The sequence below is a fragment of the Cuculus canorus genome, chromosome Z (assembly GCF_017976375.1).
Source record: "Cuculus canorus isolate bCucCan1 chromosome Z, bCucCan1.pri, whole genome shotgun sequence".
Taxonomy (NCBI): domain Eukaryota; kingdom Metazoa; phylum Chordata; class Aves; order Cuculiformes; family Cuculidae; genus Cuculus; species Cuculus canorus.
Window position 1 is genome coordinate 63,468,572 of NC_071441.1, and position 144,179 is coordinate 63,612,750.

The 144,179-nt window shown below is 39.3% G+C and overlaps 1 protein-coding gene across 3 annotated transcripts; it reads left to right on the plus strand.

The window, feature by feature from the left end:
* Positions 1-16,521: 16,521 nt before the first annotated feature.
* Positions 16,522-102,039, plus strand: SNCAIP (synuclein alpha interacting protein). 3 transcript variants are annotated; one of them, XM_054054689.1, is made up of 12 exons: positions 16,522-16,717; positions 52,624-52,726; positions 61,826-61,898; positions 74,268-75,118; positions 76,714-76,893; positions 79,505-79,618; positions 84,745-84,870; positions 87,648-87,817; positions 92,299-92,391; positions 94,810-95,872; positions 97,621-97,691; positions 101,529-102,039. In XM_054054689.1, the coding sequence occupies exons 2-12, from the start codon at positions 52,670-52,672 to the stop codon at positions 101,611-101,613; spliced, it is 2,883 nt and encodes a 960-aa protein (XP_053910664.1). In that variant the 5' UTR covers positions 16,522-16,717; positions 52,624-52,669; the 3' UTR covers positions 101,614-102,039. The 3 variants fall into 3 exon arrangements, with proteins under 3 accessions (XP_053910664.1, XP_053910666.1, XP_053910665.1); XM_054054690.1 differs by lacking the exon at positions 16,522-16,717 and adding an exon at positions 23,015-23,034; XM_054054691.1 differs by lacking the exon at positions 97,621-97,691.
* Positions 102,040-144,179: the final 42,140 nt, after the last annotated feature.

Below are 144,179 nucleotides of genomic sequence, written 5' to 3' on the forward strand. Positions count from 1 at the left end.
AAGAGTTACATCAGAATTGTTAAATAATTAAATACATGATTTCAGGATTGTCACTTTGGAAAGAGGTAGGTACTAGCTGGATTGGTTGCTCCAATGCTTTTTCATCACTTTCTTCATCATGGTCCTCACAATTCATGAAATCACATCAGTCAAAACTCTGACTCCTTTAAAATACTTTTTCTTTAAGCATGAGAATTTCTAATAAAATTTCATCATCTCCTTTACTCAGTGTTCACTACCTGGTCTAAGTAGCAGCTGGAAATGCAAGATGCTTATAACATTTACTATAAAGGAAGCTGAAAGTGTGTCATCTGACACAGGTACAAACCCCACTGCCTGAGCATCAAGCTAGATGGTGATGGGTCTGTTCCAATCTGGAAGCAATTTTAGTAGTGGTAGTCAAGTGCTGTAACTAATTCAGTAGGGCCTGCTGAGAGCTTCGCTGAAAGGCAGACATATCATCTCAGGCTGACTGCCACGCCAAAGCAACACACAGCTTCAGTTATCCAGAGTAACAAGAAGTATTGGTCTCCTTGTAGCCTGCCATACAGGCATGTTCTCAGAGTCAGACTCAGAAATTTAGTCCTAATTTTTTCATTCATTTCATAATTTTAACTTAAGGAAATTCCAACTATTCCACCACAGATTTCCCCAGGAGAAAGGAAGGAGAGAAGCCATTTGAATACTGGAAACAATTTACAGAAAATAATTTCAATTGGAAACAAGTTCTGGAGGTGGACATGAAAAGTTTTTAGGCTTGCCAACTCTTAAAAAAGCCACTGCTTAAAGTAATTTGGACATACAGACAGATAGATATAAATAACTCTGTTTTAAGGAGAAGGAACAGTGGAAGGAGCAGTTGCAGTGAAGCAACCATGTGCTAACCTACAAGGCAATATGAAGATAATTTACCCCAGTCTCTGGGGCACGATACCGAACAGACAAATTGAGAGATACATAAACTAGTGAGTACTTCACTCAAAAACAACAAAACATCTTCAGAAAAGGGTACCTGTGTTCAGGAATACAAGAGAAAAGTTAATTTGTATTTTCTTTCTCTCCAAATTTTTTTAAATCTTGCTTTTAGTGATTCTTGGCATTCTGTGTCTCTCAGCTGAGAGGCAGAAAGGTGCTTTTGATTCTGGTAACAACATAATTAGACAGCATATAGTACACCTGCAGAGGAGGAAAAGGAAAAGCTCTTCGTATTCTTTCCAGTAGTTCCTTACCTTTGCTTTTCCTCACCTAAATGCTCCAGATCTCTCTGTGAATGAACACAAAGCAATGGACTGATCACATACTTCAAACACCAGACTGCGGCTATCAAATGCTTACAGCAGTCTTTACACAGAACTATTCAGAGGTAATCTGTTGGCTGTAGCAGCTTCTTACAAATCATTTTGCAGTAGTTACTGAATAAACAATGTGCATATTCACATAGGGTTTTTAACAAGAAATTCACACCAACAAAAAGAACTGAATTTGATGGCTATTTGTTTTAAATAAATAACAGAAACCGTCCAGCAGCTGCCGAAGAAAGATAAAACTTCACCACCTTTCCTTCATGTATATAAAGGAGGTAGCATGACAATCTTTATTGAAAAAAAGAAACAGATCACATTGAATTTAGAGTTGTAAATGAGGGAGTAAAAGGAGAGATTTAAGTTACAGAGGAAGGATGTTGTCAAATACTTCTAGAAATAAAGAGTTTTATGTTCTGAAGAACATAAGAAGCACATTGAAGAGCCTTACTTGTTCCAGTTAAGGCACGAAAAAAAGCTGGGTGACAGGAACAGAGACTAAACCTCCATGCCTCAATCTAGACTACTTGACACGCCAAAGCTTAGTACAGAAACAGCAATGTGGGTATTTTAAGCTTCACACTGCGCAGCTTTGGTCTGCTCTTTTATAATGCATTTCTTATTGGTATCTTTTCCTTCATTTCACTGCCCTTTTTGCCTGTGGCCTGCTCATATTGGCTGGTTCTTTCTTTAGTCTTCTCTACTTCCTACAAACAGAGAGCACTTCTTCAACAGTCTATTATAATCTAGTTCTGTCTGTGTACTTCATGGATCTCACTTTGAATCAAATTTCAGGGAGAGTATAGTGAAAGATACAATAAGTGATTTTTTCAATAATGTTTCTGGATGTTTTATACTTTCAGAAAAGGTAACCACACAGGACAGTTGAACTTTCCATCACTGTATTTTTGTTTTTCAAAGACACCCCAGTTTGCTGTTGTTGCTACAGTTGACCAGAAAGCATGTAAATGCTACTGCCCAGGGCATCGGTGTTTCAGGAGAGGAGCTAAGGGAGGAATTCCTTTTTCTTTTTTTCATCACCCCCAACAACAATAAGTGCAATTCACCCAACCACTGCGGTCTTCAAATATATCAGCTGATCATAGAATACAAATACCGGAGTTCACTCTTCTTATATACAAGCAAAGTTAATTGCAGTAAGATAAAAGATTGGTCTGATGTTCCGTCTTTTATTTAGCAGAAAATTTTCTTTTTAAAACACATTAATTTACTTGCATGATCAAACATGAGCTGATAGATTTAACTCCTGCCCTACTTTCCAGACTGTGCTAGTCTCCCCGAGTGAAAATCTTATATGATAAACTACTTATGAATTGGACTTCCAGGATTATAACTGAGAAAAACACTGACTTATAAAGGTGTTCTTTCATGCGTAAGGAGAAAGTTTTATCCAGCTTGATCCTATTATAGACTGTTAGCACAGCTTATAATATTACCATGGCAGTGCTCCCTAATACTTGTGTAACTAAAAATCTGTCAGCATTTCTGCAACAATCATCTCTTTGAACAACACTTACCTATTTTTTTATCTCTTTCAAACACAATAAATATCTTTGTTGTAAACAATTTGCTATGGCTAAATAAGGCATACAGATATTTGTATGTACATTTAAGATGTGCAATAACATCAAAAGCATGGGAACAAAAAAATATAGTGATGATGAACTTATTCCTTAGTTTTAGGAATGTCAGTTTTGTGGAAAAACTAAGTCTCTGTTTCCATGAACTATCTGCATTTTTGTCTTAGCACATAATGTCCTCCCTAAATCTAAAAGAAGAAATAAAAGCCTAGGCTTATTCAACCTTGAAATAAAACACTGCTTTTAAAACAGTTCGTCTAGCAGAACTGAGAGATCTGATAAGTCAGGACTAACCTTCAATCTAACCCCATTCCTACAAACCTGAATATATCTTGTTATTTTAATCAGTGACAACAGCTTAGGTTCAGAGGTATAGAATTACATTTAATAAAATATTTCCTATTTTAGCAGTTGTTGCACACTCTGAATCTCCACAAAAGATGTGAACTTTATGGATCTGCCTCACAGGATACGCAAAAGTCAAACATAAGTTAATTGCAAATGAGTTGAATTTTACAATATAGAAACATAACTTCAGGTAAAATCCTGATCCCAGTGAAGACAGTGACATTTAGTCCAACCAGCTGTGTCCATACAACAAAGCAAGCAACAATTAACAATATAAAATTAATAGAAGGTAGTCACTGAGAGATTTAATTAGTCCACCCATTATTGAAGATGGAGCTATGTTACTAAATGTTTCATTCAGAAAAAAAAAAAAAACAACAAACCAAAACCAACCCCCCTCCAAAAAAAAAGAAGAAAAAAGAAGGGGAAGAGGGAAAAAAGATTAAAAAGAAAAAAAAGAAAAAATACTTTCATCGCCTTCAGCTATGAAAATATTTAGAAATGGCGAACTGAAATTCACCAACTGAACATGAAGAGAACTCAAAGAAACTTTAAACTTTATATTATTTTTCTATACTTACTTTTTTCTTGAAATCTTAAAAATAGTGAGGTTTCTGTAGCCAGCCATAACTCTAACCTTAAACCTTAATCCACTTACCTAATGGGATAGTTTTTCCATGTATCATGATGTTCAAAATATATGTAATACTTTCTCTATTCTTGACCACTTAGGCTGGAAAATCTAGTCTAACTCTAACTCAGAGAGAAATGGTGATAATGGACAGTGCTTTCCAGTGGAGACAGGGTATCTAAAAATACGACAAATCTGCTTTGTCTGTTTTTGATGGGGTAGTTTATGGAACAGCTGAAGCAGATTATAGTTTAAATTAATTCCACCGCAGCATGTTCACGAAACACTCTATGCACCCCTAGCATACTTAGCTTAAGCCACTTAGAAATCAAAATGTAGTAGAGATTCAGCTCTGAAGTGGCATGTGCACTTCGTTCTTACTTGCCATAGTGTCGTGATGCTGACTGAGGGCAAATGCAGGATAGAAACAGTGTGAAAGTATGGAAATATAGGTTTCCACAACTGATATATCAAAATGCAAGAAGAAAGAGAGAGAAGATGAGTGATGAATAAACAGGTCATGTCCACCCCAGGAAAATTAGATGTGGCAAGTAAATTTTCATTTCATTTGGACAGCAATTACCCGTTTAGTTACACGTAGACTTTTGGATCAGATGAGGTTATTTTTTTGCTTGTTTGCTTTTTAATGATGATACTTTTACTGAGGTTCTTTTCTTGTTGTTTTTCCCTGGTTAGTTCTACATACGGAAAAATGACATGAACTGAAAAAAAGGAAGCAACTAGAACACACAGAAGGGATATGTCAAGTCAAGGATCTTACTATTAAAATAGCAGCTGTCTGAGTGAACTTTTGGAAAGGAAAAGAACAATGCCAGAGATACACATCTTGGAACTGGGTCAGGATTACTTCATATTCAACTACATGAAATGTTTTACTATTTCCTTTAGGTCAATAAGACATTGAAAAGCCATTCAGCAGTTCAGGGACGTGTAATTTCTACACAATGTCAGAAAAGATGGTTAAAAGCAAGCTGACAGTGGATACTACATTGGAATTTTTGTGTAAAAACGAAAAAAAGAATACATAGAAGAATCTCTCTACCTTGCAAAATGTCCTTTGGGCAGCTCCGTGGGCATTAGTCTCTGTTCTTGCCAACAAAAAAAACAATATATGTTATAATTTATCTATATGGTCTGAAAATACTTGAAGGTATTTGTTTTGCAGTTAACACTACTCTCATCTATTTTCTTTCTCTATCTACTGACTGTACTCCCAACCTTCTTACATGACATAAGCAAGTTCCCAGTTACACACACTAGACCCAGTACAATCCGCCTCCTGGATGTTTCCTATTTTTCTCTTTTCATTCTGCCTTCCTTTTCTGCTTTCAGGATCTCTTCACTGTCATGTTCCAACTTATGTTTGGGAAAATCTTGTGAAGTCAGAGTGTTTAAACTCGACAGGTGCTGAGACTGCAAATTCCCCTGCTTTCCTTAAATGGGGTGGCATCAAAGGAAGATGCAGAGATCTGGCATCTATCAATGTCAGATCACTGTTACTCTTGTTTTGTCCATTTCATCCTTAAAATTCACAAATTATTTTAGCTAATTCACCACTACCTCCATGATCTCCATTGCCTGAACTTTCACTTACATTTAATTTTCCTGATATCATCCATATGTGAAAGAACTGACCTTAGGCTCTTATGTCTGGTTATAAACTTGGTCTTTTCATGCTTCAACGTTGCTAGACACCCAAAAAGCAACAGCTAGCAAAAGCACCTTGGGTTTTTTTGTAGCTGGCCAGGAGACAGCCTGTTTTGGCAGATAGATAGAGATTTGGCTAGGATGACCAATAAGCTTGTGACCCTCCAGGCTTCATTATTGCAGCGTACTAGGTCTGGCCCAGAATAATTTCCCACAGAGTGAAGGATTTGACAGCCTGTCAGTGTACAACCTCTGACAGTACAGATACAGCATCAGTAGGTTTCTGGGTTAAACTCAAAATTATTGATGTAGATTTTGTGAGGCATTCAGTTTGGATTTGGCAATCACATTAAGAGGTGTGGGGTGAGGAGGGCAGAATATTCTTATCTTAATGTTCATCTAATACCAGCTCCAAACAGTTTAAAGTGACCAAAAGTTATTTCTAAACTACACCAGCTGCCAGCAGCTCCAGAGTAATGATCTGCCAGGTTAGCACACCCCAGTGCAGCCATGCCTTGATTATGCAGCTTCCAGTTCTTGCACAGGGAGGATAAATTCTATGTGTGAAACCAGCTAGATGTTGGCATAAGACTTCCCTGGAAATCAGGAAATTCTCCTTGGCAGCTGCCAAGTTTAAATCCCCTTTTTATTCCTCTAAAATGGATAAAAAAATAGAAGAAGGAGAGAAGATATAACTCCACATCTTCATTTTCCAAGTTCTCAACAGGCTAAGTATTCTGGAGTTGTTGTCATTATGCAAGCACACCACAATAACAACAAATATCTAGAACAATGGAGTTGTCATTAGGCATAGAGGCTGGTACTTCCATGGTGGCCCATGGGTGGGGAACACACTCTCAAGAGAGATTGAAATAAATCTGGGTTTTTTCTGGAGGAAAAAATGGAACCTGTTTCTTTGCCAGTTCAAACAACAACAATAGCTCAAAGGAAAAGACACAAAAAAAAGAGGAGAAAAGGAAACGTCTGCAGAAAAAAACATAATAACTCTAGTGTAGTCCACAATACTAAGAGGACAAATGCAAAGAAAATATGAGTACTACACAAGATGTGTTATCACCGGCTACTGTTATGATCCTTATTGACATATTGGAAGGAAGAATATGAAAGATTAGAGCTAGATTCTCCATGGGTGTAAATGAGCATCATTCTTCCTTGACTGCAAAAACCATGACAATTTAGAACAGCTGTTATTTGGCCTGTATTGGTTTTTAGGGTTTTTCCTGGTTTTATTTTTGTAAATCACAGTGATAATCACGGGACATAGGATAGATTGACAATATGAGCTGTGAATCCCACAGGACATGTCTGCTGGTTTGAGTTTTAGAAGTCTTTTGAATGCTTAATGCAAAGCTAATTGAATAACTAACAAAGTTTTCTTTGGCAGAAAACCTATTTGGTATCAGAACAACTAAATGATGACTCCAAATGATGATTATCAACTGGTGTTATTGATGGTTGCTAGCTGTATTTTTGAGTGTTGGGAGAGGGAGAAATTAAATTCTGTATCATTGTCAGAAGAACTGGTATTCTAACTTCAGAGGGAGTGACTTTTGTAACTCCAGTTCAGCTTTTGCTTTCAAAATATGCTTTCTTCCTTATGGAGAACAACATGTTGTTTCTTAATTAGGTTTTGGTCTATATTGCCCACAGTCCTTATCTGCTTGTCAGGGATATTTCCAAAGACTACCAGAACCCAATACGCCTTTATTAATTGTGATTCTTTTACAAATGATTTATTGCAGACAAATGGGAGTACACATTACTTAGTAGCAACAGCAGAGAATAGCAGAGTAGAAAAAGAAGCATAAATTGTTTCTTCTTTAGTTCACAGTACTTTAAATAGCTATGTGCTTGACATCAGAGATGGAAAGCAGATAAATAATTGCAACAGTGAAAGAAAACAACGACATAGCATAGCCAAAATTCTGTCTGAAATAAGCTTGTTTGTAACTGCCTCTGTACAAGGGTAAGCAAAACACACACTCCCTACACAGTCATCAAGCAGTCAGGTTAAGTCAGCGTGAAGACTCACTAAACAATTCACTTTATACACTAGGAGTGCATAATACCATGTAAAAATCTTTAATTCAAAATGTTAATTACAGTAAATGAACACACAATTCTCCTGTGCTCCTCTTTGTTCACATTAATATTTCAGATTTTATATAGAAAAGTTCAGGCAGAGAGGTGGTTTTAGTAAGCTGTGGTGAACACAGATTTGCTAAATAAGAAGTTATGTGAATGGGAATCTTTTATCTTAATGGGAAATTTAATGTTCAGAATCATCTTCTCAGTACCGAGGAGGTGAAAACCCTCAACACCTAATCATAAAAACCACACATTCTTTTTCTCTGTTACTACAAGTGAACTGGCTGTTTTCCAGGACAAAGCAGCACCTTTGGCGAATGTGGCTGCAGCCTCCACTCACCCACCAAAATGCCTGTAATCAACTTCTATACAACTGCTGCATTTGTTTGTTATCATTCATCTAAGTATATTGGAACTGTTATTACTTTTACCCAAAGTAGTGTCTTTGGACTCGACAGGAGTACTTTGAGAGATTGTTTAACAAGGCAACATAACGATAGTGGTCTCTAACTGTGCAGCATGGCCACTGTTAGCAAAGCCAACCTATGTATACTCTGGTTTGTTGGGCTGACCCAGCAGATAAATTCTTGTCTTCAAAGTGATTAACAGAGAATTAAGAGGGATAAAGAATTGATGTTGACTTCCAAGGACTGATTTTCAGGGCTAGTTTTAGCTTTCACTGTAACAAGTTCCTTTCATATAGATATGCAGATAGATGTGTGTGTCTGCATGCAACTGTGTGTCTGCAAGTGTCATCTGAAATCTGACAGGACAAGACAACAGAAAACAGCCATCTCTCTCATGGCTTAAAAACTCCTTGTCTTGTCTCTGTGGCTGCCAGGTTGCCTCCACAAAGAATTACTGCAGTAATCTTCATTTCAGCAGAGAAGTATCAGGCCCCAACACAAGCATTTGGTCAACTTCCAAAGCTGAAGCTCTTCCACCCTAACAAATAGTCCTCTTTTCTCACATTGAGATTCATTACAAAGTAATCTAGAAGTCTTGCTATGCCTTTCTTTTAGGCCTTTATTATACAGTCACCTGGTTTCCAGAGATCTCTCTTGACATTTTTTTGATAGACGATTACTTTAACAATTACTTGAAGATCGTTTGAAATGTCTTGCTTTGACCTCATTCAGGAGATTACACATTCTGCCAAAAGATTGACAGTAAGCATGAATTTAAAATTTCTTAGAAAGATGTTATTAATAGGGGCATCTTCAGAATACTTGAATTAGCAGTGATGTATCAGTTATAGCTGTAAAGTTTTTCATTAATTTGTAGGGTTGACGTGATTAGAATTCACTTCTAGCTCTTATGATGATCTCTTACAATAATTTCTTAAAGAGCCCTTAGTGAGTGATGAGACTTCAGCAGTAGAGAGAGAAGGAGCTACACCAAGACAGTTATATAGCAGAAGATGTAATCCACTACTTCAAAGTCCATCTTACCCATGGTGGCTTTTTCAGGACGCTATACCCAAGGCCACATGGAAAGGTGGTCTTCATACATATAGCAAAGGAAAAACAAAAAAGAACGTGTCTTGCCATGTGAAAACTGTCTTGAGGACCATGCTTCAAAGCCTTCCAATTTGCCAACACTAACTCTCAGAATGAAGACTTGTGTATTCATGAATTCCAAGTTGTGGGCTTGTATTGTTGTCAACATCTCAGGGAATTCAAATCCTTTATAATCTATATAAGAAAACTTCTGCAAGGAAGCTTGAAAATATACTGGAAGTACATGGATGGTATGAAAATCTATGAGAATGAAGAGCTTATTTATAGTAGGTCAAGGCAAAAATAAAGCCAGTGTCAGAGTTTCAAAACGCAAATAGCTGAATAAGAAGCTGGAACAAATATACACAATTTAACAGTGAAGCTAATTAACTATTACAACGTTGTTAAAAGTGTAGTGATCATGATTAGATCCCTTTCTGAAAAACATTCTCTAGTTCAACCAGGAATTATGGGGCATTATGCCAGAACCTAGAGTAGCTGATTATGGTAATTGTCCCTGACCTTCTGATCCAGTAATGCCATGTACTGCCTTATCAACCAAACATATTATGTTCAATTCTTCTGCACCGTTGTGCTGGATGCATGACGAAGACCTCGGAGCCACATCACGAAATTCTCTGTGTGATTCACCCAGCAGAACAGATGAAATCAATAAGCTTTTAAAAAAGCTTAGGCTTGAGACTTCTCTCCCCTCACAGAACTGCACAATCATACAATGTTTTATGTTGTAAGGGACCCTAAAGAGATGAGTTACAATCATAGAATGGAATCATAGAATGATTTGAGTTGGAAGATCATGCAGTTCCACCCCCCATCCCTCCTGTAACAGGCAGAGAACTTTCCACTAAGCTACTCAAAGCCTCATCCATCCTGGTCTTGAACACTGGATGGGGCATCCGCAGCTTCTCTGGACGATCTGTTCCAGTGCCTTGCCACCCTCACAGGAAAGAATTTCTTCCTAATAGCTCATCTAAATCTTCCCTCTTTCAGCTAAAATCCGTTACCTCTCATCTTATCACTGCACTCCCTGATAAACAGCCCCTCCTCAGCTTTCATGCAGGCCTCCTTTAAATACCAAAAGGCTGTTACAAGGTCTTCCCAGAGCCTTCTCCTCTCCAGGCTGAACAACCCAACTCTCTCAGCCTGTCCTCATAGCAGAGGTTCTCCAGTCGTCTGATCATCTTTGTGGCCTCCTCTGGACTCACTCTAACAGATTCGTGTCCTTATTGTGCTGAGGACTCCAGAACTGAACACAGGATTCCAGGTGAGGTCTCACAAGAACAGAGTAGAGGGGGAGAATCACCTCCCTTGCCCTGCTGGTCACACTTCTTTTGATGCAGCCCAGGATACCATTGGCTTTCTGGTCTGCAAACACACATTGCTGGCTCATCTTGAGCTTCTTACCCACCAGCACTCCCAAGTTCTTCTCTTCAGGGCTGCATTCAAGCCATTCAGTGCTCAGCCAGTAATTCTGCTTCGGATTTCCCTGACCTAGGCATAAGACCTTGCACTTACTCAGCTGTGTTGAACTTCATGAGGCTAATGCATGCCCACCTGTAACGTCTGTCAAGATCTCTCTGGATGGCATCCCTTCTCCAGTGTGTTGACCATGCCACACAGCTCAGTGTCATCAGCAAATGGTGAGGGTGCACTCAGTGCCACTGTCCATGTGTGTTACAAAGATGTTATACAACACCAGTTCCAATACTTACCACTGCAGAATGCCATTCATCATTGGCCTCCACTAGGACACTGAGCTGTTGATCACAAGTCTTTGAATATGACTATCCAATTAATTCCTTATCCACTGAATGATCCATCTGTCAAATCCATACCTTTTCAATTCTCATGCTAGTTGGCAAGTAAATGGCTGCTTAAGATTGCAGAAAATACCTTCCTGCACAATCCCAGAAACAAAGATGTAAGCATTGAAAGATATTTTTGAACTAATTATGCAAGTTTTCATAATCCTGTCTCTTCTTATGAATGAGGATCCAAACTGTTTTCTTCTCAAGGCAACCGCTTACTTTCTGAAATTTATTGACAGCAGATTGCCCCATTGTAGGCTAATGAATCAGGTTCAGACATTATAAACCCTGAAAACAGTAGAAAAACTGCAGAAAAAAAATCATTTCTATTGCAGTCCCAGGCAGGCAGTCATAGTGTTTCTTCTTATACAGTAATTTCATGAATCTGAGATGGTAGACTTATTTGTCAGAATATCTGTGGTAGTGTTCATCATAATGAAAGTAAAACAATAAATCACTACTTGTAGCAGCCTATGCCATGTTGCTGTTGTTCTGTCTGTCATTATATTTGCTGTATTTTTACATGTGTCCCAGAATGAACACATTTTTCCAAACTGAGTAAAATATTTGATATGTTTTAGGGCAAACAGAAGGTGGGAAAAACTAAGAATTAAGTATTTCAAGAGCTAGATGCAAGGTTTACACGGTCTGTGTCCAATTTATCTTGACTCAGAATGTGAAGGTGAAGATCAGAACAACGCACCTGGCTTGGGCTCGGCCTTTTGACAGGAGTACATAAATTCTGTTGTGCTCTAAAAATGGTAACTATTCTTACTGGTTCTCAAAGCTGAATGGGGTTTATTTTCTTTTTAAAGAGAACATCTAAGTGCCCGCATGACTGCTTTGCTGACTGTGAGTCATCATGGATCATCAAATGACTGAGTTAAAGCTCGCTCTCTGCTATTTTAGGAGATGAACTTACTCTGTAACTGCTAGGTTTTGCTTAATGATACTGTTGGTGATGTTCCTTGCCGGAGATATCACAAGTCAGCAGCCACAGGACACCTCATGGAAGTCCACAGACTGCTTTTATATATGAAGAACTTTAAAACCCCATAGGGTTTTCAGCTGTTTAAGTTACCTGTACAACAGAACACCGATTCTCAGCCTTGCTGTTCTGAAAAATAAGGCAACATATTGTATGTTTCTGGATTCATCTCTTCCAGACTCCTGCTGCTTCCTTTCTATTCCTGCCCACCTCTTCCATGGCAGGACTACTGTGCATTTCCAGGAACATGTATAGAGGCACCAGAACTGGTCTTGCACAGGAAAAGTTCCTACAGTACATATGTCCATAGACTTCGTGCCTTACCTAAATTGTGGTTATGTCTTCACAAGCAGTATTATCAAACAACACTCTCACTTTTATACCTGTCTCAAGGTCATCTCTTAGGGGAGTTTCAAAAGCAACAGAGCGCTTTCTCTTTCACAAGTGCTGCTGGCTCAGAGATCTGCCTTTTCCCACGTGCATCCCACTATACGTTGTTCTGATGCAAATACTAGCCTTGATTTCATCAAGTAGGAATACTGAGGTTCAACAAACCATTAAATGATCCTGGAGAAATGTACTAGTAAAACAATGTGCAACACATTTTCAAACCACTTTACTTCTGGGAATCAGACAGCCAAAGAAAAGTCACTTCTATTTCAGCAAAAGTTTGCATCTGTGTACACAGTAAGAAGAGATCTAGTGATGTGTGGGTTTATTTTAAACAAAAATCAAACATGGTGCCATGTAACTGGCAGTAAGAATGAATCTTGAGATTCTTACAAGAACTCAGGCTGTGTATCATAATTTAGCTTATGTACAGCCATACAACCTAATCAGCACTCCTTATTCAAACAACAGTTCCAGCAATGAGTTCAGAAGTAAATGTATTAACAGGGTTATCAGCTCTAATTGAGATACAATCATACATAACGCATACAAAGACACTTGGCAAGCTTTTATCTTACAAGCTGTATTTGCATATGGATAGTATTTATAGTCTCTAAATTAAAATAAGGGGGGTTTTTTGTTTTGGTTTTCATCAATGCTGTTCATCAAGCAGGCCATACTCCTATATGACATTGTGTTCTGGAGCTGACCTGCATTCCTTCCAAACCATTTAATCACACACAGCTGACCGACATTCCTGTACAAAACCACCTAATCAAATGCACTACAAATACCCCAAATGGTTGCTTAATCACCATATATGTACAAGTGTGAAATGTGCAGTGTCCAAATATGCCCTTTCACAAAAGCGAATGACATAAAAGCAAAAGACATTTCCAAAGTAAACATTCCCCTTCTGCCCTCAATCGGCACAGACGTTTTTATGGTAGTTAAAGATAGTATTGCTGCACACAGTTGGCCTCGCACATGAAGATCAAAATTAAATGTAGTTCATATTCAAGCTTGTTTTCTATACATCTTAAAAATGCTGTCTAAGAAGGTGGCAATATAACAGCCTTCCACTCCTGGGCAAGAATGTTAAATAAGCTGCAAAATATTTGAAATTGCACGATGCTGCAGTGCCTAGACAGATCAGGGAACATATCTCAGGGGACTACATTTCCTTTCATCTCCAAGTTGCCGGGTTCAGGTGAAAAGCTTCTCAAAGTTGTTACTCTCTGATGATTGTGTCCCAGGATTAAACTGAATTAGTTATTTTCCTGTGGACAGTAGCCACACGTTGATTAGCACTTTTACTAGAAATACCTACAGGAGAGACAAGAGACCCACTGATCTGGAGACTGAACTGTTCTCTCCATTTCTAGAGATGGTCGCCCAAAGCGGTGCTACACGCTGACTGATGTGGGCATATTTGCAGTACTGCTAAGTCTGCTCAAATGTGTTCCACGGGCAATAGTTTTCTGAAGTGCTAAATTAGCATAAATTTATTTTAATTTTCTACTTGTATCTTTCGCACTTTTGCAGTGTTTGCTCCCCACAGAAAATGAAATCTAAGAAGTTACGCGTTTGAAATAATGGAAGCATGTAATCATTAAGGCTGGAAGAGGTCTCTAAGATCATTCAGCCCAACCATCAGCCCAATATCACCATACCCACTAAATCATGTTCTGAAATGCAATGTCTACACATTTTTTGAACACCTCCACAGAAGAAGACTCCACGCTTCCCTGGACAGCCTCTTCCAGTGCTTGACCATTTTTTTAGGTGGTCAAGATTTTTCTAAAATTTAATCTAAACCTTCTCTGGTGCAACTTGAGGCCATTTCCTCTTGTCTGATCACTTCTTACTTGGGAGAAGAGACCAGCACCGACTTCATTACAACCTCCTTTCAGGTAGTTGTAGAACGCAATGACTCCCCTCAGCCTCCTCCAGGCTAAACAATCCCAGCTCCTTCAGCTGCTCCTCATAAAACTTGCTGTCCAGACCCTTCACCAGCTTTGTTGCCCTTCTCTGAACATGTTCCAGCCTCTCAATGTCTTTCTTGTAGTGACGGGCCCCAAACTGAACACAAGTATTCAAGGTGCAGCCTCATCAGTGCTGAGTACAGGAGAATGACCACTCCCCTACTCCTGCTGGCCACACCATCTCTGATACAAGCCAGGATGCTGTTGGCCCACTTGGACGCTTGTGCACACTGCTGGCCCATGTTCAGTTGGCAGTTGCCCAGCACACCCTGGTCCTTCTCTGCTGGGCAGACTTCCAGCCACTCTTCCCCAAGCCTGTGGCACTGCATGGGATTGTTCCAACAGAAGTGCAAAACCCAGCTCTTGGCATTACTGAATCTCATATGTTGGCCTCAGCCTGCCCAGGTCCCTCTGAGCACCTTCCTCACTTCGAGTAGACTGACACTCCTACCCAATTTGGTGTTACCTGCAAACTTACTGAGGGTGCACTTGCTCTCTTAATCCAAATGATAGATAAAGACATCTAGATAGATGAAGACATCTAGTAGATAAAGACATGCTCAGGGACATGGCTTAGTGACAGATAGGAATGGTCGGACTCGATGATCTAAGAGGTCTTTTCCAACCTAGTGATTCTATATATTGAATAGAATCAGCCCCAACACTGAGCCCTGGGGAGCACCACTTGTGACCAGCTTCCAATTGGCTCTAACCCCATTTGTCACTATTCTTTGGACGTGACCATCCAGCCAGTTCTTACCAAGCTGTGGGTACCCAATTTTTTCTTGCTCTCAAGCAGATTGACACTCCTGCCCTACATGATGTCATCTGCAAACTGACTGAGGGAACACTGAATCCCCTCACCCAGAATAAAAGCACACAAAAGCCGAGGGAGATGGAAAGGTACATAAAAATATTTATATAAGAGACTAGATGGAAAATGTGTCAATGAATTGTGAGGGGAAAAAGTACTCCCTGTCAATGCTGTGAATGCATAGACAGAACAGGCTAAATCACACAGAAGAAAATCACTCAAAGGTCTACTCTCCTGCTCTTCTCCTGTTGTTACCAGATGCCTGGGTGGCAGGGCTGACCTGTCACTTTCCCTGCCCAGCGCCTACAGCACCAGAGGCACAGCTGGTGGGATTCTGGCTTGGGGTGAAAGTGCCCTTCAGGTTCTGCTGACCCTTGGCAGCATCAGAGAGAACAAGACAGGAAAGACCTGCTCTATGGGAAGGTGTTTCTTGCTGCCAACAGCTCTATGGGGGAAGCAGCAATACCTCTACTCTTCTCCTCCCCTCCCCAAAAAACAACTTCAAAACCAACCTAAAAGCCCCAGATTCACCTAGTTTTTTTTTTTTTTTAAACAGATGGGAGTGGTGTGTCCAGTTGGAGTTCCCAACATAAGAAAGATACAGAGCTGTTGGAACAGGTCCAGAGGAGACCATGAGTATGATCAGGATGCTGAAGCACCTCTGCGATGAGGACAGGCTGAGAGAGTTGGGCATGTTCAAGCTTAAGAAGGGTCTGGGAAGACCTTATAGTAACCTACCAGTACATGAAAGGGGCTGTGGGAAACCTGGGGAGGGGCTCTTTGTCAGAGAGTGCAGTGATAGGATGAGAGTTAACAGCTTTAAGCTGAAAGAGGGAAGATTTAGATGAGACATTAGGAAGAAATTCTTTCCTGCGAGGGTGGCAAGGCACTGGCACTGGTTGTCCAGAGAAGCCATGGATTTCTACAAGGACATGGAGCAATGGGACGAAGAGGAACTGCTTTAGATTGGAAAGGGGAAGATTTACATTAGATATTAGGGAGAAATATTCCACCATGAGAGCAGTGAGGCACTGGCGCAGGTTGCTCAGGGACTTTGTAGCTGCCCCATCTCTGGAGGTGTTCAAGGCCAGGTTGGATAGTTGGAGCATCCTGGTGCGGCGGGAGGTGTCCCTGCCCATGGCAGGGGGGGGTTTGAACTGGACGATCTTTAGAGCCCCTTGCAACCCAAACCACTCTATCGACTCTACGATTGCGTATCGCGTTCGCCACGGCGGCTTCGCACGTGCGCAGACCCCTCGGATGCCTCCCCCCCTTCGCCCCTCGCCCGCCTCGTTGGCTTTGGTGACGCCGGAGCAGGGGCGGGAGGAGGAGGAGGCGGCGGCAGGGCTCCGCCCGCGGGGGGCGCGCCGGCGGGAGCGCGCGCGGGGGGGTGCGCCTGCATCCCTGCCTCCCTTCCCCGTGGAAGGACGGGGGCGAAAGAGGCGGGGTGGAAGCCCTGAAGCCCTGCCCGCACCGGCTCGGGGGGGGGGCGGCACCTGAGTCCTTCCCCCCGCGTCTCCATCAGCCGTGAAACGGCGGCGGCCGAGCGGAGCGGTGAGATGGAGCGGAACGGGTGGGGTGGGGGCTTTGTTGCCGACGATAACGTTGGTTTGGTTTGGGGCGTGGAGGCGGGCGCGGGTCCTCGGTGGGGGATGCGGGAACGGCAGCGCCCGGGCGGGGCGGGGGGGACCCTCGGGGGCTGCTTTCTGTATGAAATCCGGGCTGAGCACGGTGGGTTTTAGCGGGGCTGGGCACAGCCGTGATGTCAGCCGCGTCTGTACCGACCCCCGGCACGGCGGATCGGCTCCTGCCTCCGCGCGGAGCCTCTGGGGGACGCGAAGCCTTCGCACCCTCCGGTCCCACCGGAATCTAGGAGAAAATCAAGGGACTTGCACGGTTGTGACTGTAGGGAAGCCAAGGCGAAGTTGCCTGGTAGGAAAAAAACCTGCCCGGGTTTATGCTTGGGTCAGTCTGAGATCGCGGTTTGGCTTTTTTTTTTTTTTTTTTTTGAAGCACCGGGGACCGAAAGTTTTTTCGTACCCGTTATCAGCTGGCGCTTTAATGCGAGGAAATGCGGTCGGTGTGAGGGAGCGGGAGGATCAGGTCCTGATGGCGCTGGTTGCAAACCGTCTGCTAAGTAGTCTCAGTCTTCATTGTCAGTGTTATCACCTCATGGCACTTTCGGTGGTTGGCTTAAAGCCACAGGTCTTGGAGAGCTGTTAATCAGAGCGCTGGGGCACCTCTGCCCTGAGGACAGGCTGAGAGTTGGGGTTGTTCAGCCTGGAGAAGAGAAGGCTCCCAGGAGACCTTACAGAGACCTTCCAGTACCTGAAAGGGGCTACAAGAAAGCCGGGGAGGGACCTTTTCCGAGGGCATGTAGTGATAGCATGAGGGAAAATGTCTTTATGTTAGAAGTGGGAAGATTTAGATGAGACATTAAGAAAAATTTCTTCACAATGAAGGTGGTGAGGTTCTGGCACAGGTTGCCCAGAGAAGTTGTGCCTGCCCCCTCCTTGAAAGTGTTCAAGGCCAGGTTGGATGGAGCATTGAGCAGCCTGGTCTGGTGGGACGTGTCCCTGCCCATGAGGAGACTTGGGACTGGATGAGCTTTAGAGTACCTTTCAACCCAAACCATTCTGTGATTCTTTGATTCATCAGTGGGAGGCTTTTTGAGAAAGTCTCCCACGCTCCCCAAAAGCATGCTGGTGCCTATGGTTCTATAGAAAATCTTGGAAATGTGGCCTCACTGTACACCTCAGCAATCCAGCCGCAAAAGGTAGCTAAAAAAGTTTTGAAGTAATTATTCTGAAGGAAGTCACGTGATTGCTGGATCCTTTGGTGATATTTGAATGGCTGAAGAAAGGGATGAGGTCATAGCATAGGAAAATCAAAATTACTTTTGTGCAAATAGTTCTGATCCTGCAGCTGAGAATTATCTTGAATGATGTGTACATGTTTAAGCCTTGCACAGTGCGCTATAGCATTCTACCCTTACTGAATTTAATAGGTATATGTACTGCATGTGATCCCAGTGAGCTATAAATAGTATGACCGGTTGCCATATTACCATCCATAAACGTGAGGTTCTTAGCCCCAAAGTCCCCTGCAACTAGCTCGTGGTTTGCCCAGTGAACATGATGAGTACTTCTCTCTTGGTACTGCTAAGCCTGCAAGTATGCCTGATGCCAGGCTGGAGACATATTTTGAAGATTTTGAACCTGAGCTGGAAACCTGGTCTGGAGAGCAGGCTTCAGGGTTTGCTCAGGAGGGAGTTCATACACAGTGAGAAAGGGTTGTGTCATGTCACTAGCACAATTAGAATTTGACCTGCCCAGTTGTCGAGAAAAAATTTGAGTCACCCTTCAATTATAGTTCCAAAATTGTGTTGTAACTTTTCCTTTAGATATTCCTTCAGGTAACCCACTGGCATAGTACCCGTGCCTGGTGCGAGAAGGCTATTTTTGTGAGGTGTGGTATGTTTCATTTCTGCATGTTTTCATGTGTCACAGACTGAATTGTGCATATTGACTATTCCACCTCACCTAGACACTAATGGTATCTTAAACCAGCAGTTCAGTCATCTTTCTTTGTGATTTCTGCTCTGTGTCTTTTATTCAATATGCAGCAGAAAGCACACATGGCTTGTAGCTTGTTGAAAAAGTGAGTAAAATAGAATTTTATCAGAGGAAAGGGCGAGTGAAGAGTTATCTCCAAATCTGAGGAGGCTGTAAGAGACCAGCCTGTTAAAAAAACTCCTTGTTTGAGGGAGTAGTCTGGTGCAGGCTGTGCAAAGTACTTTGAAGTGGCATTTTGGCATAAGAAGACGGTCAATCTTTCCGGTAAGTCCAATAGAAGATAATAAATTGTATTAGACAGAAACTACTCCTTTATATTTTTTTTTCTCTAATGACAGTGATGTTGTAAGTAAGCATGACATGATTTCTTTGGGACCATCTCCTGAAGAGCTGTATGTAAAAGGTGGACTGGTTGGACAAGGTGACTGAGTGGTACCTTTGGAGATGAAAAACCTCCCCTGAGTACTCTGTATAAGGTGATAGGTTGCTTTACATTTATATTTTTTCATGATTGGAAAACTGTAGTCCCCATTATCTAAATAGTTTATAACCTTTTTTTGACAAGGCATCAGCAGAGCTTCAAGAAACTGGGAAGTGCCTCTTACTGCCCCTCTTCTTCCCAATTGTCCAGTCTTGGTGGGAGCCAAAACGTATCCCCATATGAACTCTATATAGGTGCAAGAAATCTTCTTCCCCGATATACCTAAGATGGGATACCACCTGCAATAGTACAGCTTTCCTTCTCTCACGGTCCTTTTCCAGGATGTCTCAGACACCTCTTGTCTCTACACCCACGGCAGCTCTGTTCTGCTTGGACATTTGCCTGATTAGAACCAGGAAGGGGAAATCATGACAGCATTGCTACAGCTGCTCTAGTTTCTGTCGTCTGAAATGGAGGCAAGTGGGTAGTGCTGCCTCTACACTGCAATGAAATGCCAGCAAGAAAGGGAAGCAAACAGCCAGAGGCAGCTCGGTGCAGAGGGATTGACCATCATAGACAGCAGCATGAAAATGATATTGGCAATAGTGCAGGGATGCTGGTAGTTGCAGTTGTGATATAGTTAGGTGTCTTGTTTGCACGGACTGGTGATTGATGGTGCATATCACAAGCACAAAGAGCAGTAGTTCCAGCAGCCTTTATGGCTCACCTGTTTTCTGAGCATTTCAGCTGATGAGATGTGATGTGCAGCAGAGCTTTATTTCCACCCCTGTCTGTCTCTGATTACCTGGATGAAGCTCCAGAAGCAACCCATGAGTCATGAGCATGGTTACAGGTGCAAGAAGTGGAAGAGAAGGGAAAAATTACCATTCCTATTTCAGTTTTATTAGTATAAACCTACATCTATTTCAAGTTACAGTTGAGAGTTAAATGCCAGAAGGAGAACATTCTCATCCTTCCTTCTGCAGCCATGTTAGTTAATGCTAAATAAAATAAAGTTCTTACTTTTCAGACGCAAGTCTTTGTAAGGAATCTGTTTGTCAGTGCTTTACTGTATATTGGTTAGAAAATACAGTGATTTTCTATGGTTGAAATGCATGCATTCATTGTCAAGATGAAAGATATTAAAAAAGTAGAGAAGTATTGGATTTTGGAAGGGCAAACACTTGTTCTTTTCAACTGTTGACAGAATAGAACTATAACTAAACTAAAGGAAATAATGCTCAGACAATTGGCAAGAGGCTTGGAAGAGCTTTGTGTCTATGCTTTTTTTTCTGGCAGATCTGTTTCTCAAAGGAGGCAGGGAAGATAGGCTTACATTGAGCAGGTGCTTAGTAAACACAAGGGATTTTCTCTTTAAATGCAAATGTGGTTGTGTGATAGATTTATATGCATGTTGGAACCATTTGAAACAAGAAAATAGAACATGTGAATCAGATTCCTTATTAAGTTCCCAAGAGAGATATGAACAGAGGAGAAAAGAAAAATTATCAGTCATTGTGGTAGAAATGTCACCTACTGCTTACCTGTCTAAGGTGGAACTGTGATTTTATCTTCTAAGATAAAGCTGCAAATGATTCAGAGGTCTGCAGATCTTAGAGATATCAAGGAGAAATAAAATTCAGCTGTCATAGTCTGGCAGTTGGAGCAATCCTTCATTAGGTATAGTTTCTTGTAAAGTAGCGTTTACAGAAACTTACTTTGTATATGACTGTGGGTGATTTGCACTTGATAAAGAATTGTTGCAGGACTCTTGAAAATGTATTTTTCTGGTTAAAAAGTAGCATTAGGTTTGTAAGGTTTGCTGAAAGCATTTCCTTTTTAGTTCAGTTTCCTCCCTACTTCTCATTCGCAAACTGCTGGCACTATTTTTCTTTGTTTATACTGGAGAAAAAGGCATTGTCTCACTTATCTTTTAAACTCAATACAGTGTATTACATGACCTCGCCTTGTGTATAAATCCCCCCCCCCCTTCCACCTCTGTTTTATTGTTACTGTATCAATGTGGAACTTACCATTTAAAATGAAATTTTAATCAGGAACTTAACACTTCCTTTCAGCCCCTCAGTTCTAGCAAACTTGTTTACATCTGTGAGTAAAAATCAGGCTGTGCTGCATAGCTCTCTCACATGTGAATGGGAGGGGTATACATATGATTATGATTTGAAGCTATACTGCTCTGCTGGCTATTCATCCATGTAGTTCTTTTGCAGGATCTGGACGTATTGACTGTAGTGGACGAGGGAAAGGCTGTGGATGTAGTCTTCTTACACTTCAGTAAAGCCTTTGACACAGTTTCTCACAGCATTCTGCTTAGGAAACTTGTCTGTCTCTGGCCTGGATGGGCACACACTCTCTTGGGTTGAAAACTGGTTGGATGGTCGGGCCCAGAGAGCGGTGCTAAATGGAGTTAACTCCAGCTGGAGGCCAGTCACAAGCGGTGTCCCCAGGGCTTGGTGCTGGGTCCAGCCCTGTTTAGTGTCTTTATCAATGACCTATATGACAGGATCGAATGCACCCTTAGCAAGTTTGTAGACAACACTAAGCTGGGTGGAAGTGTCGATCTGCTAGAGGGTAGGGAGACTCTTCAAAGGGATCTGAACAGTCTGGACCGCTGGGCTGAGACCAATGGCATGAGGCTGAATAAGGCCAAATGCCGGGTCCTGCACTTGGGGCACAACAATCCTATGCAGTGCTACAGACTGGGGGAGGAGTGCCAGCAAAGCTGCCTGGAGAAGGACCTGGGGGTGTTGGTTGACAGCCGACTGAACATGAGCCAGCAGTGTGCCCAGGTGGCCAAGAAGGCCAATGGCGTCTTGTCTTGTATCAGAAACGCTGTGGCCAGCAGGTTCAGGGAGGTGATTCTGCCCCTGTACTCAGCACTGGTGAGACCGTGCCTCGAATCCTGTGCTCAGTTCTGGGCCCCTTGCTGCAAGAAGGATGTTGAGGCTCTGGGGCGTGTCCAGAGAAGAGTAACGAAGCTGGGGAAGGGGCTGGAGAACAAGTCTTATGAGGAGCGGCTGAGGGAACTGGGGTTGTTTAGCCTGGAGAAGAGGAGGCTGAGGGGAGACCTTATTGCTCTCTACGACTACCTGGAAGGAGGTTGTGGAGGGGAGGGTGCTGGCCTCTTCTCCCAAGTGACAGGGGGCAGGACAAGGGGGAATGGCCTCAACCTCCATCAGGGGAAGTTCAGACTAGATACCAGAAAAAAAAGTTTTCGCAGACAGGGTCATCGGGCACTGGCAGAGGCTGCCCAATGAGGTGGTTGAGTCACCATCCCTGGAGGGATTTAAAAGATAGGTAGGCGAGGTGCTCAGGGACATGGTTTAGTGAATGGTTGAACTTGATGATCGAAGAGGTCTTTCCCTAGTGGCTCTACGATTCTGTGATTCTATGACTGGCATTTTTCTTAAGAAATAGGAAATAACATTAACTGTCCAGACTAACAACTTATAATTAATGGCATGTGTGTGCGTGCATGTGCATGTCTTGTGTTCTCTTTCACTATAATACAACTGAAAATGTTCTGCCTTTTGTATGCTATGCTGTCAGTTCCAGTTGAGTCACAGTAGTAAATTTATGAAGAGCTTTTGAATTGGGTCAAGATTTCAAATATTGACATTGTCAGCACGGTAAGAGATTTTTACTGAATATTTGTAAATGCTGTGTCCACAATGTTTTTAAAAACAAAAGCCAACCAACCAAACAAAATAGAGCAAAGTAAAATGGGGAAATACAGAAGCAGAAGAGTGCTAGCAAAGTAAATAAGCTGCAGTCTCACATTCCCTGATCTACACTTCTGCTGTGATCAGTCTAATTATGCTCGTTTCTCCTCTTGCACTTCAGAGAGTCTTAAGGTACGTGTCCAAATTGTGTCATGGATATTGTCATTTTGCAAACTCGTGTGTTGAGCACTGGATAAAGCACAATATTTGTGCATGTTGCTAGGACATGGGTAGAAACCTATCTTGAGTTACAGAATGGAATCACCAGGACATTGAGTTCTACTGACATCATTAATTATTTGCTTTTCATTAACCTGAAACAGATTTTAAATTAGAGGTAAAGGAATTTATGGTAGCTAAATGTAGGCAGCTTTTGTTTGTGTTTAAGTTAATAGGCATCCTTGTGGTAGGAGTGAATGGAGTGAGGCAGTGTACACATGGGTCAAGCAACAGGTTGGAAAAAGGAGGATTCAGTTTTTCACTGTCCTTTTGAATATGATACATTCTACAGCATCCTGATGCGATATTTGCTTAAAACTTTTTCATAGCATACTTTTCAGGAGGCTTAATTTGTTTGTATTCTTCTATATATCTTTTTATTAGTTATTTTCATATTGCATTTTAAATTTTGCGTAGGAAAAGAACTACCTTTTAAAGTCTTCTTATTATAACAGTACTTGCTGTTACAATTCAACAGGTCACATCTTGGAAAAAATGCTGTCGAAACAATTAGTTGCAAGTTAAAAAGAGAACTACATTTGTCATATACTGTTACAGAGCATATGATACAGTGCCAACAATTAATGGTTAGAGGTTTTGCTTTTAGTTCAATGTTTCTGTTAATGTTTGTGTTAGTGTACCGTGTATCTTTGATAAGTGGTAAAGATACTGGGTTTGGTGATAAGTTGACTAATAATTCTAGATTCAGGAAGCCTCTGTTTACAAATAGCTCATTACAGCATTTCTTGGAACAGAATTTTGTGAGAACCAATATCTGAGAGTTTAATATAAGATCATTACTTATTGTTTAGCATTATTAATCTGATACCGATATACATGGCACAAATTTAGCAATTATCTCAGCTACTTGGTAGTGCTTTCAAAAGCATAGATCATATCAGTCTAATGGGTAGGTTTTACAGCAGACCTGGCAACTTTAGTTGGTCTGCTGTGACACTGAATAGAGAGCAACTAAACTCTCACCCACCACTTCCTGTTCTTGAAGGTCGTAGATGTAGCATTATCAGCAAACAGTGTAATGGAATGGAAATTGTATTTTTGCTCTTTACTGTGATGCTCCCTGTGTGGAGGAGTTGACTGTTGCCTCTCTGCACTCCCTAGTAAAGCACTTCATGAATCAGATCTGAGATGAAATGGCTGGAAGAGCACTGACTGATGACATGAGGGTTAGGAGTGATTGAGCGCTGAGATGCCCAGATCCGAGCTGGGGGGAGCATGACTGCGCATATGCTTGGAGCTTCCACAAAGTGAGCACAGGATTTTTATCTCTGTGCCCAGAACTTCATGTGTTTTGCTAGCTCACTCCTACCCATAGTGAATTAGGCTGTATCTAATGCCTGCTGCTGTGATGGAATTCCTTTCAGAACTTTATTTATCTGAGTCAACACTTGCTTGTGTGTCTTTATGCTCTCCTCGTAAGGCATCTAAGCATGCTGAAGAACTGCATTCCTTCTTAACATGTCCTCTGGTTCTGATTTAGCGAAATGCACACAAAATCTCCCTGGAGTGAATCATTCATTATGTTATCGGTTTAAGAACACGCATAAATCCCTTTGGTCACTTGTTGGATGAATGATAGTAAGGCGTCCTTGGGACAATGTAGAATCTGTAGTAGTTTGTAGCAAGCAGAGGGTATAGTGTTGCAGAAGTACAGCAAACTACCTTTTGAGGGGAGGAGATCCTGAATTTGAAGGATATTATCAGCCTCTGGGTTACTGCGTTTCAGTTAAGGTCTGTGCCTGGTAGCAGCAGTTGTAGAAGAAGACATTGTTTGTATTTTGATGTTCTTCTCAAATAACCGGCCTTGCAACAGCAGATAACTTATGTATCTGCCTAGGTAAGGGCATTAGTGCTTTATGAAGAGGAATGAGTGCCATTTACACATAACATGGTTGCCTCCAGGTGCCTCCAGTGTGTTAATGGTGTCTCTTTGTTAGATAGTAAAACTGAGTAAGTCACTCTAACTGAAGAATCAGATTATTGTGGGCTGACTCTGCGAATTCTCACAGGAAGGACCAGCCGGCACATGTTGCTGTGTTCTCCAGCAGTGCAAGGGAAGCAGGTTGTATTACCCCAGATAATACAGTTTAGCAAAATGGACACTTTCTCCAGCGTGTGTTCCTCATCAGGTCCCATGTGCTTTACAGTATCTTCCCAGGATTTGCTTTCTGCAAATGCAGCTTTTAGATTAACATACCTACACTATTTATGGATGTGTCTACATTGCAATCAAGTGGTGTGATTGCAGGACGTGCAGATAGATCTGTGCTGGCTTTGATCTATATGTGATGTGAAGATACGCTAGCCTAGATTTAAGAGAGGGCTGTCCAAGCCTTCTGGACAGGTTGTTAAGCCATGCTGAAGTCTGCCTTCATCTGTCTGCACTGCTATTTTTAACTGTGCTGTCTGGATTAGCACTACCATGGATACTTCTACACGTGCTGACATAAATTCACTACTGCAGGTCCACTTTTTCCCTACAACATTATTGCTGAATGCTCTGCATCTGGGTGTGCATCCGTTATTCTTTCTACTGGGACAGTCTAGTTTTCTTTTCTACTGAGTTTAGTTGTTTGCTTCACATTTAATTCCCCTCTGTAAAGAATTACAGAGATGTAGGAGAGACTTTTTGCAATTTTCCTCTCCAAAAATTTGTTTCATAGTCTCTATTCCAAGTTTGATTGTTAAGCTCAGCCCTAAAGAACCTCCAGATCCAGGCCACACATTTTTGCAAGTGCTGCTATCCAGATGAGAGACCAGGTTGACTTGGCAATGTTAGAAAGTTAGCATTTTAAAATGTTCTTTATGAAAGCATTGAATCTAGAGCACAATTATGTGGAAAAAAAAATGGAAATTATGTGAAAAACATCAGCAATGACGGGTGGTTGTCATATGTAAGATGCTGTCCAACTTCATTAAGAGGATTTGAACGTATTTTTAGGAGAAGTGATGTTTATGGGTTTTGAACATTTCAAGGAAGAGCCCTGTACTGCTTAGAGTTTCTTGTTTTGGTTTGGGTTTTGTTTTTAATGGATGTGGTAAAGGTTAGTTTTGCTTTGTCAGTCAGACTAGTTGTTAAGTTTCTCCACAGTCTTGTCAATGACAGACTCTTAATAAGGCATATGTTGCTGTGATATAAAACATGCTGTAGAGGATTAAGATGAAGGTGAACTTTTCAGCCTGGTGAAATGTTGCAACTTACTTATCTGCCAAGAAAACCTTTTGTTGTATAAATGGTTGAACTGAAATAAACAAAATATTCCTTCATCTTTCCTTCAACAGTTCTTTTAAAAAAGCATTTCTTATGACTGAACTTGACACTCTTCTGAGGAAGAACAGTCTTAGTTCTCTGGGTGGAGCACAAGAATGGAAGCGCGTACCAGCTAAGCCTAGTTCTAGCACCACATGATTTTGAATAAACTATCTAACTTTTTTCACTTATCCACCAAAAAAATGAGAAGAAAATATCTTAAGGAACTGGTGTAGCAGAATTGTCAGTAGGAGCACCTTTTTGTAATACAGAGATTTAAGAGTGCCTGATATTTTTCATTATGAAAAATTGCATCCTTTTCCTGAGCAGCTCCGGCATCTTCATGGTTTGAAGGTGCTAGTGGCTGAGTGTATCTCCCGTGGTGTGCTTAGTCCTCTTCAGTCCACTCAGTGGTCCTGCATAATGCTGGAGGAGCCCATTATGTTCCACAGAACTGTGCTCTACATAAATACCTCATTGTATGGTGGAAGTGGAGAACACAGTGTATCCTTGTGGTGGAAGCTTCCTTAAAAAAAAAGGCCATCACTGGAAATCACATGAATAGTTAAAAGATTTGTGATGGTTACAAAATCAGGTGCTTTTAAATTAAAAAAATAATAGAGCCACTTCATACCATCCTTGCTATTCTCTTTTTGGCAGGTTGCATGGCAGGTGGTCAGAGATGTTTAGCAGATCTCCTTGACTCATTTGCTAATGGAGCTGGAAGGTAGAAATTTGGTAATGAAGTAATATAAGGGACGTAATTACACAGGACATGGAAAAGGTGGAAGTACTGAATGCCTTCTTTGCCTTAGTCATTACTAGCAAGACATACCTTCAAGGGGGGAAGACTGGAGGAAAGAAAATGAAAGAGTGGAAGAGGATCAGGACAGGAAATGTTTCAGCAGCTGAGCATATGTAAATCCATGGGTCCTGATGGAGTGCACCAACCAGTGCTGGGGGAGCTGGCAGGTGTCATTGTGAGTCCAGTCTTAATAGTCTTTGATGAGTCATGGTGACAGGGAGAAGTTCCTGAAGACTGCAAATGTCACCGCCATTTCAAGAGGGGCAGGAAGGAGTACCCAGGGAGCTACAGGCTGGCCAGCCTTACCTCAATCCCTAGGAAGATGCTGGCACAGCTAGTCCTGGAAACCACTTACAGGCACATAAAGGACAAGAAAATTATTAGTGGTAGTCAGCATGGAAGGGAAGTCGTTCTGACCAGCTCATTGAATTTCTATGATGAAATGTCAAGCCTGGTACATGAGGAGAGATCAGTGGGTGGTGTCTGCCTAGGCTTAAATGAGGCTTTTGACATTGCCTCTCTTAAGGTCCTCACAAAGAATCTGTTTACATATAGGCTAGATGAGCGGGCAATGAGGTGGATTGAAAACTGACTGTATGGACATGTGAGAGGGTTGTGACCAGTGGAATAAAGTCTAGCTGGAGACCAGTGACTAGCAGTGTACCCCAGGGGTCAAATCTAGGTCCAGTCCTGATTGACATCATCATTAATGATCTGAGTGATGGTGCAGATTGAGCTCTCAGTAAGTTTGCAGGTGACACAGAACTGGTAGGAGAGGCTTATAAGCAAGAGGGTCGTGCTGTCAACCAGAGGGACGTGGACAGGCTGAAGAAGTGGGCTAACAGTAACCTCAAGGTACTTTACTGAAGTGCGAACCCTGCACCTGGGTAGGTACAGCCCCAGGAACCAATATGTGCTGAAGGCTACCCAGCTGGAGAGCAGCTTGGCAGAAAAGGACCAAACAGTTCAGGTGGGTACCAGATTGAACATGGACTAGCAGTGTGCCCTTTTGGCAAAGGTGGTGAATGGTATCCTGGGCTGCATTGACAAAGTATGTCCAACAATTCAAGGGAGGCGATCCTTCCCCTCGATTCAATGTTGATGAAGCCACATCTGAAGTACTCTGTCCAGTGCTGGGCTCTCCAGTACAAGAGACTCCGGGACATGTTGGAGAGAGTCCATCAGAGAGCCACAAAAATGACTAAGACATTGGAGTGTTTCAAATGAGAAAATGGTGAGAGATCTGGGGCTGTTCAGCTTGTAGAAGGAAGGCTCAAGGGACGATCTTGTCTTTATATATAAAGACCTGCAGGGAGAGTTCAAGAGGATGGAGTTCCAGTGGTGTCCAGGGATAGGAAGATGACATGAACAGGAAATTCCTTCTGAACATGAGGAAGCCCTTTTTCACTGTGTGACCAAGCTGCCACAGGTTGCCCAGAGAGGTTGTTGAGTCTTCATCTTTGGAGATATTCAGAAGCTGCCTAGACGCAGTCCTGGGCAACTGGGTCTAGCTTATGCTGCTTGAGCATTAGGAGTGGACTAGATGACATCTAGAGATCCTTTCCAACCTGAGTTGTTCTGTCATTTTGCAAAACACTGAAAAGGAGACTTTGTTGTAATTGATATGGACAAGGCAACACTGACTAGCCTGTGTCTCTGCCTTTGTGATGGTGGCCTTGTGTGGTGCTAAACATGAAACCCAAATCATTATATAGCAAGTAGCCATGCAAGCTGTGTGCTTACCCATTTAGGTTGTTTACAGGATCCTTTTGGCATCTGATATTTAGAAGAAATAACCTGCAGTGAGAGCTGTCTCCCAGTTCTGACAATGATCAATACAGTCTAGAAATATGGACAGATATGCTTGTACTCCCATGTGCTGTTTCTGATCCTAGCCTTTCTGTGGATTTTCTTGTGGCTTTCCATAGGTTCTTTTATCTCTGTTTCCAGTTTCTAGGTGAGGATAATAATCTTTCTTGATTTGTAATGGAGGTGGTGAATGAAATAATGAATGATTGTGAAACACTTGGGCAATACTAATGAATGTATTTGAAAATGAAATAAAGATATAAATGATCTTCTATTCACTATGGAGTTAAGACAGGCTAAAATAAGTAAGGTTTAGACTACCTAAATGCAGGATGGGGAAAACAAGAAATGGAAATAGACACCTGATATTTCTGAGTAGTTTTCATTGTGCTCTGCATGAGGTAGATAACATTTTGTAAAACATTGAAATGCGATCCTTCAGTTAGACTCTGGGTCAAAATCAGTATAAGCAAATGAATGTCCCCATGCATAAATATTGTAGCTTTATAGGTTTGTATGTAGTTTGTATGTAGTGTATGTAGTGAGTATGTATGTGCTTGAATTTTTGTAAGGAGTTTCAGCAATCTCTGAGAGAAGACAGTTACAAAATTGTGCCTTAGAATAGTATTACTGCTTCTGTAGCTGGCATTTATGCATTCCACACTTTTGCTAGAGCACTAATGTCTATCCAACTAAGTGCTTGTATTGGGTCTTATTTCCTGCCCATGTTATTTAAAACAAATAGTATTTGATAGCAGTATTCTATGTAGGATAGTACTGTATACCTGCAGAAATGCATTTGCAGTCAATTGCTGGTTTATGAAATGAAAAAATAATGACAGTTTCAGAAAACTACATTCTGACCTCAGGGGCGTAGATGTCTTTCCAGAATTATTTAGCTGTTCTTCACTGAATTTTCCAGTTTCCACTGAACTTCAAGTTTTGTTTGACAGTGCTTAGATTTACAGTAGTTTACACCATTTAACTTATAAGAATTTTGCAAACAACATTTCTAGGGGAAAAGGTATCGAAAATTGTGATGTTTTTGTCCTTTCTTCATTTTAGTTTTATCAAAATAAAGTATTTGTGTAGGTGTTAGTGGTTAAGTGCAATTGCTAATTTTAAGAAAAATTAATGTTTGCAGTAAAATTGTTAAATGTATTTTTTTGCTTTAAAAGTAAATACCTGTAATATATGTGTACAATCAAATTGGATGATTCCTCAAGTAGCATCAAATGCAAGTGGGCTGGTCTCACAAGGAGAGTGAGTTCTTGTGAGTGAGTTTTTGAGTTCAAAGCTTGTTTTTTTGGCCCAGGGCTACAATATATGCAGATATGTTGTCTGTGTGGCTTGCCCTGTCTAAGTTTGAGGCACGTACCAAATGGAAGGGTAATGCTTGTTACCCACTGGTGTCACATTACCTGACCGTGAATAACACCCATTTTGCATCAATGGGAAGTTTCACTTTGAAATTTGGAGTATTGCAGTTGTTAAGAGTTTAGCCACTGAGCATCTTAGTGTCCCATCACCGTGATGGGACAGTAGAGCTGATTGTCCAGATGTTAAAAAGAGTAAAAAAAGAGTATAAGTGGAGGACAGAATAGGAAAGAGGGATGGCCTGTTTGCAGAGAAAACAAGCCTTCCACATCTGAGCAGTGTAGACTTCACACAAATGGTGGATACACTTGACTTACTGTGACCCATGCAAGGAGTGTTACTTACATAGGAATTTTTGCTTGAATTTATAATAAAAGCCTACATGAAGCAAAAAAACAAAAAAATCATCATGGGACTAAATGCAGGATATATATTTTGGTATTTTGGCAGACAAATGTAAATGAGGCAAGTTCTAAATTTCTAACTTCAAATACAGCATTTGAATGTTAGAGACTTAAGAGAGTACTGTTTGGCATTGGTGCCTTCCCAGGATATTTCTAAAAGTAATTGAACAGACCACTGTAGAACTACAAGGTGTTGAAATTCTAATGGATTATTATTGTATTTGGGTTGAGGAATTTAAATGAGAAAATGAAAGATGTAGAGAACTGTTTGAAAAATGCCTTTTTCTCATCCTAAAAGTAATAATGAAAAAAACCCAAAACCCAGACCTCAACATGACCTAACAGATTATTTCAGCATTTGAAATATATTGAGCAAAGATATCTCAGATTACTTGGTTTATTGAAACAACAGTTATAAATTAAATGCGGTCTTCAATGAAAAAAAGGAGCACAGGAAAATTTATGGGGATGGCGTACTGATTAAATTAATTCCACATTTTTCTGTTATCAGTGTCACTGCAGAAGATAAAGTGAAAAAGGGTGCTGCATGACATTAAGGAGACAAACCAAAACCAGGATTTGTGCACTGTGTTGCAGAACTGCAATGAGAGGTCCTATGGTTTAATTGAAATGATTGTGCAGAGGGGAGAAGCTTTTGAAGGCAGCCCCAGTGCTGCTGCCCCCACTGCTGCTGCCGTTGATTCAGCAGAAAAAGGAGACTTCAGTTTCTGATTTTAAATGAGAGGGCAGTGAGTCACATCTGCTTTATTAAAGAGGTTGACACAGAACTCCCCACCCCCAAACCAACGCATAGTTTGGAAAGGCTGAACTCTGCTATGCTTGACTTCATCCTAACGTAAGTGCTGGAGCCCGCATTAGCAGTCGTGGTTGCCATAAGCCCTTTGCTGCTCTGTCTTAATTTGGGGCCAAATATCTGGTTCCTTGTGGATGCCATTACTAGAGTGTGTTATTTTTGGACATTTACACAAGAACTAGGCCACCAAAAGAAGGCATCTTTTTCATTTCTGTAGTTCATGAACTTGCAACAGCCCTGCAGATGTTGAATATTCATTACTTTTGCCAAAAGACTTTAGAAATTGTGAACACTTTTATGGTAGAGTACTTTGCAAATTATACCTGGAGAAAACTGTTGTTAAAGCAAAATATCATACATATTTGTATGTATGAATTTCTTCTCAAGTTGATTTGGAATCACATGTAACCATTAATTTCCTGAACGTCATGTTTAATTTGCCTAGAAGTGCACGTTTCTGAAGTCTTGCTTGAAGAAATACAAGAATTCCGTACACTTACATGCACTTTCTTATGTGGTGTGTCTTAACTTTGGTAAAGTTTTACGTTACTATGGAGTGGTTTTAAGTGATGCATGGGCTTTATACTTTCAGCCACCATCTAGGATGTAATGGTTGAATCTCCATTTTTTTATGTGTTTTCCATATAGAACGAGTTGTGGTTGTTGTCTTGACTGATGGCTTATGGTACATTAGGAGGCTTGATAGGGAATGTGGAAATGTAAAGCAAGGCATCTTTAGTATTCAAATAGTTAATTCCTTCTTATTTGGCAACGTTAGCGAATAGCTGCACGAGGCTTTACTCTTTCTTTGCTTACATTTGCAGTGCACTGATTGTGTCAGATAATTTAGGAGTCCTGTTAGCAGATCTCCCAATTGTCATTTAGTAGTTGCCTTATGAATTAAAGAAGGAGTAAGTGAAGCGCTGGCTTTAATGTGGAGTGCACTGTATTTCAATCAGTAGTAGTCTTTGAAATAATAAAGTGGACTTCAAATAATCTTGACATGAAATAGTATGGCATTTTAAGTCTCTCTTTGTGTTCCAAGCCACCATGACTTGATCCACAGAAGTCTTTGGTGCAGTCTCAAATCTAAGTTTAATGGAGGATTTACAGAAATGTTGAACAGCACTAGTACTTGTACATGATTTATGCAGTTATATATATATATATTACCGTTCTGTGTTATAAATTATTTGGTGTTTTAGTATTAAAAACAGATGACAACCTATAGCTTTAGCATTATGTATGCATAGAAGATGGATATACACCCATACATACTCTCTGTATTTGTGATTGTTGAATCTCTTTACTCTATTAAAGTGTATCATCCATTTCTGCCACCAATCATGAGTCAGTGCAAAATAATGGGCCCAATCATTTGAAAAATGCTCATTCACAATTTGCTTGTATTCATCTTGAAGTTCAGACTGCAGATGTGTAACCGTTCACTTTACTGTTCTTAGTGATGCATGTAAGCCTCCTGAGGATTCACATTTATGAACTTCCTGCATTACCATCTGTATTTAAAGTAGAACAGGTAGGTAACGAGAAATAAAATTTATTCCTGCCATAGAATTTATTGATATAAGAGGTAGCTATAAAAAACCAAAACCAACATTCAACCTGATTTTGTTAGTTCAGCTGCTGTATTTTCACTTGAAAAGTCACAAATTCAATTTACAGTGGGCTTTTCTTAGTAATTGCAGATACTGTATGTGTATTTTCTCCAAGGAGTCATACTTTGCAGTGCAAGTAGATTTTTTTTTCCTAAAATTCTGCAGGAAATTGAGAGAAAAGATTAGTATTGTTTCAGCTTACTTTGTTTAGCAGATTTTTTCTGGTGATAATTTACAGTTCTAAAATGACCAGAGAACAGAATTGTTAAGTCCTGATGTTTCTGCTCAGTCATAATCTTTCAAAGAAAGTTATGTCATACAAAATCTCTTGATCATTATGTGAATGTATTTTTTTAACCTGGGTTTGGTGTTAGCGTTAAATTACCAATACTCAAACCAAATATATTTGAAGACTACTTTGGGAAGCTCTGCTTAAGAAAATATTTTTAAAGCACAGTGGAGGTACAATGAACCAGTTACTAGCTGCACAATTTAAACTTCAACCTTGTACATTCAGTGTTCCAAGATAGATCAATGGCATATTTCCTACTGTTGTGCACGTTCTGTTTTATTGCTGATTGTTCCAGATTGTGCTGCTTGTCTAATTTAATCTTATTTAAGCTCAGTAGGCTATGTGATTATTTTTTTTGTGGTTTGCTTGTTTTTGTTTTGTTTTAGTCCATTCATGTATACTATATACTTTACCTTTTTTCCACCATTTCAGTAAACAAAGCAAAAAGCTCTTTCCTACACCTTCTTAACAGAGCTGCTTTTAACATATTTCTGAGATCTTGCAATTTCAGAAGTTATTTCGATTATAGGGGTAGTGCAGTTTGATTAATCATAAATTTAATCTTACTAGAATCTCCATAAGACAGTATTATAGTATCAATCCATTACTGTAATTTTGGCTCTTGAAACAGGTTGGAATCTTGATTAAGAAAAGCATTGTTTTCTTATATTTTTTCTTTGTATTTTTAAAACATGCTAAAGTTGATTGCTGTGATAGGGAGGAAAGTGCAAACAATGTTGTAACTACAGGTATAGTGTAATATGGCATTCTGTAAGTGTATTTTAGATCTCCAACTGCAACATGAAAAATGCAACTTTCACCAGGAGAAACAGGCACAAAAATTCTTCTCCTGTAAAGGGAGCGGTTTAAATCAAACAGGATGTTGGTTTACAGCACATACAAAATTTTTTACAAATACTCGCAGATTGCAGTTTTTCCAGACATGGGCCTGCAGGATGGCAACGTAACAAATAGCCTGCATTAAGGGAAATTTCTTCCGTAAAGTAAAAAAAATCACCAATGCTGTATTTACATCACCGTAATTCTGCAAAGTGAAAGAAGTCATTCTTTCTTGCTTTCAGAATGGACTTTAATGTATATTAAGAAAGAGATAGTAAACTTTTTTTGGCATCCCTCACTCACATCCTGTGGAGTACTCTAAGGCACCCTATGCTGGCTGAAAGGGGTGATGATTTGGAGCCAGCACAGTTGATGCCAGAACCGTTACATCATTTATTGGTGAAAGTGAGAGGATAATCAAGACTTGCTCTTTTCTAGACTCAAAGGAAGCTTTTCAGATTTCTGAACTGGAAAGTGCACATATGTCATGGCTTCTGGAAGCTAACATACCTTCCCCTGAGATCAGTTTTGGAGACTGGCTGGATTTGACTGGTCTGTTTGTCAAGTGGGTAGATGTAGCTCGGTTACATTAGCAGCAAATCTTGTCTGGTTATTCAGTGTAAATCTGAATTTTAGGTTCTGAATTTTAGGTAGAGCATGATAGTTTGTAGAATTGCTTGTTATGTGCACTCTTGGTTTCTATAGGTATATATGCAAGTATACAACAGTGCATTTTCTGTAACAGTGAGACTACCAGCTAATTCTGAAAGTTCTTACTTAGGTCTGATTTAGATCCACTTTCCTTCGCATGGAAATAACTACTTAAAAGATCCTGCTACCTTTTTAGAAAACTTCTACGAACATTAATTAACTTGCAGAGAAATGGAAAGTTGAGTCATCTTGCAGGGAAGAATGTGACTTCATAAGTGTTTTGGTGATGGGCTCTTTGAAGCTATCAGTTAGAGGAGAGATTATTGTCTTTTTGGTTCTACAGATGTGCCTAATCTCTTGCTGAAACTTTCCCATAAGCCACTGAGTAGTTTCTTTGTGTGACTCTCCAGCAGTTCTTATGGCTCTGCATGCTCATGTAAGTCCACAAAGAATTGTACTGCTACAAAACTCCATTGCTTATCTGCACTTGGGACTGTGTTTATCTTTTGATTGTTGGAACAGCTTAAGTGGGTGAAATTCTTCATAAATTGTCAAAACTTTGAGAACTCAGCTATGAGGTTTAGAGACCAACAGACCCAGGATTTTAGGCACATTCGGAATTCATGTGCCTCTGTTAATCTGCCTTTTCTAAACTCAGTATAATTTTTAAGGCACTAAAGTTGCAAAATTTATTATGTCTGCATAACTGCCTGTTCAGTGCAATGTCTGTAGTCTAGTTCCCATTAGGTTTTCCTATGATATCACAGCTATTCACAAAAAAAGCACTGATGGTGATGACGTAAGGGATGTTCATATTTCACATGAGACTGAATCACCAGTTTGTAGAGGATTCTGACAGCTGCAGACAATGCACTCCTTTCTTTGCCCAGCTAGGGTCCTTCTGGAATTGTAGGACATAATCTCTCATCTCCTAAGTACATTCATGAGAGTTACAACTGACTTTTGAGTAGCAGTAGTGTATTTCTTGGACGATAGATTTGCTAGATAACAAGCAGCCTAAGATCATATTCGTCAGTAGCAGCTAAGTGCTGAACTGACATTGCAGTCAAGAGTTCCTTTTCAGACTATACATCTGTGATAAAGATCAGTGAATCATCTCTATAATTGAAACACCATATGAACATCCTGGACCACATAAGGTTCCCTGCTTCAACAGTATTCCACAGTGCAAATTCTGGAACTGGCAACACTTTCTTCTGTGTGTAAGACACTAATTCTGCGATGGAAATGATATACACCCTGGTGACCGCTGCACAGTACAATTTGGGTCACAACACTGTGTGGTAGGATATATGAACCAGGAAATCCTTATTCCTCCCTGCTCACCAGATGTAACGCCTCTTTACCTTGCAACAAGTGAATGGAAAAGGTTGGAGCTGGTTTAAAAGGAATAATCTCTTAAACTGTTGCAACTGGTGCTGATTGTCCTGAATGGTATAAAAGCTGCCTTCTCTTCCTGAAACTGGGATAGATCCTACCTGGAGTGTCATTGCTTGTTTTAGTGTATGTGTGTATGGGAAAAAGAGGCAGTAAAAAAATATTCCTTTGTTGGAAAAAACGAATAAGAGTCTTACAACACTGCCTAGCCAACTACATGTATTCCCATTAAAGTGACTACACTTGTACCTTGGTCACATGCCAAGGCCGATTATGTGCTTTATAGATGCAGAAAATTGTGTTAATAAAATTACAAATTATAGTGCTACTATCCATAAGGACAAGCCTTGCTATGACAATATTGTTTACTTAAAAACTAGACGTTATAACATTGATGCTAAATTGCTTGTGCAGATTTTAAACCAAATCTAGTCAATCAGTGTTTCTGCTTACTTGTCAGTTGCGGGTAACTAAATATTTGCTTTTGAAGCTAAGCTGCTGTCTGCCAAATGTTCTCAGTATTTTTTCTTTCATAAATAAATGTATTCCCAGTTTCTAATTTTATTCTTTTACACTGTCCTAGAATTAGAAGTAGAAATGTTGGTTGTTATAAATTTTAGTGGAGAAAACAGAGATTTTGGTATTTGGCCATACATTCTTTCAGAAATCCTTGTCAACAGACTATAGTACATGTAACAGCTGTTCCTAGTGGGCCCAGTAGTCATCACTAGGAAAGAGTTCCAAAGTGCGGTACAGGCTATCTCAGTGGATGTGGAGGAGTTGGAGGGTGCTAGAAATAAAGATGGTCAATGGTGGGATCTCAGTCCTTCTCTTTATAGGATAAGCATCTCAGGCACACAGTTTCTGTATCTTAAATTACAGTCCTTTCAGAGGTCATCTTAAGTGATATGGTTGCATAATTTCACTTGTGAAGGCTAGCAGCGAGGAAACCGAATTGAGTGGTAGTTAATAGTTAGCAGAGATCAGAACCATCTGTTTTTTGGCATGCTTTCCTGTCGCCTTGAACAGAAGTGTGGTTGGAGTAGAACAAAAATAAAGCTACTGCTATGTAAAATAACCTTAGTTATAAATCAGTCAATACATAGGCATATCTGTGTTGTCCCATTCTGCTTCATCGCCAGACTCTATGTGATCATCTTTAGCTATTAAACTTCCTAGTTCTCACTCTCTAGCTCACTACATGGTTTGATGGCTTTATAATTGACTTTTAGTTCAGTGAAGTTTGAGTGGAATGTATAAAAAGAAAATAAAATGTGTTTTAAACTGTTCTGATAAGCTCATCTTTGTTAGTATTCTTGTTTTTCTGCTACCTTTGAGGTCTTTGCCCCACTTTTTTATTTGAGACTGGTTTTTGAGACATTCAGCTTCTTCATATGCTTGAACAAGAGGCACTAGACTGTTTCTCTCAGCTGCAGACATTTCCTGTTATCCAGCTCTGATTTTTCCTACTGTTGTCACCCATGTCCATGTATTCTGGTGTTTTTCCAGACAACAAGGCTGCTTTTTGGCTCCTTCATTTCCTTTCCATGTGTCCCTAATTAACAGTGACACCAACAGAAGTAGCTAAGAGTCCTTTAGGCAGAGCGCTTAAAATCTTGGGCTTTAAGACAGTCACATGTAATGAAGTAAGGGAGGCTGAATAATTGTCTGGAGAGTAGAGTCCTGGATGGAAAGTAACAGAAGTGCAAATGAAAAATGTTTCTGTTTGTTTTAATAATTTATAGTGTGGAGTCAAACCCCAGAGAAAGATTTAAACTTCAGCGGTAGGACATCTGTGGTCTGGTTTCCAACTGTAGTAGCAAGTCATTGTGGCCAACTGACATCAAAAAAGTTAAAAATACTACGGCAATATTTCTGCATGTGGTAAAGGAAAGCACACTGGTTTAAAAACTAATCTTACAATCTGTGATACTTTAGTGTGGAGGGCATTGGTTATGAATTTCTGTATGTTCATTAAAGGGCTGGGTTCTTTTTTTCTCTCTCCCACATTTTTTGAGGCTATTTCTGCCAATGTAGCTTAAGTGGGAGTGACATACTGGTAAATCAGAATGGAGGAGTTCTAAATCCACTTTCTACAAATGTGGTAAATGACACAGGGCAGAAGTGTACCCACTCCCTTTCCTTATCTGTGCTATCTTCTAAACATATAATTTAAATTTGCACAAATTATAAAGGCCAGTATTGCTCCAGTGAGTGGAAGACAATGAAGCTTGCCTGTTCATCTGTCTGGTAAACAATTCTGGAAAAAACAGCAAGCTGAGAAAGGACATGATACATGCTTTCAGAGACACCAGTAGTCCTCACAGAGTTCTGACTGACAATGGTTCTGGCTCTGGTAAAAATAGATAATTAGAGTATGTGATACTGGATCACAGGGTTCTTCTGGAAGACTAATCGCTAGTTATGTGGTTTAGAATATGAAAAAAAACTATATTTAGAATAAAAAGTTAAAGATACTTTTTGCATTTTTCTCTGGTTGCATTCAGAATGTTTCCATGTCTAATATGATCTTGTTTTCTTTAAGTGATGCTTTGTTTGATGCAAGAGGGTGAAAACTCAGAAAAGAAGTAACAAAGAAAAAATAGCTGAGGAAATCATGCTGTTCATTTAAGATTGTAAAGAATGATGTATGTTTTTCAAGTGATGAAGTTTTTAAAGATTTTCATCAATGTTAGTGTTCCCCATCCAGAAATCTGTGACTTTTATATGTCCCTAATGGCTTATAGATATTTAGCTGAATGACAATTAGTAAGGGAGCTGTGTTGATCTGTTTGTGTTTTTTTTGACATATCAGTCAATAGTAATAAAAAAACTGTAAGATCAATTTCAAAACCTCTTAGCAACCACATAAAAAATAACAATTGTATTGATTTCTCTGATAATTGTCCTGGAAGAATGGTAGGAGCTTAATGTTATGAATGTAATGAAATGCATTTATCAATAGACTGTGTTGGATATACTGCATTACCAGCCTGCAGTAAGATGCTGTTGGTAAGGCATCTAGATGTAAACTTTCATAGCCTCTTTCACAGACGGATGGAAGCGCACAAATAGTGAAAACAGGAGAAAACAGAGATATTGCAGAATACCTGTAGCAAAAGGCAGACATTTGAAAGGAAATGCAAGACTAATATCCTCTTCATTAATCTAGCAAGTTCCTTAAAAGGACATGAAACAAAATCTGTCATACATATGTTCTAGATTTTATAGAAGAGACTTTGTGAGAAATATTTTCAGAGCCTGCTGGGATATAGTCAGGATTATGGCAATTTCCCATAAGAACATGTGTTTACCAGCTCCAGCTTCCTTTTGAAACACTCTAAAGAATTGCTTTCATGAATAGCTTGTTGGGGTTTGTGTTTTTTTTCTTTTTATTTGAACAGGCAGAACAAACAGGATATCATGGTCACAATGAGCAGCATAATGAAATGATAAATACAACCTAATTGCAGCTTGTTTATATCATGATTATGCAGTTATTTTGATAGGTATTTCTGTTTCTACACACTATAAAAAAAATCTTTAAATGGTATTTTCTCTCTTTTGTTCTTTTCTGAGTTAAATATTCCAATATATACGGAGGACACTAAAATGAAAAAAACATTGAAACCATGCCAACCTGTAAAAAAATGTATATAAAATGCAAAATTAGTCTTCATCTCTGCCTTGGGTTCTCAGTGTTGGATATCCAACATTACATGCATTATGTGCAACGTTATGTTGCATTATGTGCATCCATTGTTTGAAATGTAAACTGCCTTGTATTTAGTTTCACAGAAATTTATAAGCTAGGAAATTAATAGAAAATGAATGTTTAGAGAAATAAGTCATTGTTAACGTAATAGCCACCAGTACTAGTCCATACATTTCTTCAGAGATTTGGTTGAAGGAATCCCATGGGTTATAGCTCTGGAAAGAAGAGGAATCTGAAAGCACTTGTTTATATCTGAGGACCATCTCCAAGCTGAAGAAAAGTCCATGCCAACAAGCAGGAAATCAAACAAAGGTGTCAAGAGTCAGTCCTGCGTGGTGCGTGGATGAGCCAGGAGCTCTGGACTGATCTGAGACATGAAATGTACAAGAGGTGGAAACACAGGCAAACGACCTAATAGTAGTGCAGAGCTGTTGTCTGACCTGGAATTGAGTCTTGAAAAGAATGTGAAGGGTAACAGGAAAGGCTTCTACATGAAAAGTAAAAAGAAACTAGGGAAAACGTGAACCAGTTACCAAATGGCAGGGAAACTGGTGAGAGAGGACACACAAAGACCAAGGTACTCGATGTCTTGTGTCAGTCACTACTGGTATAACAGTCTGCAGGAATCCCAGGCACCTGAAGTCAGTTGGAAGGTCTAGAGCAAGGAAGGAGGAGGAGGACAAGGTTAGGGAGTGGGGGACACATGTAATTCTACGGGGCCTGAAAGGCTGCACTCAGGAATGCCAAGAGTGACTGCTCTTGATAATCTTTGAAAGGTCATGGTGATGGAAGATTGGAAGAGACCAAATGTCACTCCTGTCTTCAAGAAGGGCAAGAAGCAAAACCTGGAGAAAAAAACACCTGATCATCCTCAACTCAATCTCTAATTAAAGTTGATGGAGAGAATCTGCCTGCAATGCACTTCCAAACACATGGAGTGCATGGAAGTAATCTAGAGTAATCGGTATTTCTGAAGGGGAAGCAATGCATAAAAAACCTGAGACTGCTCTAAAATTACATGACTGACTTGGTGGATGATGGGAGAACTGTGAACATTGTTATACTAAGACTTTTAACACTGTCTCCCATAACATCATTATAGACAAACTGACACGGTTGTGTCCATTCAGTGCTGGTGTAGATTGTTAGCATACTAGCAATTATACAGACCTGGACAATGGGACAGAGTGCAGTCTCATTAAGTTTATGGATGATAGAAGACTGGGAGGAGTTGTGCTACCATACAAAGTGGCCTGAACTGGCTGAGGGACTGGGTGGAGGGGAATCACATGAAGTTCAACAAAGGGAAGTGCTAACTCCTTCATCTGCAGAGGAATGTCCCCATGCACCAGTATGCGCTGGGGGCTGGAAATGAGCTCTGCAGAGAAGGATCTGGGGTTCGTTGTGGACACCAAGCTGACTATAACCTGATGAGGCCACACATGGAGTACTGGGTCCAGTTCTGGGCTCTGCAGGGCAAGACAGATGGTCTTAGTGGAGGAAGTCCAGCACAGAGATGCAAAGTTGATTAAGTAACAGGAGCCTCCTTCATATGAACAGAGGCTGAGAGAGCTGAGACTGTTGAGCCTGGAAATAGAAGGGTCAGGAGAATCTTGCCCATGTGTGTGAATACCTGATTGGATAGCATGAAGAAGTAAGAGCAAAGCTCTTTGTCGTGCCCTCTGACACTACAAGAGGTATTAGTTAGGAACTGAAATACATGAAATTCCATTTGAACACAAGAAAACACGATTTTACTGTGAGGCTGGTGAAATACTGGCACAGATTGCCCAGAGACATGGTGGATTCTCCATGGTTGAAGATACTCATAATCCAACTGGACACAGTCCTGGGTTTAACCTGCAGTAGCTGACCTGCATGAGCAGAGAGGTTGGACTAAATGATCTCAGGTTGATCCTTCCAGCCAAAGACATTCTGTGTTTTAACCTCAACAACTCAGTGCTATTTTGGGGCTTAATGTTGATCTGTCTGTGAGTTATTTCTGAAGTTATATAAAGCTAGTAAAAATATCCTTGCTCCTTTTTTTTCACTTTTCCCTTTGAGAATCTAAATTTTCCTTTTCTGAAAATTTATTTTTGTGGATGGGAGTATTTTTAAATTCAATCGCTGTTAAAATTTCTGCTTACAAGTGCACTGTTTGCCTCAAGTGTCTGTATCTTTTCAAAACCATTGAAATATTTCATATGAGAAAATCAGGTATATTTTACATGGAAGATGCTGATCTTTTTTGTGAGTGGAAAAAGTGGTGCTTTCATACCTGAGTGATAAGAACATCACGCTTTTAAGTAGCTGGCTTGTTTTTCTTGACTTTTTCGTATACCTCTAGATGACTGGTTTTTAAATTTAGTAGATATTTTTAAATGGATATTGGTATTTCCCCTGTAACAGATTTGAGAACTCCCACTCTGTACATTAAGCAGAAACCCCTCATCATTTTGAGTCATGCTGTCACAAAAAGTTTAGTGGAAAGACTGAACAAATTACTTTTGAGATGAGCAGTTACTGAAGATAACATGAGGTTAAATACATATTCATAGAACAGTTTAAAGGAAGAAGCAGAAACTATTACCATTTAAAGACCCTTTTTAAACAAGTGAAGGGAGCAGTTGTTGTGCCCAAATGGGGTTGGTGGCTGGCAGGAAGTAGAACTCCATAGCTTAGGTAAGTGGATGAAAGTAGCAGTGGAAATAAGTAGAACTACAGGATGTGAATGGAAGTAGCAGTGAAAATAAGTAGAACTACAGGATATTTTCCACACTTGACTAGTTTAATGTCCTTTAACAAAAAGTGGCCGAGGGGGAGGAAAAGTGCATTGTTTCATTTTATCTTCCCAGAGGTAAAATCTCTTTTATATGGAAAATTTCTAAATAAGGAATAAGCTTATGGAAATGAATGGTTAAAGTTAAATAGTGGTTCCTGTGTGCAAGGAGTGTAACAACGTGTCACAGTGGAGGGAAAAGGATATTGTTGCAGTGCACACAGTAGGAGCTGTACCTCTATGGATGATACCTCGGTTAATGCACTACTTTTCCTACTAGCACAAGTTGGCAAATGAATAAGTGGCAGAGCCAGACCAGGTTCCATTTCTAACACAAATGTTAATACTTTAGAAGTTGGTGTAAATCTCACCACCTGCTTTTCTTACAGTTTGGCTGTGGTTTGCATCCAAGACAGAAAATGTGTGTTCCACTCCAAATGTGCAGAGAGTGTGCAGCGCTGCTGCTGTCCTACGCTGGCCTCTCTTGTCACTAGATCACTACAAACAGTGGCATCATAGAAATAAGTTTTGATAATCAAACAGCATGTGTTCTTGATGTGTTCTAGTGAGGTTTCTGTCCAGTCTTTCCCATACGTACATGTGTCAGTTACAGAGGTGAGTTAGAATCATAGACCCATAGAATGGTATGATAGAATGATTTGAGTTGGAAGGGAACTTAAAGATCATCCAGTTCCAATTCCCCTGCCGTGGGCAAGGACACCATCCACTAGATCAGGTTGCTTATAGCCTCATCCAGCCTGATCTTCAACACCTCCGTGGCTGGTGGACAGCCTGTTCTCTGGACAACCTTCTCCGGTGCCTCACCATCCTCACAGTAAAAAATGTCTTTCTGACATCTAATCTAAATCTCTGCTCCCTCAGCTTAAACCATCCCCTCTCATCCCTACACTTCCTGATGAACAGCTCCTCCTCAGCTTTCCTGTAGCCCGTCTTTAATACTGGGAGGTTGCTAAAAGGTCTTCCCAGAACCTTCTTTTCTCCAGTTGTTTGATCAGGTTTTGATCTGTGTGTCAGTGAAGTTTAAAGCCTATAGAAGAACTAAGAAGCTGGTGTGTAATAACTGAAGCTGTTGCCTTATAAGCTAGAGTTTAATGAAAGAAGCATATTAATTTTGTGTGACTGTGTGGTATTACATATTAAGAGCAAACAGCCTTGTACAATGAAAAAATAAATTAATCAAATACAGATGGGTATCTCTTCTTCAATAGATGAGTTGTCCTCTCATTTGATTTGATCCCATCATTAAAATTAAGTAGACAGTGCATTAGGTTTTGTACAGTGCTTGAATCATGTATGCTGTTCCAGGTTTGAAATAACAGCTATTAATTTCCAACTCCAAAGGTTTTTCCTACAAGACTAATTGAAACAAACAAGTTTATTTTTCTGGGCCTCATTCTAGAATGCTCAAGTGCATGTATTCTGGCTGAATGTTCGGAGTCCAGTTTTCTCTGTGCTTCTCAATTGAAAAACAAAATGGAGTAGAAAAGATGTTTTATTTTTAGAAATATGGAGTAGTTTGCAATGAGCAGATGTCTTTCAAGTCGTATTGCCAAAAAACAATTCTTCAGTTGTTCAGATCACTTAGTAACCTGAATATTGATTTATTTTTGTTAGGTTGCTGTTTTCTTTTGGGAATGAAGAAGCAGAATCAGTCTCTTTTAATATTAAATGTAATGGTTATTAATGACAGTGTTAAATGGATTAGTGCTTAGAAAACAAGAAGGAATTACTTTCTAACAGCCCAGTAGACACTTCTTGCCTTAGGGTGGGTGATGTCTTAGTCACACAGATGTTGTGATGAATTTTCTGTGCAATTAGTAGAAGTAGAAGATAGAATAAGTGAACCATATGATATTACCTACCTCCACATGACTTCTCTGAAGTTACAGAATCATAGAATAGTTTAGAGTGGAAGGGACTTTTAAAGGTCATCTAGCCCAACTACCACTACAATGAGCAGGTATATCTAAAACTAGATCAGATATATCTAGGCATCACCCAGTCTGTCTTTGAATGTTTCAGGGATGGGACATTCACTGCTTCCCTGGGCAACCTGTTCCAGTGTTTCATCAACCTCACTGTAAAAACTTTCTTCCTTATACCTAGTCTGAATCTCCCCTCTTTTAGTTTAAAACCATTACCCCTTGTCCTATCACAGCAGTCCCTGCTTTGAAATCTGTCTCCATCTTTCTTATAAACCCCCTTTAGGTGTTGAAAGGCCACAATAAGGTCTCCCTGGAGCCTTCTCTTCTCCATGCTGAACAACCGCAACTCTCTCAGCATTTTCTCATAGAAGAGTTGCTCCATCCCTCATCCAGTCATCAATGATAGGCATCCACTACTTCTCTGAGCAACCTGTTCCAGTAAAAAACTTCTCCCTTTACTCAATCTAAATTGACCCTCTTTCAGTTGCTCCTTGTCCTGTAACAAGAGGCCCTAGTGAACAGTCTTTCTCTGTTTTTTTTCGTAAGGCAATAAGAAGGTTTCCCTGCAGCTTTCTCTTATCCAGAGTGAACAACCCTAACTCTTTCAGCCTTTCTTTGTTAGCAAAGGTGTTCCAGTCCTCTGACCTTTTTTGTGGTTCTTCCCTGACCCAACTCAACAGGTCCATGTCTTTGTTATACTGGATGCAGTGCTCTAGGTTGGGTAGAGGAGCAGAATCACCTCCTTTGACCTGCTGGGCATGCTTCTTTTGATGCAGCCTAGGGCTGGGGTTGGCCTTCTGGGCTGAGACCACCTTGTTGGCGCGTCTCCTTTAAGACTGCAAGCAATATGGATGAATATGTGATTTTGAGGTGTAGGTAAGTAATTCGGAGAAGGTTTGATTATATTTGGCCGGAAACAAATATTTTTAGTCTTCTCTAAAACTAGAGCTGAACGTGCATTGTCTTCATTAGGAACAAATAGAACTGGGCTTAGTATCTGTGCCTTGCCAGGGCTGCGGGTGGATTGTTTCTGCGTGTCTGGAATGCAGAGTTTTTCTGAAGATAAATTTTAAAAATAACATCTTTTAGTCTTAGAAAATTGTTGTGCTTTGCTGCATTCCTTCTTCCTGTCCTATCTGTGTAGCCTTGTGTACTGATGGTACTTCTGTGGTGATTAAAAGCAGTGCTTCTATTTTGACTTACATAAGATTCTTACTGTTACGAATTGCTGCTGTGAACTTTTAAACTCAGGAAAACTTCTGAATAAATGTGATAAGGGGTAAGGTAATCCTGGTTTCAGAATTCACTCCTTCACTGAAATAAATCACATCATTTTTCAACCTCAGTTAACTTTTCTTCTTTTTTTCTACAATAAATTGTTATTTAAAATTCATTTTTACTCTTTAAAATCTCCCCTTGCTCCTATTTTTATATCTTAAATTTAACTGGACAGATAATTTCCTTTGCATGATATATTTTTCTTGGCTCGCATAGAAGGAAGAAAAGCAAATAAAGTGGTACAAGGAAGGTGCTTAGTCAGTAATAGACAATCCAGACACTGACCATGACAAGTAATGGAAAAAAATGTTGTTTCATGTAATTAGAAAAAGCTTCAGGACCCCCAGAAGGTAAAAAAATTGGTCGCACAGTGCATTTCAGACTGCATTATAATATCACAAACCCTTATATGACTTAAAAGTGTCAACGTAGTCCAGCCACATGTCATTTTATTTGAATACACGAAGCTAAAGTGTGCTTGAAAAGCAAATTTATCTCCATTGGAGCTACATTCTGAAAGACATGTGCTTGAATATTTATTTATTATATCCAAGTAGTTTCCCCGGTAGAGATAATGCAGAGAATGTAAATATGAATGGGAAGTTGGGCTCTTTTAAGAGTGCATGTATGTATACTATTAAATTTAAAGTATTGCTCATAACTAGATGATCATTGTAGGTGCCTTCCAACTGAATATTCCATTCTGTTCTGTTCCATTCCATTCTGTTATAAAAAGATGAAACTGCAAGCTTTCTATGTCTTTGATGCTTTCTCCTTGCATTCTGCTTTTGAGACCTGCCGAGGTACCATCTGTATTCTGTGAATGAAGTTTTTCAGTTGTCCTGGGGATCTCCTAAAAACCGTCAAATATGACCTCTGCCAGAGTGCATTACAGTGTGTTTGCATCACGTTTATTTTTTGGTTGGATTACTCTCGTACCAAGGAGCTCTGTTACTAGACGAAGGCACGAACTATGTGAAAACCTGGACAAACACGAGTGTAGAGTGACTACGTAATACCTGTCTCAAAGAATGTGTGTTTTTTAATGTGAGACAGTGCACAGCTAGGCACCGAGGAGCATAAGAAGCAGTAAGAGGTATGATAGGTGGAGAGGCGGTGGTGTTAGCCTAGACTAGCTTTGCTAGGACACAGTGGCTGTACTTTCTTGTGTTCTTTCAATAGTTAGCTCTCATATCACTGAATTATGGCAGTGTGTTTGAACATACTATGGTGCTTTCCCGGTACTGTGTAGTAAATAATGTTATAAGGCCAAATTAATTATTGGTAGAACTTCACTGTTGTAGTGAAATATGAGGATGGAGGAACTGAATTGAGAGTTCTAGATGTTTCCTACTGATGACAGATAGTGTGCCTTCCTGAACTGTAGATTTTAATTGAGTGCTGGGCTTTTCAATTGATGCCAAGTAGGTTTAACATAATATAACATTACATTGTTCTATTTGTTTGAAAGGGAAGAAACTTGTTTTTACACTCGTGGTATTTCATAATGTTAGGGAATAAAATTCAGATGCTTACCAGATTTCAAACATTACTTGAAACGCATAATGTGTGCTTAAAGTCATTCTGCTAAAGCTCATGAATCTTGAGTTACTTTAGCCTCTAATATTTAGCAAAGGGCAATATGTTTATTTTGTTATCTTAGACCTATAATTATAAAATGTAACCTTATCCCCTAATTAAAAAGTAACTGTCACGGCATTTTGGCATTTAAGGCCTAAATCTTCAATATTAACTGTGCTTAAGGAAATAGGCTTTTGCCAACCACTATAGAACTATTTGCATCTGATTTGCTTTGTATTTGATTGAAAGTTTAAGAAAATCCCCAAATATTTTGGTCTAGTAGTTCTGAGATGTGGAAAACAAAATCCCATTGTGGCATTTAGCAGGATTTCTTTGAGTTACAACTGAAGCAAACATTTAATTGATATCAGATCTTTTATTGTTATTTGTTCTTGTTATTTATGTACCCTTAAATAATTCAAATTATGCATTCTCATTTAGTTGTTTTGTTTTGGCTCAATAAGGAATGCTTCCCTTGTGCTCCTTCTTGGATTTAGTCTTTCACATGCAGCACTGAGATGGTTTTGGCTGAGGTATTGGATCAGATTCCTTTGGAAGCTGCTGAATTCTCTATGATGTTGTTGCAAAGGTATCACTACAAATTAGGGGTTTTTTTTATGCCACAGTTTTGTATTAAGCAAACAGAATAAGAAACTGAAACTGATACTTTCTGCCTGTCACACCAATTTCTTCATTCACCCAGTTAATTGATGGACATAAAATGCTCTCTTGTATGGCCTTGGTATTGCCTAATGTTCATTAGCATAGATAAGGCAGTGGCCATCACAGTACAAAGTCAGCAGCAAGACTGGATTTTAAAGCATTCCTGCGGTTCCCACATTGAGTCTTCTTCATCCTCAAAAGGCACAACAGCCCTTGGGGATTGTTGTTGATGTGACTGGTTTTTTTTGAGACTGTGTGGTGAGACAAATCCAAGGCTTAATCTACCTTAGCTGTGAATAATGTAAGATTTTCACCTGCAGGTAATGCATGTCATCAGTCTAGAGTAGAGTTCTAGATGGATTTGTTCCCTGTATCTAATACTTCATTGCTTTTTGTTTTTAAAATTTTAATGGGAATTTCTTTCTTTGCCCCTTTTCTTTCCCTCATTCAAGTAATTGCATTGAATGCTTCTCAGTAGCAAGATTTGAGTTCAGATAACTAGTTTTACTGAGAAGGACGACAACAGAGGAAGTCTGTTTTGGAAAAACAATAAAGATTGTTGCTGTTTTTTGAAAAGGAGAAGATTTTTTTTCCCCTTTATTTTGCAACGTAAATCACAGCTTAGTATCTGCTGCAAAGCAACATATGCAGTATGTTATTATACCGATTCTACTATTACCACATTTCTGTGTGGTAATTTTTAGCTGGATCATTTCTCGTGGTAGAACGGTTTCATGAAATTGTAAAGCCCACTTTTTCTTGAGTACATGTGTGTGATGTGGTTTTCTTCTTTTAGCTGTGAATTCTGAGAACAGACAGGACCTCTTTTACCTGTATAATTGTGTATATGTGTGTACGTGTCTTTCTGCAAGCCAAATTGCTAGAAAGACCCTTTTGGGGGTTAAAACTTTGTGGAATATCTAATGTCTAGCTTCCAAAATACATTTAGGGAAATTGATCAGTTAAACAGCCAGTCTTTCTGTTGGCAGGCTGGAGACAGTCATCTGTATTGCTTTGGTGTTGATACTGGAAATACATTTTTCATCTCATGTCATCCATTGCAACGTATTTGGTTGCAATTATTTTTCCCTTGATTTCGACCAGTTGTGCTTATGATCTGCTTGTAAATGCTATTCAGATTGTTTATACTTCTGGCGATATGTTGGATTCAGCAGTTGCAAAGGTCTCAAAATAGTCACATCTGTGAGCACTAACCTTAGCGTATGGTTTGCATTATACATGGTGTAATTCTAGTACGTTAAATTGTATCAAAAAAGCGCATCTCTTGAATAAGACTCCAAGTATAGTCATGGGAAATCTTATGTGGTCATAGTATTTGTCCTGAGTTGCTGTCCAGTTTTACCTCACCAAGGAAAAAATTAACATCTTCTAGCAAACATAATGCATGAGTCTTTTACTTTTTCTTTACATATAGCTGAACTATGTTCAGAAAGATAAGTTTTCCATAGAAAAAATGAGTTTGTTTTGGTTACCAACTTCCTCTTCAGCTTTTCTGTGTTTCCTAGTCGTTATATTTTGTGAAGATAGAAAATAACACATTGAGGAGGTAATGTTGCAAGACTATGGACTGTTGTGATAGGTTTTGTACAGAAACAGTGTGGCCAGCAGGTCCAGGGAGGTGATTCTGCCCCTGAACTTGGCACTGGAGAGACCCCACCTCAAATACTGTGTTCAGTTCTGGTCCCCTTGCTACAAGGATGTTGAGACTCTGGACCATGTCCAGAGAAGAGCAACGAAGCTGGGGAAGGGGCTGGTGGACAAGTCTTACAAGGAGCGGCTGAGGGAACTTGCATTGTTTAGCTTGGAGAAGAGGAGGCTGAGGGAAGACCTTACCACGCTCTACAAGAGAGTACAGACCTTACACTCTCTACAGTTGCCTGAAAGGAGAGGAGGGTGCTGGCCTGTTCTGCCAAGTGACAGGGGACAGGACAAGGGGGAATGGCCTCAAGCTGCATCCTTTGGGTGCATCCATAGGCTCTGGTGTGGAGTCCCCCATAGTTTGCAGGCAGATACTGGCTCCACCATTAGCTTCCGTAGGCTGCAGGAAAGTCTCTATTCCAGTGCCTGATTCATCTCCACCTCCTACTTCTTCTTCACTGACCTGGGTGTCTGCAAGGTTTTTTCTTTCTCATATTCTCTCACATAGTCTCGCTCCACTTTTACAGCTGCTGCTGTGCAGCTGTTTTTTCCCTTAAATATGTTATCAGAGAGGTGCTACCACCACCACTGATTGACTCAGCCTTGGCCAGTAGTGGGTCTGTCTTGGTATTGGCTCAATAGGACATGGGAACAGCTTCTGGCAGCTTCTCACAGAAGCCACCCCTGTAACCTCTCCACTACCCAAACCTTGCCACCCAAAACCTTGCCACATGAACACAGTACAGTGACAATGCGCTTTGCCACAAGTAAGCTGTGATATCACACAAATGCAAAACATTAAAGACCATAAAGTGATATACTGAAATTCTGTGTTTCTGTTAAGAAAGCCAAATATCTAATATGGCAAAGAATCTGGAGACTTGAATATGTCACACCTTTTCAGAACACACAATTCCTTTCATTGCGAGTATTTTGTCTGATTTCTTTGGCTCCCTCTAAGAATAAACAGCATTTGAGAATTGTACAAAATGAAAACCTTCCGATTATTTTCCTATTAAAGGCACTTCAGTTTTCTCGTATCAAGTTGGATAGAGGGCTTTATAAGGGTTTTACGTTTTTGTAGCCATCTTCTTTCCCACTGCTTCTCTCAAGTCTAACAGCCACAGTGGGAGCCAATAAATAGGTAGCTGAGGTTGTTCTTACAGGCTGCCTTCCTCCTAAGTTTCTCCACCTCAGGAGTGCCTTATTTCTCTTATTGCAAGGAGCAGAAACATGCTTTTTTGTTATTTTTGCCTTTTTATTTTAATTAATGAGAAAATTATGCTGAATAGTCTTCTACCTTCAGTAACTTGGTGGAAAATAAAAATTTGCTTTTTCATCTCTTTCAATGTAAAACTGTAGATTTACCTCTTCTAATAAATTTTCAAGAACAAGCAACTTAAGATTGGCTTTGTGGCTGGTTTGTGTGTTATGAAGGAGATTAATGACTGAGATTTTGTTTTCCAGTAAGTATAACACCTGCAGAAAACATTTTCTTCAACCCCCTTATCCTAGGACATTTGTAACTGCCCGTGAATGTTTCACATAGTGATTTTATTTAGACCTACATAGCTGACGTGGTTATTCATAAACATTTCTTGGCAGTTGGGCTTGTATTATTTTTTACCTTCAGGCATTTCCTTTTGTTATGTACAAGTACTGGAAGGTTCTAATTTGCTTCCATAGTAAGGCTTGCATGGCCTATACATGGTGCCTCACAGTATTTAATAATACATTACACTTTTCTTTTCAGCCTCCTTTAGCATATCTTCCTTTTCCACTCTTAATTCTGTTGTACTTGTCTGTGGGATAATGCACACCTTTATTCTACTTAAGATTAAGAAAGTAATGAGCATTTTATTGGCTTCAATCTCATTGTTTAAGCTTCAATTTATTCAGAATTACATATTGACATTTGCAGCCAAATTTCTCGCTTTGCAGGAGTTTTCTCTTCTTTTTCCCTTGCTGTGAGGAAAAGGTTAAGGCCCCTGATAATCACTGAACATTGATATGATTCCAGTTTTGCCTTGGTCTCTCTTGTGGGAGATGTGCATTTGGAGTCTGAGGAGAAATAATTCCTCCATCCGTAAAGCACTGACTGCACTGTGTGCTAGTCTGCTTGTACGTGGAGATACAAGGTGTGGTAGGATTTTGTTCCCCATGGGCAGCATGATTCTCAGTTCTTTCCTGCCTTCTTGAGCAGAGGAAAACTATAGTAAGAGAAGTTACTGTGTTCAAGCCAGTAAGGTAATAGCATCCTTAAGAGAAGGTACGTTATTGATACTGCTATAGTTACAGAGTCAGGAGGATGTACAGCAGCTTAGGTCTTTACACATATTAAACTTATACAAGGATTAAGTGATGCTGAATCAAGTGTTTTTGACTTCCAGTTCAAGTACCACTTAGCTGTTCTCCTTAAAAGCTGCAATGGCTTCTTCATGATATGCACAGTAAAGACAGCAAATCACATTTGGCTTTTAGAATTTAGTTATAAAAGACTTTACTGTATAAGTTAAATGTTTTCAGTAATTCAGCAATTATATTAAACCATTTCTGTGTAGTTTTGACTCTTTAGTAGACAATCCATTTCTTTTTTTTAATTAGGTCTTCACTATTGTGCTGACTAACCCAAAATGTCCATTGAAGAATAATGGAAGCCCCTGAATACCTTGATTTGGATGAAATAGATTTTAGTGATGATATATCGGTAAGTACAAGTCTTATTTTTTTTTTTTCTAGTTGAGACTATCAGATATCTCATCCTGATAAAACAAAACAACACTTGTTAGAAGTCACACTCCATTTTACCTCATACATAGGAATGCTTAAATGAGTTGAGTCTAGAATTAAAAAAAGATGCTTTCTAAGGGAAATGTAATAAGCTTGGAAGGAAACCTTGATTCGTCTCTTTCCAGTAGTAGAAATTACTTGCAGATTAAATTAATAAATTAGTTTTATTTCTGGGTTGCTATCTACTCTGTTGTCTTGAATGAGTTACATGCGCTCTAGTGCTAGCCTTAGACACCAAAGTGGTTTTACCTTTTTTTAAATGAATGTCTTTCAGATGTAAAAAAACCCTCTGCCTCTCTCCCCTCTGAATTGCTCCTTTTTCATGTAAGTTGTGACTCTGCCCTTTCTACAAGTAGCCATTGCCAAATACAAAATTTTATCAATAGATGTGATGTAGCTACCTGTGACCTGGCAGAGCACAGAAAGAGGACAGCGCTGATCCTTAGCGTCACAAGAGGAACGACTGCAGCTATAGTTGCAAGCAGTGGTACTGTTCACCTACATTGTTAGTGGTTCTTACAGAAACTGGTATGGTACATACTATTACTCATAGTAATACTCCTGCTGTGTGTTTCTGCTTTTTGTGTAATGGAGTTGCTAATATGTTGGATGTCTGATTAACAGTAGACTTAAACACATAAATTAAATGTACTGTAAGTAAATATATCAATTAATTTTACATAAAAGAAAGTGTGCCACCATCTCCTTCCACATTTTTTATCATTTTATAGTGGGAGTTTCTGGGTGGTTTTTTGTTTTGGTGGTTTTTTTAGGGTTATTTTTGGTTTTTTTTTTACAAAAGACCTGGTTTTCCCTTTAGCATTTGAGACTCTTGATTAATTTTAAAATGTTCCAGATGCTTTATTCACAGACAGATTCCATTTGGAGAGGATTTTTTTTTTTTTTTACCTATTGTAACATTGAATTTTTATTGAAGTGGAATGTGGCAAATGCCCAAAATGTTGCAAGACAATGAGCCAATGTGGAGCAAATACCTTATTATGGGCAACTTTCCTTTTATTACTGTTATATGATAGATCATGTCCTGGTATCTGTTCCCATATTCAGTTTTGTAAAACTGTAAAACATAATAGATGTAACCTCTCCATGTCTCTCCCATTGTGGCTGTTGCTGCATACTGCTGGGTTGGGTTACTTGCTTTTCTGCTGAACAGCTCAGGCTGCCTATTTTAATGGGCTGTTCTTTCATTGGATATTGAACCTTGAATAAAAAAACAGCACAAATTATAGATGTAGCAGTTTTACTCCCTGATTTAGCAGGTACGATAACAAAGGTTTTGTTGCCAGAATCCAGATTAACATGAGAATTCATGGTTACTCTAGTGCTCTACTCGTATCTCGCTGCACACAATTTAAAGATACCTGACCTTCACATTGTATCATTAGCCTGCCATGGAAAGACCAGCTGCACAGCATCAGTTTTAGCAATTTATATTGTTCCTGCTAGCCCTCTGGTTCTAATCCAGTGCAGAAAAGTACTGATGAAAAATAAAGGCTGCTAGACGGCTGTTAAAATGATGCACTTATAAATATATATGTGTTAGAAAGCCACCATGTATGGACCAGGCCCTTGTAGACCATTTCAGCCAATATGACCAAAGCGTAATGGACACAGAAAATAGGCAGGAATTTGTTTTAAAAGGCAAGTAGATATGTAAGTAGGTTTGGTGGGGTTTTGTTGTTGTTGTTTACATTGTATTTGTAGATAAAATTAAACTGTACATTTCTGTAAAATCAGACTCATAGAACGCGTTTGGTTGGAAGGAACTTTCACAGGTCATCTAGTTCCAACCATCCTGCAAAGGGCTGGGACATCTTTCACTAGATCAGTTTGCTCAAAACCCCATTGTGGTGGATTGGCCTTGGCTGGCCACCAGGTGCCCACCTAGCTGCTCCTTCACTCCCGCTGCGTCAACAAGATGGGGAGAAAAATATAACAAAAAACTTGAGGGTGAAGATAAGGATAGAGAGATAACTCACCAATTACCATGACAGGAGAAACAGACTAGACTTGAGGATATTAATTTCGTTTATAGCCAGTCAAACATTGTGGGATAGTGAGATATAAAAACAAATGTAAAGAACATCTTCCCCCCACCTCTGTCTTCTTCCCAGGCTCAGCTTCACTTCCCACTTCTCCAACCCCTAGCCCTGTTGAGCACAGAGGGATGGCAGGAGTGAAGGTTGTGTTCAGTTCATAACACTTTGTTTCTGCTGCTTCTTCCTCCTGACATTCTTGTCCTGCTCCAGTGTGGGGCCCCTCCCACAGGGTACAGTTCCTCCTGAACTGCCCCAGAGTGGATCCTTCCCATCGGCTGCAGTTCAAGAACTGCTCCAGCAGGGGTTCTTTCCACAGGGTGTAGTCGGAGTGGACTGTGCCAGTGTGAGTCCGTCATGGGGTCACAACGCTTGCCAGAAAACATGCCCTTGAGTGGGCTCCTCTCCATGGGTCTGCTCCAGCCTGGGCTTTCCATGGGCTGCAGATTCCTTCAGGGCACTGTACGTGCTCTGATGTGATGTTCACCATTGGTGGCAGGGTGGATATCTGCCCCACCATTGTCTTCCCCTTGGGCTACAGGGAGATCTCTTATTCCAGTGCTTGAAGCACCTCCACCCCTTCCTTCTTCGTTAACCTTTGTGTCTGCAAAGTTGTTTCTTTCACATATGCTCACTCCTCTCTCACAGCTGCTGTTGTGCAGTGATTTTTATGCTTTCTTAAATATGTTGCCTCAGACATGCTACCAACATCACTGATGGGCTCAGCTTTGGGCAGGTGTGCATTCATCTTGGAGCCAGCTAGAACCAGCTCTGTCCCACACAGGGGCAGACCCTGGTGTCTTCTCACAAAAACCACCTTTGCAGCACCCCCCCCACCCCCACACTATTTTCCTATATAAACCATATGCAGTAATGAATGATGGGCATCCATCACTGCTCTAGGCAACCTGTCTCACCACCTTCAGTGTAAAAAAAGTCTTCCTTATATTCAGTCTAAATTGACCCTCTTTCAGTTGCCCCATGTTCTGTCACTACAAATCCAGGTAAACGGTGTATTTTTCTTATAAGCCCCCTTTATATATTGAGCAGCAGTGAGGTCTCCCTGCAGCTTTCTCTTCTCTTCTCCAAGGCTGAATGACCCCCAGCTCTCTCAGCCTTTCTTCATAGTAGAGGTATTCCAGTCCTCTGTCTGTTTTTGTGGTCCTTTTCTGGACCCATTCAGCGGGTCCCTATCTTTGTTGTACTGGGGCCCCACAGCTGAATGCAGTTCTCCAGGTGGCATCTTGTGAGAGCAGAATCAAGGGGCAGAATCACCTTCTTCACCCTGCTGGCCACGCTTCCTTTGATGCCGCCCAGGATATAGTTTGCTTTCTGGGCTGCAAGTGCATGTTGCCAGCTTATGTCCAATTTTTCATCTACCAGAATCTCCAAGTCTTTCTGTGCAGTGCTGCTCTCAGTCTCCCCCAGCAGTTGCCCTGACCCAACTGCAGGACTGTGTGCTAGGCCTTGTTGAACTTCGTGAGGCTGGCATAAGCCTGCTCCTCAAATTTGTCAAGGTCCCTCTGGATGATGATCTTTCCCTCACGCGCATCAACTGCACCGTTCAGTTTAGTGTCGTGTGGAAGCTTTCTGAGGGTGCAGTTAGTCCCAATATTGATATTATTGATGAAGGTACTAAATAATATTGTTTCCAGTATGCACTCTTGAGGGTTTCTGCTTGGAAACTGAGCCATTGACTGTAACTCACTGGACATGGCCAGTTCATTATCCATCTGACCATCCATCCATCAAACCTATATTTCTCCAAATTAAAGGCAAAAATGTTGTATGGGATTATGCCAGAGGCCATGCAGAAGTTGAGGTAGATGATCTCCATTCACTGTTATCACTCCGTCATAGAAGGCCACTAGATTAGTCAGGTATGATTTTCCCTTTGTGAAGCCATGTTAGCTGTCTGTAATAACACCTCTGTCATCCATATGCTTCAATGTAACTTCCAGGAAGACGTGTTCCATGGTCTTACTGGGCACTGAGCTGAGGCTGACTGGTTGGTAGTTCCCAGAAGCCTCCTATTTATTCTTGTTAAAAATGGATGTGATATTCGCTTTTCTCCAGTCCACTGGAGACTTGACCTTACTGCCATGACTTTTTTAATATGACTGAAAAGGCCTTAGCAACCACATCTTCCAATTCCCTCAGGGTCCTGGAATGCAAATACAATGCTTAATTTGCTAGCTAGGATGGTACTATTCCAAATCCATCTGGTATAGTGTATTTGAGTGTAGTTTAGGAAGCAGAATAGGTTTCTAGGACTCTTATTTACATTAAATAAAAATAATATTGTGACTGCAATGACATTAAGCAACCAAGCTGAATATTTTCATATACTTCTTCATGAACAATTAATCACTAATCCTAAGAAAGGAATAAAAAAACTCCATGACCTTTAAGTTGCATTAAATGATTGATAGACTATTAAATGTATATTACAAGCTTTCTCCTTTTTCCTGTTACTACTTGATTTTACCTATAAGTTTATTCCTGCTTTTAGGTCATATACTATTGTTACAGTAACCCAAAGATTTCTTATCCTTTAATTAAAACGCGGTATTTCTACTGCACTGTCAAACAGTGCAAATTGAAATTATTTTATTTCTTTTTTTACAAAAACAATACTAAATGACCTAGTCATAAGCAGAACTGCTGGTGCTACATATTTGTAAAATGTTTGAGCTTGAGTGTACCGATTATTGCTCTGATCATTCAAATAGCTCTATATGAATAAAAACCTGCTTCAGTGTTGCTCATGAAGGACCTAATTGGAAAGTGGATTCAAACATAATTAAGCAGCTGCTGAATTGTCAGGTATTTTAAAAGAGGTTGGAAACCTTCTTCTTGTCCATCCTCGCTTGGCAGGGCAGATGTAATGGTCAGGAGTGTGGCTGATTTCCTGGCCTTCTATTTGCTGGGCATGGGGCACCTCCTGAGCCTGAGGTCACCCTTCCTTGGCCGTGGAGAGAGTTGGGTTACCCCTCAGGCTCAGAGAGGTGTACAGACAACATACAGCCAGACTTTGCTGGCACAGCAACTGAGGCTTCAGGGCTCAGCATGAAGGGTTCTACTTAGCTCTGCAGGCACAGTCACTAGCTGCAGTGGATTGATTTATTTCTCCACCAGCTGATGAACTCATTGGTCCTTCTCTTTTGTTTTCCTTCTCTCCTTCTAGAGAGTGAAACAAAATGCGGATAGTCACTGAAATGTTCGTAGAAAGTGTTAGATTAAGATAAACATTTTATACCTTTAACGGTGTTAATGTCTGTATAGGTCTCCTTTAAAGTTAAAAGGAAGAATAACATATGGAGTGTTTACTGAAGATGCTATAAATAAAACGTAGCACAAATAACCTAACCAGTACTCCAAAGATGCTGACCACAACCATTAAGTAAGGCATTTATTTGGGGGAGGTGTTATTTCTCACAGGCACTGGGCCAGCCTAATCTCTTCTCTCTGCTTTTTTTGTTCTGGAACTGCTCACACTGACACTACAATAGCGAAAAATCTTTCTGCAGCCTCAGGCCAACTGTTGTTGCTTTAGTTGTTCTTGATGTGGCTTGCTACTCCCAAATCAATGTATAGGAAAAAGGGTGATGTTGCACGGTTATAATTTATTAAGCAAGTGTAATATGAAGGTATTCATTTAATGAGATTTGAATGTTAATAAAACAGTGTATTTTCCACTATAGCAAATAAACTGAAATGAGACTATGAAATGACTTGCAGTAATAACACCAGGAAACAAATGACCTATAATGAAGGAAGGTGTCCGTTTTCTCTATCTAGTTGAGAACAAGGAGCTGTGCATTTAGGCACAGAACACAGTCGCTGATGTCTTGATCCGATGCAGATGAATTTATTGAGTTTTCATGCTGACTGCAGTTGGAGCAGGACATGGTCCTTAGTGTTTAGAGAGTGTTTATGTTTTTCTTGTGTGTTGGGTTTAAAATTCATTATATTAAAATTTGAGAACTATGTTAAATTTTAAAGGTTAATATTTGCATTAATTCAAATTTGGTAATGCAGTTTTACATAATGAACAAATATTTTGTATTGTGAGGGAGGTTCCATATTCCGCTGAAGTAATCATGTCCATTGAAAGAAAGTGGAAATATCTTGCATTTCCACAGGATACTTTACTGCTTCTTGTCGCTTGTTTGCTGTTGATACTGTTCTTCCATCTTACAAAGTTCTTAAAGGGTTACTGAAATTCAGTGTTTCTGTTTGGACATAGGCATGCCTTAAATGTAGAAAAACAGCAATCAAAAAAACGCCATTACATGCATTATCTTGGGAAGAAGCCTTTTGTTTTGTTTCCAAATTTTACTGTCAGCCACAACACGCTGATTAGATAGCAAAGATTACAGTAAGCTTTCACTAATGAACTGATCTGATGTGCTTAGCTCTCATGTTGTCACCCTTTAGGCATGGCCCTCAGCCCTGGCTGAGTTGGTTGCTTTGACCATGAAATAGCAAAATGGTGTTTAATTTTGTATGTAAAACAATTTAAAAATATTGAATGAAAAGTGGGAAATAATTAAGGTCAAATGCCACTGAACAAGTGTTAAGTTCAAAATTCTGTTCTAGGGAAGGCTTGCAATCTTAACCTCTTTTCCGGTCCCTCTGTGGTACCACTAATAACCCTGAAATTTTTGGTTGAAGGAAAGCTAATAGATATTACTGATGATCAAAGGTAGACCTCAAAGTGTGAGTAAAAGTAGTTCTAGAGGGAAGAGCTGGCAATGGATTGTGCTGATGGCTGGGAAATGTCCCCTTTAAAAAGTAATTTTAGTTGCTTCCTCTATGAAAAACAGTTCTCCACGTGTTAACTGGAGACTATAGGTAGCAGGAGTGTAAATGCACAGGAGTCTTTTTGAGGACAGTGGTGAGTGGGAGGGCATCTGTTAATGAGATCAAATCAATATGATTAAAATCAATAATCAAATTTATAACATTTACTAGATTTTTGGTGGTGGGAGGTGGTAACTGAATACATTTTAGTGCAGTGTTGAAACAGAAAGAAAATCTGTTCTTCCAGGAAAGAACGTGAAAAAAAGACAAAAAGAGAGATAGTTTTCTGTTTTTGAGGTTGCCTGACAAAAGACATAGCAATGGAATACAAAAGGCCTCATTCTAATTGAATTACAAACTGTGTAATAGTTTAAACTGCACCAGCTGGTCTTACGAAGCTACCACATTCCTTGGAGACATGTTCCCTGGATTCTTTTAAGAGTCTTACTAGACCAGTTCAACATTGCCTTCTGAGTCTTTGTGCAGAAATAGCAAGATGTATAACTTAACAGCTCAATCTTTATTAACAATAACTGAAGTGAAGCACAGCACGTTGTTTGTGCATGTGTGTGTTTAACTTGTATTAGTTTATATTTATTAGCATCTTTCTTCCTGTCTCTGTTCATCTGCTCTTTGTTGCTTTAGGCTGTCACATCCTAGAGTAGTCAAAGCCTCAAAGACAACCCCTTGCTTAATGGGGATTGGATTGGAATTACTGGGTAGTTCTTTGGAATGCTGCTGCATGTTTTAATTAATAAGTTCAGTGTTGATCCTGGGAGTACTTACGAGAGATTCTTGTTGTAGTTGAGGTTTCTGAATACATCCCCAAATCAGGTCAGCAAGGGAAAAGCAAGGCATGGGAGGTTTTTGAGACTTAGTAAAGTAACTACAATCAGTTGAGCAACAGTCATAAATTTGCACCAGAGAAGTTACTTCTGCAGTGGTCACATGGAGTTGACTTTAGATTGTTTTGAAATAGATTGCCAGCTGTGAATCAGAAGCACATCAAACTTGGAACAGCAGAGTGTCAGAAAAAAAAAAGATAATGTATGACCATTTTTATGTGTGTGTGGAAGGCTCAAGTGGTTTTATATGTAGTTGTTTTGCTTCATTGGTCAAGAGCACACTAGCTAAAAATATCTGTTTCTTTGAAAACATATGGTGTTTATATATTCCTTAAAAATTTTCAGTTGTGCTAATCCTAAATGCTTTTTTCTGTTTTAGTTTCCAAAATACTGGTTTTAATAGCTTTTTTTTATGTGAGGAAAGGCATTGATCTTTCACAGACATAATGATTTTCAGTTGTTTAAGTGAAGATTTGTATAAAATTCAAGCATTTGATTAAGGAAGGCATGTTATTAAGTAACTTAATTTCTGTATGTCAGAATGTGTAGTGTTATAACACTGGATCGTGTGTCTTACCTAGGGTAATTCACAGGTTTATAAGAAAAAGATTCTGTTTCGTAAGATACGTATGCCTTCCTTGTTTTTTTCCCTTTTTGTGCTGAATTCAGAGAATAACAAACTGATTAACATCAGGCATATCCCATCACATCAAAGTAATAATGCAAGTTTGCTTTAATAAAGCCTAGGTTGAAGAAATGAACCTATTGTATGTTGTCTTATGTACACGCATCTCTCTATGAAATCATATCTCTAAGATGCAAATATTCTGCATTACTTTTACATAATTGTAAATTGTAAACAATATTGGTTTGTAAAAGTTTGAATTCTGATTTTTAAGCATGAAGCATCTTGCAGTATAATCACTGTAATAGATCCCCAGATGGGCAAAGTAAAAGCCCTGATATTTACTGTGATGCCTAGATCTGTTCCTGCCCTTAATGTATCTTGCATCCCATGGAAAGGATGAATATGTAAAATGTATTTGTGTCTTGAATAGTGATGGTCTGCAGGAAAGAGAAATCTGAGATGGGGGAACACTTCACTGTAGCTTTGAAAGACTTCGAGGTGGGACACAAAAGCAGATGTCATCTGCTTTTCTTATCACATGTGAGAAGACTGTCAGCCTGCTGGAAGTACTCTTGGATTGGTAGATTTAGGCTGTGTCCATGACATCAGGACGTCTTGAAAGTCTTACTCTTTGACTTTTTAAATGAATTACATTGTATAAATTTTTTCCTTTTTTACAGTATTCTGTAACTTCTCTCAAGACCATCCCAGAATTATGTAGAAGGTGTGATTCACAAAATGAAGACAGATCAGGTATGATACCCACTTCTGTCCACCCATCAATTTCTAGGCTGCTTTTTATCATGTACAGCTTGGCAACAAGAGCTTCTTGGCAGTGTTCTGTTGTTTTGTTTTCTCTCATTTTTGTACAGCTTTCTGGAAACACATTTTTTTTTTTTAATTTATTTTTTTTTAACAGATGTTAGTTCATTAGAACGAAAAAAAGTTCCATAAAAGGATTTGGCTGTATACAGATAAATGTAGGGCTTCATCTCAGCAGCTCCAAACCACAATATATGCAACAATTTACTTGAAAACCCGAGAAACCATTGGTGACAAGACGTAATAATGTAGGCGCCAATGAAAAAATGTTGGATACATTTACTACCCATATGGCCACGACCCTTTTGAGGGATGATGTTTTGCCAGAGTCTGAAACTGTATCAAGGATGCTACATGATAGAATCTACTCTAAGGCATGCTATAATAGTTAAGATTAAAGCAAAGTTTTTGAGTTTAATAGTGTAAACTAAATGAAGAGTCATGGCATATAGATGAGAACCAGCTGGAGATCTTCCCCCTGCCCCTAGACAAAAAGTGCATTCAGTGTTAGTTTTCACTCTGTAAATGAGATTAATCCCCTTTTGTTTTTCTCTTCCTGATGGAGGAGAAATGAATTGGTGAGAGGAGCATTTTTGTTGAACTATGAAAATTTTATTGTGCTTTCTGGTGTTTAATTGAACTTTGTTAATGTTGTTTCATCAAATACTTTTATAGCGGAAATGGGAGCCATGGAATTTGTGAGACAATAGAAGGCTTTAAGAACTGTGCTATACTTCGACAACTTTTATTACATTTCCATATTCCCTTTCAGAGAATTGTACATTTCTGAGGTGTAAGACAAACCTTTCTGAGAGCTACTTCTTCTACCAGAGTCATTAAAGGCCAGGTCATCACAGGGTATGTCACTGCCCTTGGCAATAAAAGGAGGCAAAGCTCTCCTTACCATACTTGCTTCCCACGTTACTGCCCACACGGTGCAGCAGTGATTGCTCACACAGTACTTCCTGCTGCAAGCAGAGGCAGGGAAGAAGTGGAATGGGAGACAACCCCTGACTGCCCCCTCCTCAATTCACTGCCCTATCTCATTCAACCCGAATGTTCCCCCTGTCCGTCCCCATCCTCCTCTGTCCCCACATTACATTCCATCCTTGCCCTTCCTCACCTCCCTCCCTCCCTCTTCTTTTCTCTTCTTCCTACTTTCTTGCTCCTTGTTCTCTTACTCATCCCTTTCTTCCATCCTTCTTTCTCATCCTTTGTTCTCCTTCCTTCTTCTCCCTCTTCTTCCTTCTCCTTGCTCCTTCTTTCCCTTTCCTTCCCGCTTCTTACCTACTTTTGCTTACATTCTGCCCCCTCTCTCACCATTCTCCCATTCTCATCCCATTCTTCCCCATGATTCTTCCCCATTCTTCCTTTATTCTTCCTCCCTCCTTCCCTCTTTCTTCCGCACTTCTTCCGCTCTACTACTTATGCTTCCCTGCCACTCTCCTTACCATTCATCCCCTTTCCTTCTCACACACATTTCTCCCACCATTGTTCCCCTCATTCCTCCTCCCATTCTTCTTCCCCCATTCTCCTCACCATTCACTCTGCCATTGTCCCCATTGTTTTCCCATCTATCCTCCCTACCATTCCACCCCACAATGTTTCATCCTATCATTCTTTCCGCCCATTTCTCCAGAGCTTACCTTTTCTTCCCCCACATTCTTCGTTCCACAGTTTTTCCCAACACTCTTCCCCATGAGTCTTTCCCAGTTTTCGCCCGATGTTCTCCCCAGTCTTCCCCCAAGTCTTTCCCAATATTCTTCCCACTGTTCTTCTAGACCATTCTTCCTCCTATTCTTCTCACCATTCCCCTCCCCATTATTCACTGCCCCTCATTGTCCCCTACATCATTCCCTGTCCAGTATCCCACCTCATCTCTTACATGTCTTTGCCCCTGTTTTCTCCCCACCACTGTTTCTTCCCACTCTCTGCCTATCAGCTGATTAGTGGCAACAGGGCATTAACTCTTGTCATAAAAGGATTAAAGCCACTTGTTCACTCAGCTGTTCCAAGGACAAGGTGAATTGGAGAAAGAATGCAAGAATAGCTCCTAAGACATATTCTACTGAGCGGTCTGTTCACTGGAACTGCTCAGCCACAGTGGCAGCATCACTATCTCTTTTCAGGAAGTATATTCTTTTTAAAATTCAGGTAGTAGTTTTAAAGTAAAATGCAGACCAATAGCAAGGTTGTAAACTCTTCCTTAAGACTGTAGGATATTGACAACTTATTTTGTAACTCTGTTATTTCATGGTGGCTTCTGCAGTTGGACATTATTCAATAATGATGTTAATTACATCTGCAGTCATCTATTGCCTCGAAAAGGGGCTGACAGAAGCAAGTACAGACATTGCTGGAAGACAGTAGTAGCACTGGGGAGTCTGCCAGTGGAAGTTAATTCACAGCTTTGTTTAAAAGGCTTGAGTCAAAAAACGAGGAGGTCCTTAGTAGTGATAATAGTATTGGCAAACTGGAAACAGTACTAAAATCTACTTTTTCTCTCTACTTATCACTTAAAGTTTTGGTGAATTGCAGAAAGTACTACATTCTATTTTATTTTGTTTATCTTAATCATTGATCAAATATATAGTGCTCAATGGGAAGTGTCACGTTGGTTCCCTGTACAGACCTCAGTATCTAAAATATCTTGAAATATCAACAGAGCTGCATCGGTCAACTGTATCAGTCAATGAGGAGCAGCTGAGGGAACTGTGGTTGTTTAGCCTTGAGAAGAGGAGGCTGAGGGGAGACCTTATTGCTCTCTAAAACTACCTGAAAGGAGCTTGTAGAGAGGAGGGTGCTGGCTCTCAAGTGACAGGGAACAGGACAAGGAGGAATGGCCTCAAGCTGCGCCAGGGGAGGTTCAAGCTGGACATCAGAAAAAAATTTTCACAGGAAGGGTTCTCAAGCAGTGGCAGAGGCTGCCCAGGGAGGTGGTGGAGTCACCATCCCTGGAGGAATTTAAAAGACGGGTGGATGAGATGCTCAGAGGCATCGTTTAGTGGTTGATAGGAATGATTGAACTCGATTATCCTGGAGGTCTTTTTCCAACCTTGTGATTCTGTGATTCTGTATGTAAGGCCCCATATGTTGATTTTTCATAAGTTGCTCTTGGTGCAGTCACTTGCCTTCCTCATATTTTAGACCAATTAAAAAAATTATCCCCAAATTACTTTTACTATGTGCTGGTTTTGAAGAAGAATGATTATATCATAAATCTTTACTATGCATGATATTCATGCTATTTTATCTCTGTATTCCATTGTCAATTTACGTAATTACACACGGAAAAACTCAGTTTACAACAGGCTGATCCAGCTTTATACTTCAGACTGACTTCTGCTCAGTTAGAGGTTGCATTTATTCCTTAAAACAGAGAAGAATGTAGAACTATCCAAGACATTTTCTTAAAGAACTAAAAGTTAAGCGTAAGTTAGCCATAGGATTAGATATGTGAGGACCCTAATAATCTAAAAAATAATTCTCTGCCAGCTTTGTCCCAGAAAAATATTTAGTTTGCTAAGACACTTAAGACAAAATTATAGAGAAGATGATTCAACTGTAGAGCACGTATAAATATGCTGAAAACCATTTTTGCCAGCAAGATTATTAGAACAGATTTAAACCAGACAGTTCATCTCTGTGGAATTACATTTTTTAATTGTATAGCTGATATTATGATGTCTTATTATTCACTGTTTGCCAATAAGTTTAGTAAATAGCCTTGTAAATCCCATTTTCTTTCCCTGTTTCATGTAAGCGTTGAATATGTTAGTAACGTATGGAAGTGTTTGATTACATTGCTTTCAAATTACTCTAAGTACTTTTAATCCCAGGCAAACACACCAGTGTTTACCAGTCACTATGCTTTCTCAAGCATTTTACATAGACCTTTAAACAGACTTTTTTTTTTTCTTAACTACTTCTGCCTGCCTGTAACTTGTGCTCAAATTACTTGTTCTTTTGGACAAAGAGAGATGAGAAATTCTAAGAAAGGATTTCCCTACGTGTAGTTTCTTCTCCGCAAGTTCCTACTGTCATCTCTATTGGACGGCACTGGCCAGTGATCTGAAGTAGTGGGAAGGTGCTGCAGTTCCTCACCCTCACCCTTTTGCAATGTGTGCCTGAAAGTCATGAACTCAGTACAGTCTCAGACCTGACTCCTGTGTGTACTTCCCTGGGTTTAGGGAGTCCTGATTTAGAAAAATTTTGAGGGATCCATGAAGCCAAAATACATCTCTCAATACCCCAAGATTATGAGGTAAAAGATATTTGGGATTGGAGAAAAGGTGCAGGACAAATCCTACTTTATCTACAATAAGGAGTGATTAAGGATGATTGTTTTCTCTACTATTATTCTTCAAGGGGATGGTCTTTGTAGCTAGCATAATAACGAGTAAGATGGGCATTTTCTTCTTCAAAGATAGAAAATCAAAGAGGGTATTTAAAAAATGTATCTAGCTAACTTGTTTTTCTGAAATGAAGTATTAGCCAGTCAGCCCATTGATTTCTGGCATTGTGTGATGTGGAATGATGAATTTAAACAGAAATCAGTCCTTTATGCCTTTGTTATTAAGCATGAAATTGCTTGCTTTCTCTCTGGGCAGATTTTCTGAGGCCACTTGAGCAAATGGTTCAAGACATCTGTGTTCAACAAGCTTCACTAAGCCATATCGTTGTTGGAGTTTATTCTGTCAGCTATGAAGGCTTTTGGTTGTCATTAAATGTATGTCTCAAATGAGAACCATAATATCCTACTCTAGATCTTTATTCACAGTTTTATACAAGCAAGTTCACCTTTAATGTTCAGCAATTTTCGTTCTGCACTGCTTTATTCATTCGCAAAGTAACTGTCATTCACAAAATTATTCAGAAAGTAAATTTGTGATTTGAGAAAAATAAATAAATCAGTGAATATAAAATTGCACTCAATTTCTGTCTCAAGCCCTTGGTATATTTTTAGCTGTAAGAGAAATTAAAATAAAACTTGATTTGGAGGCAGTCTTATGTGACATTAAATTCACAGAGTCTGTTGTGCTCCAGATACTTCCTGTGTAAATATGTCTGAAACAATACAGAATTAATTGGACAATTCCTTGGTAGTATACTGAAGAATTTTCTCAGAAAAAAATAATTACTATACAGTGTCACTTGTTATAGCTGTATTTAATCTCTTATCCTACCTCATTTCACATCCTCCCTTTTCCTGATAAACGTATTTTGTGCCATTTTATGGCTTCTTGTGATTTTTTAGTACAACTTTTTTACTCCTCCCTTTCATATCCTTAGGTCAATCTGGACAAGTTTAAACCCAGTTTATTAATTTTGACATTTTCTTTACCTCTTCTATATTGTCTTTGTTAGACTTAGCTTTGTGGTGTTCTTTCTCAAGCCAAGATAAGAAAACGTATTCGTTCACTGAAACTGGTATTAGAATTTGAATTACCTGGTAAAAGATGTTGTTGTTTAAAAGGATGAATTGTTTGCCTTGCTTATTCTTTCTTTCTTCTTTACAGTGGCTTCAAATTCCATTTAAGTGGGAACAAACCCCCTCTATTCTTATCTGTGCAGTGTTCTTTAATTCAGGTTCTCATGCTGTAAAGCTTACATTAAAGAATCCTGAAATATAATCCTGGAAGTTATTAATATACTAAAACTGTAAAACAGTGCCACCTTCAGTTAAAATTGTTAAATATTGTTTCAGCAATATTGATAAAACAGTGAATAGATATCCAGAACTGGTTTTGATTATCTATTGATATGTGAGGGACATCCCTTTCTCCATCGCTTGGAGCCCCAATATTACTGCCAGTGTTAGAGATAAATTTGCGCTAACAACCAGGAGGAGTTTTCTAAAGGTTTCTCTAGTGTAGGCAACACCTCAGTGCCTGTATGCAGAGTTAGAATCACAGTGCTCTAAATGGACCTGGAATGAGTACAAGCCTTAATTGATTCAAGAGTCTGTTAAAATCATATCACAAGGAAGAAGCTCAGGCATTTCTTTCAAAGGACAGTAAAACTCCAAATGTGAAAATTTGTGTATACTTACTGCAGGCCCTCAAATGATTGTATAATACATGAGCAAGATGGTGAAAATACTGCATTTAAAAATTTTTATTTAATAGGTATTGGCAGCTTTTAATGCTAATCCCTGGCTTCCTTGATTACAGTGATGGAAAGTGGAGTAAACTCCACGGTAAGTGAATTTATGAAGCAAGGAGGAAGCGTTTCAGGTAAAGGAGAGTAGTTTGAATGCGTTCATCCTTTGGTAACAACAAAGTCAACCTGACAGAGTTTGTTCTCTTTTACAGAACTACAGAATCCTAGAATGGTTTATGTTGGAGGGAACCTTCAAAGATTATCTCGTCCAAACCCCCTGCCATGGGCAGGGACCTCTTTCAGTAGAGCAGATGCTCAAAGCCCCATCCTGCCTAATTCTGAACACTCTCAACACTTCCCTGGATGGGGCATCCACAATTTCTACAGGAAACCTGTTCTAGTGTCCCTGCACCTTCGTTGTGAGGGTGCAAGACCTTGCACTTGGCCTTGTTGAACTTCATGAGGTTCACATGAACCTAGTTGTCAAGCCTTGTCAAGGTCCCCTCTGGATGGCATCTTTTCCTCAAGCAAACCAAGTGGTGTCATCTGCAGATTTACTGAGGGAGTACGCAATCCTGCTGTCTGTGTCTTCATAAAGATATTGAACAATATCAGTCCCAATAAAAAACCCTGAAGAACACCGCTCTAAATCTCCATTTGGACATCGAGCTGTTAAGTTTCTGGACTTGGCCATCCAGCCAGTTCCTGTTCCATAGAATAGACCATTCATCAAACCTCTCTCTCTAAATTAGAGACAAGAAAGTTGTACAGCCCTGTTTCAAAGGCCTTGCAGAAGTTGGTGTAAGTTTCATCAGTAGCTCTTTCCTTGTCCACTGATGCAATCACTCCATTGTACAAAGCCACTAAGATTAGTCAGGCATAATTTTCCCTTGGTAAAGCCACACTGACTGTCTGTACTCACCTGTCATCTATATGCCTTCACGTAGCTTCCAAAAGGACCTGTTCCATAATCTTCCTAGGCACAGAGATGAGGCTGACTGGTCAGCAGTTCCCAAGGTCCTCCTCTTTACCCTTTTTAGAGGGTAAGCAATTGAAGCCTAAATAGTAAAGAAGCTTCTTTTTGTATTGTTAGGAAGGACAGAGAGTATCTACTGGTATTGTGTACTCGGAGTTTCCAAGTACATGCTGAGTTGCTCTTGAGGTAAAATCCCCCAAACAGTGACTGCTCTTGTGTCTTTGTCAGTTTTGCAGTTTCTTTCCAGTGTTGCTACTAGCTGCAGTGTTCTTTCAGGGTGGTTATAACTTCGTCGCAGCATAACTTACATGAGAAGGCACCTCTGATGGCTATTTTGTCCATCTCCCCTTGCTCGGAGCACTTGCAGTTACAACAGATTGCTGAAGGACCTATCCTCTAAATGAACACTGCAATAAAGAACACTATAACCAGGTTTCTTGGGTGAAGTATAATTAGAGAAGCATAGTGCTCCCATTTCTTTGTCAACAGAAGATAGCTGTGATTCCACCTCAGAGTCTATTGAAATGGTCTTTCAATAGATCATTGAAAGATATATTAGGCATGATGAAATCAGCAGATAGTCTTATCATAGTCCAGGACTATCAGCTTTGGGGCCAAACCAGCATATTCTTCTCCTTTGTTCATGGTTTTACTGTGGTTTGTGACTGCACTGGTGTGGAGTTCACAGAAAACAAAGACTGAAATACAGGAAATTTAGATTTAGCACAGTCTGGATGCAGGGTCAGATCAAGTAGAAGCTTTAGTGCGATTGATGATTGATAACTGTTTGGGTAAAGAGAAGTCATCCAGTTTTCCTTCTGCACAGTGGTTCAACACAGTTGACTGGAGGATATTGCTGTCCTCCCTGAAAAGGAACAGACATAGCAAGCTAAAAAGGCTCAAGGATTTCCTTGACCGTGTAGCAATAAATATCACTGTCATCTACAGAAGAACAGGAGTGAACCAATATCTTTTAAAAGGGTGTGTAGGTGTCAAGTGACCTAGTAGACCAACATAAACTCAATTGACAACTGATTCACAAATTACTTTGATCTTTACAACCAATTTAGATATTATGAGGAGATTCTTCACGATGAGGATGGTGAGGCATTGGCCCAGGTTGCCCAGGGAAGTGGTGGATGCCCTGTCCCTGGAAGTGTTCAGGGCCAGGCTGGATGGAGCCCTGAGCAGCCTGGTATAGTGGGCTATGTCCCTGCCAATGGCTTGGACACGTGGTTGGAACTGGATGCTCTTTAGAATCCCTTCCACCCCAAACCATTCCATGATTCTATGATTTTCCTGCTTGGCAGCACCACTGCCTGTGGTGTGTCGCAGCTGTTCAAAGCAGCGTTTGTGACTATAGAACATTGGTCAAAGCATAAAGCTAAATGAGTTTGTGGTGACGGTGGCAGAAACACACTGTTAGGAGTTTGACCATTGCTTCAGTGATCTTTGAATGTGAGTCATTCTGGTTTCCTGACAATCTGGCACAGCAACATCTACAATACCCTCTGTGCTGTGGTCCATTCATTTTGTAATGGTACTGATGCATGATATAGAGCCTTTTCCCACCTCTATTTGCATCACCAGTCCTGTAAACTTCATGAAGCCAACACCATTTAAAGAAAGTAACTGTACTCATATGCCAGAGAGTAGGGCTCTTGCTCATACACCAGCAATAAATTTCAGGAGTAGTTTCCTTATAGAGCTGAAATAAAACTGAATTGTTATTTTCTTTATACTCGGGACAGTTTAAAGGTATTCCAGTGTTTGGCATTACATTGTAAATACCACAGAAACTACCCTACAAGGATAAAGTTTCATCTCTGCATGAGGGAGTCTTGATGGTTGGACAACACTCATTACCCTCTAATTGTACAGATGCTTGTATACCAGGTTAAACTCCCCTTCACCTCCCCAGGCCCTAGATACGGAGATGATGTTGAAAAATGCTCTGAAGTCAACAGATGCTTCCAATTGGAAACATGTTGTAAGGACCTTTTTTGGAAAGTTCAGGGTAAATTTTGATAAATAAAATTTTTAAAAAAAGTTATTAAATTGCAAGCAGTGTTGCTTCCTAATTGTCCCCTTTTCTGATTATTGGTCCTCAGTAGTTCTAGGGTATCTACAAATCAATCAATAAATAAATAAATAAGTGAAACTACAAATAAGCCTACAGGCCTCTTTATTCACATTTTGCATTTTCTCTTCCTCAAACAGAGGACAGAGCATAATCTGTAGTGAAGAACTACTTATTACAATTTAACCCTTGTATGTTTTCATCAGATATTGTTTTCTTTAGTGCCAAAGAAGTGCTTTGGCACCTCAGGTCTATTAGGCAGCACTATACTTCCTTACTTATGTGAATTAATTCTTCCTAGGTTTTGTGTTTCTCTTTTGTTTACATCAGCAACACCACAGGATTGTCTAAATCTCTTACATTAGTGAATAAAAGTTAAATAAATAACTTTGAGAGGATAGTTGGAAAAAAATTTTCATCACTTTGTGTTTAAGATACGGGTGCACTGAAGAGATAGAGTTTATGTAAGATTATACTAGAATGATTTGTCAAATCCGAGAATCTGTTTCACTGCTCCACGTTCCAGTTCTCTGTCTTAAACTCAAACCATCCTTTACAGACCATCCTTATACTGTTTATAAAAGAATCAAACACGATTTTGATTGCCCCCGCCTGAGTTCATATGTATGCACTGATGAGCAGGAGGCTTTTCCCCTGCAGCAGCTGTTGAAGACTACTCACATAACTCCTGCTGTACTGTTGATTTGGAGTACATAGGCAGCACTTGCTTTTGTGTCTTTAAAGAGCAAGTATATGAAAGCAAAATGGAAGAGATTCAGGCCATGCTCTGGTCCACTCTGGCTTGTGGTTTCAGTGTTGTGTAGGGGAAACCATGCTATAGCTGCCTAAGTGCTGATGTAGCCTGTACAGCACCGAAGTGGAAAATAGCACAAAGAATAATGATTTCTACCAGTTGACTTGCTTTTTTCCCTGCTGCTATGTGGTTAAATCTGTTTTATAATCCTTTATTAAATGGAGTGTGAATTTATGATCCCATATAAGTGAAGAATAAGTTTGTAAGTCAGTAAAAATATTGCTAACTTCTTGGTGTTCCAGTTTGCTTTTTGTAAAGACTTGCTGGGGAAAAAAAGTAGTGAAAGAAATGGAAGTACCTTACTCTGCTCTAACTGTAATGAAAGGAAAGAGAAATGCATGACTTCACAATGATCCAAGCCAGATTTGTAATAAAGGTCATTGCTTCTTTGCAGTGTCCTATTTTACAATTTTATCAGCAGTGGTTTGTGTAAATGTGTGTTATTAAGCTTAGAAAGTGGAGAAAGCCAACCAACAAAATAAATGGGAGCTTAAATAAAGTGACAACAAACAAAATGCTGATGCCTTTTCCTCTGTCTAGACCCCTGTGTTGAAAGCAGTGTTTTCATAAAACTCAGACAGAATTCATTTCCATACTGAGTGCTTAATAGTTCCTGTCAGAACAAAACAGCTGGGAAACATATGGTATCCATTTCCCTGTATCACTTGGAAAAAATTTCACATGTAAATAAAACCAACATAAAAGTGTAGGCCTTTGAACCTAGACTCTTATACAATACATAAATAAGTCAGTACAGTGCATTCTTTGTATTGGCCCACTAAGTTACATGCCTTTTGATTATTATTATTATTTTTATTTCTTCTTCAGAAATGTATTCTTAAGCACTTCCAAAAGTTTTAAGGTAATTTGCAGACATCCATAACTACTAAGCTATACTAATCTTTCACTTCAGACATTAATATTACCCTAGAAGTATATATATCTGTTTTCTTAGAAAGGTGCTCATGGCAAATTATGTGTTTTGACCACAAATTAGATCCCACTGATAGGCAGTTAGCACATGTAATAAATCTGCTTTGTTTAAACAGTATTCTTGACATTCAGAATGAATTAACTCTTAATGTACATTGAAAGAGGCCTGTAAGCTGCCTTTAGTGGTTTTAGCGCCGCCCCTCAACTGAAAATAACAAAATAAGGAAAACTCTTTGCTAGAGTTCACTGATTATGGAGATCATAAATATCACCAGCTGAGACTGTGTGAAAGAGTGCAAGTTCAGTAGGATTAAGAGTTCAGGTGCCTTGAGCTCCTACTGCAAAGAACTTGATATCCTGCAGTGCATTGAAATAGTTGTCTGGAAGGTCCAGAGCTGTGTCTGTGTATGTGCATAAATATGTAGGGTATATATAAGAGGGCTGGAAAGTTTGATAGAGAAGCCCAGCATACAGAGGAGAAGTGAAAAAGGAAACATCATACCAGAACAAGTAGGCTTATTTTTGAGATCAGAGAATCACAAAATTTGTCAAGTTGTCAGGGACCACTTGAGATCCAATGGCCCTGCTTAAGCAGAGTCACCTGGAGCAGATTAAAGCCCAGACTGCATCCAGTCAGATTTTAAGTATCTTCAGTGATGGAGAGACCACTATGTCTATGGGCAGCCTGTACCACTGCTTGACCAGCCTCACAGTAAAAAAGTGTTCTTGATGGGATATCATGTGTATCACTTCATGCTGATAGTCTGGTGGCCTGTCAGTTGGTGTCTTGGAGAATAGGCTCGTTCACTTGTCTTCATAGCTTCATGTGATGTAATTAGACACAAGGATAAGATTACTTCTAACTCTCCTCCAAGCTGAACAGTCCTAGTTTTCAGTCACTGTTAATGTGAACTTCTTGTTCTTGTATGAAAAATACTTCTCACAGAGGTAGCAGGCCTTAAAAATGAAATTGTTACTGTTGTTAAATCCGTTACAATGTTTAGATTAACCCTTTTGTTGACCTCCCAGAAAATCATCCTACTTTGCAATACATCTCCGTGCAATAATAAAAAGTGGAGTGCAAACTAGCTTAGTTGGGCAGGACCACTGTAGATTCCACTAGACCATTATTGATGTCCATTTCTTCATTAAATCTATTTTATATGTATATAGTTAAAATGTATGACCTGTTTGAAGAAAGTTTTGTTGTCTGAAGTGTCAAATTCTACAGCTGTTTTCCCAGAGATGCCATTGAATCTGCTTAGATACGAATATAGCATATTATCATGTAATTTGTGTTTGCAGTGTTTGGCCAGGTGTATCTTTAAAGCATGCTATATCATGTCACATATCTGGTATTAATCACTTTTAAATCACATTCCTCTATTTCTCTAGTTTCCAGCAGCAGCTGGAACTGTGGAGTCTCAACTCTTGCACAGAAACCAACAGGAATTGCAGATGTGTGCAATAAATTTAGACCAGTGAAGAGGGTTTCTCCATTAAAGCACCAACCAGAAAGTTCTGAGAACAATGAAAGTGATGACCAGAAGAATGAGAAGGGAGAATACCAGAAGGGAAGTGATTCTCAATCTATACCTCCAAATGATGACCAGAGCCCAGGAGGAGAGAGCCTTAAAAGCAAAAACATCGAGCCCACTGTTCTGCTTGGAGAGCTGGAGCACTATGACCTGGATATGGATGAAATTTTGGATGTGCCTTATATTAAATCAAGCCAGCAACTTGTTCCTTTTACAAAGGTAGCTCCTGAGAAAAAACTTCTGAATGTATGTTCAACAGTGAATGGTCTTAGCGGCAAGACCTGCTCTGCAGGGAACACAGAGAACTCGCCTGCCAGCGGGATGCAGTTCTGTGTGCTGTCTCCTGTGAAAGGCTCTCAGCTGAGGAAAACGCAGCCCATTGTGCTTGATCAGCATAAGCATTTAACAGAAGAATTAGAGCTTTCCCAGCCTTTAGTTAAGTGTGGCTCAACCCATGAATCTGAAGCCCAGGGCAAGGGCTTCCTCAGCAGGACATTTGTTGATCCTCATGCTCACAAAACTGAGAAGACTATGCCAAACTGCCACCTGAGGACTTTTCACCTGCAGACAGCAGTGGCAGAAAGCAAGCAGCTAGAGGAACTGAGTATGAACTGGAGCAGTACAGGGGGCACAGAAGAGAGGAACGAAGAGGTGAAAAAAATTAAGAGCATCTTAAACATTGTAAAGGAAGGCCAGATATCTTTACTGGTAAGTATCATCTTTTTCATAAAACATGTAGAATCTGTGATGTGATTGATTAATCCAGCAAAGCTAATGAAGTGCATATTTTGAATCGCTGCCCTTTTCATCTGATATGCCTCCTTAGAAATTGGGCATATGGGCTTTCAAATGGAAAGTTTTAATCTTTAAATCAAATATGTAGCAAAACTAAGATACTGGATTTGTGTCAGGGTGTCCAAGATTGCTTGTTTATGCAGTACACTGAAATCATGGAGAAGGCAGGCATTTGAACTGTTGAGATCACTCAAATATCAAATTTAAATCTTAATTGCATTTTGCTTTTCAAAACATTTGTGGGTTGTTTTGTTCAGTTACTGCTGCTTTACCTCAGTTGTTATTTAGAGGCTGATGATGGGAACAGAAGGGCTTCTGTTGTATTCTGATTATTATTCAGGAGTGTTTATGCTGTCTTGTTGCAGCAGCATTCCCAGGCAGAAGCTTTCTCTAAAGCCTCATTGGCCTCTGACCCATATGAAGTTTTTTAGTAAATTCTAGCACTGTGATCAAGCACCAATCAATGATGGTTTCCAAAGTAACTAAATGCAAGTTAACACAAAGATGCAGTGCATGTGATCTCCACTCAGAACGACTGGTGGAGGCACAGTGTATGTATAAGAAGGGGTTTTGTTAGATTTTTGTTTAGCGTGTCTGTTTACCAGTCTAGCTCAAGCACAAAGGCACTCTATTAACATAACAGCAAGAACAAAGGCAGATATTCAAAGACTACACAGAGACAGAAGAGAATTAGGGGGGAGAAGGACTTAGGCAGAAGGAATTAGGAGGCGAAAAGAGGCCATTATAGGTAGGAATAGATGGAAAGAAAATGCGTATTTTTTCCAGAAAGGTCAAAACCACTGAATGAAGTGGACTTGTTGAACAGTACTCTGGCAAGTCTGCACAGCTCTTAGGAACTTATTGCTACCCCTTAACTCTATATTGTTTGATCTCAATTGTTTTATCTCAAAGTTAGATTTGGGCAGAAATGATATATTAGGTCATGGTTTTGTAGTAATTTAGGTAAATATTCCAACATTTTTTTCATGGAAACAAGCTATCATATAAAAGTCTTTGTCATGTGTTTTAACTACATTTTAGATTGTGCTTAATGCAAGCTGCCACTTTTGTGATGAGTAGAATTAATCAGGAACTTTTTTTAGGAGTCATGCATATTTTCTGTTCAATTACGCATCAATATCATGCAAAAAAAAGAAGAGAAATCAAATGCAGAATAGGCAGAAATTATAAAAATGGGGGTATTTTTATAGCTACTTCATTTATCAAACTAGTACAGAGACTTAAAGCTACTCAAGATCTTTCACTGTTGTATAACAATTGAGAAGGAGAGAAACTAAATGGCGAATCAAGTTGATGAGCATCCTGTGTGTATCCTTTTGCTAATAATATTAGCAAGTTCTGTATAGTGAAGTGAAAAGCTCCTGGTTTTGAATGATAATATGTCTGTGGGGAAACGTCTTTATGTTTGGGATGTGTTTTGGGCTGAGTTTTAATATTCTGTGTCTTTTTATCCTTACTTGTAACTAATGTAATGCCTTTTTTAACAGCCACATTTAGCAGCGGATAACCTGGATAAGATCCATGATGAATGTGACAACAATCTGTTGCATGTAGCAGCATCAAAGGGACATGCAGAATGCCTGCAGCATCTCACTTCTTTGATGGGTGAAGACTGTTTGAATGAGCGAAACATTGAACAGCTAACTCCAGCTGGATTGGCTATAAAGGTAACTCATCTCTATTGTAATGTGACATAAAGGCCATCTAGTTTCTTTGTGTAATGGCAGTAAGCTATACATCCAGCAGGATGTTATTTTTCAAGCATTTTTAAGGTGAGAGTAAAAAGAACTGCTGGCTGGTACCACATAAGCAAATAAAAATGCATTACTCTGCAGGATACAATATCAGCTGTATAACATTGGCATTTGATATGTTGTTATCAGTACATATATATTAACTGACTAAAAAGGTTCTTTTAATATATTTTAAGGAAATTTCAGTTAACTCAGACTTGGGGTTTTTTTTAAAGACCACAACAGTTTCTTGCTTTTTATACATACAGGTATAATCCTGTAAAATGAGTGTGAGAACATCTTTACAAAGCTAAAAAAACTCTTATCCACTACTGGAGGTGAAACTTACTGGTTGTCTAGAACATTGCATCGAAATTAAAATGTACGTGTTACAGAACAACCGGACAGAAACTGCAAAAGTTAACTTCAGAGCTTACAGGAAAACCTATTATGTATGGAAATGTGGAAGTTATTGGTGTTGCTGCACTAGAATAAAACATGGTGTACAGGAAGACTGGTAATTTAACCATACTGATTCTAGTTCTTTCGTAAGTGAGATTGAATTGTTGAATGCCATTTGTTTTAGCCAGTAAATAACGTATGAAGAAAGAAGGAAAGAGGCAAGGTAAAATGCAAGAGTTCCTGTTCTTACGGGGTTTTTATTTTTACTTGCTTGTCAGGAAAACTTTAGAAACTGGCAGAGGACTGGTGGATTCCAGCCTGCAGTGTTGTGTCTTTGGGATGTCTTTCCAATGAGCTAGGACCCTGGTGCAGGTTTCAGGGTTGTTTTTTTATTATTATTATTATTTTTCTGGGACAAGCCATGTGAATATAAAATAAAACTGATATCTAGTTGTAAAAATGAAATGCTGTTATAAAAGTAAGGTATGTAGCTTCAATGCCTTGGCTCATTTTACAACTGAATAGTTATAGTCTGCCAATTTAAAGTTGTACAATTTTTGTTGGAAATAATTTTCTTTCTTGTTTTTTCAACCTAGCTATATAATGTTTTTATAAGCCAATAAAACCCTTTGTCTTTTTTCTCCAGGAGGGTTGGCTTGTTTAATAATTGGTTCCTTTAGTTTCTGTAGTACTTGATCATGCTTTGACGTGCACAAGAATTTCTCATGGTGACGTACAATGTTGGACTTGCCCTGGATCACAGAACTTTTGTGAGAGCCTTTAAATAATCTGGCATAACTGAACTTTTTAGCTCTTGATGCTTACTCCCAGAGTGGTTTTGCACGCTGATAGAACAGATTTTATATTTCTTGCTCTTACTTTATACCATTATAACTCCCTTAATTTTAGACCATGCAGAACATGCACCTATGTTCCACAGGAATGATAGCTATCAAAACAAAAGAAAATTTTTATCCGGGATTGTAAATTTCCATGACACAGAATTTTGGCAATTTAGTGATGAAGTATCACATTTTCCAGTAAGGCATTAATTAACTAAAACTAATTATTTTGGTTAAAAAACGTCTTTTTGACTTTGAGCTATGAGCTAGAGAGTGAACATGGAGTTGTGTTATGGCCAGTTGCATTGTCATATTGACAAGAACATTTTTATTCCGATTTTTCTTTCTCCTATATAGTTTTGAATGGGTTATTTATTATATTCTTCTTTTTTATATAAAAACAAAACTGAATTTTGAAATGGATATTTCTTTCCTCATTATAACGTTTTCAGTTTTATGCACACAAACATCTTTTTTGTTATATATGTTGACTTGTGTGATGTTTTGACTGAGCAATTGAAAAACTTCAGCAATAAAGGATGTAATAGCCTTTCTGAACATTAGAGTTGAAATATTAAGTAAGAGCAGGCTGGAATGTAGGTCACGCCATCTGTGTTTACCAGGGTACTGTTGCTAAATAGGGGATGCAGCAAGAGAAGCTGCTAAAAGCTCTTGCCTTTACACTAGTTCTACCTGCTTCCACAGCATCTGCATCGCACTTCATGGTAACTTGCAAACTGCTAGGAGTGTGCATAGCCACTTGGCAGTCTTAAGACTGGGCTGTAAAAGGTGCTCAGGGCAAGAACCATTTCCTTTTTAGTTTTCATACAGTATCTGTTACAGGTAGGTTCTTATCCGTGAGGATTAGGTGTTCAGATCATACATATGCAAGAATAACTTAGGAAGTATGCATTTAATTAGTGATCAGTGAAGACTGGAGTATGTATAGAAACCATTCACTCTGCTCCAGCAAATATTCTCATGTACTTATTGAGCCTTGCTTGTACAAGTGATGGAAGCTATGATTTTACTCTAAACAGTCCGAGGATAGGGGACAGATTATGTATGTTATACTATTTGACTGCCACTTTCATATTGCCACTCTGCTATAATCAATAGCCAAACTGTAATCGATCCATGACAGCGAGATAAACAAGTACATTACATGAGAACAGATAAAAGAACAGATTGTCAAATAAACTGGAATTTCGGAACATTTTAGTAGTTCTGATAAGCTTTTTCATGTTTGTACATGTGTTTAGAACTGAACCGGCTGGAATTTAATTTTTTTTATTGTTTAGAATGGTCAGCTGGAGTGCGTTCGATGGATGGTGAGTGAAACAGAAGCTATTGCAGAATTAAGTTGCTCAAAAGACTATCCAAGCCTTATTCATTATGCAGGTTGCTATGGCCAGGTATGACTTTCGTTTACTTTTTAAAATAGATATTTAGATGCTTGAACCAGAATTTCAATTTAAAATGTCTTTACAGTTTTTTAATTGCAGATGTTCTTAATTAGTTCAAGTATAACAAAATCTTTTCCCACTGAGTCTATGTGTTTTTTTCAGTATTCTCCCTCTTAAGTATATATTTTTAATTTTTTTTTAAGCTTTAAGTAATGTCTAGGAGAAGATTAGCTGGCATATTAGGCCAGCCTATCAATCGCAAAGACATTTAGGATGATCAACTGTCATGAACCATAGGGGAGTTCTAGGACACATCAGAAGATCATCAAACATTTTGAAATAGTTCACATTCTGTTTCCAGGAGAGACCATTCTCAAAAAATTTTGGCAAATTATAGCAATTTAGGAATTCAGTATATTGGCAGTGAAATGAAGTGTGGTGAAACTTGAACATCATCTGTCTAGCTCTAGCCAGTTTTATTGAGAATTGCATATAAAAATGTGTTGTAAACCAATCCCGTTCCACATCTAATTTATAGGTAAATCTAATGATGAGAAACCATGGAAGTGCAGCATTTTGATACTTTGCTAATGTCTGGGGAAACATATACCACTTAATCACACCACATTCTCATCCCACAAAGTCTGTTTTTCCTAAATAGGCCTTACAATAACCCCTCTTCAAAGGACCTTCCCCAGGATTTACTACTCAAGGAATAGTGATCAGTTATTGTTCTCTAATCTCTTTGGCAGATGAGCCACTTTATCACCCAGTTTCTTTAATAGATATTAAGTATAAATGCAGAAAGCCCACTATTTTTGTGCTAATACTTTTTTTTCCTCTTACTTGTAAAAGAGTCAAAATGTAACCACTAAGGAAATTAATTTTTTCTTTCCAGTACAAGTTGGTTGTCCCATTCAGTGCCCTACAATTACTGTGATATGTTTCTACTGTTAACTGATCCCGTCCAAGCATGAATTTACTGGAGTTGCAAGGAAAGAGAGGGGGCAGGTTTCGAAGGCTACGAAGCTAGAAGTCTACCCTTTCTCTGGCTGTTTGCACAGCCATACAGACACCCTTGTTTTCATGATGTGCAAGAACCTCCATTGCCTTTTCTCTACTCACCTAACTAGTTGTTACCAGTGCAAGTTAGGACCATGCTGGATATGCTAATTGATTGTATCCTGCTTTCTCTAGTAAGTTTGGCCTTTAAACCTAGCACTGAATACAGGGAAGCTGGGAGCCGGATCAGAACTGGATTTGAGAAACGCATGTTTGCTACTGGGAAAAAAAGTTTGGAAGAGAAAGTTCCATGTGAACTTTAAATTCATATCTTCAATTGATTAGTTTAATTTTGTTCTCATCTCTGAAGGTATTTATACAAACTAAATCTGGTGAAGCTTTGGTTTTTTTCAGTGAGCTTTGCTGTCTGCTGCCAAGAATGGATCTGGCACACTTTATGTAGATTCTTTTCAGAGCAGGACGGAAGCTCCACCAGTTAAGAAACACCAGCTACAATCAGCCACCCGTGAAACTTAAAAAGGTGATATATAAATTACTGCCAAATTCCCTTAGTTAGATGAATGCCAAAGAAAGTTCACATTTAATATCAGTTATCTTGTTTTTTTCATCCATAAACATCTTGCAAACATGAGGGAATGTTGAGGCTGAAGGGGTGCCAGGCTATCTTACCCAACTGTGTTAAGAAGAAAAATCTCTGAGAAGTTGAAATGCATAGTTGGCACTATCCTTGAAGCTTTAATTTACCATTACTTAAACGAGAGATAATCCATGTAAACACTGGTCTTGGCAGAATTACAAGAGCAATATTTTTACAGGAAAGACCTGTTATTGGATCATTTTCTAAAAGAGTCAGTCCATCCACTGTTTCCCCAGGCATTAGGCATGCACACCATATTTTTCTTCAATAAATTTCATTTAGAATGGGCAGCAAAAGGGAGTTTGTAGCAGAGCTCCTATGTTAAAAGTAATCAAACCACAGTCATAGCCTGGCTTTAAAGATGTCACATCAATATTGTATTTATCTAATGAAAGAGGTGATGCATAAGTTCATCTGATGGAAGAGGAGAAGGCCTTAAAGTCAATCTGTAGCCTGGACAACACGCCTCCTAGCAAGGTCTTCTTTAACCTTTGGATTATGCAAGAAGCAACCACGGTTGTTGGCACAACTCTGCATGCCACGGATAAATCATGGGTACATGGTAGATTGTGTGCCAGCTGGTACTACAAGATGGTAGTGCCGACCTAGGTGCACATAGTAGGTTGTGACTAAGGGCTCCACAGGACTCTGGAGAACCAGAGCTAGAGGATGACTGAGGACCTCAGAGGGGCGCTCTGCACTGCTTTATGGTGGCACAGTGCAGGAGAGTGCAATGGGGAGGAATGTGAGACATTCAGATATGCAGATGGGTAACAACGCACCTTTTTTTGTACCTTAGTGTTTGCCTTCTTGTCTAATGTTGTTTTTGTAAGGTTAAGATCTTGTTTTCACTCACTTCTACTCCTCTCTCCTAAGGGACATTGGGAAGAGCAGCTTATTTGATTAATATTGAGTAGTGGGACTAGGATTAGCTGTAGAGTCAGTGCTCTTCATGCTAATCCTCCCATTTGTAGTCCATTCAATGATTTAAATGGTGTTTGTTAGTTGTTCTTTCTACGGCAAAAGTCAGCTGATGGAGCCAAAATCTGCCATCAGTCCCAAACCAAAATTTTGTGACATTTTCCCAGAATTTTTTTTATGGAGGTTTGAATTATTGTAGGTTTAGAATATGCCAGAAGGATGTTAACCATTGCTACAACATAAGACCATTGTAAGACTTAATATTATCAGATATGCTGAATATTTTGTCAGTATTTATCAGTTCCTGCTGCATAACAAATACCTGAGTATTTTCTTTTATTATAATCTCATTATTTTGTTACTATCCCTCATTTTGTCTGAATAAATAGAAGTGATGACTATAAACCTATTCTTAAGAACAACTGCATAATGTATTACTAAAGTGATATATTTTGATGTATGATGTTTTCATTTTTCCTAGATGCAAGTGAAGAGAATAGAAAATAGTTGTTTCGTTTTCTTTTATTTTCTTTTGGTTTTTGTTTTGTTTTGTTCTATTTTGTTTTTGTCAAGGATACATTTGTTAGAAAACATAGTACTTTGAGAGAAACACAGTTTTAAGTGTTATCCAACTTTGTGCCTGTCATCAGTTGCTACACAGAGAGTTCTAGAGTACAGATGATTGCATTTAGCCATCCAGGCACTTGATTTCATGTTGATAAGGTAAATGAGTAGAAGCATCATTTGATCCATGCTGATTGTGATTGTAAAATTACAGAACATGCTCAACTTTCTGGTCCCTATTATTTTCCAAAGAAATATGTCATTTCAAAGCTATAGTTGTCTTCCAATTCTGCAGAGTAGTTTTGCTAAAATATTTTTCTTTTAACTATTAAAACATACAGGCAATTTGTAAGAGTAGTGTAATCCTTCTTCACTGCTGGCCAACACCACAGGCATCTTGAGAAACTGTTCAAAAGTATTTCAAAAGGGATATATGATCTGAAGTCTCCATGCTGGCTGTCAGCTCTATTGGGCATTCAGCCAGGGAGAAGTAAAAATACCTATCCCTTCACCCTGTAATAAAAATAAAACTGCTGTTAGAGTGGAATATGAAGGAGATAGGTTCCAGGCAGACTAGGCCTCTGAAGTAGTAAGCGGAGATCAAGCTGCTTGAACGGGCAGAATCATGTGGAGGAGACCGAAAAGAGTCTGAAGAGCCATCTCCTTTTCCTTGACATTAAAATTTTTGTGGTAGTTTTATACCAAAGCAGAGGTTTATACTCAAAGTTCCTAGCTAGGTTGTCCTTTCCTCATTTTTATTCTTTCTCTTTCTTACATGATTATATCATCAGAGTCCTAGGGAGGCTCTTAGTATTATTTTATTTAGGTGCACTTCACTTTTACAGACCCACGTATCTTACTGTGGGCAATTATGTACTTCTGTATCACTGAAGCTGCTGAAGTGCTGCAGGGTAAGTCTGTGCATTGGTGTTTGCCTCACCAACACTAGAATCCACAAAACCCTTTTGAACTAGAGCTTCTAGCTAGTATAAGATGATAGATATCAACAGAAGATAATAAGAAATGTGTTAGAAAGTAGTTTATTGTTTTCAGCTATTCAGATGCAAAAACTGGGAGTACAGCTGTAGTCCACTATCCTTTAATGGACCTCACTTTTTTATGCAATCTAAAGATTTCTTTGAGATTTTCAGTATGTATCACATTCAGCAGGGCACGTTAAATTTAATCTGGAGAGCCATGGTGGGTTCCCAGAAAGAAGATTTTTTCCAAGTAAATCTGTGAAAATAAGAAATAAATGAAGCTAAGTGCATGTATATAAACTCTCCGTAGTTAGAAAAGAATACCCATTTATATGTGTATTACACCTGCATGGACAAACAGAAAACGATGTTAACAAGAATTAAATTACCACCTCAGTTTTGGCTTATGTAGTCTAACTTGCATATTTTGTGGTCCAAGTCTCCCCATCCCAAGTGGTCAATTAGTCAATACATCAAGAGCTTAGGACAGAGATATATCCTGAGTTTGGTTGTGTCGCTTCTCCTCTTACACAACAGCACAGGGATGGGACACGATGGTTGATATCAAGAATCTAATTGCTCGTATCTGTAATCTGCATGTACTTCTCTTTTAAGTTTTCCAAAGAGGCTTGTGAGGTTTCCCCAGATTTCACAAGCTGATTTTCAAATAGACACACAGGCTGCTCTGCCTTGGATTTCCTCTCCAACATACAGACATGCATGCTGTTTAATGCACAGCTTCTCAGAATCTGTTACAGTACTAATATTTTTCCAATTATGTCTTTTTGTAAAACAAATGAAGTATTTTGGTTTATTTCCTTGGGAAAAAGCAAGAAAAGAAAAGTGGAGGCAGACTCATGATACACTAAGTCCTACAAAGTTAACAGAGACTGAAAACAAGGAATTGTTGGACAGTATTAGTAACAGATGACAGTACTAGTATTCTTATAGTATATTTAGCTTTTCATTATTTCTTATTTTTTGTGACATCTCTTTCCCCAACCCCCTAGGAGAAAATCCTTTTGTGGCTTCTTCAGTTTATGCAAGAACAGGGGATTTCACTGGATGAAGTTGATCAAGATGGAAATACTGCTGTTCACATAGCTGCTCAGCATGGCTATCTAGGATGCATACAGGTAAAGTGACAGCTGTATCAGGAACTTCTTTACATCAAACTTGAATGACAGCAATCATGAAAGTGACTATAGGAGATCTTAAAAGTGGTAATATTATTGATACGTTAGAGTACACTAGAAGGAAGGACTTAGACTGAAATACCAAAAAGCTCTGTTTTTTTGCTTCAGTTCTCAGTTATTGTTAGTCCAAAGTAACTGTTGTATTGCAAGAAGATGATTATATTGTTTATACATAAGGAGCTTATGTGTATATTTTTATGGTACAAAAGCGCAGCCAGTGTAGATATGTGTACTATTCTTACTGTTCTGATAATTTCATTCTGTTTCTTTCCAATGAATAGTTGTAGCTCTCCATCTTAGGGGAAGTGTAACAGATAAATTTCTTCCTTGTGGAAGGATTTCTATCTTGAGTAAACCATCTTTTCCAGACTTGTAGTCTTTGAATGTACCTGTGTTAAACAGTGCAGTATGATGGTAATTTCTAACTAATTCTCAAAGAATTAGCTTGGGCACTGAAAGCAGTACAGTTCTGTAGAGCTGCTGAAAAAGAGTAGTTTGTCGTATTGAGGGTTACACAGATACAGTTTGGGTACTCTACATACAGTATTCAATGCAGACACACAAAAAAAACCCCTGTAGGTTTGAACTAGATGCCTAGGTGAGTCATCTCAACTTCGTTTTTAATGCAGGTGTACCCACTGTCCACCAAAGTTAATGGAACCATTAGGATTACATGGAAACCACTGGGTTACATTTCAGTATTTGGTGTTATCACTTTGAGTGAAAGGTGTTTGGGGAATAATAATAATAACATTATTTCAGGAGATTGCAGAAAGGTATTTGAGAAACAAATTAGTCACTAGAGAAGAATAGATAAAAGAATAAATAACCACATGACAACAGAAGGGCAAGAAATTGAAATCAAAGTGATCAAACCAAGTCTAAGGAAAATCATGGCTAAGAAGTAGTAATTCTCAAGTGTCTGAGGACTCAGATATGCATCCATAAAGATGTATTCCTCTTACCATACATGAACTCATCCACAACACCTCTTAGGCCACTGCAAATGCAGACGATTTGTATTCATTCAACCCTAAAAGAAATACAGCTAGTCAATTCTCATTAACTATCCTCTTCAGATAGCTAAATATATTTGCGCATGCTGTTATACTGAATCTACACATGAATAGCTGCTTGTCATTATTCTAACAGTCTATTCATATATCTGGACACAGAAAAGTCATAAGTCCATAAAAGCCTGTTTGAGAAGTAAAAAAAAAGAAAAACAAGTGACAGTTGAGCTGAATGAACAGACTTGAAAAGAATGTAGCCAAATAGATTTGGAGGACATGACCACCTCTGCATGTTCTCATTGATGGAATATGTCTTTGTCTTAAAGATGTCAGAAATGGACCCTGGACAAACGTTATGACAGTGAAATAAACAAATCATCACATATGTGCTGTATCTCGTGGTTTTATTACTGTATTCTACAAAATTGCTATGATCAGTTGGAAAAAAATGGATAGAAGAAATGTTTATGATTTATTAGTGGGGAGCAGTGCTTAGGGTTGCTAACTCAACAGTGCCTTATAAAGATATTCAGTGCATTTGAGGAAGGAATGAAAGTAGATGGCTTGGAACAAAGTGGTGATGTCTGCAGGCTGTTTTCATGGATAAAACTAAACCAAAAAGACAATAGCCCTATTCTATCCATGACAAATGACCAATAATAAATGACTTAGAATTCTCATTTATTTTATTACACATAAATATATAACTCAGCAAGTGTTTTATGTTCATCTGAAGCCATGAGAAATAAATTATGAAAACTCTAATGTCTACAAAAACATGCTAAGTTAGTAATGTTACTTCATTAACACCTCACAGTCTTGAGTGCATTTGATGTTTTGTTGTGCTATGAAACAAAATAAGCCCTCTGCCTAGTAAGCTTATAGTCTAATTTAAAACAATGTACAGTGAATGATTTGGTAACAAGAGAGAAGTGATAAAGGAAGCAGGGAGGTTATAAGTAGCGGTACAAAAGATGGAGAGTCACAGGCTGTCAGTGATTCCCCAACCCTCTAATTCACTGCCTCCATGAGTAGGTGACATTCCTATCACATTCCAAACTGTAAGATTGCTTTCAGCAGAGTCATAACTCTCACTTCTTGCTTTTCTTTGATGTTTTTAAGCTGAAAGAGGGTAGATTTAGATATTAGGAAGAAGTTTTTTACTCTGAGGGTGGTGATTTGTTTTACTTTGAGGTGGAAGAGTTTGTCCAGAGAAGTTGCTTTTGCATTGTGCAAAGTTAGCACAATATTCAGTAACAGATAGACAGATGCATCTGAAAAAGTTCATTATTGTTGCTCAGGAGAGAATCAATAGGTGCTTAAATGTAAGTCCTCTGTTTTCATTTGGTAGTCCCACTCACTGTATGAACGCTGGAAGTCATGATATGCTGTTCAAACAACTAAAGAGAAAACAAACACAGTAGAACTGCAAATGAAGAAGTATAGTCTTTTTACAGTTCTCGTGAACCACAGCCTGCTCTTCTATGTTATCTTTGTATCTGAGTGCTAGATCTTAGTGGTGTTTTGATTTCGGACTGCATACAAACTTGTCAGTGGCTGATTTTCAAACTTTGTTACCTTAGACCAACATTTTCAAGCATATTATTCATGAGTGCTTTGCATCCAATTATCTTGTGGTTGACCACAAGTCACAGTAGAGAAATACACTAAGAGGTGTCAATGTTTCTTTTTGTGTTTTTACAGACATTGGTTGAATATGGAGCAAATGTCACCATGCAAAACCATGTGGGAGAGAAACCGTCACAAAGTGCTGAGCGACATGGGCACACCATGTGTTCCCGCTACTTAGTGGTTGTGGAAACATGTATGTCATTGGCCTCTCAGGTTGTCAAGCTAACTAAGCAGCTGAAGGAGTAAGTGTTTCATTCTTAGCAGAGGAATCATTCTTTAAAAAATAACCTACTTTTTCTTCAGTTTATTAGCAGTGTCTGTTTTCTGCTTAATTTCCAAGACATGTTTCTACCTTATTTTTCCACTTTTTTGTGCTTTCAAGCCTCTGCCCCTTCTCATTTAGCAGCTCAGTTTTTCAGCGGTTCTCTTTGCAGCAGTTTGCTGTGGACATAAATGAAGGGAGAGGGAATGGAAAAGGGTAGGTATCAAGTGGTCAAGTCCACTTTCTGTTTGTATACCTTGGGATTGCATCTTTTCTGTTCATAGTTTCTGCTTGCGTAACATACATTTATATACTGGGCTCTTCCCAGTTACAGTCCTGAGTGTAAGCTAGAAGTAATGATGGAAGAAGACTCTTACCCTGTTTTGCAGCCCCGTCCTGTGTGAAAATCCAAGGATAGTTTGAACTACATGGCTGGGGCAGTTTCTCAAGGGCACTATCCTCTAGCATAACAGGAGAATTCATTTGAGACAGCACCTGTGAAGATCCTGAAAGCATAATATGGCAACAGATGGAAGTCCAGTTTACAGACTAAGTCACTTCAAACTGCTGTTAAACAGGAATAGCTCACACCTGGTCAGCTGAGCTGGCTTTCCTGTATTTTCTTCATTTAATTTTACTGGTGTTAATGTACAATATTCTAGAGACAAGAGTAGTGATTGTATCATTATGGATTGCTTTAATGGTCGATATCAACACAGAAGGGCCTTATGTGCTTCCCAGGCTCCCAGCTGGTGTAGACAAAAGCTGATCATTCAGTCATCTTTTATTCTGGGTGCTGTCTTAGGCAGGGATAAGAGCCTCTCTCTGATAATGCTGTATGTCCCCAGCCACAGGAAGACAAGAATGGTTGATGAGTCCTAAAAGAAAAGAAGAAATTACCACCTGTCATTATCATTTTATAGCAGTTCAAATCATCAAGGCAACGTTGAGCAGTTCTAGAGAGAAGTTATCCCAATCCATCACACTCTTTGGAGCCATTCCTATAAAGAAGGCACAGAACCAAAGCAATGAAGTCATGTTTTACTAGAGTTTTCACATCTTTCAGTTCTTCAATCCAAAGCAGCTCAGATGGCAGATACAGAGGAGAACAGCAAAATCGTTTCAGCTGGATCTTTTCTCCATTTAGAGGGAAAGCCTTTGTATTTGAAGGAAGAAAATCAGTGGTAACTACAGATGTTCCATTGAATCTTCACAAGGGGATTAACTGAGACTTTTTCCCAAAATAGGAATCAAGCAATTCTTTCCACAGGAAAATAGGAAAGTGGCCCGCAAAAACTGTTATTATCTTCAAAATAAAAGCTTTGATTTGCATCTCTTGCTAATTATAAAAGTTTGGTCAATCTAGTAGTGCTTTCTGAAATAAACAAAATAGTTAGGACAGTCACAAAAGTTCCCCACGGATTCTGTACAAAATGTTGGCTTTCATTTTACTTCCTAAGGTCTCCATGGGTCTTAGAATCTTAGTTATTTCATCACTGATTTCATCTGTCTAAAAAACCCTTAGTTGCCAGTGTAGAAAATTCCTGCCTGCACAAATATATGGTTTCTAGCACCAGTTACATTAGCAGTAATGACTTGCATTGATTGGTCTTTACTGGCTTGAAGAGACCAAGTCAGAAATAATGATATTAAATTAATGCTTCCCTTGACTTCTTTTACAATGCTGCTTGATGACAGATGGCTCTGCCTGCATTCCCAAAGGGTTGTATTGTCCCATGTTTATGGACCTGGATGTGCAAAGCAATTAAAGAATGAGACATTCGTTGATCCTTTTGATCAAGCGAAATTCTCTGGTGAGGCAAAGATAAAAGGAAACCATGAGTCAAAAAATGAGCATAAGAAAGTGATTTAATATCTTCTGGTGCCACTACTTTTCTGTGTTTTGTAAATAAATCCATGATGTACCTGAAACTTCATAGGAATAGATGGAAAAATATCAAATAACCAATTATTTTAGTAGTATGGCTAGTGATGTGGAAGTTGCTGGTTTGTTTGTTAGTTTATTTTTGTGATAGTAAGTGTTTTATAGGCATATAGGAAGAAACCTGGTATAAACTGTACAATGTTCATCTCTTTTTTACTTAGTTGAGCTGGTTTTCTGCTTTATATAATGGTCAGTCTTTTAAAGGCAACATAGTATGAATGACACTTCAGTAGAGTCCGGTAGCTCATCCTGTTCTTTGTTCATTTACTGAGCTCCCTAATTTAATTAGGAAGTAGCCGAAGTCCATAATTATCTAAGTAGGCAGAGAAAGGTCCCCACATGTTACTTACTGGGAATGTGGTCTGAGATAAGACCCTCAGAATTTGGGCATTAAATATCATAAAGTAGGAACTCTTACTCCTGGCACGACAGTGATTTTGTGTCCTAAATCACTCAGATTTTTAGACCTAGCAATACTGCCATTCCAAGAAGTTGTGATCCCTTGTTTTTCTTTGTTATCTTAGACATATATGTGTATGTAATATATCTTTAGGGATGGCGCTGGCAAGATGTGTGGGTTTCTGTGAGGTGTTTACTCTCTAGTTAAACTGTGAAAATGGAGGAAATGTTAATTCTTTTAGCACAATGAAGTGTTTAAGTGGAATGAGAATGTTAGCAGAAGAGGTGTCAGAGATTTCCATTAAAGCTAGAAATAGAAGGAAGCATAAAAGGCAAATAAAACAGATAAATTGCATCACAGTCTAATCTCAAATTAAAATTTCCCTGGCTCTTAAAACAGACTATCTGGGGAGTTGCAGTATAAGCCAATGTTGACAGATGGTAGGAGTAATTTTAAAATAGTCTGAGGAAGTGTGTAGGCATGAGGAAGGAACACAAAAAATTAAAGGAAAAAGTATGCACAGAGAGCATGGTCATATTATAAAATGTAGTGGTGAGGCAGTATGTCAAGGTCCCACCTTTATTTCTGTAGCACTTTTCAGATCCACTTGTTACATTACAAATAAAATGGTTGCTTTCTGCCAGGCCTGCCAGTACAAACCGTAGTCTAAAAAGTCATCTGGATTCTTTCTGGCTTTGACATCAGCAGTTATAAAGTCTGCATTTAGAACTCAGCTAATTCTTTTGCTGATGGGTTGGGAGCTAGGAAAGAGTCCAGCTCACTGGTGGAGAACTGTATTAGTTCTGCAGATCCAACAAGAATAGAAGTACTAAAAATGTATTACTCCTACAGCAACAGAAAAAGAGCCTGAGTGAAGCAGATAAAAAGTCATTTTCACATGGTTATTTGATCAGGACAAGGGAATAAAACCAAATGTTCCAGGTGAAAGATAGTGAATGTACAGTAACAAAATGCTTTAATTCTCTTGTTTTCTAGTAGTTTCCCAATAGTTCTGTCTGTGTAGAGTTTAGAGGCTCCAGACCTTACAAGTCACCACACAAAATTGAATGTTATCTGTGGTGGTCAGAAAGCTAAAGGGGTGTTTTGATTTTAGAATGGAAGGTCCAAATTGGATGGGAGCAGAAAGAGGGAGAATTTTTTGTGGCATATTTATCTATTCCTTCATTTTCGTAGAACTGCTGGAGGGTTTGCAGGTTGTCTTGTTTAACTGAGCCCTTCCTGTAGAAATAAGTATGTGGCAAGGCAGCAGAGGCTGTGATTACAGTTCTGTAGTAAATGGAATTTCAAGTATGAATGTCACCTTCATATTACCTCAATTTATATATACATATCTATTATTACAATTTTTTAAACATCAGTCTCTAAAGTTATTTAGAAAACTGTAGATAACACCACCACACTGAAAGCAATAGACTCTGGTAGGTACAGCGTTAGGTACAGCATTAGGTACTGAGTATAAGGTGGATGCAGAGCACAGATAGGACCTTTGGTGAAGCTGGGCAGCAAGCAGATGTTTTTTCTCCTACTCCTCTGGATACACAGAGGTCCTGGTTAGCTCCATCCTCCAGCTGAAGAATATAAGATCAGTCCTTCCCATTGTCAAAGGCTCCTCTCTAAGTTGTCTGAGCTATCACTTATCTGAGTAAAAGCCAACCATTGAATGCAGGAAGTGACTTCTTAATCTGTAGCTTTCCCCTTCCTTTACAAGTAAGATCCAAGTGACTCTAAGTTTGCTTTGCCAGATCTTTGTTTCTGGACTGGATTTTCTGTGAGTCACTTGGTTCCAATAAACTGCTCTGCTTATTATCCCACACTTGTCCTTATATGAAGTATACTAAATAATCCCTTACGTGACAGCATCTACCAGCTGATCTTGTACAGTCATCATAAAATGTCCACAGGGATTCAGAGACAAGTACAAACTCCCTGTTTATGCTAATATTTATAATTTCTCTTCTTATTTACTGTATAAAGTATAGATTAAGAGGACTTCATTTTTTAATACAAAGTTGAATGGGTAGCATCAGTTATGCTGTAGCTTACTAGTGCTGACAGTTTTACAATTCAAGGTAAACAGTCTTACATTTTCTTGCAGGCAGACAGTAGAACGTGTGACATTACAGAACCAACTGCAGCAGCTTTTAGAAGCCCAGCGGTCAGAGGGCAAGTCACTGCCCACGTCCCCAAGGTAAGATGACTGGAATTGTGCTGCAGCCTAGATTTGCAACTTCATGTTACATCTGATATCAGGACAAGATGTGATGCCTCTAAATAGTAGAGGTTCTATAAAGTGGTGTTCTGTAAAGTAGTTCTATAAAGTCGGTTTTATGCCACGGGCTTAAAGCGGACCTTCTAGAGTTCGACAGTGTGTAATGTTATATAAATGTTGGAGATACTGAGTATGAAATAAGAGTCCCAGTTTCCCAACAGAATTAAAATCAGATTTACAGTGGAATAGAGTGTATTTCTTGTTAGATGAATAGCAGAGGATCCTAGGAAAGTTGTAAAGTTTGACCTTGTGGAGGGACACTACACATTAGTGCCAGCGGTAATTCATAAAAGCCAGTTACCAACAAAACCTGCTTTCAGATTAATAACACTTCTTACGCTCATTAAATTTTCTGCCTGCAGTAGCTTGTATAAAAAGTCAAAACTCCAGAAATTTTATATATTGTTTATACATCCTGTCAGAAGTCCCAGAAATAGACACAAACAGAATAATGTTAAAGAAGGGGGAAGTAAAGGCAAAGAACTAGATCTGGATGGAGTTTACTGACATCTCTCAGCCGTCTGTCCTAGACTTCCAGTCTGAGACTTGGAAGTGAAGCAAGCACACACCTTAACTCTGGTAGCAATCTGAAGAAGACTTTGGAAGGAATTAAGTAACAGAAAGGAAGACATATACAGCGATTCTCCATGTTCCAAGAGTTGTTAGGAGCTGCATATATGTTGAAGTATAAAGCCAGCATAAAAGCTTCTGCAGGCATTGATAAGTGACTGCTTTTTTTCCATTCTCACAAAATCTCAGGCACTTTTCTGGCCAAATACTCCATATCGCTGAATTTCCTGTGTCAGTGTTTCAAATAGTTACAGAAACAAATGAGACTTTGGGATTGGAGATGTATTTCAGGAAAGGAACTTCAGCTAGGAAAGGGATGGAAACTCCAGCTGAAGTAGAAAAACACTGTGCAAAGAGTGGTTTTGTTATTTTTTTAGAATCATGGTCTTTGTCTTCCCTGTCTGCCAGCTCAGCAGGGGCAATGGGAGCAAACACCCTCTTCCAGGTCACTTGGTTTCTGTGATCTTTTCCTGATTGGTCTTCCCAAGTGGTATCGCAACTGAGTAGTGGTGAGCACCAGGACTGTTTAAGTTTTCATATCAGATAAGGTCATGTGAGAGGAAATTGCTCATCATTCATTGTTCCTGTATGAGCGTAGGTAGGTTTCAACATCTTTTTAGCTGAGTGAGCAAGTCTGCAGATGATACTTTATTATTTAAAATTTTATTTCATAGTTGGCTACTACTTTTCCATCCAGCTAGAACCTAGTTGTGAATATTATCATCATCCAAGGATCGAGTAGCAGATCTAAGAGAATCTATCATATTAATATGAACGTCTCTTGTAGATGCATGCATATTCTTCTGTGTCGGTTTGCAACGGGAAAAATGTGCAAAATGAATTGAAGATGAGGTGACTAGTGTAGGCCTGTGAATTTTGTACACTGTGAGAACTATGGACTTACACGAATAGAAGTTGTCTGCAAAAAAAAAAAGAGATTTATGAATTCAGTGCCTCACACTAACCTTAATTTTGTCACCTCATTCTTGCTTAGAGGAAAAGTGGTTTTAAATAAGCATGTGGAGTATTCTGAGCTCTGTCATATGTCCTGAGGAGAGAAATAGTCTCTGTAATTTATATTCTTTGCAAGTCAGAGTTACTTGAGGTTGCTGTTTCCTCACAATATAATATTTGGAGCTCTAAATTTAATTTATTATTCTAATAGTATTGAAATAAATTCATGTAACTTCCCTCATGCTTTTCACTATTTCATATCTGAAAAGGTTGTGAGAGCAAACGGACCTGAGTTTTTATGAGGTCTTATACAGCTATTATTAATAGCAGGTGAAGTTTAGATTTATGAAATCATTGCTGTGGGGAGAGCTGGTGCTTTTGCAGTATTTAGAATAAGCTACTTCTACATTAAGATGTGACATGGATAGTAGATATTTGGCCTTGTGGGCTTTTTTTCACCTTTTAAAACATTTCAACTCTCACAAATCAGAAACAGTTTTCCTAAAGTTTTCCTCAAAAAAGTCATCTTTGGCATTGAAATAGCCATTCTAAGTTTTGATTTTAAGGAGTTATCTTAGTAAGAGAAAGTGAAGAGACGCAAATCCTAATTAGGAGTGGAAGCAGGGTTAGATCTTTCTTTGTGTAATCTTCTCTGTGCCATCGTAGTAATGAATTCCATGTGAGTAACGATGAAAAGGATAAGTAACAATAAGTTGAGACAGACACGTACACCGGAAATGGCAGATTCACATTTTGTATGTGCATTAATTTGGCTGTGGTATTTCCTCCTTTTTTCTTTTTTTTTTTTTTAAGCTCACCATCTCCTCCTGCTTCTGGCAAACCCCAGTGGAAACCATCTGAAGCAGATGAATTGTCTCCACCAAAAAGTAAATTGAACACCCAAGATGGGATTCAGATTCTTGGCAGCTTGGGAACTTCTAGTCGTACTCGAGCCAAGATAAAAGATGAGGACTCAGATAAAATCTTGCGCCAGTTGTTGGGGAAGGAAATCTCTGAAAATGTCTGTATGCAAGAAAAGCTGACTTTGGAATTTCAGGATGCTCATGCATCCTCCAAGAATGTGAAGAAGATTTTGCCAGAGAAAAGGGAGTTGAAGTTAGCCCGACTGAGGCAACTGATGCAGAGGTCTCTCAGTGAGTCTGATACAGACTCAGCTAATTCTGAGGACCACAAGAATACCCCCTTGAAAAGAACTGACAAACCAAGGCCTCAGCCCATAGTGGAGAATGTTGAGAGCACAGAGAGTTTGCATCTGATGATTAAGAAACATACTTCCACAGCAGGACGCCGCTTCCCCTTTGGTATCAGGGCCTCTAAGTCTGTGGATGGCCACAGTCCTTCCCCTACTTCAGAGAGCAGCGATCCAGATAATGAAGCCCCATATCAGTCTGGTACTGTACCTCAGAGCCAGTTCTGTGGAGACAGCTGTCCATCCAGCACAGACACTACCACTGCTCAAAAGGTTGCCACCAGCCCTAAGAGTGCTCTCAAGTCTCCATCTTCAAAGCGCAGAACCTCCCAAAATTTGAAACTCCGAGTAACTTTTGAGGAGCCAGTGGTGCATGTGGAGCTAGCAGAGTCAGATCTAAATGAGGAAAAGGATAAAGACCGGGGAAAAGGACTCATACGGACTCCACCCAGCTCTGGGGAGCCAACAGGGGATCAGCTGAAAAGGCCTTTTGGAACCTTTAGGTCCATAATGGAGACACTGAGTGGCAACCAAAATAACAACAACAACTGTCAAACAGCAAACCTTATCAAAACCTCATCGACGCTGCCGTTTACTTCATTAGGAAGGAAGACAGCAGACAGTAAGGGAAATCCAGCAGCTCTCATGAAAGGAAGAAACAAGCCAGTGAGTGCATTGAAAGGAGGGTCTTTTTTACTCTTATCTCTTTAAGCAATTAATATGTGTTTGACAGCTTCTTCTTCCTGCCTTTCTATAGCAAAAGGATGCACACAAATACTTTATTGTATTTGACCTGTAGAAAGCCCATCTGCAGTTTGAATTCTGGAAGTTTTTTCCAAGGAGTGGCAGGTACTGCTTGTTCACAGAGTCCTTACTCTTAGTGAACACACTTCACATCTGTGCTGAAAGCTCTCCACAGAGATGTGATTCACCTGGAAATTATATTTTATGTTGCTCTGAGTGACAGGCCGTACAATGAGAATATCACACTTTTATCCATGGGATTTCAGAGGGCTGAATAACTGAAGGACTAGCTCTGTTGTGTCCTATAGCCAAGACTGATGAGGCAAACAGGATAAAAATAAGCAGTTGAACATAAAGAGGAGAAATAGCAGAGACAATCCTTCCTGCCTCTAGAGAAGTTGCAGCCATCCCTTAGATGTTGAAGCAGTGCATACCCAGCTTTTTTACCCACCCTTTCCTGACAGCATACAGTTTTCCCATGACAGAGCATATGGTTGATCTGTAGCAAACTTACTGGATCCAGATCATCCCCTCTCTGCAGTAAACAGGGTGCCCTTTCTGGGATCCCCACAAAAAGAGAAATGTCTCCGGTTAGGAGGCTGTCTCTCATTCAAAATAAAGAAGGAAATATTTTGAACAAATGTGTCTTCCAAGGGAAAGGAAGAGGTATTAAATGAAAGAGGTAGAGGCAGGAAATACTGTGAGTGCAGTGTGTTGTGCAGCTGAGAGAAGTGCAAGCAGCTGGAGATACAATAAAGAGTTGAGTGATAGGGAATGGTAGATGATTTAATCCTCTGTGAAAGACAGGGTGGGAGAGAAGAGGTGGATGGAAAGACATGAAGCAAAAGAATAATTTCATGATTTAAAAAAAAAAACATAAAGCAGGCCAAGAAGAGGAGGAGGAATAGTGAATTATATACTGTAATAAGTATGACAATGTAATGGGAGAAGAATACAGGAAAATCTTAGGCATAGAGGATGTAAGATGAGTATGAAAAAGAAACAGTGGAAAAAGAGAACTGGGAAACTGTGAGCAGTCCGTATTACTGGGTACTGCTAAAAATGTAGTGCTACAGCAGATTGTGAACTGAAAAATTCAAAAGAGACCTAATAAGGTAAACTGAAGTGGGACTGCATTTATTAAAGTGTACTCAGTATCACAGTATGAACTACTGGTTTGAGCCTTTAAAGACATGCACCATCTAGCCAATGAGCTGATCTAACATAGAAATATTTTCATAACACGAGGGTAAATTTTTACAAAGGAGTGATTTAGATTTTATAGTGACAGAGGATAAGGCAGTCTTGAGAGCTGTTCTGATAGATTGCAAGGTCATGAGCAGTTTTTGTAGTTCTTTAAGAAATTTGAAGAGTCAGATGAGGTAATTGATGCTTGCACTGTAGAATGCATGCTGTCTGTGAAAAGGTCACGTGTGCATGCATTGTTGCCAACATCAAAAGTGTGGGAAGAATACATTTTCATACCAACCCAGAGGACTACAGCACGATTCTCACAGAGGTAATGTGTTCAGGCTCATTTACTAACTCAAAAAGAAATCTATTAACATCTTATTGTGGCTATTTGACTGCATGTTTTGACAGAATTCCGTGTTATGCATGTGGTAAGCTCAGTGCATGTTTTTAACTTACATGATGTTGTACTTTTGTAGGGTCCTTACTTCAGCTACACCAGTCTTTCCTCTAGCACGTTGAATGAAGAACAGCTGTGTAACTATTCTTGGTATGTGCTTATGCATGGTGATGTTCTGCATCTCTGTTGCTTTGTGTTTGCTAGTGTTATCCATAAATGAAATACTGGGATTGATTGATGTGTAAGAAGGGAAATAAATGAACAGATGAAGATCTAAATTCCTAGAAAAGCAGAAAGTTATGCTGGATTTCTGCTGATGTCACTTTGAACTGGCTACAAGATTTCATTTCCAAGGGAATATAGAAAGTATTCATACTGGTAAATCCTCCAGGGAGTATAGCACACTTTAGCTGAGTATTCAGTTTCGGTTGAGTGAAAGTCAAGTACCAGATGAGAATGGAAGTAAATTTTCTTTCATAAGAAGAGCAGAAAGAACACAGTAAGTGTCTAAATGGAGACTACAGAGAACATGAGGCAGAATGGTGTACTTTAGGTCTAGTGTTCCCTTGTTTTCATGCATTTTTCTTTCTCACTCTCAGAGTTTGAAGTATAATGTGTTCTCTTAAAAGTCTGATAACTTTGTGTTCAAATGCCTTAATTTAAAAATATTCTTATCAGTATTATTCAGGCAGATAGAGACCAGTCCCTCAAGGTCCATAAAGCCATGTTGCAAAAAACAACATTTGAGAAAATGGGTGTTTATTTTATGAGCAAGTACTTTGTGAAAACAACCTGTCATGTTTATTCAGGTCTTTAACATTCACAAATTCATGTGACGGTATTTTTGTCTGTTGAACTGAGATGTAAATTCTTTCATGAGGCTTGGAAGTGATTACCATTAGCAACAAAATTGTACACTTGACAATACTTCTGAGAAAACTATAAATTAGTCATTCTGTAGTTCAGGAGTCTAAATTACTTTCACGTTATTCTTTTCCAACTGTCTAACGAATTTTTATTTATTCACTTGTTTTCTAATGCCAGGACCTTCCCATATTTAAAAACTCAGTTTCCGTAATGGAAATGGGAGTCTTATTCTGAATTCATTGGCACAGTGTATGTGAAACCAGAAACAGAACAGTATGGTTTCCAAGAGGTTTAATTCTCTCCTGAAAACAAAGAGGGAAATTCCAGTGGGGAAAATTGACTGCACAGCAATGGTTTGAGGGAGCATCGGTGGCAGCCTCCAGTCAAAACACCCAGCTGCCTTTCCAGACCATGGAGTAATACAAAACCATTACTCTCACCATTATGTTAGAGACATCTCCCATACGTAGCCAGCTGTTGTAATTTGGTATTGCTTTGTGTGAGTTCTCTGACATGAGAAATGGCATCTCCGCAGAATCAGTGTGAGATAGGGCATGTTTGGCTGCCACTGTAGAGCTGCAGTCACCTGCTGGTAGGGTGAAGGTTGGGCCTGAACTCCTTTTTATGCCTCCAGGCACTGTGTCCTGAAGCTGAACCTATGGTGATGGGCATGTGGAAAACAAAAGAGTAGAAAACAAGGAGCAGAGTCCACTAGGGGAACAGCTTGAGGAGGCTGTTATTGTACTCACAAATTAGGACAGCAGTGGGCAACTTGTGTACCAGAGCCCGTGGCATGAAATTTCCAAAAATCCTGTAACATATATTGTGCTTTTCAGAAATCAGAATGCAGATCTGAAGGCTTTCAGAGCTTCCAAGCCAGCTTTTGTGATGCTTTTTAGCATGTGTTGTGATTTTTGAATGGCAAAACGTGTGCTTGTCATTAGTCTGCTGCATGCTGCCCGGTAGTCTGTGAAATTTAAATGATAGAAGAACATCATCATCATCACGTGCACTACAAGCCCCTGGACAGGCTGAATTTTCCCCAAATGGTCTGCGGAGACTCTGTAATTCCCATTTCAGAGCTATTTTGAAAAAGGACCTTTCTGAAAAACAGGACAGTCTCCAGTGTTTTAAACCTTTGTAGACTGTTATATTCAGGAGGAGTATAATTCTGGACACAGTCTCAAACTCTAGATTCTTCTAAAAGTGGATTTTAGCATTTTCTGAAACCTGAACTCATTATACAATATCTGTCTTTGGGCAGATGATACTCCTGTCTACTAGTTTCCAGCTTGTTTTTCTTCAGCTTCAGTTTATTTCATTTGTTACCTTTTTTCATTCACAATACCCAAGTATATCAAGGCTTTCTAGTTTACCTTTTAAAGTTGGTCACACTTTAATTGAGGATTGTATTAAGTTTTATAGTGTCCTTTTGAAATTTGATGCACTCTATTTTTTTTAAGGATCTAGAGTAAATTTTGCATATGCAGAATGGATTGGGATAAATTTTCCTCTTCTGGAAGTATTAGATGGTTTTCTGCGTATTACAGCTCCAAGCAAATGCTTGTAGTTTTTTCCATCTTACATGTATGCCAATGAGTAGTTGTTTCCCACACTTTAAATCGTCTGAAATCTGCTGTGCATTAAACTAAGCACTAACTCACCATATCAATATAAAATCATATATTAGCTGCATCTATCAACAGCAAAAACTACTTCACATGTCAGGGGCAATCAGCAGAATATACCATCAGATCTCTGTGAGATGGTAAACTGGGCATGCTTCTAAAATCATAAGTGGATCTAACAGGATTCCCACTGCTGAATAAATTACGACTTCAAATATAGAACTCTGCAGCTCTATAGTAAACTCCATAAAGCTCTAGAAAAAGAGTTTATGGAGTATCTTATCTGTATGTCTAATAAAATAATTATGATTGTAACTAGTGCACTATAAAATCAATATGAAAGTAATTTAGGCGTTGTCCCAGACAATTTATACTTGTTCAGTGTGAGGTATTATAATCATGCAGCAGTATCTGTTGCATGAGAGATGTTTATTCTTTCTGTGGTGACACAGGCACCAGAACACATTAGAAACACGTTTAGTAATTAGTAATATTGGTAATTAATTTTCTTTAGGCCAGCAGGCACAGTTGTAAAAGGCATGTGTGTGCGGCATTGTCATCCAGGGACATCTGCATTAGCTAAAACGTGTCCTCTTCAAGATCACAGTGCAACCGTTTGAGTTGCAAAATGGGGAGCCTCTACATGGAGGACTCACCCACAGGGTCTTTCAGCGCTGCAAGTGTAAGCTAACGCGGAAGTCAATTGATGCCAATTACCCTTGCCTTAGGAAGCATCCTTTAAGAAAGCTCCACTGCTAACGTTTAGCATACTGTTCATAACAGCAGTGATTGTTAGGTGCCAGAAAGTAGTTATGGCAAAAAGTTAACTGATCCTCATTCACCTCCTCAAACTCAGCCCTACAAATCCTGTCTCCCCTATCTCAATTCTGTGTCTTTTGCCCTTACTTTGGGTACAGTAATTTTGATTAGTTAAGGAGATTTTAAAATAAAATGATCCCTTTTGCCCTCTTACTAGTATTGACAACTGTGATCCTCGAGAAGGCCAGCTTCTGTTAAATCTCAAAGTAACCACAAGGTTGCCTAAGCTTCCTAAGCATTAGTCTCTCGGGATTATTTGGTTATTTGTGGTGATTGTAGACTGGAATAAAGTTATTCTGGTTTACAAGTATCAGGCTTGCAAATACATGAGTTTAAGGCATGCTTTTTATACATATACGCTTGCCCTTTGCTGTGGATTTCCAACCCCCTGCTGGTATCAGTCCTTTGCAGGAACAAACCAGGTATTCCTGACTGTATTGTGGGAATTCTAATAACAAATTCTAATTCTAATAACTAAAAATGAGCCTTTTAACCTCTGTGGAAGTTCCTATAGGCTGGGTGCTTAATCAAAAATCCTTCATCTGGAAAGTTAATTGAAGAAAGGGGGAATTCAGAACAAGGAAATATGAAGGGAAGTTAAGAAACAAACCCAAAGCAAATCCTTCTATATTCCTAATGTTACCATGAGTAATTTTCTTCTTTTATTCTCTAGGCATGATGACATCAATAGGAAAAGCCAGAAATCCGACAGTGAAAAGAATACTGAAGAGCCAGAATTGCAGGAATTCTTCCTCTAAACCACATATGATGATTTCTCACTTTGTTTGAAATACCTGAAGTATATCCTTTTGAAACACTAATATGAGACATACCACTCACCAGCAAAACAGCAGCTGTTAGGATGCCTTAATTTGTAGCAGATAGACCATATACAAAACTTTTTTATCATATATGTGTATATGTAACTCGTTTGTAAGCTGTGCTGTGTAAAGGCATGGGTGAGCAAAAATAACAATTTGGAAATTGTTATGACACAGGCAACCTCCAAAATGTTTGTTGGGCCACAGAACACATTTTGTACTTTGTGTCTTGCATGGATATATTGTCATATATCTTTATTTCCCTTTGTTGATGGCATATAGTGTCAAAATTTCAGCCAGGACTCTGCCTGCTCAGCTCCTCAGTGAGACCAAGGCAAAAGCATTGATTTTTTTTTTTTTTTTAGTATGTTTTGTCTGTTGTTATTTCTATTTTTTGTAAAAAGGAAATAAAGATGGTGATATTGGGACACGCTGAGCGTAGGTACCTCTCCTGCTTCACTGTTTCATCTTTTGAGCTTTAAGTTTTTTGTGGGTCTCTTTGGTACTCAGTTGATAGTGAGACAATGCCCAGTAACAGGGTTTCCATTCAGTTAATCAAGTCAAGAATTGCTTTAATGTTTAGTGGTTCCTTTCAGCTTTAAAATGAGTAGAGGTAAAAAGAAAGCATAAATGCAATTTTAAATTATCATTTATTGTTGCTTGCAAAACACTGGCAACGTGCTCAGCTCTGTTCAAAGTACCGAGTAATCTGCTAAGACTTAGTCCATGTTCTTTCAAAGCTGTCATGATCCATTTTTAAAATGTACTTCAGACCTTTCAGGGAAAATGCAATCTGTTGAAGAATTCCCTTTGTTTCCAGTAAACTAAGAGCACATTCTGCAGATGTGTCATACAACACAACATCCAAAAGCAACCTCCTAGGCAATCTTTACTTGACTCATTTATTTAAATCAAATCTGCATGTATATGTTTGCTTTATTTTGATTATATTGATCTCTTTCCATTTGAAGACTGCTGCAGTTTGATGACAAAAACTGAAGTGCATGAGGATCTGTTTTACTGACTGCTCTAGTAGAACACAGAAAAGTCATAGGAAGCTTGCCAAAGAAACTTTTTATCATAAAGACAGTCATGTAACCATAGAATAGTTTGGGTTGCAAATGATGTATAAAAATCATCTAATTCCAACCACCTTGCAGTGGGCAGGGGCATAAAGAATTATGAGGTTAAGCAAACTGAATTCCTGCGATTACTGAACCAGTAAGTAAATAATGTGGGCACTCAAGAGGATCTTGATTACGTGCAACGGAGTTGCTTTCTGTGCAGTTTCTCTTGCCTGCTTTTTGCTGTGTTCTTTTTGACCATTTGGTTTCTTTTTTGGTCAGTGAGAAAAGAGAGGGACTACCTGAATGTGATTCATCCTACCTGCCAGAGATATCTCATTTACAGGAGTACCACTCTCTTCCTACACACTACAGGGAAAGCTTAGGTAGTAGAGCTCTTGGAAGAGTTACTTGGTATTTTGATGCCTTTAATTAAATGAGATAAATGTCTTTTCCTTAGGTCACTCTTCAGAATGATGTCATGTTTGACCACACAGCTTCCATGACTGAGTGCCCCGGGCAGTCTGCTTATAGGCTTTGCTTAAGCACATGTTTCTGGATAAATTGGAGCCAATTGAGAGATCAGCAAAAAAAATCCCTATTAGAAATAATAAAAGCATGCACTTAAAGAAATGAAATTCTGGTTTTCTCTCCACAGTTCTTATCTGTCACTTGGCAGCACTTTGAATTTTGAGCTAAAGTAATAAACCTAGCACTGTAGCTGACCTGAGCTGTGTTGTTTAAAGAAACAACCAAACCTCAAAAAATATCTGTCAGCCAGGAACAGCAGTACCTCTAACTGGGCCTCCTGTTGCCTGTGTGCATATGAAAAATCTGAATGCAAAGTGAGAAGAGACACATGTGCTGCAATTGCCAAAGTGCTGAAAGAGAGCATAAGAAGGAGAGATCCTGTGTCTGGTAGATGGACTTGAAACAAATTGGCAATTTGCAGTTTTGAGAGTGTGAAAGAGTGTTGACCATGGTCATGGAAATGGTAGAAGCAGCAGTCTTGCTGAGTGATCTTTACTGATTGGAGGTGTGTAAAATCTGACATAGCTATCTGTAGTGTGTAGCTGAAGCAGGGAATAAAACTGAACCTCTGTGAAAAGATTTGAAACAGACCAAGGTGTAAATATTGTCAAATCCTGGAAGAAAGAAATTGCCTCTTCCAGAGACTGAGGATTAAGTGTCAACTGGTCGCTGCAGGATAACGGTTTCTACAGAGTGTATTCTTGTACAGCACATGGTGAATCAAATTATCCAAGCAAATATGAATGGCACATAAGTATGGCAAATAGAGATTACTAAATGAGATGGGTTTGTAGTGCCAGAAGATGTTCAGGGTCTGTGCTTAAAAGATATCTGCGTGGTAATTGATATTGTGTTGAAGACTCCCAACCCCAATAAATGGAAAATTGAGTACATATGGGGAGGGTTGGGTGTTACAAAGAAAAGGTACACACACGGTTTGTATGGCAATTCACAGTTCCTGAGCACATTAGGGCAGAAAACAGTTTCAGGGCTTGCAAGCGCAAAACAGAGGCCAACTTGATCTAAGCATGAAAAGCAGTGTCTGGAGGGTTTTATCACTGGAGAAGGTGAACTCATGTTGTATAAACTGCTGATTTGACTGTTCCTAATTTGTAGTTTCTTTCCCACTGAGAGCCCCAAAGCCTACACATGGTACAATCTGATGTCATGCCTATTAGAGAAACGCTGATCCTCTGATCTTTAGCTGGCTGAAGCATGTCCTCTGCGTATTTGTATCCTTAGTAGCTATAGAATCCAGGTGCCATAACTCCTTCTGTTTGGTTTATAATCCTCTAGGCAGATCCTTTCTGGCATCAGTCTAAGTTAGGTTTCTGTCAGCAAAGCGTAAGCATTTCCCAGAGGCAGAAGAGCTGATAAGGGATTTTCCAGCAAACACCTTCAGAAAAGTCAGGCAAAGCTTTTAACAAGAGTACAAACCCCTCTTGATTACAACTCTTGGCAGAAAACGTCCTCCCCTTTCCACTCAGAAGTTTCTGATGAAAAGCAGGTAGTGAGGTCATTTGCTAGTGAACCAATGGATGTTCTAGTAAATCTATATCTCTTGACACCATGGACAGAAAGAATGACTTTTTGTGTTCTGTCACCCTCAAAGGTGAAAGAAAAAAGCCTCTCTGTGTTTGTCCTGTAATTCGGTTCCAAAGGTGATCAATAGGTTGTTGAAGTGCCATAATAATTTCCCAGTTTCATGTAACCTCTAGCTCTCTTGTGAAGAATGAAAATAATTTACTTGGAGCCTTGCTTTTTCATGGCTGGCTAATTCATTTGTTTGTTTCAGGTATTTGAGATGGGCAGCACATGGATACAAACAATATCAAGACTGCAAGTATGGTATTTTATTTCATCAGCAGGATGTGGGCTGTGCTTTGTCCTGCATTATTTGAGCAGTATTTTTGTTAGATTTCACTTATTTGCCTTTCAGTCACCCTACTAGAGCACAAATACATTAGTTTACTAGGTTACTAATGAAAAAAATAACCACGGCCAGTATAGTTGATGTGTAAGGGAGGTGAAGGGGTGAAGTTAGACAAAGAGTTTAGATTTAGTATTCATTTCAGTGTAACTGTCAGTCAGAAACCTTTTTGTAACATCAAGCTGACATGAGATCAATGGCATAACAAAATATGATTGAGAGTGTAACAGTAAAAAAAATACACTAACATCCATTTATTTATAACAAAATGGTAACTGTCTTAGAAATATGTTCTGTGACAGCTGATGTGTTGCAAGTTTCATCACCTCCCATTAAAGCAATGTCAGAATATGGGCATGCAACACAGCCAAAAGTAAAGTAAAAATGCCAGCAAATCATACACTAAGTACAAATTAAGAATTAGTGAATGGATCTCATGGTGAGACAGCTTTTGTCTCTACATAGACTTAAGAACAGCCTTCTAGCACCCTTGCAAGATTTCTTAGTCTTTTACAAGCTTACTTGATGGAAATTTGACAGAAAGGTCTGTGAAAAACCTAGTCCCTGCATTTGTAGCATCGAACCACAAATCTTAATTGTCTTGTCATGGAATGGTTTCTTAATGACATAATAGGAAGAATTTCTCAAATTATATTGCATTTCCTCTTGTTAATTCAGAAATGTCTTTTTAACTGTACATCAGCTGAACCCAAATATGAGCTGTTACATAATTAGGTTTTTTATAACCTTGTTTCTCAATTTAGAAATGCATTTTAAGATTTCAAGTAAGTACACAATTGTGGATGAGACTTAAGGATAGCACATGCCCTGCAACCAAAATGTTGGTCAAATACAAACCTACGCGTAGTATAAAATACGTAAGTGAAAATGCCTAAGCACTGGATAACCTGTAGTTCATCCTCTACCTCTGCACAATATCACTGCCGTGTCACTTTCTTGTGTACAGCGCACATAATGCCCACTATTTGTACCCATCTTTCTTTGTTACATTGACCAGTCAATACGTAGCTTTGACCCAACTATCACAGCCTGCAGCCGGAAGAAATCCAAGTAAAGGGAAGAGCATCCGCCATCCATCCTCCTTGCACACATTTAATAATGCATCGCCAGTTTTCCCTGTAGCCCAGATTTTATTACATGGACTGCTTTTGTCTAACATGTAGGGGCAACTATAAATACTTCCTCAAGCCATCTGTTTCCTGAAGAAGACGCTACTCTTTGTCTTTGATGCCTGCACAGTCACTTCCTTTCCCACTCTTAACTACTAAGTGTTTTGCCAGTGTGCTTGCTGGCAAACAGTATATGAGAGGAAGGGAATTAATTGTACTGGCTATATTTGGAAACCTGATAAGAAATCCTGAAACTGTTAGAACACAGATCTAGCTTTCATAGATCTATCGTCAGTCAGCAATACTGCTCCAAGAAAAGACAAAATTGTGGGTCTGGAAGGGAAGAGGCCTGAAAGGTGTTTACCCCCCCCTTTCTCGTATACATGTGAACGTAAACTTACATGTAGATGGTGTACAGGAACGGAAAAACTGCAGAATAGGGACCGGCTCAGGGTGGGTTGCAATGCAAAAAGCTGCACCCCAGCTGTACACGTCTGTGCGTGCAGATAGGTATCTGTGGGCATGCAACAGAGTTAGAGAATCTTCACATTTTTCTCCTCATCTGTGGATATGGACAGCAAACCTAAAAATATGTTAAACAGTGAAACATGATAGTACGAAGCCAGAAGGAAACTGAAACAGAATTACTTACTAGAAAAACAAACAAACAAGCAAACAAACTAAACACAGACCAGTGACAGATAAGATTACTCTCTTCCAGTACGCAACTAAAAAGGAGGATGAGAATAACTGCCTCTCCTTGTTGCTCTGCCCATTGTCTCCTGTGGGTAGAACAAGTAGCAGTGAACATAGATCTGAAGCAAAATGGATGGAGGTTATGTGTTAGTAAATGATAACAATTGGAATCAATAGCTTGGGGAAAAACATGAGAGAGTTGTAAACGGAGGATTTTAAGAACAGGTGGAAGAAACAACTGTCAGCAATGCTGTGGTGCAGGCAATTGAACTTGGATGACCTCCTGAGATCTGTTTTAGGCTGCTCTCTTTAAGGGTCTGTAATTCAATTGTGTCAGAACCAGATTGAGAGAGAAAACTCTTGACGTCTTCACAAATCATGGCTTCTATAGCACTGTCAAGATAACCAACAGTTCAGCCAGAGGCCTATGGCATGGCATCTGTTAACTAAGAACATTGATCAAATAATATCTACATACAGGTTTGCTAAGCAATCAACTAGGTGACAAAGCTTTAGCCTTCCTTGAAAATGTCTGATCAAATTGTGGCAGCTAGTAAAATATGTTTCTGGTTCGTTAAGAAGCCAGATAAATTCCTTTTGTTCGGTGCAAGGCCAGTTTTCACTAAGCACCAGGTTTCTGAGCTACAAGAAAAGGTTCTTTAAGGATCTTCATATTTCACTGCATCCATGGCACAGGAGGAAGAGAAGAGGTCACTTTCTGACAGTGGGTGATCAGTACGGATTTAGTGAAAGGGAATAGTCTCCACGAGCAACTAAAGATGCTTATTTTGGTGAAGAGAAGCTGCCACTGCTCAAGTGAGATAGTAAGTGAGTGCAGAATGAGAGAGTGGTAATCTTGGGAGTGATCCTGGTACTGTACTTAGCCCTTAGTTCCCTTCCCTGTCACTCGGACATGGATTCTGTCTTTCCCTTGCTGGAATTACTCATTAAAAAAAAAAAAAAAAAGCATCTTAAAGATATCAACAAGACAGGTGTGACTTCACTCAGCAGTACAGGAATAAGTTACTTTGGTTCCCGTGATAAAGGGCTGCGTTCTTGCATGCAAAGGGTGCACTGGTGCTCTTGAAAACCAGGCTTGCCGCTGCTTCAGCCAGGTTCTGGGAGCAAAAGAGAACAGGAGAATTGTATCTTCAGCAGTATCTGCTCCCAAAATACTCCTGCCTTTCACTTAGCCATAGCCGCCGCTGTTTCCAGTGCCCTGACAACTGGGAAGTGGCAGCTGTGCTGGTACCCTACACAATTGCCTGCTTTACCAGTAAGGACAGCAAGACTTGGGCAGAAAATAAGAGCTGAACTGAGAGAGCATATGTGTAAAACAGGCTGCTGGTGAGCTTTTTCCTTTTTTTCAGAGGGAAATGCTTGTAAGATGATACTGGATAAATATATTACAGGTACTTTTATCTTTTCTGGGTGCCTTGTTCTGCAGAGCACTCACCTACTGTGCTACTTGTTGTTTACTCCTGGTGTCAGGGGCTGATTCGCTGATGTTGCTCGAGAAGATCTTGTTTGGCGATACGCAGTAGGATGCTGGTTACATCTATTTCACTCCAGGCCCATCATTTGACTGGACAGGACCAGATAAATAAATCAGCCAAGTTCTTTTGGATCATGACACTTGACAGTTCTCTTGGAAAAGAAAAAAACTTGATCTTAGAGTTAAGATTTACACCCAAAACAGTGACTGAGGCAGCTATGTTTGTATGAATTACTTTCTAAGACACTTGATAATGAGAATACCCTTTGGACCATCCCTTACAGATGGTGTTACAGTTCACAGTTGTTTGTTGACTTCATAAAAGCTTAACAGGAGAAAGAAATATCCTCAGAATCTATAGCCTGTATTTCTGTATCCCTGTTATTTTTTCCTGGGAATCCATTTGCAAGAAATAATTTTAATCGCATTGATTTTAAATATGCAAAGTACAAGCAGTACATTGTGCAAAGTGTTGACTGTTCTCACCTAAAAGTCACTTGGATGTCTCACTGCCTTGGAATTGTCTGCCTGATATGCTCCCAGGCATTCTCTCCTAAGCTGTGTTTCTGAAGCTATTTCACCTCTGTACTATCATGTAGTTAGAAAATAGTTGACTATATTCATGGACGTCTCTAATTCTACGATGGAAAATTGTTGTCCAGTGACATCCAGTTTCCAGTGACAGTACTGGAGATAATTTTTGTCAGTTTTCAGTAGAATTGTGCTGTGTCTTCACAAACCTGACAGTGCTGTAAGAGAAGGGGTTTTTTAAAGAGTACTTCAAAGCATTGAAAGACACTGTGTACAAACACTATTCACAAAGACGTTCCAGTGTAGGTACCCACGCTGACAGTTTTACTGTCTTCCTATGAACAAGTGAAGCAAATGCTGCAAGAGTCCACAATAAAAGAAACGGGGAAAATCCTTTTTATGCTGTAGCAATAAAAAAACCCAAGCATTCCCCTGTTCTGTTCTTTATTATAATTTTACAATAAACATAAAATATGCACGTATTTCATCAGGCAGTGTTAAATAGACAAAACATCCATCTGGGGATCAAATACTTGCATATGTTCCAATTATTTTGAGGTCTTATTTATAATCGTCCACTACTAGAACAGTAGTGGGCCTCTCTTTTTCTGAATTTCTAGTTTTCTTAGGTAAAGATATTTGCAACATGAAAAATAGTAGGCATATTTAGGGAGCTGTTATTCATCCCTTTTCAGACTTTTTCAGTAGAAAGAAAGGAGTGATTTGTACTCCAACATAAAATTTTTGGGCCAGAATCTAGGTGTGTTTAACAGGTATGTTATCTGCTCTAAACAGCTTTTAAAACTAGGACTGGACTTTATCTAGCAAGCACTAGGGAGAAGAGAGTTTGGTGTTGATTAAAATCAGTGCAGCTTGGAGATCTCCATTGCTGTCTTTTAAAGAAGTGCTTGGCAGTCAAGAGGCTTCTTCATGCTTTTCCCACAACTGCACCTCTTGAAGCTGTTGGAGGTCACCTTCAGCTTCAATGGTCTCTTGGACTGTTAAATGAGATGCTGGAAGAGAATGAATTTATTCTAAAAGCGAAGAGAGGATAACGATCCAGAAACAGGAGAAACCAATTTCTAACAGAGAATAATTTTTCACTTTTACCCTTGTCCTTTACATGGGTGGATGGATGGATGGATGGATGGATAGATGGATGGATGGATGAATAGATAGATAGATAGATAGATAATTAGATAGATAGATATTCTTTTATATGTTTATGTAAATATGTATATGTATCAAAAGAATTTAAGATGTCACTTAGACATAAAGATATATCTAACAAGTTTTCTCTGGCATTTCATGCTCATATAAGTTTACATAGCAGACCATATGTCCATCAAACACTGCTTGTTCAGAATAATGTTAACTTCAAAGCAGTGCGAGCATGCTATGCAAGGCACCAGGGAGCTGTTTAAGAAATATTTCGAATACAAGCCTTTCTAGGAGCCAAAATTCGCCTAATTATGTATTTAGAACTTGTTTTAACAGACATTTGGCAATATTTTACATACAAGCTTTTTAGAAGTTAAGTTGAAACCCAGTAACTGCAAATTCATAAGTCAGTGTTATGATCATTCTAATAGCAACTGTCCTTAGAGTATTGGTTTCTGTATTCCAGATGCCTCTTTTTGTGCCACTTGAAGTGCAACATGCTTCAGGTTTTAGAGCATAGCTCTTTAATGTGATCTCTTCTGGCATTAAAGGATTACAGGAACAGATTTCAGCAAACTCTTGACAAGATGATTATTGCAGGGACAAAGCTCTTAAGTGTTTGCCAGGAAGAATGCAGACATTGTTTGCATGCAATAATTTGAGGCTTAAGTTGAAAATGAACAGTATCCTGCATGTAGAACACAAGTGATGGAGAAACTCAGCAACAGACAAACCACGGCAGCATGGAGATGCTCATTGTCGTGTGGCTTCATTGATCACCAGAGGGAGACAGAGTGTGTAACATTTCAGGATAGCTCTGAAAGTGGTGGGTGGGCAATGCTCAGGGTAAAGGTGGAATATGCAAGTTTCCAAAACAATGATAGATATGCCTAGTAATCAAAGTTTACTGTTTTCCTTAGGATAAGTGTGTATATGAGGAGAAAAAGTAACTTTGTGTCAGCTGAGAACAAAATATTCCAGAATAAAAGCAGACTCACTAGTAATCTTTTTACTTTTAATTTAAGTTAATGCAATACTTATTCAAACATGAATTGTTTGATGAAATCAACACAGAAGCACGTGCACATGTTCTTTATTGGGGTGCAGGTTTGTTGAGAGATAACTGAAAGGGTATTTGAGACCTCATCTTCAAACCAGAGGAAACATTGTTATTAAAAAGAGCGTGTCTGCACTGACATTTAATTGTTTCAAAACTTGTTTATACCAAAGTAAATTTTGGTGGCCAGAATACTGCAGGGGGGAAGTGCATTCTCTTTTATAACCACAGTGCTTGTAATTAGCTTGAGTTATGACACAGCTAAAAAGACAGCAGAGATCATCTCTGCCTGGGCACCAGGGCCTAACACCTGCAGGGCAGTGAGATCAGCCTGTGGATGATGAACTCAAGTCTTCCCTGTTTCATCAGCCAGAGTAATAGTTTAGAAGTTTACAGTGGCTTTAGGAATGACTTCTAGAAAAAAATTCTGGCAGCCAAATGTCACGGTACTGCTCCAGGCAACAGACCTGCAGATCTCTGAGGCATCATAATTACCTGGATGAGGTGGCTTCCCACAGCCATCACAGCTAATTAACATCCTCTGCTCTCAAGAAATTGTATTTGCTAACTGCCTATCTGGCGAAATGTCTCCATTCTGCTTTCTATCTTAAGTTATTGATAGGGAAGAAAAAATTGGCAACTTAATAATTTCCAAGAAGCTGTGCTGTCAGACGCTGTTTTTCGCTGAAAGCCCATCCAGTGTCATTTCCCTGATGTGTCTCAGAGCAAAACCATACTGTAGTGGTCAAAATGATGTAGACTCTGAAGTATTCTGTATTCCAAAACACACACAGAAGATCTATCATTTCTTCTGTGTAACACCCATGATTACAGGACAAATGGATTGCTTACACAGCACTCACTTTAAACTACCAGGTATGCTACAACTTTCATCTATTCAAACACAGGGACATGAAGAGTTATTTAAAGCTCTGGAGAAAAAAAAGAAAGACACGGCAGCTTCCATAGCATGTCAAGGCAAAATAAATTCTGTTGATCAGATGGACAATTTTGTTCCATTCAGAACAGTGCCTTCATGTATGTCTCTGGCCTTTCTTCCTTTTGGCTGTTTTAACTGTTTTAAATTTAGTTAGGAAAAAAAGTGTTCTGTATGTCTAGTTCTATGAACCATTTCTTCTGTGGCACTGAAATAATGCCATTTCTGGATTGGTCAGACCAACAGGATTACCTTGTTGTTAATTGCTTGGGTTTGGCTTTACTGAAAGTTTTTCAGATTTAATAGTAAGCTTGAGCAAATAGGCAGACACATAATGTACTTCTCTTACTCTATTTCCTCTCAGATTTGGCAAGCTTCTGCAATTTCTCACATGAATTCTATGTAGTGGGTAAAGAGAAGAAGGCATATGTCATTTTACTGGTAGTACACTCATTCACCCCAAAATTACCTGAACTGGAAAGTTCTGTGCTAGTGTAGCATAGTTTTTCTTCAGCGAATCTCTTTGTTAGCATACACAGGTACTTAAACAGGAGAAAATGTTTTTCAGGAAGGCAAAAGCCTAACATTGTATCTACTTTGAGCATCCATTTTAAGATCAATTTAGAAAATATACACTGCTTTTGTTTTTGTTTCATCATTTCTTTTCCTCTTTTATTTAGTCATTTACACATCATGATAGAATTTAGCCATATGTACTATGTCAAGTGATGCGAATATTCTTTCTAATGAAGTTCCTTGAGAATTTTGTCATTAATTTTCAGCTATACTGAGAATTTTTCCCAGTGTTTACAACTAAGTAATATCTTTCATCTCCAGAGATCCTCAGAGTTTCTCACATGCTGTGAACCTGCCCCCAGTCATTCTTAGTTTTTCAGAGAATTTGTCTCCAGTGATGGGATTTAGGTTTTAGTTCAGCACATGCAGTGTTGGATGTGTATATATAATGTTTTTTATATCAAAAGCAAACATGGTTTTGCGTGAGGCTGTGTCTGGACATGCACAAAGACAAGTTATGTGTTTTAAAGAGCCATTGTTTCATTTACTGGCAGAGCATAACACAGGAAAAGCTGATGAGAGGCAGTGGAGATATTAACTCTTTTGGCCTGGGAGTCAGGAAGATAGCTGACATCCAAAGAAGAAATTTGGTGCTTTCTTACCACCTGCAAAATTATTTTCTCAGCAGGCTGGTATAGGCTGCTACAGACCATCAGTGAGCTTGTGCCTGTGTTTGTCTCAGAGCTTCCTGCCACAATTGCTGGAAAGCCCCTTTTCTCTCTGCATTTTCAGGCAACTTTGGGTGCAGCATGAAAGTGAAACACATAAAACTTTCCTATGAGAGGCCAACTTCCAATTTTTTTTTTTCCCTTTCATCTGGTCTTTTGCTGTAAAAATAAGATACAATTAAATATTAATAGGAAACTTCTAAAAACTCTTCTGTTATTTCCGTGGTTCTGGTTGAAATTGAAACTGCATCAGCCACTAATTGCTGCTCAAGTTCTTCACTTTTGCCTGTGTTCTTTCTCCTCTCCTTCTGAAGGTAAGGAAGAGTTAAGTCCGTGACTTCACAGAGGACTAGTAGTTCTTCCCAAAAGACAAGTCACAAGCAAACTATTTAATTGTAACTGTCTCACTGAAGAATTGGTACAGGAGTGAGACATGACTTCATTCTTTAACCCACATGCTTCACTGGTCTACGGAACCCTGGTGAGTTTGGCCCATTTTAGTCATAGTTGTCATGGGAGATCCTTAATGACTTTGTAAGGTAGCTTAAAAAATCTCCATACAGAATCCAGCATATGGTATATTTATTGGCAAATGCTAATTCTCCTAGGAACAAGTTCTGTAGTACAAATGATGAATTATGTGGCTTTATAAGCACTCATGTCATCAAATGCACCATTGACCTTTTTACATTTTCAGGGGGATTTTCTGCTGTGTGCAGTTTCTCTGGTTTGGAAGTGAAGCAGTTTAACAATGTATCCTGACGGAAACAGATAATCAATAATTTCAGTTTTGGTTACTGTAAAACGTAAATGAGACCTATATATTTGTTGGGCAAGTAAGCAATCCAGGATTTAGCAAAGCTTAAGCAGGGACTAAGAAAGAACATGAATATCCATAGTACAGGAGCACAAAGTAGAGTTCCTTCACAGAAAGAAAGAAGTAAAAGTAGGTCAAACAGTCCTTAAAGTGCCAGAGTTAAAAAAAAAGATTTCATTTAAAGCATGGGTTTTTTTGGAGCACAAAGCAAAACTGGGAAAATAATTCACTGCAGTGCCTAAGCCTGTATGAATTTCAACAGAAGATGCTTATAAGGTAGCCTGCAGTTAGCAACCAAGAGAATAGATTCCCATTCAGGTTCATCTGAGAGATGATCTGAATCTGTTGGCTGGATCCTGTGATTATAATTTTGGTCGTGGGCTTGTTGTGACATGGAAACCCTAGGAATCATATTCAGAACTGAAGGACTTCCTAAAATGACTAGACTGAGAAACAGAGCAAAAGGATGGTCATGTCTTGCCATACTCATTGCTTGAGACTAATTTGCACACAGGAACAGTGTCTGGACTATCAACTCAGCAAAATAAGACTGCTGCTGGAACCAGATTACTGTTTCCAGCAGGATGCTTTTCCTAAACTAACATTTTAAGATCTAATAGAAAGGATCAGCTATTACTACGTGTGTCTAACACACACAGCTTCCTGTGTATGGTACACAGTCCATGCTGTGTGCAGGTACCCACTGACTGCAGTATGCACAGAGCTCAGACAGAGAATGTTTTCTTTTTCTCATTGACCATAGCTCATGCTAAATTCAAAATTACACCCTCTGTTGAACCAGCTGATTAATTTGAGCTTTCTATCCTTGCCTTAATCACTATCACAGTCTGCTGTATCCAGAACTATTTCTGAAAGCTGGATGATAGAGCTGATATCAGGTCAGGCAGCCCACATAGGAGAAATTGAACCTATGTTTTGTAAGTTTCATCTGCTGCCAAGTAAAACCGAGGAATCCGTAGCTAGAGTGGTGATGTAGTTATTTTTGGTCCTGGTCTCTCTTTGCTCTCTGTGCAACAGCTGAGATGAACTAACTTAACACGGCATTGCAATACATGTACATGCTGCTCCAGCTGTGGGTAGACAGATAGATGTTGGAAACAGCTTTTTTCCTTGGGGCTGAATCTGTAGAAGGCATGTAAGTAAACAGTAGGTAAGTTAACTTGACTGTAATTCACTTGTGAGGTAGATGTCAGCACAATTCTGAGGAACAGCTAATGTTAATTTTCCGCTTGTTGTGCTGGCACACTACATGCCCCTAAAATTAGTGCTAGGAATTGTTCAGTGATTAGTCAGAGGGAAAGAGTGAGTTGTTGGCTCTACCACCACCAGAATTTCTTCATTTTAATGACTGGGACAGGCCATACTTCACTGCAGAAGCTGAGCAAGGCTGCAGATGAAGTTGAGGTAGAAGTGCCACCTTCATCACTTTTATGAAGAGTGACCATAACCACATTATGGGTGCAAGAAGCTGAGCACTTCTGCAGCTTCTTTCCCATCACACACCTCAGACTGCCCATCCACATCCACAGGGACTGTTCACCAGAGACATGTCAACCACGTCCCCTGTCCCTGCTGCTCAACCTCAGGACCCACAGTAGGCAGATACCTTGTCAGCATCAAGGCAATTATTCTTAAGGTCCCACTTACCCTCGGAGTATGAGTCAAACCACACTAGAGCAGCACAGCCACACTGGAAAAAAAAAGTAATTTCAGCAGACTGAATTGCTTGGGGCTTGGGCTGCCAAGAGAATTTTTGGGCCCTGAGAACATTTATATGCCCTGGGCCTGGGCTGCCTTCTCCATCCCATCGTGACTAATGGCCCTAATTGATTGGAACTGCCAAGCCTGGCTGCCAAGCAGAATATTTTTACAATCCTGGTCCTATTTATGCAGTGACAAATGTAAAACTCAGTGTCAGAAAAGAAAGTGTGAAACAGAGCTGTGAGAAAAGAAATAAATGTGCAGAGAGGACCTTGAAATAATGAATGAAAAGGCACTGAGGGGTGGTACCACATGTGAATACCTGTGACCGGTGTGAGTGAGTGCTGAGGGCCCTTCTGCAAACAAGTCTATGAAACAGCATTTGGCACATATTTTGAGAAGTTATTTTGCTTTGAACTATCCACCGTCTTCTGCTGGAGATGCTCTTGCTTTCCTGTTTTCAGTCTTTTTCAGGGACAAATGCCATCCAGATTTGTCACCTTTATCAGAGCACTTTAAAACACAGAACCAAACCTGTCACAAAATGACAGCCACAAAGGATCTTAGTAGGAGCAGACTGTCCTTATTGTCTGTGAAAGAGAAAACTTATTGTTTGTAAAAGACTATTCCCTCTCAGGCAACACAGCAGCTTTTTTAGCTGGGCAGAGGAAAAGGTGGTGTTCTGGTTTGATTTCTTCTGCTAACCAGAATAATCAGTGCATGCCCACTTGTTAGACAGATGAATCAACTTGTAGGATTATGGTGTTGTTCAGGCTGTGGTTTTACACTAGCACATGATAAACTGAAGTATTTAGTAGAGCTGGTCCAATGTAACAAATATTTTCTCTTTCGTTGCTACCTAAAAAAGACATGGGAATAGCAACAACTTCTCTCACAACAGCTCCACAGCTCTACAGCACAGTCAGCTTGTGGCAGACTGCAAGCCTCGACAAACCTGTCTGGCTTTTTGATCAGGCTGTCCCTTCAGTTATGTTTACTGTAGTTTTACGAATGCATCAAGCTTAAATGAAATACTTGGAAAAAGCCACAGAACATTCTGAGTAGACCCTGGGAGGCAGGAAGGTGAGGGTAATTAGTAAGGTTGCGATGTTTACTTTATCCAAGTTTGAAGTCTCTCTGCTTTTGCTTTTTCTCTCTTTGGCATTATGGACCTCTCTTTACTGTTGGTCTCTGAGCCCAATGCTTCCTACAGCAGTAGCTGCCTGCAGCTGCCCATTAGGCTGGTAAAATCAAAGAGTCAAAGTGTATGCATTTCCAGTACTTAGTAAGCACCTATCTGAGCTCTTACATAATTTTATTTGGCTTTCTTGACAGTAGCAACAAGCAATGAGATGCCCAGACAGAGATTGGAAGCAGATAAACTTGTCAAAGGACAATAACAGAGCAAGGATGTTGAGCAAGAAGCTGTCTTACTGAAAAAGCAAATACAGCAGTAATCACTGTAGAGGAGGCACACTTGCCTGGAATTGCCTTAGTGTGGTAAGATCAGTGCCTGTTCCCATGCATGTAGTAGATGACCTGATCTTTTACTGGATCCACCAGGAGTGTTTTATAAGCAGAATTGCCACACAGTCATTTGTCACTGTAGGGTCAGGAAGATGATTGCTGAGTTTTGCCCTTTTGTCTGCCTCTAGATATGAAAATTGATTGTGCATTGATTGCATGGTATATTGGCTTACTGCTAACATCGTAAATAAAGGCTGTAAATCTGCCCACTTTTTCACAGTGCTGGCTGAAATAAGGAACAGCCTGCATGGGATGAGTGACCTGCCCTGTTTTCCCATTCAGGCATTGGTAGCAGCAGCAAGAGGGGAGAAAAAATGTCCAGTTGTCTTATGTGACATAACATGGGATTGTGGTGTGGCCAGGCAGCAATGGGCTCAGACAGAGGAAAACACTTGCAAAGTGACATAAATCACACCTTTCCTCCCACACAGCCTTGCTGGAAAGAAGAGATACCAAGCCCTCCTTTCAGTATCCCTCCAGCAGGAGAAATACTAGGTTCAGATACTCACTCTGTCATGGTACCAGTGTTGTTTAACATTTTTGGCATAGACATGGACAGTGGGATTGGGTGCGCTCTCTGCAAGTTTGCTGATGACACCAAGCTGTGTGGCACCGTCGACACACTGGAGAGATATGATGCCATCCAGAGGGACCTCAACAGGCTTGATGGGTGGACCTGTGCAAACCTCATGAAATTCAACAAAGCCAAGTGCAAGATGTGGCATGTGGGTTGGGGCAATCCCAAGGAGAACTACCGGCTGGGCAGAGAATGGCTTGAGAGTAACACTGAGGAGAAGGCCTTAGGGGTGCTGATGGATGAGAAGCTCAACGTGAGCTGGCACTGTGTGCTTGCAGCCCAGAAAGCAAATCATATCCTGACCAGCATCAAAAGAAGTGTGACCAGCAGGTCGAGGGAGGTGATTCTGCCTCTCTGCTCTACTTTAGTGGTATTTCATCCTGGAGTACTGTGTCCAGTTCTGGACATCTCAGCACAGGAAGGGCATGGATCTGTTAGTGTGAGTCCAGAGGAGGCCACAAAGATGATCAGAGGGCTCAAGCACCTCCCATGTGAGGATAAGCTGAGAGAGTTGGGCTTGTTCAGCCTGGAGAAGAGAAGGATCTGAGGAGCTCTTACAGAGACCTTCCAGTACTTAAAGGGAAAGCTGAGGAGGGGCTCTTTTATCAGAGAGTACAAGGATAGGATGAGGGGTAGTATTTTCAAGCTGAAAGAGGGGAGATTTAGATGAGATATTAGGAAGAAATTTTTTTCCTGTGAGACTGGTGAGGCAGTGGCACAGGTGGCCCAGACAAGTCTTCGCTGCCCCATCCCTGCCGGTGCTCAAGGCCAGATAGGATAAGGCTTTGAGTAACTTGGTCTGGTGGGAGGCATCCCTGCCATTTTGTGGGTGGGTTGGAAATGGGGGGTCTTTAAGGTCCCTTCCCACCCAAACTATTCTATGATTGTATGATTCTTTGAGTCTTTTGTTCTTTGATTCTTTGATTCTATGATTCTTTGATTCTTTGATTCTATGACTAGAACACCATCGCTGTGCCCAAGAGCGCAACCGAAAATAACAAAATAAATCCTATTTTCTTCGGCAACTCCATTTCCCCGCAGAAAGCAGCAGAGGGGGCCCTTGTCCCGCAGTGAGGCAGCCCAGCTCCGCATCCTCCTCTGCAGTGAGCTGGGTACCACTCCCCGCAGGCGGAGATGTGTCCAGCTTCTGGGAAACCCTGGCAGCCCCATGAGAGGCGTGAAAAGGCAGAGGGAACCATGATGTTCTTTGTTGTCCCCCCCCGCCAATACAGAGGGAAATAAAGCTTGCCAGATGTTGTCCCTGAGTCAAAGGATGAGCGGAAAGGTTTCTGAGGCATGGGAGATAGGGCTCGCCTGACTCTTGTCCGTGCTGCCCTTCACAAAGTTAAAATTAGAGTTAACAAGCCAGGAGAATAATTTCTGTGGGCAGCTGCATCCTTTACCCCTCTCCTCCATCAATCCTTCTTCCCTGCAAGAGGCAATTTGAGGAAATGCTCTTCCCCATCATGCCCTGGTGACCTGCACTGGCACGTAAGATGTTTTTACTCACTTTACTAAGGCACAGTTTGGTGTCTTGCATATTTTGGGGGGATGGGCAGGTCTCAAAAAGCAAAGAGAATCGTAGAATCATAGAACCATAGAATACCTTGGGTTGGAAGGGACCTTGAAGCCCGTCTACTTCCAACTATGGGCAGGGACATCCCACTAGACCAGGCTGCCCAAGACCCATCCAACCTGGCCTTGAACACCTCCAGGGATGGGGCAGCCACAGCTTCTCCCTGAGAACTCTGTTGAGATTGAATTATTTCCCTTATGATCAGGAAAATCAGCCACAATGGGTATCATACTCTCAATCCTGTGTGATTTTACAGGAAAGTAAATTAGAGTGGCACGTGTTTGCATCCTTCATGGGTCAAGAACATGAAATAAGAACTTCCTGGGGTATTTTCCCTTTGTGTATCAAAAGAGAGAAACTATAGAATTTCAGCATTTTTTTTAATCACACCTAGCATTAAAGGATAGGTCATGAAGAATTGATTTAGCACTCATCACCAGAATTCATCTTATCTCTGAGCCTGTTTCAACAGCACAGCACTAATCCCAACAGGATAGCGCATTCAAGAGGGAACTTTGTTGTAAGACCCTGCCATAAATTACAATCATGATTACAGGTATCGCTGCAGAAGGGTCTTTTTTTAGTAATTATTATTTCCTGAGCTTTCATTTTCCCTACAGGAATAAAAGAGTGAACAGTTGTCGTGCATAATTGTCATGTATAATTCACGTTTATTCCATTTGTGTTTATTCAGCAAGAACTATATGCTTTAGCATAAAAGGAAATCAATCCCTGATGCAACAGCCCACAATTCATAGACAAGACAGAAACAGAAAGGAAAGGAACAATGAATGGCAATAAAGCCAGTTTTTATTTACTTGTGATGTTTATTTTTTCCCTGAAATTCTACCACGTACAGCTGTCTCACTTCTTGAAGTGTTGCATCTTCAGGTGCAATGTAATACATTACATTTGAGTCTTCAAATGGACCAAAATTTCCATGATGACTTGGAAAAGATTTTGTATAGCATTTGTAAAATACTTCCTTATTACTTTTATTAAAGTGTCTGGACGACAGATAGACTGTGAAGGAAAAGAATCAATAAAAGTACTAAGCTACGTAATGCTATTTTAAGTTTAGAGGTTTTGCACATAAAAGAGATAATAATTTTCTTCTTCATCATTTTTAAGTAGTCATCTGATTATTTAAAAGCTATTATTAGAATGCATTTCTGAGCAATTTTCTCCTCTACAAGCAAATTCACAAGAAATATCAAAGTTATGGCACAGCTGATCTTAATGAAATACAATTTTTAAAATATAAGGGAAATACCTATGAATTTATTGAAGAATATTTTTATGATTAATTTTGTCATCTTGATCTCTTGGGTATTGGAAAGCTTGGGGTGTTTTTTGCTAAACACATGGATGAGAGAAAACTGCTGAGCATTCAATAATGATTCAGATGGAGTCCTGAAACTAGCAGCACCAGCCATCCACCAGGACAACCTGCTATGGATAAACACAGAAGCCAATGGGAAGATACTAGCTTTTAATGTCTTCTAACTAGGAAAAGTGAGGAGAAAGTCAGTGAAACAGAAGCCAAATCAAGAATTTTAGATGAATGCTACCTGTCTTCTCTGGATTTGTGTGGCAAGCCCATCTCTGGGAAGGCATCACGAGGTAGCATCAAGCTGAACTGGCTTAGGACCTGCTGGAGCATCAGTTTGCTGCACCTCAGAGTACAGTATGGATATATCCTGTGCATAGCCTTCATGTGCTCCCATGACAAGAAACATGGACTCCACAGAAATTAAGAGCTGAAACTGGGTTTGTGGCCTCTTGCAGCTGAGAAACCTTTGCAGGTCTCTGGGTTCAGCCTCTTTACTCTTCCATCTAAGCTACCGTCGGCTCCATTCTTCTGTCAGCAGGTTTGTCTGCCTTCTCACTAGGCAGAGAGAATCTGGGCAGTTGTGGCAGAATTGGAATCACAGGGAGAAGGAGTAGCTCATGGGCAGGTAAAGGAGTGCTTTTGGGAGAGTCATGCAGCTGGCTGTGAACCTGGGAGCACCGAGAAGGGCTGCAGAGAGAGAACAGGTGAAAGTAAGAAAAAGCCAGAAATACCGATAATCTGCTTGCACCTCCGTGCTTCTGTGACCTTTTGGCCACTTCATGTCACCCGTTCTGTCACCTAGAGCCTTGGAGCCATTTAATGTGCCCACATGTCAGTGGGTAACCAAAAATAACAGGGAGGGTGGGACTGGGGCTAACAGTTATCTCTCAGTGATGCTGTAACACTGAACACATTTCTAGTGACCTGGGGGCTCAGAGTTAGGGCTCTGAGTTTCCTGATGAAAGAACAGTGGCAGAGTTGGTATATGACTCTCATAACCTTGAAACATCACATCAGCAGTATGTCTCCTCCCAGCTCTGTCTCAGCACTGTACCAGGGTGTCCCTTTGATCACTTTCCAGTGGGACCGTGTGCTAGAGATGCTGCAGCTCTGCTACTGAACATATCTGTGTGGAAAGAGCTAAATCATCTTTGATACTTACTGTATCATCAATATAATTATGCATTAGAGTTTTTGCTTCTCAGTGGATCCTGATTTTACAATGGATCCCATGGAAAAAAAATGTTGGAATAATGGATACTGTGCAGTAGTGACGTGGGATCTGGTCTTTCATAGCATGTAAGAAAATCATCCTTTGCTGGCTTGCATTGTGCTGCTGAGATGCTGCTACTAACCTGATACTACTTCTTGTCCATCTTGACTAAAAAGGTAGCATTTGATCTGGAAACACTACATATTTTATTTTAAATGGAATAGAAAAAAATTGATTTTAAGCCCTAATTGCATACGTGTCAAATAACATGTCACATTTAAAGGCTGTCGTGGGAGCTAACCAGTGTAATTGTATATGGACAGTGTTATCTAATTTACCCTGGTTTGTGTGATTTACTGGTATGTTTTGCTGTGGATTGCATTATTTAGTTGTTTGATAATCTCTTTTCTTTTGGTTGTGATTTATGAGATGGCATATCTGCTTGTTTTATACCAACATGTTATTTTGTCAATCAAAATCTCTTTGTGCTACAGCAATATACAGAAAAGATAGTCGGAGAACAACCCACAGAGTGTATCTAATGTTTGCTTTAAACAGATTATTTATGGGGAAATATATCGGAGGACCCAATTTGCAAAGCAGTGGTTGGTTATATGTAAAGAACAAATGCTGCAATCAGCACTCTATGGGTTTGCTTGCATATTTTTTTGTGGATCTGTACAGTTGTCTAAATGATTAATGAGTAGAAAATGAAAACTCTTTTTTTTCTTTTTGAGTCTTTGTACTTTTCCCTTCTCTCTCCTGATGGTGGAGTCATATCCTCTGTCTTTACTACACCACATTTCTTCCTCACCTTTCTAGGCTCATGCAAGACCAGGCAGAGAAACAGTACAGGGACTGGCTATTGCCATGCCCGGACACGGAGGCTACTGCTGCAGGGTGGAAAGGTTCAGAGGTTTACATCTGATTTGGTGGCTTTGTGCCTGAGTCACAGCTGATCAAAGGAAAAGGTATGGACTACATACTGAGCATTCAGAGCTGAGTGTTCAAAGGGCCATATATGCATGCCAAAGGCAGTACGTAATAAAATAAATCAGTTATGGTCCTTAATATCTCCTGGTGAGATGATATTGCAGGTACTTCATTTGATCTCTTTCTACAAATTTTGTATTTCATAATAAATAATTTTACAAGCTTTTCACTTGCTGAGTTTTTTTATTTTTTGAAAACCAGCAAAAAGCAAGAACTTACTGAAATGAAATAAAACACACTTTACACCCGTGAAGCACATGGTTTACTATGAACTCTCCACGAAATATGACAATGCAGTGATGGTGATGTCATTACAGAAAGAACAGTCTTGTAAGGGTACCCAATGCTTAAAAAAAGGTTCATGTCAAATGTTCTCCATTTTATTACAACCAATTCTGCTAAAACAGACACCCATTCAGATAACAAACTTGAGTCCCAAGCAGTTAAATGATGGTGTGCATAGTACATGCAGGTAGCCTTCTTAGATCACGACATAGGGCATAAACGCAGTGTTAAATTGCTGCTGTTCAGGTTTGTACCTGTATGAATTTTCTGGCAGTCGCTGTTTCAGGCAATATCAAAATTCAAATTGCCTTCTGTAGGGGCTGAGATTTACCCATGATATTAATTTATCAGCTAAAGCATTAAATCTCTGATTATGACCTCAGTTATTTACTCTACATATAGTTCAGATGTCAACATGGTGTAATCAGGACCTCAGATAGTTATAAGGAAAAGAAAGACAACACAAATGAAATTGTTGCTATTATCAAGGAGCGTATCTGAAATAACTTAGGAAACTTTCTGTTCATTTCAAACAGCTTTGGAGAGAACGCGAAATACTTAGTCCAATATTGCATGAGGTGTGCTTGTACCTTTAATACATCTCACATGTTTGTCAGGGAGAAAAAGTGAATCCATTCTTAGAAACAAACTTTGCCAGAGAAAAGGGAGCATGAGAAAGTGCAGTTCCCACCCAAGCTGCGAACAGGTATTTCCAGGTTAAGTAACCACGCAGCTTGATGGCCCTACTCAGAATTACAGGTTTACATGCTTTTTTTTCACTGTCTTTATCTCTGCATTCACAAACTCAATGGATGCCAGGTATTTGACCAAAAGACAACAATCTGTTTCCTTGAAACAAGAAAACTTTACAGGTCGAGGTGACTTAGCAGCGGAAACTAAAGCAAGGCAGAAAAGAACCTAAAATAATTTTTATCATCAAAGCTGCTGCTAAGAATAGTTAGAGTATCATTAATTCTATGATAGACAATCAAAGAGCATTTTGTAAGGAAATAAGAAGACAAGTAGAGTGCTGGTATAAATGGAGGAAATAAACAGGTATGATATTTTGTTATCTTTCTGACAAAATGTAAAAATTCAAAAAATTAACTGCTGAAGCAGTGTTCAGAGTGTATATAAACCAAGGGCTTTCCTTTAATCCTTTACTAATTCCCTTACTTATCTCTCCTACTGTACATGCATTGTTAACAAAGACACAAACAGAACAGAGACCCAAAGGCACTCCAAAGGAGTTAAATTCCAACATTTCAAGAACAAAATGCAGGATACCCTCCACTGGAAAAATCTTTGTACTGATCACAGTATATTTAGTTTTTAAGATTTATAAAACATTTTCAAAGTAGTATATACTACTTATACATATGTGTATTTCTGGATTGAAACATTTCATACTTTTTTATTATGATAGATACAGGGAGTTTAAAAAGATAACTTAATGATCACTTTTGAGTTATATCAAAGTACTAAATTCTCATTATAGTTTAGGAATAAATACGAGGAATGTAATTGAACTTCCATATTTTTAATGTATATTTTATGAGAGAAATTTAGTTACAGTATTTGTCTTTTGCTAGAAAAGTACTTCTAGTAGAAAAAGAACAGAAGTTTGTCCCTAAGTGATATTCCAGTACTTTTCTGCAATTTTGTTCAGAAGACTGGATGAAATAATATAAATTATTGATAGTGAATGCACTTCTTATAGCTGAAGAACAGATCATTCATGGTGATAATTAATTTGGCACTTCAGTGTAAGATTTTGTAAAAGGATACAGTGCAACTGGAATTTTCAACCTGCGTTACTTCAGACAATTTGACTGAGACATGGCTACAAAACTGAAACGTAACTTTATCTTAATTGTGAGTTTTGTTTTACTTTATGTCAGAATACTTTCATTTTGGTTTTAAAATTTTAGTGAATGGGAAAACATTTGCAAGTAGTTGTACCAGGAGAGCTCTACACTGGATACTAGCAAATATTACTTGGAGTCACAGTCCCTGGAAGTATTTAAAGGACATGTAGGTGTGGTGCTTAGGGAAATGGTTTAGTGGTGGACTTGGCAGTGTTAGGTTTGTAGTCAGATTTGATGATCTTAAAGGTCTTTTCCAACCTAGAAGATTCTGTGACTCTGTGATTCTGTGATATGACTTGCATAATCAAGTGCTGTTGATTACACATCCTTTAGTGCATATTTTAATGGCTAAATGTGAAGGATTATCAAGTCATCGAGTATGGAGGTGTCTGTGACTGTATTATTTAATGGTAGATAATTTTATGGAAAATCTAAACCACTGTTCATTATGTGTATGATGTTGCTGCTGGAGGAGGTGTGAAGCAAAGTTACAAACAAAATAAACTAAAAAAAAACCCCAATTTTTAGAGACAGAATAAATAGTAAGAAGCATGTTTAATATAACTAATTTATAGATTAATGTGGTGCCAAGCCAGAATACATTAACAAGGTAAGGCTGCAGGGTCGCTTGGTAAGATAATATATTGCTTTCATTAAAAAGCAATCTGCATGGACCATATCCACTAACACTGGAAACTCTGCAGCTGTCACCTTTATCAGGGGAACAAGAGCAAGCCACTACATTTTAATCACTGGAGTTTGTCAGGAACGAAAAACAGCCAGCTTCCCACAAATCAACAGACATGTATCCTGATAAGGAGAGTGAATTGGAAAAGGACAGCTACACCCCGCACTACACCACCTATTCTGGAGTGATCAAAGCACTGTAATTGTAGCAGATAAATCTACTGAATTAGGCTTTGGGATGAAACACACGTCTTTTTACAAAACAAACGCATGCTTACTTGAGTCATCGATGACATATTTCACTTTTTAGTTAGAGTATTCCCAGTAGTTCACAAAGGCAGCAGGAGAGAAAAATAGGATGCTTGTATCCAAAATCTGGCAGCAATTTTTCCAAAATCTCTTTCCTGATCATTACATAGTAATTAATATCTGCACTGCTGTTACTTAGCTGTTCTTTGAGTGGCTCTGCCAATAAAAGTAAACATAATTATTTTTTATTACTCCTAGTCTTTGAGTTTGTCATATCTGACATACTTGAAAGGAGATACTATTTTTGTGTGTTAGATAATTATTCTTCAAACAGATGGCACTAAGCAACCAAGAGGGGCAATGCTTGGGATAGGAAGAACTTCAAGATTCTTGCAGAATACATACTATGAGAGTAAATTTTAATCTTTAGTGCAATCATAGTTATATGATAGCTATATGGCAGGCAATGATAACAGATATGAACCATATAATATAATAATATAACAAGGATTTCCTGTAATGAAAAAAGTATTAACTCTAAGACTGTCACGAAGAATTATTTTGTCCAAGGGAAATGTGGAAATATTTGATTGCTTGTGGAGGGATGACTGTAACTATTTTTAAGGTGAGGGGGGGATAGTAGACAAGAATCCTTTTTTTTATGAGCCTGCATTTGCAAAAGCTTTGGAGTACTGATATAAATCAGTAACAGAGGTGTTTTTAAAAAGAGTAATTTTAATACTCTGCATACACAGGTTGGAGGAAATGAGATATATCAGCTTTATGGGATTTACAGTTCTGAACTCCCTGCTAATGCACTAAATTGCTAGGATTAGCCAGTTTCTCTGAGCTCGTGTGATCCTTGCTGGCATTCCAGGAAAGAGTTTACTACCATTTGCACCAGCAGTTTGGATTCTTAATCAGCAGTGAGAGGGGAATAAAATAACTGTTACCTCACAAAGGAACAGTATTAATCTTGAGTAATACAATGCACCAAGGAATGTTTCTGTGATCTGTTATTTGTTGCTCATTAGATCAAATTAAATAATACAGGTCTTCTTATTTTAGTATTTCAAAACCTTTTAGCATTCAGAAAATATTCCAGATAAATCAATTAAGTATATTTTATTGGAAATTTCAAGGTAGTTTCACCTATGAGATCAATTCCTTCTTTGCTTATTTACATACGGTTAACAACCATCAAATATCAGAGCCACAGATCCCAGAAATGAGGTTTGTAACTAGAAAAGTTATAGTTAGGCTGTCCGGAGAGCTAAGCCTCAGAGAAATCCTCCTGTGGCGCAGTCTCCATGAGGGGACACATCCCATCTACAGCAATTCAAAAGGCATGTGGAAGCAGGCATCAACAGATACAGACAGGTCACCACAGAGACTCGGAAAGTGCCTGAGCAGTTGTGCAGGACACACATCCAAGCCTCCACCCGAAGACTCAGAGTTTGGGAGTCTGATTCCCAGGCGCTGTTGTAAGCATATGAGACCTATAGCTGTGTGATTGCTTCTCCTCGTGCCTCTTTACCAGGCTGACACGATGATGCCAGTGCAATAAACCAGAGTTCACAGGACTGTCGGCTGTATCTTTTTGCTGCTTGTACGCCTGGCTGGCTATCCATGAGAACAGCGCCAGGCAATTAAAACCCTCACTCACTAAGCAGGTAGCTAGGCAAACCAGCCCCTCTCACTTTCCTCCCTCTGTTTTTGTTCTTGCCGAAAGCTATAGTATCAAGGTCTTCCCCCACAGTGCTTATAGGCAGAGAGAGGTGCGTGAACACTGTTCCCACTTGCTGAGTTGCATTGTACAATGGAAAGCTACTTACCTCTGTTTTCAAGTTGTGCTTAATTCTACAATTGATCTCAAAGTATAAGAGAACAATGTTGTTAAATTCTTCTGAAAAAAAAAAAAAATCCAGGGAACTGTGGTTTTATTTTCTAAATTCTCAGGATATTTATCTACAAGAGAACCCCAGGCTGGTTTTATCATATGCTTGAAGCCTGTTGGTTACCTGAAGACCAGAAAACCTAATATGAAATCAGTTTATTCTTATATCCCAACCCTCAAAATCAATTATTTTTATCTCTTCCTCATTTCAGCTGTCCTTTTAAGGGTAAAATAATATGCAGAATGGCATGAGAATCAGAGATTTCTTTTTGTCTATCTTTTTCTTCTGGATACAAATTCATGTAATACATCATCTAGATAGATGCTGAAAGAAAATAACCAATACTCTGTCAACACTATGAAGAAAGTCCCATTGTCTTTCTCTTTTCTTGTACTTTACAAGAGATCTGAGTATTTCACGTTGATTGCTTGATTGGCTGCACTGGGACTCTTTAAAAATACTAAAAAAATCAACAGTCTGGTACAAATCAAACACAAGCTTCTATCAGTCATGAGCCTGGGGTATTATCTGAGGTTTTTACCCAAAAAGATGACATTAAAAGTTGCAGAAATTAATTGGTGCCATTGGCTGTAATGGCCTTTCCTGACACAGTTTCTCAAATGTAAAGAAAAATTATGGATAAGGCAAATTCCTCATGGGATTTTTATAGATGTCTGCTTTGTTCTGTTATTGTTTATTGCAAATGTTATTACTGTGATCTATTGCCCCGTCATGCTTTGTCTATACTGCTTATGCCATTTCACAGCCCTCAACAACTGAGGGCTTCTGTCACTGACTGAGGTATCATTTATTTTTAAATTCTGTATTTTATATATTCTTATAGCAATCTCTAGCTGCTAGTTCCATGTTTTTAAAATTTCATACTCAAACAGATCTTGTTCTGATTGTTTAAATGTTGCCAACAACCTTCTCAGAACAATTGTGAATCTTCTCTCAGTATTTGCATCTTCTTCTACAATTTGTTTAACTGCTGTACAAAGCTGCAGCAGCTATTAGTTTGTTTCATTTTGCATACCTATGAAACAAGTCTGTTATGACACCTTTCACTCTCTTCCTTTCTAGATTTATTACTTACAGCACTATCCTCTTCATTTCGATTTAGATTACCCTAAGTGCTATCCTTCCAGAAAGGTAATCCTTTTAGAAGCAGAAAACTAAGAAATGCAGCCAAATGCGTTATAGCAGTGCAAATATAGTAGTAAATGAATCCCCAAAAATTAGATTTAAGATTCATAAAAGGTTTCATAGTTAATACCAGCAGGTCTTTTTCTTAATATCATCAATGAAGTCAGACTATATGCAATTATATTGCATTGTGTTTTCCTTTCTGGGGGCTTGAAAGATCCACTAAAGGCGTTTGGAATCAAAGTCTTCCTTTTAAAGGTATGCTGTGACACTGTAACCAAACTCCAACAAATGTGGGCAAACAGGAAAAAACTATTGCTGTATTATAATGTCAGCAATGTAGGGGCATTTTGAGCTCATCATATGCATGTGTGAAGTAGTGCTAAATATTCAGCATCCTTAACCATCTGCCCAGCCTTCAGTCCATAAAATAGTGATGGTTAGTCTGTCATCTTTCAGTTTTAATCTGCCTTCTGTTGTGTGCATTAGTAATCTGTCTTCTGCCCATGCATTTTTACTTTGTCTGGTGAGTTACGGGTACTCTATCTAGTTCTGGTAACTTCAGTGTAAAGCTTTCAAACACACACTTTATCTCTTCGTGACTGTTGGTTTGTTTTTGTTTGGATAGATTCAAAGCTGTGCTTCAGCGTTTGAATTGATTGTCCTGTGCTAAAGTTGTAAACCCTTGCAGAGCCTCAGGAAGAGTTCACTGAAAATGGGAACTATGGGCTGAAGGGTTCAGTAACAGAAACACAGATTTTTCTTTCATATGGATTTTTCGTGGTGTACCTTCTCCCACCACTGATAGTCTTATTCTAGGGCAGGTCTTTGGTGGCCTGTTTTACATGGAGTTACAGTCACATGCCGGTAGTAATAGTTGAACATCCCCATAGCAAAATTATGATCACTATTAGTTAGACTTTTGCTGTCACTCTCAGGAAAAAGAGATCTGCATTTTAATAACTCTAGAAACTGAATATGACCTTTCTCATAACGGCAATTCCTCCAGGGCAGCATTATTAGACCGGACCTGTTGACAAGTCCCATTTGTGAATCTTAGATCGACAGGAAAGGGCTTTCTCTCCCCATCCTTGATTACTAAGAGCACTATTCTACCACCGTTCTTTCATCACTTTATTGTTTCATCCCGTACTCTCCATTATGGGTCAGATATCCTGTGTCATTTAGTGGCCCTCACTGGGAGTACTAGGGAACTGCCGAGAACAGCTGTATGGTTCGTGTCACATCTAAGCTGGAGCACCCAGTGACATTGTTCTTATCCGAAACTGTTACTTGTAGGGCCACCACCACCACCATCCATGTAGCTGGGTCCTTGAGGTACAAGATTGATTACCATTAAAGCCACCAGCATTTCTGCCCTGCCTGGAACTTAAAGGAGTGCTTATGGATCTTCCCTTCCCTTGTCTGATCATCTCCCAGGTCCGTGTGGTTTTTCGGGTACACATTATGACAATGATGCTGAAGCCTCGCAGTGAAGGTGTGACTCAGCCTGTCAAGTGATACAGCGTTTATAGCAAAAGCTGTAAGTAGGCAGGCACTTCTTTTTAAATCAACAAAATTCATCATGCAATTTAAATTACACATTATTTTGTGAAGTTGTGATCGATTCCTAAGGAGCTGAGAAAATGTTACATTTGCCAGGTTTTCAACACTCAGTTCCACCCTCTGTAATCCATGCCTAGAAAGCTAAAGTGGGATATCTGAGGTCTCACAACCACTGTGTGTCCTTGTTTGTACAGAAAATGGAGACTGAGCTGCATGTCAAGTGCCTTGCTTGTATTTAACTTCATGGAAGAGGAAAGCTGGGGCAGTGTCCAGGTTTTGCTTTCTCATTCAGATGAACTTGTACAAGGGTATTCAGAAGCAAAGCATCAGAAAGTTCCTGGGAGTCCACGCGTACACCTACAACTAGCACACTTCCTTGGCTGGCAGCTACCAAGATAAGACCCTAAGGAGGTGTGAGGAGCACCTCCATCTGCTACAGTCACTTATACAATGCAGTGTCATCCTCTCTATGCCTTACACGGGAAGCAGGCTGCCCTCATTCACCTCTAATTTCCCCCAGGGGCTGGTCAAAGAACATATGAGATGGATGCAAGGACAACAGCCCACTGGAGCTCAACCATTTGTTCTGCTTTCTCCCAGGTTACAGTAGCAGCAACCAACAGGTCTTAGAGTGGTATTTCCTAATTATGCTCTACGCATTGCTCTTCTGACAGCCATCCTTACAAAGCAGAGCTATAAAAGTCAGCCTGTCGATGTGCTCTGGGAGTGGAGTTAGGTTTTCTTAGAGCATATTGTTCTGATTTATTGAACCTGCTGATCACCTGACAAAGTTAACAGAGAGGAACCTTTATTTTTATCAGGTCATCCATGTAGTCAGGCCGCAAGACTCTGCGCAAAGACTGCAAGACAAAAATCAAAAAGGTCTGTTGTGCTTCCACTAGTGTTGTGGCAGTGTGAAGAGGACCTGCTTTTGATTTCTCACTGGTGTAGTTGTGCTGTTCCCAGAGATGCAGAGACGATGTGTAAGAGCATAGTTGGGGCTTTTTGAAGCCTTGCAACAACAGGATGCAGACCAGACCAACTCTTTCTTCAGAAATGAGCATGGGCTTGATTCTCGGTTTGTATAAACTGGCACAGCTGCAACTAGCTTTAGTAGGTAACTGTGGCGATTTAAATCATTAGAAAGCCTGGCTCCCCAGGCAGAGCAATGAGAAATGTAGGACAGCCAAAAAGAGGCATAGACCGTTAAAAATACGTTGGTAGAGATTTTTTTATATATACTCCAGGCTTGTCTTTAATCTTTAAAGTTTTAATCTTTTCCTGTCTACCAGACAGAACATGATGCATTTTTGGTGTATTTTCAAAGGTCAGGCCCAAAGTCATGCTCCTTTAGAGGTCTTATGTCTGTTTGCGCTTTTTTTTGATGTTTGTACCATCATGCAGACCTGATAAGCAGATGAATGACCATGATAAATGTGCGTAATGAGAAAGTGATAAGAACTGCAGCATCTGACATGAGTTATGTCTCTCTTGTCCAGAAATGGAGATGCTCTACTTTTATCTTCACTCTCTAATTTCTTAATTAGGACGAAAGCATATTTTCCACACAGTGCATATGTATTTGGCAAGCATGCTGTCTAATGACAAGATATCACAGCCAATGACCTTATTACAGATACTGCTGTAATTTTTTGTTTAAAAATGTCTCTTCTCCCTGAAGAGTATGAGCCACAGGATCAAGTCTATGCAGTGATATATAACAAAAATTGCTAGAGGTAAAATCTGATGGGATCCTGATGATTTCCAAAAAGTGGAGGATTAGGGCCCAATCCTGCGAGCTTTTGAAAATACATGCTTATTTTCTCACTTATATAGTCCAATTCAAGTTGCTGGGATTAGTTATAAGAGTAATGAAATACATATGTATTTTGAAAACCTGGCTATGAAAATCAGATTCAAATCTGAGATGCCCAGAGAGTCTAGATCCTGAAAGCCTTATAAGGGCAAAATTCTCTTTAGCAAGATTTGTCTAATGGATAGGACTCCTGGTTTAGGAAGACAATGAAAGTGTAGCCATTGAAACAGTACCCCAAAAATGAGCCACTGCACACTGTTGGAGAAATAGAGCTGCTGACTTTTTTAGCAAATGCAGTCTACATTTAAAGACCTTGACTTTCCAGAAATCAAATAAATGGTCTGAGTTAATTTATAGAAGGGATGCTTTCATCCAGTGAAAGCATTTTCTTCTGCCTATGCTGTGCAAAGATTCACATACTTGCACGCTTTTCCATGCTGAGCACTTCCACTGAAAACAGACATATGTTTGGGGAAGCAAAGTATAATGGGTTGAACCTTCTTCTCTCGAAGTGAGTGGCAAAACTGTCCACTTGAGTGAGAGAAAGATAAGATTAACAGCAATAAAGCTACACCAAGTTAAGAAATTCTGCATGCTGTAAGCATCAAAATGGTATTGGCTTAAAAACAATAGAATGAGAAATTAAAACTAATCTCTTTTGATTACATACTGCATAAATATTTTAACACAGTATTTTATTCTGCCATTTAATTATTTGCATTACTTTTCAGTAATAAGACTGAATTACTTGTGCTTAAAAGCTATCATGAATATTCAAAAGCTACTACTCCAGCTAACTGCAAAAGCATATTGTGCATATGTTTTTGTTTTGCTTGCATCAAAAGGCAAAGCTTATAAAACGTTAAAAGTACTATGTGTGGCGAAGAGGAGAGAAACATTTTGTGGAGGGTGTTTATTTAGATTTTCTTGGTTTCCTTTCAAACTAAGATTTGTTTACTAGAGGCATTACAATTTAGTGAGACAAATTAGGCTAAACTTTTTATCTCTGGTGGTTTGCACATGCACTGATTGAACTAGTATTTCTTCTAAAGATTGCCTAGGAAGATAAATGAACAAGAGGAGCAATTAGAGTAAGGAAAAACTAAAGATTGGCTGACATGATTTAAGTTTACCTCTAAGGCAGTTTGTCATTTTGTCTCTATAATCTCTATCAGAATTGACTAAAACCGTAAACATAAATCATTATACTAATTTATTTCACCGCACTGTGGTCTGGGAGAAGAAGATTTCATTTTTTTCAGCAGACTTTGGGGGATTCAACATTTGCAGAACTTTTTTAATATAGTAAAAAACAACAAGCCAGCCTAAAGAATCATTGATTAGTATTTCAGCTCCAAGAAATGTTCCTGTTATCATTGCTAAAATAACTATTAAGAATTCAAAACAAATGGGAATGGATTTGATTTTTTTTAATGACTGTATAAAGCTTAATGCACAACAAAATGTAATGTGAGGCCATCAGTTAATACTTCACACTAGACCAGTTAATAAGCAGCCTTCTCTCCCGAGATACATCAGAACGAAGTCTGTTGGACCATGGAATACCTTTGTGGTAGGAAAACCAGTAGATATCTGAGGACATCTTGCAGTATAAATCTCTGTGGCCTGTCACAAGCCCTGTTACAGACTCACCAAAAATAGGGCTCTGTATGTCTTCATTAGAAACTGTACTAACAACACTGGCTGCCTGCAATTTTATTCAGATGCCATGGAAAAGCAAGGATTATATTATGTTGCTCTTGTCAAGCGAAATATTACCTATCAGTGACTTTAAGGGATGGATTTTTCAATGCTATTTAGATATATACGTCCTGCTGACTTGTCTGTTCGTGAATGGTATTGTTCAGTTCAGTGGAGCTCCTTGCATGTGCCAATGGCAGCAGGATCACTGCCTGAATTGTTCCCCCAAAGGAATACCATCAGAGATTTTGCCTTTCTCATGCCCGTGCTCCCACAGACCCCGTACAGCACGGGCGGCACATTGCCTAGTTTCACTGCCAGCCAACCCTACGAAAACTAGAACAAATAAGGTTAGTTTCGATAGCTAGATCCAATAAAAGGAAGGAGAGGGAATGTGTCTCCATGTCTGGGAGGGCAGCCTGCAGCTAAACAGGCTGAACTTTCTGTTTAGTGAACTTTCTGAGTGTATTTCTAAACCTGGGCTAGGGATGGCACTTCGCTACAGCACCCTTTCTTAAAAATAGGTAATTTGAGGATGACTGGAACTTTGGGAGTTTGACTTCCTATAGATTTGTGTCTCCTAGTTTATTTACTTAGTAGCCCAAGAGGAAGAGTGTCTGGCACAGTGATTTCCCCTGTCAGACTATTTATAGGCCTCTCTGCCCCGCCTTGGCACCTGTTTGCATGACATCTTACGTTTATCTCTGTTTCAGAGCATTCTCCCTGCACCTTCTATAACACTGTGCAATCAAGGGCTCAAATGCTGTTATAAATGAATACACATTACACGATAAACATTACATACACTTGCATAGCGTGATTGCATAAGCTACAGGAAAACAGGATGAATCAGTATTTTTAAGATGAAAGCTTCAGAGTTTTCAAAAGCCTAACTTGCCTTGACAAATGCTTCAGCTATCTTCTGTGTCTGTACTGTACTTAATTTACACTAAATACAGTACAAGGAAACTGTCAGGAAAATGTGTCATTTCATTGCTTCACTGCTGCTTAACATAATGCACACACTATGAACGTGTATATCTCACTGAGAGATGTGTACAGGACTTGCTGTTCCATTGATTTCACTGGAATATCCACTCTGAGTGGCAGTTCACCCACTGGTCCATGGTGACCCCCTGTAGTCCCTGCAAATCACAGAAGCAGCTTATGGATTTGGGTGCGAGCACTGGGATAAATTCTGTGACCTGTGTTTTTCTTTCCTTCCACTACAGGTTTTTCTGCCCCCCTCTTTCATTGTAAGTATGGGTAACTTAAATCCCCCTTGATTTTTTTCAGATTTTTCTCTAAGTCAGAGCTTTTACCAGCTAGCTTGTGTGAGTAGCTTCGAACACAAACAAAACCCCTGCATTCTGAACAGAACACAATAGAATGGCAGGAGCTCTAACTGTTTTTTTCAACTTGATTTCCTACACTTTTTCCTAAAAAGCACGCTGCAAAAGGTTAGGTGGGTTTCTTAACTCCCTGCCCACCATCCCTGCCCCCCTCATGATAGCTGGGTCTGGGTTTTGAGACTGGAACAGTCATTTCCATAATGAACAGCAGTGTGTGGGAACAAGCAACTGCTGATGTCCAAAAATGCCAAAGACTTTTAACTTCTTTGAAACGGTTCTAAAGTCAAGATAAGCATTAGTGATGTAAAGAACCAAGATTAGCTCCAGCGCCGGCTTGGCCCTAAAGCAAAATTTGCAAGGAGCAAATATCTCAGTTCTCTGTAGAGGTAGGCCAGGCTGCATGAAAACCAGAAGAATTCCTACTTAGTTATAAACTCAGTGAATGGAGGGAAAAGAGGCAAATAATGCTAAGACTTCTGCCTGAGCAGGGAAGATATTTTGAGAAAATGCTCATCCCAGGTTTGAACTCCAGAGGGCAATAGTCCACAGCATGATAGGTATGTAGGCATTTATTAAAAAAAGGTCAATTTCAATAGGCTTCTCGGTAGGAGCAGAACTAGGGTCATGACAATAAACACATAACAATGGTAGGTGCAGAACATACAGCCAGGGTTGTCATAAGTACAGCTGGCAATGGAGTATGGAGCTAAAAGGGGAAAAAAATAAGTGCTTTCTTAACTGTGAAAGCAGTCAAACAGGAGTTCAGTAGCATGCTGGAGAAAAAGCAGGGTAGGTCATAGGTGACAAGAACATATGTTGCAGGAGCAGGTCAGAAAGGTCATGTAATTTGGATAAATCTCATGTGTGCTAACTGATAGCTTTAAGCTAAGTGTGAAAGGTGTATAAAAACTTATGACTATTCTAATTATACTTTTACAAAACTGAGCTTTTCACATGTTAGGAATACAGGAATTCTTACAAGCATCGCCTGAATTGCAAACACACTTGCACAGCTTTATTAATGCAACGCACCATTTGACTCTAATTAATAAGCAACAAAAATGTCTTAATACCACTAAAATATTTAATGTTACAATTGTTTTTTGAAAGATGCGCTAGATTCAACCTGTGTTTCTTTAAACCACTCTGACACTGGCTAATTCACTAGTAATACCAGTAAGCCCTCTCAGGCTTCTAACAGAAGATCACTGCTATGGTGGTGTTAATGAGTTATTTTAATTCCACACTATTATGCTTGCTGCCTACCTTGTCACTGCTGGCAGTGTGTGTCTTCTCCCATCATGCAGTGGAGATTTCCTTGTCCTTCTCCAGGTCTGAGCAGAGGCAACCTCACCTCAACACCATTATAGGTTTAATCACAAAGCAAAACAGGCTCCAAACAGCAATTAAACAGACAGTGGACAGGGGAAAAAAATAGAAACTGAAGTTCTCTTATTTACATGTCATTGGTTTGTGCTTCCATGAGTCAAGTTTTTCAGATAAAGACTTTGCACAGCTTGCTGTTAAATGCTGGCATCACTTCTCTCCCAGATGTCAGGGAAGAGCTACACCTGCCTGCCAAGCCTTTACTGGGGACAAAATATGAGGGAATAGTAGGAAATTAGTCAGCCACTCATCTACGATTCAGAGGTGAGAGATGAAAAAGAACTTAACTTCTGAATATATTTTTTTAATCCCAAATTCATGTTGTTGCCACATACTCCTGTCCCAGTAGCTATTTGTTTATGTTGTAAAAATAACCAGCTATTTAGCTCTATTATTTTTAGTTTTTCTGGTGTTTGCTTTCCCACATTAGTTTTCAGAGTGGATACTGTATGCCTCTGTTTTGTCCTAGTTTTACAGGGGCAGCATGAGTATAAACTTTAGTACTCACCTTTACTGTAAGGAACACAATCCCAGCTGCTGCTAAATAACTGAAGGCTGTGTCTGGTTCAGGCTGAGTACAGGTAAATTTGAGATAGATTTAGGTTTCAGTTGTTGTTTTTTTTTTTCTTTCTTTCCTAGTGGCATTTAATTTTTGCATTCCTTTCAAAACACCAAAGTTTTAAGTTTTTTCCTCTTGAACCATTGACTGGAATAACTGCACGAGATATTTACAAGTTCCACAAAGCTGCTGGATAATCACATACTTATAGAGGCCATGGCTATGATGCCAGAACATTTCTACCTATTTTGTTAGTTCCAGAAATGGGCACAGTAATCACAGATTTGTTATCCCAGGGTGTGACTCTTATTTTTAAAACCGGAATCAATGCACAGTGCTTAATATTGCCATGTTTGCTGTAGCTAAATCTAGAATCTGTTCTATCACTGCTTCCATACCAAAAACACTACATTTGCCTGTTTTAGATACCTGAGGGTCGTATTTCTTTCTGCAGAGATAACCTCTTGTGGCAGTTGCATTCCACTGTACACAGGAAACGACTGCGGGAGAAACTAAAGAGGATTGTTGTTTTAATTTTTTCTTTCTTATTAGTAAGAACAAAATGTAGGATGGAAATATTGGCAGAACACCAAGGAAAGATGAGGAAGGGAATCATATCCAAGACAGAAGCAAAATTCAAATTTGCATTTAATTGTTTGTGTTCAATGTGACTTTAAAAGAGAGGGAGCAAATAAGCTCTCTGAAAACAGTGGCACATAAGATCACCAGACACTAAGGGTTTATAAGAAAACTGTAGTATCACAACCAACTTTACAGGTTTGTAAATGGTAGTTTCTAGCTAAGAAAAACAAATGATCTATGCAATTTATTCTCCCAAAGTTCAATACCATCATCTAGTCACTGATTTTGCAGAGATGGTGAAACAAAAATACATGGACTTCAGTAAAGCATGGAATATTCTAAGGAAAATCATTAGTTAAGTAAAGATTAATATAAAAACTGTGAACTTGGCAGTAATTGGCTAAAAATTAGGTAGCAGTAGGTTCTTTTGTATAGGAGATAGAACAGCTGTTATAAGGTTACACTCAGAGTTTCTGAGAGGTCACCATGGGGAGTGATATTACTTGGTAGTCTTTGCATAAAAAGTTACGATAGTTTTTCCAAGGTGCAGAGCTGATAGAAACTGTCAGCCAAGGGGATTTGGGTGTCCTACAGGAACAACTAAATTACTGCAAGGGCTCCAGAAATAAAAACAAAAAGAAACTGAGTCATAAAACTGCCAGATGAATAACCTAGGGGCTGGTAAAAATCTCTGTTACAAGTGAGAGGCTTTGTACTTGAGAGGGAGAGAAACAGCAGTGATCATAGTATACAATACAGTCCTCAATCATGCACGACAAGAAAGAACAATGATGATATAGTACACCAGAAATATTGTACAGCAATGCTAAAAAAAAAAAAAAAACCAAAACAACAAACCCAAAACTTGCTGAAACCTCATGGAGATGTACAGGGCATGTAAAATTTTAGTGTTTGTTAAAGACAAATGAAGTCTGCAGGTATTGAGAAAGACGTTCAGGGAGGATGGGTAGCTTACAAAGTCATTCCCCTCTACTAACGTCCCTTCAGTTTATCTTTAAGTTGAAGGGAGTTCTTATACTCTTATGACTCACCCTGATGTTCCAGAAGAAGATTCTTTACATGTGGATTTTTAATTGTTATTAATTTTTTAACTTGCATACTACCTTTCCACTTTCACTCACAGACTCTCCTTCATGACATTATTTTTTCAAGGGCATCTTTCAGCACTCTTTTCCAGTGGTGCCTTCTTTCTGAATGTTTTACCAGACTGTTCTGTGCACTTATAATCTAAAATATTTTCTATGTGCCATGATAATATTGGTGATACAACAAACTTCAATGTTAAATTAAGGTTCCAGATTTATATGAGAGAATGGTTCCAGGTTAAGGGGTAGGTTTGTTGCAGATATCTTTGGAGCAAAACAGAAACAGGCAAGTTAAGAAAATGACACAAAATATGTATTAAACCTCATCCTACGGTGTGACCAGCACAGAGTGTAATATGTGTGGGGTTCTTATTTCATGTGCAAGAAAGATCTTTCCCGTAAATTTCAAATCCTATATTGGGTTGGATGCATTAAAAAAATTTTTGTTTTGAAGCAGCAGCTTGTCATCTGTATGAAGAATGTCTTTGCCTCACTGAGCAGCTTGTCATCTGTATGAAGAAAAAAAAACACAAACAAAACCCCAAAACCCATAAAAGCAACACTTCTGTCTTACTCAAATATGCAATTAAAGCTGCCCACATTACCATGATTTCAATTATTACTGACATATATTAAACTTGATGTATGATTAAACAATAGTTTTGATCCTAGCACAAATATCGGATATCATTTGTTTGTAATAAAACCATATTTTGCTTTTTAATGACAAAAAAAAATACTACTTTTCTATAACATGAGTTTACATCCACTAGTTCTCCACATCTCTCTATTCCACCACTTCTTTCCAGGACACACAAAATTTAGATTAAGTACATAATCTGACAGAATGCTTAAGTTCTAATCATAAATATTTTGTATGCTGTTTTTCTTCAGGCATAGTTTTTCTCCCTATATATTTTAATAATGATCTCCTAAATTTATATCCTACTTCTCTGACTTTTTGGGTCTGTTCATACCTGATACTATTAGAGTGCTGATGGTGATGTACAGCCTACCCTGCACCTTGTTCCTTGAAGAGTGTATCCTCTGCTGGAGATTCTCCTATTCTGGCCACAGATTTCCTACATCTCCAACACTTAAAAAAAACCCAGTAAGTTACTTTCTGCTGTTTCCACACAGGGTCAAAGGACTGAAGAGTAACAAGGAGCTGTGTTTTAAGGTGTAATCAAACTCTCCTATATCAAATCCAGCACTGAGCTGTGTTTAATTATTTTTATTTGTTTTTTTTCTAGGATTTTTTTATTGAAATACCAGAATGCACAAGTCCATACCACTCAAATATATTCAAATGCATCTTTCCAAAGGAGAGAAAAGGTATGACAGACAAAACGTGTGATTGCTAACAAGAGCTCGCATAACTTTCAAAATGCGACGTGGCAGGCATCTCTTCACACTCTGGGCAAATGGCACACAGTACCGGGAGACATTAGGTTTTTAAAAGTGAAGTTAAACTGATAAATTAGACCTCATTTATTGAACAGCAGTTACAGCCAATTGCCCAGGGAGTCATTTGACACCTTTGAAGACCCTGCTAACTTAATTGGCGATAGTTTGGGGGCTGAAGGAAACATTTAAGCCTGTAGCAGCAGGACACCGTGCAGCATGAAAATGGAGAAGACAGGCATTCTCACTGACAAGGGGAGTCATATATAGATTTTTGTGTCCATTGTTTTCGCTTATTTGTGTGTGTGCTTTACTCAGTCAATCAAATATAATTGACACCACTGGGTTCTGTTGTTTTGTAGATGACAGGAGCTAATGCAAGGGAAAAAAGCTGGAAGTAAACTTCCCCCTGAAAGGCTGTGTAAAGGTTTTTCCACTGGGCTTGTGACATTTTTTGCTCAATTGTATTAATTGATGTAGTGACAAGGCAGTTGGAAAGATGATGGATACTGATCACTACAGGGTTTTTGTTGTTTTTTTTTTTGGAGTATCTGGGCATTAACATAAAGTCTGCTTTTGTGTAAGCAGTAGGAATGCAGCAAGTAAGAATGTAAAATGAAGGTTTAAGCGCCTGCACGTTGTTTATGGGACTCAACCATCAACCGTCACAGCTGGAGACCACTACAGAATGAGCAAGGGGTGTTGCCTTGAGGCAGACTTTTACTCAGGACACCCATTTCCCCACCTCAAATTTTCTGTTCCATTTTTTGGCCTTCTGTTAAAGACCTTCAGATGTACCAGCTCTTTGTATCAGCTCAAAAGGATTATTTAGTTAAAACTAATGTGGCTCTTCCCTGAGTTGAAAAGTCAGGTTGGAAAACTAATTACCTGAATGAGGCAATATAAACTGTCAGTAGATTTTGGTTCCTCAGTCAGCTACCACGGTTAGGCGGCTGACTTCCAGCTCTGCAGAGTACAAGTGTGGGTAATCCCTGGATTCAAGGTACAGTATAATAACTACACTGTACCTTTCTGTAAGGATGCTGACAAACCACACACACATTTATTATTCTACCTCATAGCTTGCCACAGAAGACACTGTAGTCCCAGAACAAACAGATGCCCCCATTTGTAGGCGACCAAGTGCAGAGACAGTGGTAACACAAGTGTAGCTTTGCTTTTGAATACAGATCCTTGACCTGGGCTAACGCAGACATCAATCAGTCAGTTTCCTAAAGGATGTCACATCTGGAGTAGGATCAGTATGTAAACTGCATAATCGCAATCTTAGTTTTTCTGAAGACACCAGTGTCTGTCCCTTGCTTCTGGACTTCATTCAAAAGAAGTGGTGAAAAAGGGAGTTTGTAGGAGTCCGGACTTCCAAAGAAGAAAGTCAGTCCTTGACACAAAAATTTAAGTACACCTGTGAATCAACATTAGGGGGAGCATAGGTATCACCTATGAACACACACGTTGACAAAGTATAGATCCAGTCATAGTCTTCCATTTACTCACTGTCTACAGTTGTAGTTAGTAGGCTGGGATGATTAATGCATTTCATGCACCTTGACTTTAAATATCTCTCTTATGGATCCTGTTACTGGCTTAAGACCTACAGTTAAGAGGAAGTATTGCCCAGAGAAAGTTGTCCACAAAGATAAAATGATTCTTGAAGAAAACTCAGGAAAACTCAGCAAAAACAACGTGCTTCTTTTCATAAATAAATATTCCCATGAGTGGCTCTATCCTATAAATATTTTCTTTAGCAACTTGCAATAAACAAGTTGTATCCACAGTTTAAATGACCTGAATTCACTTCCTCCTCTACCACTGACTGGGTGTGATGATGGCAGTTTAGGATGAGAGGCACAAGAGGACTTAGTATCTTGTTCCTTCTGGAAATAGTACAAAGGAAAGCACTATTTCACAATTTCACACGCACACAATGCAGAAGAATAGGATACCCACAAACAGTAAACTGGCTAGGAGTTGTCCAAGTTAACCAAAAGGAAATACATAGAAGGGAGAGACTCAGTTCTGCTCTCCTCTGTGAGTCAGGGAAAAGAAGAGTTCCTCTTTTAGCCAGAACTGCAGCCAGCTACAAATTACTTTGTCTAGATTTGTAATCTGCTTCTTCTCAGACAACATGCTTCAGTCCTACTTTGGCTCATGCTGCCCTCCTCTCTCCAATGTGGAGCAATGTTTTGTACCTGGATTTGGGGAAGCATCATAACCTTCAGGCTGTAGGTCACCAGATGGTGGTTGTCCCATTGGCTTTTGCTGGACCTGTCTCAGGAAGTGAGGATCCAGCCAGCAGAGAGCCTGCCTTTTGCTGTTGGGAAGTCACTCTCCTCTCTGAGCAATGAACAGTTGATGTCATGCCCTCTGGTTGTGCAGCAGCAAAAGTGAGTGAGACTGGCAAACATGTGGGAGTCTGAAGACCATCTCGTTTTGTATTTGTGGGCTGTAAAATTATTTTGCCTGTATTTCTGTAAATTACAGGGAAAAGTGCAATAAAGAGAATTCATTGTTTCCCTCTGGTTTCAACCCTTACAGACTTTTCCCTTTATATGCCTTGGTGTGCCTGATCACAATGCTTGGTGTACCTGAAACAGTGAAGGCCAGATATCTCTGGAAAAAAGGTGGAAACATTTGCAAATTAAGTAGTAGATAATCAAAGGCACATACTAAAACAACCTGAAGAATTTCAGCATAGAATTGTCTTAATAGTTGAGCCAAAAAGTAAGAAATTGTTTCTCGTTATTTCTTTGGTACCTATTGTAAAAGATTGCCCATTTGGAAAGAGGAGTTTCATCAATACAAACCTGAGGTCACTTCAAAGTATTATACTGTTATCAGTTGTAGTCTCAATCAAAAGCCAGTAATAAGCTGCACACAATTAGACTGTACAGATGTTTGTATTGTGTACTTCTAGTGTACAATCTGATAGGAAATGAAGAACCAGTCAGAAATGCACTCTTGCTTAAAGAATGAGATGTAGCCATCAAAGGGAGATCCATGATTTTCCCACATCGTGGAAGGATAAAATCACCTACAAACCAGAGCAGACTCCTGGTAAAAAAAAAAAATTCTATGTTTGCACATCTATAGAAAGGGAAACCTTTGTTTCTGTTAGAAAGACTAAGGTCAGGTAAGAGGGTTAAAGACACCACATTTCAGAAAGTAAGGAAAGGAGGAGGGAAGAACAACAATTCATCTGAATAAGGGAGGGGGACACTCTTGACATAACATTAGCATAAGCAGATGAATAGCTGTTCTTATTTTTCAGCTTTGCCTTTTTTGTGTGTAAGTGTTCTGCTCGGTTTTACATTTTATAGACAAATATTGTACATACCCTGCTTTG

Bases quoted from the DNA above. Each gene is read 5' to 3' on its own strand.
- SNCAIP (XM_054054689.1), top strand. From the start codon at position 52,670: ATGGAAGCCCCTGAATACCTTGATTTGGATGAAATAGATTTTAGTGAT. The intron at 61,899-74,267 runs GTATGATACCCA...CTATTTCTCTAG, and splicing joins ACAAAATGAAGACAGATCAG to TTTCCAGCAGCAGCTGGAAC. The intron at 97,692-101,528 runs GTATGTGCTTAT...TTTATTCTCTAG, and splicing joins CAGCTGTGTAACTATTCTTG to GCATGATGACATCAATAGGA.